At 47.7% G+C, this 119,431-nt stretch overlaps 6 protein-coding genes across 7 annotated transcripts; 2 read left to right on the top strand and 4 right to left on the bottom strand.

The window, feature by feature from the left end:
- Positions 1-7,049: 7,049 nt before the first annotated feature.
- COA6 (cytochrome c oxidase assembly factor 6) lies at positions 7,050-23,199 on the bottom strand. The gene is made up of 3 exons (XM_077451265.1): positions 23,073-23,199; positions 18,306-18,456; positions 7,050-7,307 (listed from the first exon to the last, which is right to left on the bottom strand). Exons 2-3 carry the CDS (start codon positions 18,447-18,449, stop codon positions 7,212-7,214), a joined length of 240 nt encoding a protein of 79 aa, XP_077307391.1. The 5' UTR covers positions 18,450-18,456; positions 23,073-23,199; the 3' UTR covers positions 7,050-7,211.
- Positions 23,200-38,145: 14,946 nt separating this feature from the next.
- Positions 38,146-63,536, bottom strand: LOC143927259 (oocyte zinc finger protein XlCOF7.1-like). 2 transcript variants are annotated; one of them, XM_077451260.1, is made up of 5 exons: positions 63,135-63,536; positions 60,862-61,014; positions 59,981-60,139; positions 54,449-54,515; positions 38,146-41,605 (listed from the first exon to the last, which is right to left on the bottom strand). In XM_077451260.1, the coding sequence occupies exons 2-5, from the start codon at positions 60,925-60,927 to the stop codon at positions 40,914-40,916; spliced, it is 984 nt and encodes a 327-aa protein (XP_077307386.1). In that variant the 5' UTR covers positions 60,928-61,014; positions 63,135-63,536; the 3' UTR covers positions 38,146-40,913. The 2 variants fall into 2 exon arrangements, with proteins under 2 accessions (XP_077307386.1, XP_077307387.1); XM_077451261.1 differs by having other exon boundaries at positions 60,862-60,991.
- Positions 63,537-74,951: 11,415 nt separating this feature from the next.
- On the bottom strand, positions 74,952-77,515 carry LOC143927258 (heat shock 70 kDa protein-like). Its single transcript, XM_077451259.1, has one exon. It carries the CDS (start codon positions 77,287-77,289, stop codon positions 75,358-75,360), a length of 1,932 nt encoding a protein of 643 aa, XP_077307385.1. The 5' UTR covers positions 77,290-77,515; the 3' UTR covers positions 74,952-75,357.
- Positions 77,516-87,474: 9,959 nt separating this feature from the next.
- Positions 87,475-89,958, top strand: LOC143927257 (heat shock 70 kDa protein-like). The gene has a single exon (XM_077451258.1). The coding sequence runs from the start codon at positions 87,699-87,701 to the stop codon at positions 89,628-89,630; it is 1,932 nt and encodes a 643-aa protein (XP_077307384.1). The 5' UTR covers positions 87,475-87,698; the 3' UTR covers positions 89,631-89,958.
- A 9,647-nt stretch (positions 89,959-99,605) lies between these two features.
- LOC143927256 (heat shock 70 kDa protein-like) lies at positions 99,606-102,169 on the bottom strand. The gene has a single exon (XM_077451257.1). The coding sequence runs from the start codon at positions 101,941-101,943 to the stop codon at positions 100,012-100,014; it is 1,932 nt and encodes a 643-aa protein (XP_077307383.1). The 5' UTR covers positions 101,944-102,169; the 3' UTR covers positions 99,606-100,011.
- Positions 102,170-111,470: 9,301 nt separating this feature from the next.
- Positions 111,471-113,835, top strand: LOC143927255 (heat shock 70 kDa protein-like). Its single transcript, XM_077451256.1, has one exon. The coding sequence runs from the start codon at positions 111,696-111,698 to the stop codon at positions 113,625-113,627; it is 1,932 nt and encodes a 643-aa protein (XP_077307382.1). The 5' UTR covers positions 111,471-111,695; the 3' UTR covers positions 113,628-113,835.
- Positions 113,836-119,431: the final 5,596 nt, after the last annotated feature.

Raw genomic sequence — 119,431 nt, 5'->3', positions numbered from 1 at the left:
ACTCAGTTCCCGTCATAACTGGAAAATGGAGTTCTCTCCTTACTGGTCACAAGAACAGATGTCCCCATCAGGAAATTTCCACTCTGTTTCTATTCCAGTGACAACAGGAAGTGAGCAGAAATCTCTTCTCAGCTGTCATTAGAAGAGGTGTTTCTATAGAAAAATGTCCCTTTTTCTTTTCCACTGACAATAGGAAATGAGTGGAAATCTCTCAGCTGAATATTCTTCACTCCATCCAGCATTTTTTTTTGGGGGGGGGGCTTTAGAAACATTTCCATAGTCCATGGACTGCCTGCTGCATTATTGAAGCTGTGCATTTTTTTTTTAATATATATTTTCTTAACCATTTAAGCCCCGGAGGAATTTACCCCCTTCCTGACCAGAGCACTTTTTGCGATTCGGCACTGCGTCGCTGACAATTGTGCGATGTGGCTCCCAAACAAAATTGACATCTGTTTTTTATTTTATTTTTCCACAAATAGAGATTTCTTTTGGTGGTATTTGATGACCTCTGCGTTTTTTTTTTTTTTTTGCACTATAAACAAAAAAAAGCGACCATTTTGAAAAAAACGCATTATTTTTTGCTATAATAAATATCCCCCAAAAATATATAAAAAAAAATAATTATTTTTTTCCTCAGTTTAGGCCGATACGTATTCTTCTTCTACATATTTTTGGTAAAAAAAAATTGCAATAAGTGTTTATTGGTCTGCGCTAAAGTTATTGCGTCTACAAAATAGGGGATAGTTTTATGGCATTTTTATTGATAATTTGTTTTTTGTTTTTACTAGTAATAGCGGCGATCAGCATTTTTTTTTTTTATTTCTATTTTTTAAAATTTTTGTGACTGCGACATATGGCAGACACATCGGACAATTTTGACACATTTTTGGGACCATTGGCATTAATACAGCAATCAATGCTAAAAATTGTATTGATTACTGTAAAAATGTCACTGGCAGTGAAGGGGTTAACCACTTGGTGGCGCTGCAGGGGTTAAGTGTGCCCTAGGGAGTAATTCTAACTGTGAGGGGCTGTGTGTGACACGTCACTGATCACCGTTCCCGATTACAGGGAGATCTAATCGGTGACACTGTCGTTAGACAGAACTGGGAGATGCTTGTTTACATTGGCATCTCCCCGTTCTTCCTCACGTGAGACGATCGCGGGACCCACGATCAGTCATTGTGCTCCCGGCGGGCACGCGCATGCCGCCTCTTAAAGGGCCACGTACAGCTACATTAATCTGCCTGTACGCACCCTTCTGCCGCAGTATATATATGCGTGAGGTGGTCAGGAAGAGGTTAATCAGGTGGTGTTTGCCTTTGCCTTGGCATAGTTCACATCTGCTGTACAGTGCTGCATTCTGGGAGCCCTCATAGAGGAGAATAGAGGGTCTGATCGGATCCGGATGAAAAATGGACAGCTGGACCCAATCGGACTGATCTCGTGAAAGGGGCCTAAATGGTATGGTACTGTCAGAAACCATGAAATCAGACCGAGACAGAAGTACAGTTAAATCACACTTGTTTAATAATAAAAGTAAAAAGAACAAACTTAGTCAAAACATGGCCAAAGTTCAGTAACCGGAACGGATAGTCAGCCAAGCCAGAAGTCAGTGATCAATGTAGTGGAACAGCAAGCAGGATCTGGAGCCAGAAGCAATGTTGGCAAAGAAAGTCTTGAACAGGATGGCAGCAGAGCGTCTCAGTTTCTGTGATGTTGACCAAAGAGGCAGAGCTCCTCTGGCCTGGACAGCTTAAACTGGAAGTAAACCCATCGATTTTAAACGGTTTCAAAAAACAGTTGCATTACCGTCATGCCAGAAATGCTAACTGCACATTGGCTGTGCTCTCAACCAAACTGTCAAACCATCCAATGGCTGGTGTCATAACGGATCACATGCACATCACCTTGGCAACTGAAGATTAAACAGAGGCAAAGATGGCAGCTTCCTTGGCTGAAAACGATAGGGGAGTTTACTTCCACTTTAAGTAGGCAGGACTGACGAGCAGGATATCATCAACAGCCGAGTCACGGTGGAGAGATAGGAGCTGGCAAATAGCCGACAGCTGAGTGGCCAGCTCGTATAAGAAAGGGCTGAGCCCAACCCTGACAGGTACCAACCGCCAACATGGAAGAGGAACTCTGGCCAAACCATTTTTTTAAAGAGTTAGAACCTGTGTGAGTTTTTCTTAGTGAAGCTAGAAAGAAGGATATCCACTTAAAAAAAAATGGTTAGATGGTGGGGGAGGATATATATATATTTTTTTTTTATTGACAATGAAATTATTCTATTAAATATGTTTTAATAAAGATCATTTGTTTTTGTTTTTTGGACCTCTGAATAGCCCTTTGTAAGTATTCTCTTACTGGACAAGAGTGAACTTGCAGTGTGTATATAGCCTATGAACAGATCTAACAGGTACTCTTTTATCTGTGTAACCAGCAAGCTGTGAGGTTCAGCTCATTTACTTCCACTGCTAGTGCCCTGGAATAGGACTCTTCACACATGCAGATTGTTAAAGTGTTTGTTACCCTAAAAAAAAAAAATTCCGTTCCCTTTAAGCATGTTATAGTGCACAGTGCTTGTGCTATGTAGTTTGGCCCCCTTGATTCGCCTAAAATACCTGGCTGATCCTGCCTGGTTCGGCCCTCCCCTCTGTAAACTGACCACGGTTTATCATGGCTTCTGAGCCCTGACACTGCGATCACTTTATGTGCTTCCATCATCCGCAGCTCTCCTCTCTCCCCCGGCCCCCCCCCCGCCTGTCGGCTCGTGACACTGCCCGTCCCTCCCCCTCCTGCTTTAACCACTTATGGACTGCCCGCCGTCATTATATGGCTCTTTGAAGAGGAATACCATTGTTATGGCACCAGCTAGCTGCCATAACCCTGGTACCCACATCTTCAGCGGGCGGTTCGCTTTAAGATAAAAGTGGTCTCAGTGGCGGATTCACCGCCAGATCATTTTTATCGGTGGCGGGAGAGGGCCACACACCCCCCCCCCCCAACTCACCGGAGCGGCCAGCAGCAGCGGAGGCGATCGGGTCCTGTCCACTGCTTGGCATGGAGCTGAGTGATGGGAAAATGGTCCCCACCCCGGCTCCATACCATTGCAGGGCAGAAGCAACGTCACCCATAGCTTTTAAAGGGACTTTCTTTTTTTTTGTGTGTGTGTTTTTTATTATTATTTATTGCATTTTAGTGTAAATATGAGATCTGAGGTCTTTTTGACCCCCCAGATCTCCTATTTAAGAGGTCCTGTCATGCTTTTTTTTTTTCCTAATAAAAGTAATATTTTACATTCCTTATAATGGGAATAAAAGGGACACACTTTTTTTTTATTTTTTTTTAAATAACAGTGTAAAAATAAATTTTAAATAAGATTTTTTTTTTTTTTTTTAAAGAGCCCCGTCCTGCCAAGCTTGTGCGCAGTAGCGTCCGCATATGAAAACGGTGTTAAAACCACACATGTGAGGTATCAACGCGGTCGGCAGAGCGAGAGCAATAATTCTAGCCCTAGACCTTCTCTGTAACTTAAAACATGCAGCCTGTAGAATTTTTTTTTTTTTTTTAAACATCTCCTATGGAGATTTTTAGGGTTAAAAGCTTGTTGCCATTCCACAAGCGGGCGCAAGGTTGAAGCGTGACATCTTGGGTATCAATTTACTTGGCGTAACATTCTTTCACAATATAAAAAAAAAAAAAAAAAGAAATTAGGCTAACTTTACTGTTGTCTTTTTTTTTTTTTTTTATTCAAAAAAGTGTATTTGTTTCCAAAATAAGTGCGCTTGTAAGACAGCTGCGCAAATACCGTGTGAAAAAAAATCCCCGTTCTGACAGATGACATGTCGGATCTTTTGTTCACATTGATTGTGAACAGCGATCTCTTTGTTTGCCCCAGGCAGCCCATCCCAGGGAACACACTTAAGCCCTTGATGGTGTCATTTATACATTGATCGGTGCATTTTTATAGCACTGATCCCTGTATTGGTGTCACTGGTCCCCAAATGGTGTAATTTGGGGGTCAGATTTGTCCACCGCAATGTCGCATTCCCGCTAAAAAAAAAAAAAAAACTGCGGAACGCCTGCCATTACCAATAAAAACAATAAAAAAAAGTCCCATATTTTGTGGATGCTATAACTTTTGCGCAAACCAATCAATATACACCTATTTTTTTTTTTCAACAATATGTAGAAGGATATATATTGGCCTAAACTTTTTTTTTTTTTTTATTGGATATGTATTATAGCAGAAAGTCAGAAAAATGTTTTGTTTTCTTTTCAAAATTGTCACAATTTTTTTGTTTATAGTCCATAAAATAAAAACCACAGGGGTGATCAAATATCGCCAAAAGAAAGCTCTATTTGTGGGAGGGAAAAATAAATTAAAAAAAGACATCAATTTTGTTTTGAGTATAGTTTTGCACAACTGTCAGTTAAAGCGACGCAGTGCCCTGTCGCAAAAAAAATAAATAAAAAATGGCCTGGTCAGGATGGGGGTAAATCCTTCCGGGGCTGAAGTGACATAAGGCAAGTTTAATCCAGAGTTTTGATTTCTTCAGCAGCCCTGAAGTATGGCTGTGCTCCCGAGGAAACAAAAGAGAGGACAGGAGCTAAACTGCATTGTTTGCCATCATCTGTTTGAATCCACCTAATAAATATAACAGCGATTACAGCTTTCTAGTTAGAAAAGACACACCGAAATGACGATGGATTGTTTGTATTGCGTGTATTAAATTTGATGGTTGTTCGGTGCTCCAATTTTTTTTGGGGGGGCACAAACTGGAAAAAAAAAACACATTAATTGCAGCCTCACTGCCCCATCAAATGCTGCCACTGTGCCCATAAAAAGTTGCCAATGTGACCCCCCCCCCTGCCAGCCCGGCACAGATAGGTAAAACTGATGAGAAAGCACTGGTGGGTGCACATTGGCAGCACTGTTGGGACTGTACTGATAATCAAGAGTACATATCCCTTTTAAGAGAAGCCGTTTATCGTCTCTCTTCTCCGATTCTCACGTTCTGTGGCGCTGGGTTCACACTTATTGCGGGATTCTTCGCATGACAGGAGCATGTGACCGGTTCTCAATGGAGCCGGTTCACACAGCTCCGGGGGGGGTAGGGGGCATGGGATTTAACCACTTCCAGACTGCCCTATATACACGCACTGTGGCAAGGCTGCACGAACCAACACCTGTACGTCAGTCCATGCATGAGATACAGCTGTGTTGTCCCAGTAAGCCCATCCCCCCACACAGTTAGGAAACACCCAGGCAACATACTTAACCCCTTGATCGTCCCCTAGTGTTAAAGGGGTTGTAAAGGTTTGTTTTTTATTTTCTAAATGGGTTCCTTTAAGCTAGTGCATTGTTGATTCACTTAACTTTTCCTTCGATTTCCCTTCTAAATGTTTGTTTTCTTTGTCTGAATTTCTCGCTTCCTCCTCAGTAAGCTGTTCTGGCTGACTAAACACCGCTCGGGTGATGGTGTGAAGTTTACTGAGGAGAAACAGGAAGTGAGACATTCAGACAAAGAAAAAAAACATTTAGAAGGGAAATCGAAGGAAAAAGGTAAGTGAACCAACAATGCACTAGCTTAAAGGAACCTATTTAGAAAATAAAAAACGAAGCTTTACAACCCCTTCCCTGCCAGTGTCATTTATACATTCATCAGTGCATTTTTTTGTTTGATCGGTGCTATAATGTATTAATATCACTGGTCCCCAAAAAGTGTCACTTGGGGTCAGATCTGTCCGCCACAATGTCGCAGTCCCGCTAAAAGTCGCAGATCACTGCCATTAGCAGTTAAAACAAACATTTGTTTAAAAGTCCATAAATCTATCCCATGGTTTGTAGACACTATAACTTTTACGCAAACCAGAAATATGTAAAAGAATACATATTGGCCTAAACTGGTGAATATTTTTTTTTTTATATATATATATATATATTTTTTTTTTGGATGTGTAATATAGCAGAAATTAAAAAAAAGATATATTTTTTTCAAAATTGACGTTTTTTTTTTTGTTTATAGCGCAAAAAATAAAACGAAGAGGTGATCAAATACCACCAAAAGAAAGCTCTATTTATGAGGGGAAAGAAAAGGATGTCAATTTTGTTTGGGTACAGCGTCGCACGACCGCGCAGTTGTCAATTAAAGTGACGCAGTGCCGAATAGCAAAAAATGGCCTGGTCATGAAAGGAGGGAAATCCTTCTGAGGCTGAAGTGGTTAAAAAGGGTCCTGTGCGATTTTGGTTTTGCTTCAGGTGCGAATTCAGGCAAATTCATTAACTTGTGTGTCACACACTCCCTCTCCCAGGCACTGCAGCTCACAGTGGGGTGGGGGGAGGGGAGGATCCTCAGTGCTGCCAATCCAGATGGCAGTGGGCAGGACTAGGCTTGGCCAGGTGCTGACAGACAAGCTACAGGCTTGTGAATCAGAAGGGGCAATGCTGATAGCCATGCGTCTTCTCATCCCTACGTAGGAGTGACAACAATGCTGCACTGCTCTTATGAACAGTGCAGCATCGTTGTCACCCCATCACAGGAAGCAGAATCAGGTGGACTTCAGTGGCAGGATCAACAGGTAATTGTGGGATTAAGAAAAAAAAACTAAGTGCGGATACACCTATAAGTGCTGCAGCACTTAGATTGTAAGCTCCACGAGCAGGGTCCTCCTATCCCTTCTGTATTGAACTGTTATGTATTATACTGTTCCCCTTTTTATTGTAAAACGCTGCGCAAACTGTTGGCGCTGTATAAGCGCACCGATATACAGCCTAAGTTTCAAGAGGAAAATCGTTGTTGTGGCAGCAGCTAGCTGGCATAACCCCGGTATCCTCTTCTTCAGCGGGCGGTCCGATTTCAGATAAAAGTGGTCTCTGCGGTGGATTTGCCGCAAGATCTATTTTATTGGTGGTGGGAGAGGCCCCCCCCTCCTGCTGCGCTCCAGTGCCCTCCGCCGCTTACCGGAACCGTCGGCGGGAGGCAATTGGATGTTACCCTTTGCTGGGTATGGAGACGAGTGAAGGAAAGATGGGAATATATAGTCCAAAGTCATTTAATAAATTCTGTATATACAAAGCAGAGTAGAACCCGCGTGGTCCTCATATTCAAATACACAATCCTTCGCTTTCCCGCTCCCAATAAAATGCAATGTAGAACGTTCAGTCTTTATATAAAGCCCATTCTCTGTAATGGAGGCCGCTATGAGATCTTGGCTTTTTCTGCCGGCTCAAACCCTTTACGTTCCAATTCAGCTTTATACTTCAGATAATCTCTTCTCTTATCAAAGTATTTAATCTGGAAAAAAAAAAAAATCTGTCAATATTTTATCTGGCTACAGAACCCAAAAAAAGAGCCGGTGTCCTATCATATAGTGTCCCCCATCGGACAGTGGCCGATGTGTACTGCGCATGCGCAATACACAGATTCCGAAAATACCCGAAGATGAACGGCGCCTGCGCTGTGAGTCCAGGTTCTATCCCCACCATCCAAGTGGACATAGAGCTAGAATATAAAAGAGCTGAGCGCAGCGAGGCCGAGCCCGAAACGTGGCGAGCGGCCCTCTAATTTTCCCAACCTTATGTCCGCTTGGATGGTGGGGCTACCACCTCCGCTCACGGCGCAGGCACCGTTCATCTTCGGAGATTTTCCGAAGCTTCTTCTGCCCCGTACTGTGCATGCGCAGTATGGGGCGGACACTATATGATGGCAGGACACTATCTGCCAGAACACCGAAGCTCCACAAATTCTGTACAATGTAGCAGCTGAGGACTTAAAGCTGAACTCCGAGTATTGCCTAAATACGTTCCTTATGTGTATTCTTCTCAAATCTCGGTGTGGTTTGTGTATTTCTTCTAAATCTGTTCAGGAACCCGCTGTGAGATTTCCTGTAATAAAGACGGCCCATTGCTGGTGATTTGAACAGGAATGCAGTGCGATTCCTGCCTGAATTAGATGCAGTTTCCCGCACCGCTCTCATGTGAATCCAGGTGGCAATCGCTATGACAAGCCAGGGTTCACACAGGAGCAGTGTGGGGAAACTGCATGCGATTCCGATAGGAAACCCCAGGGCTGCCTTTCAGGCAGGGCAAAAGGGGCAGCTACCCTGGGCCCCATCATTGGTGTGAGGCCCAAAGTAGCTGCTTTTTGAGTGGTAAGAATGTCTAGTAAACTCGAGCAACCAATCAGTGAACAGTATTGATGAACAGTAATCTGTAGCAATCAATCAACAAGCAGAAGTCATGTGCTGTAACCTCTAGCAAATAATCAGTGAGCCATAATGTGTGCTGTAACCACTAGCAACCAGTCAGTAAGCGGTAATGATACACTGTAACCTCTGACAACCAATCACAATCGCTGCCTGATCTGAATTCAATAAATTACATGGAAGGGGGGGGGGGGGGGGGGGGGCAAGAAAGTGTTTGCCCACCCAGCTTCCTTTGGCGGCCCTACCATGTGCTCCATTGGACCCAGGCAGCACTTTGAGAGGGGCAGCAAATTGAACCCCGGCTGCCTCTCCTTCTCTACTATACTGCCCTAGCCTGTTCATATACTACCCTAGCATGCCCATTTACTACCTTAGCCTGTCTATATACTACCCAAGTGTGCCAATATACTACCCTAGTCTGTTCAGCCTAGCTCTGAGGAAGGGGGTGCCATCCCCAAAACATATTAGCCCAACCCCGTGTTCTGTGCATGTCCATGCACTGTGTTTGTGGCCCTTTGGTAATGCACTAAGTGTGCGCACCTTCCATTTCTGTTTGTTTTTCTTGTTCATATACTACCCTCTATATACTATCCTCGTGTGCCCATTTACTACCCTAGCCTGTCCCATATACTACCCCAACGTGCCCATTTACTACCCTAGCCTGTCCATATACTACCCTAACGTGCCCATTTACTACCCTAGCCTGTCCATATACTACCCTGTATCCTCTATATACTACCCTAACGTGCCCATTTACTACTCTAGCTTGTCCATATACTACCCTAACGTGCCCATTTACAACCCTAGTCTGTCCATATACTACCCTGTATCCTCTATATACTACCCTAACGTGCCCATTTACTACCTTAGCATGCCCTTATACTACCCTAGCATGCCCCTTGAAATTGAACATAATGGTATGTCATCTATTTTTGCATATAGACCAGGTGCTGTTGCATGTAAATCTGACTTCCTGATAAATTTTGATTTTAGTTTTAATTATCACGATACAAAATTATGGATGTGGGGGCCGTTGGTGGGCATAATTTCTTCCTTGGACCCAGACAGCACAACGTCTTGGGCCGGCCCTGCCAGGGTCCAATCAATAGTAAAGACGGCCCTGGGAATTGCACCGCGCTCCTGTTCAGAATTCCTGTTTGTACGGGCTCAAAGCGCGCCGCAAAGTTATCAGTTTTTGGGTATTTGAGCATTTTCACCAGTACTCGTGAAAATACACAGTATCAGCACCAATATTGGTATCGGTGCCACACTAATAGGAATGCATGGACCTTCCAATCAGGTCCGCCTGAAACAACTGATCGGATCACCTGTGTGAAAGGGCTCTTAAACCTGAAAAGGGCCAAATGACCCCATTGGCACTGTGTGCACACATGTAGTAGCAGGAAGATGGTGACTTGCCCCATTCACTTGAATGGGGAATGTTTGGTGGGCAGTACTGCCTATCTAAAAGAGACCGGGGATTTCATTTTTGCCACGGCATATCTACAGCCCTTAGTGGCAGCATCTCCCTGTTTTAGGTAGGTAGTCAAGGGGTGGTAAAACCACAGCTCAATGGCTACCCGTGTGAACAAGCCTTTAATAAAGGATCAAACATGTATTACGGTTGTGTCTCGACCGTCTATTCAGCTTCCTTTACACAGGCGTCCAAAATAGTTGGTTGAGTCTCCACCGTCCACATTAACATGTGCGGTTTACATGCGTGGTTGGGATCCTTTCCTTTGTGGCGAGACGAGAATAAACTTTACTTGTAGAGTCTGGCAGGTGCTGTGCAATCACTTCCATTCCTATGTGCCTATGGTGTTTACCCATCCTGATCACTTTTCTGGGGGTGTCCTCTGGACTTATATGCAAGTTTATCTATTGAAAGCATTTCACAAACTAACCTTTTCTCCAAAGGCACACTTACCTTGATTCTGGGAATGGGGACATGCACTGGCCTCCCCTGCTCAGTAATACACTATAATACCAAAAGTATTGGGACACCTGTCTTTACACACACATGAACTTTAATCGCATCCCAGTCTTAGTCTGTAGGGTCCAATATTGAGTTGGCCCACCCTTTGCAGCTATAACAACTTCAACTCTTCTGGGAAGGCCGTCTGCAAGGTTTAGGAGTGTGGCTATGGGAATGTTTGACCATTCTTCCAGAAGAGCATTTGTGAGGTCAGGTACTGATGTTGGACGAGAAGCCCTTGCTCACAGTCTCCACTCTAATTCATCCCAAAGTTGTTCTATGGCAGTGATGGAGAACCTTGGCATCCCAGATGTTTTGAAACTACATTTCCCATGATGCTCAACTACACTGCAGAGTGCAAGAGCATCATGGGAAATGTCGTTTCAAAACATCTGGGGTGCCAAGGTTCGCCATCACTGTTCTATGGGGTAAAGGTCAGGATTCTGCAGGCCACTTAAGTTCCTCCACCCCAAACTCGCTCATCCATGTCTTTGAGTTGCATCTTGATATAGCTCGGTCCTTTACCCAGCAGAGTCCTAAGCAAAGCTAAAAAACACATACACATATACTAGGGCCAATTTCTGTAGACAGGATCTGATTAACCTACCAGCATGTCTTTGGAGTGTGGGAGGAAATTGGAGTACCTGGAGGAAACCCACGCAGGCACAGGGGAAACATGCAAACTCCAGACAGATGGTGTCGGGTCGGGATTTGAACCAGCGACCCTATTGCTGCTAGGTGAGAGTGCTAACCACTACACCACTGTGCTGTCCTTTATGGACCTTGCTTTGTCCAGTGGGGTCCAAATCATTTGGTGGAGGGGGGGGATTATGGTGAGGGGGTTGCTTTTCAGGGGTTGGGCTTGGCCCCTTAATTCCAGTGAACGGAACTCTTAAGGCGTCAGCATACCAAGACATTTTGGACAATTTTATGCTTCCAACTATGTGGGAACAATTTGGGGATGGCCCCTTCCTGTTCCAACATGACTGCACACGAGTGCACAAAGCAAGGTCCATAAAGACATGGATAAACGAGTTGGGGGTGGGTAGGGGAGTATAACTGGATGGGGTAGGAGGGTAGTAATAGATGGGGGGGGGTAGGGGAGAATAACTGGAGGATGGGATAGGAGGGTAATAATAGATAGGTGAGTACAAATTGATGGGGGTGAGGAAAGGCATCTAATAGGATGGGGTGGGGAGTATAACTGGATGGGGTAGGAGGGTAGTAATAGATGGGGGTGGGTAGGGGAATATAACTGGATGGGATAGGGAGTAGTAATAGATGGGGGTGGGTAGGGGAATATAACTGGATGGGATAGGGAGTAGTAATAGATGGGGGTGGGTAGGGGAATATAACTGGATGGGATAGGAGGGTAGTATAAGATGGGGGAGGGTAGGGGAGTATAAATGGATGGGGTAGGACGGTAGTAATAGATGGGAGTGGGTAGGGGAATATAACTGGATGGGATAGGGGGTAGTAATAGATGGGGGTGGGTAGGGGAGTATAACTGGATGGGGTAGGACGGTAGTAATAGATGGGGGTGGGTAGGGGAGTATAAATGGATGGGATAGGAGGGTAGTATAAGATGAGGGTGGGTAGGGGAGTATAAATGGATGGGGGTGGGTAGGGGAGTATAACTGGATGGGGTAGGAGGGTAGTAATAGATGGGGGTGGGTAGGGGACTATAACTGGATGGGATAGGGGGTAGTAATAGATTGGGGTGGGTAGGGGAGTATAAATGGATGGGATAGATGGGGGTTGGTAGGGGAGTATAAATGGATGGGGGTGGGGAGAGGCATCTAATAGGATGGGGTGGGGAAGGAAGTATAAATAGGGATGGGTAGGGGAGTATAAATGCGATGGCTTTCAGAGCTGCACTGGAGGATGTCACCAGAAGCCTGGGTCCCATAGATGGACAGGACAGACTGATCTAAGGTACAAAGCAAATTTCAATTTTCAAGTAGCCAAACAGCTCCAAAACGAAAAAAAAAAAATAGGATTTTTTGTTCTCACCGTAAAAAATTCCCTTTCTCTGTAGTTCACCGACTGACACAGCTCCTCTCTTAGACCATTGGGTTGTTACTCCACCTTCAGGAGAGGACTAGGCATAACATGTAACATAAAAACTAGAACTTTCTAGTTCCGCCCAAGGGGCAGCCCCTTAGGTAATTACCCCACAGCCTACCATGCAGCTCTCAGTACGTCCACAAGCAGTATGACATAGACAAAAATAGGAGGGGTGGGTGCTGTGTCAGTCGGTGAACTACAGAGAAAAGGAGTACAAAAAATCCTATTTTCTCTTATATTCACCGACTGACACAGCTCCTCTCTTAGACCATTGGGACGTCCCCAAGCAGTGCCAAAACAACATAAAAAACTTCACCCACCACGGCAAGTGGGAACTAGCATAGAACTTTACCCACAAAAACACAACAGTGTGTGGGAAATCAAAACTTTTTTACCCACAAAAAAACAGAGTGCTCCTCAACTGGGAGACACTACCTCCAAACCGCCTCAGAACTGCGGTAACAAATGCAACAGTGCATTAACTTAAAAGGTACTGTGTTTTTACCATAAACCAGGAAAAAAAATTAAGTGCAATTATACGGCCGCCTGCAAAACTTTGCGGCCAAAACAGGCATCAGCCGATGCACTGACATCTACCTTGTAGAATTTTATAAAAGGTGTGAACAGACGACCAAGTCACCGCATTACACACCTGAGCGACAGACGCTTGATGTCGGAAGGCCCAAGACGTTCCGATTGCCCTTGTGGAGTGGGCCGTGACCGGAAAGGGGGGCACCTGCCCCTTCAAGGCGTAGGCTTGTACTACAATCTGTCTGATCCACCTGGAAATGGTGGCCGACGAGACCGCCATGCCTTTCTTCGGACCAGCCACCGAAACAAACAAGAAGTCTGACTTCCGAAAGGGAGCCGTAGCAGACAAATACACCCTCAGAGCACGGGCCACGTCCAGGGAATGGAGGGCCACCTCCTTAGGATGTGTCGGTTTAGGACACAGAGATGGTAACACAATGTCCTCATTGATGTGAAACACCAAAACCACCTTCGGCAGAAAAGAAGGTTGCGGACGCAACACCACTTTATCCTTGTGGATAATCAGATAGGGCAACTTGTAGGACAAGGCCGCCAGTTCCGAAACCCTCCTGGCCGATGTGATGGCCACTAGAAAGACCACTTTCTGGGAAAGAGTCAACAGAGAGATCTCTCTGATATTTTCAAAATGGTGGTTTTTGAAGCGCCGATAACACCAGGTTCAGATCCCATGGGGGTAACAGTGGGCGCACCGCAGGAACTACATGTCGGATCCCTTGAACAAAAGTGCTCTCTAGAGAGTGAGACGCCAGGGGTCGCTGAAAAAAAAACAGCCAAAGCTGAGATTTGTCTCTTAATGGTGCTTAAATCCAAATTTTTTCTCTACTCCTTGCTGTAGGAACAGCAGGGTCCTGGATATAGAAAAGGAGCGCGGGTGCCATCCTTTCTCCTCACACATGGCGATGTAGGCCTTCCAGGTACCATGATATATCTTCCGAGAAGAAGATTTCCGTGCTCTCAGCATAGTTGGAATCATCGAGTCCGAAAGACCCCGGTTCCTCAACACCTGGCTCTCAATAGCCATGCCGTTAAAACCAGCGATGGTAAAGCAGGATGGAGAATCGAACCTTGAGACAGAAGGTCCTCTCATAACGGCAGTCGCCAGGGGGCATCTGCCACCAGGCGCACTAGGTCTGCGTACCAGGGACGCTGGGGCAATCGGTATTGCTGGGATCCCCCTCAGCCCCCACTCTGCGAAGCAGATGTGGCAAGTTTCAGTGACGGAAAGCATAGATCAGCTGGTACTGACCCCAAGGAGCCACCAGTGCGCCTGACGCGTCTGCCCAAGGATCTCTTGTCCTGGACACGAATCTCGGCACCTTCCGATTGAGACGGGAGGCCAGTAGATCCACGTCTGGAGTGCCCCATCGCAGGCACAGTAGCCTGAACACCTCCGGATGCAACGCCCATTCTCTTGGGTCCAGCATCTGGCGACTTAAGTAGTCCGCCTGCCAGTTCTCCACTCCCGGGATGTAAATGGCCGACAGGGCCGGTACATGTCGCTCTGCCCACCGAAGGATGTGAGCGACCTCCCGTGTTACTCCTTGGTGATTGACGTATGCCACCGCCGTGGCGTTGTCTGACTAGATCCTGATCGGACGCCCTCAAAGTCTTATCGACCATGTGGAGAGGCATAACCCGGTCGTTCTCTCAGCTCGAGTAGATCGATCGGCAACTTGGATTCCTCCACCGACCAGAGGCCCTGGATTGACTGAACTCCCATTACTCCACCCCAGCCGGTTAGGCTGGCGTCCGTTGTGATCACTGACCATTTCAGAGGTAGAAATGACTTCCCGGACAGAAGTGCTGGGGATCTCAGCCACCAGAGCAGGGAATCTCTGACTAACTGGCTCACCTGAATCTGCCGATCCAGGGACAAAGGAGATTTGTCCCACTTTGTCAAAATCTCCTTCTGCAGGACTCTGGTGTAAAACTGGGCATAAGGTACTGCCTCGAAGGAGGCCACCATGAGACCCAGGACTCGCATGCAGAAGTGTAACGATGACCACCTGCAGTTCATCAACAGTTTTACCATGGCTCTGAGAGTCTGCAGCTTGTCTGAAGGGAGAAACACTCTCACTTCCATGGAGTCCAGCAGTAAGCCTAGGTACTCCAAACGCTGAGTCGGTACGATCACCAACTTTTTTAGGTTCAACAGCCACCCAAATTCCTGCAGGGTCTGCATGGTGATCGCCACATCCTCCTCTAACTCTGAGGGGGAAGACACTCTCAGAAGGAGATTGTCTAGGTATCCCACGATCGGGATCCCGCGTTGCAGCAGAAATGCCAAAACAGGAGCCAATACCTTGATAAAGACTCGGGGGGGGCTGATGCCAAACCAAAAGAGAGGGCCACAAATTGGTAGTGAGCTTCCCCAACTGCAAATTGCAGAAACCTCTGATGTCAAAGGCATATAGGTATATGCAGGTACGCATCCTGGATGTCCAAAGACGCCAGGGAGTCCCCTTGATGGAGTGCAGCGACTACTGAGCGAACTGATTCCATTCTGGACCTCTGCACTTTTACAAAGTAATTGAGGGCTTTCAGGTCCAAGATTGGACGTACCCCTTCCTTTTTGGGGAATACAAACAGGTCTGAGTAGAACCCCTGGAAACATTCCGATTCTGAAACAGGTACTATCCCCCTGCGACTTAGCAGGTCCCTTACCGCCCCCAATAGGGCCTCCCGGCGAACCGGGAGTACGGGTATGTTGGAGGGGAAGAATCTGTTTTGCGGCCAAGAGAGGAACTCTATCTTGTAGCCTGAGGAAATCAGATCGCAGACCCATAGGTCGGACAGCCGAGAGGTCCACCGGGCTGCAAACTCCCGAAGGCGACTGCCCCACCCGTGTTGCGGGTGGGGGCAAACATTCATGCAGTAGCACTTTTGCTCGCAGGCTTGTTAGGCTTGCGGTTCAAGGCTTGCTTGGCCGATGCCCCGGGTGGACGAAAAAGCCGCTTGTGAGCGGAGAATGAGGGCCCTTGCCTACGGCGTGTCTCCTTAGCCTTTTTGGCCTGTGGGAGTAGTGTACTCTTACCACCTGTGGCATTTTTAATAATGTCACCCAAAGAGGCTCCAAAGAGCCAGTCGCCAAGGAAGGGACGATCCGTCAGGCCTTTCTTAGATGCCTGGTCAGCTGATCAGCATTTAAGCCAAATCAGGTACCTCAGCACCACTGACACTGAAGCCCTGGATAACAGAGGTAGAGTATCCAGGGCCGCGTCACAAAATGTACTTCAGGCCTTGCACTAGTTGGTCTGCTAGTTCCACACAGACAGGAGAAGCCTGTTGCTCTCCCAATTCACAGTGCAAAAGTTTTGCCCACTTGGTTAGTGTCTAAGACACAAGTGCGGATGCCAGTACAGGTCGCATAGTTGACCCCACAACCGTAAACAAGGAACGAGCCACCACCTCGGCCTTCCTGTCCATGGGGTCCTTAAAGGCAGAAGTCCCCTCTACCGAGATCGTGGTTACTTTGTTTAACCTGGAAACTGAGGGGTCCACGACCGGAGGAGCCGACCACTTTTTGAGAAGCCTTTCCTCAAAGGGGTAACACCGCCATGTATTTGGGGACCGAAAATGTCCATTGCGGTCGACCCCTTTCCTTGTAAATGAATTTAAAATAAGTCAGATACGGAAACACCTTAGGTGAACGGGCTGGCTCACGGGACCTAAAAGGGACCGGTACATCAGCAGAGGGATCTGCTGGCTCCTGAATCTTCAGGGTATCACGCACAGCTGTGATAAGTGTTCCAACAAGCGCTTTGTTGCGCACGGACCCAGACGGGGACTCATCCTCACTGTCAGATCAGTCCTGGTCAGCGTCATCTGAAACAACAGAGCAGGGGTCACCAGCCTCAGCAGGGTCCGAGTCTGTGTCAGAGCTCTCCCCAGAGGACAGGGGGGGGGGGGGGGGGCAGGGGCCGTTTTTTTACCACCTTTGCGCCCATGGGCCGTTTCGATCTTGGCAACTAATGAATTGAGGACCGCCGACAAAGCGTCTAGAGGCGCTGCACTGTCTACAGGTGAACCGGTTGCAATTGCCTGGATTTTGGAGGAAGAAATACTAGTTTTTGAAGCCATGCTGACCCTACCCTGTCTGCCACCTGTTGGGGACTTAGGACAGTGATGGTCCCACCCTCCTAACTGCTGCTGGCTGAGGGGCTCTTTCCCGCAGGACTCACCACCCTGACTGGTTCTGCGCTGTCCAGCTAGTAGTGTCTGTGTCAGCTCCCAGATGCATAGGAGACCATGCCGCGCTGTGCAGACCTGCTCTGAATTGCACTACAACGGACCAAAAACGTGTTCAGGCTTCAAGAAAATGGCCGCCGAACATCCAGTATAAAGGACATAATCACAGGCAAAAATGGCCGCCGAACTACAGGAAAATGGCCAGAGAGCATGCACCTCCTTGCCCCACCAAAGATGGCAGCCGAGCACTGTATACCATGAGGGACAGTGAGAAAAAACAGGCAGATAATGGCGGTGAAACAGCGCTACAGCGCAGAGCTGTACTTACCAGTCCTCGAGAGCTGGGAGACATTCCATCACAGACCCACTCTCCGATCAGTACAGGGTGGCTGCTGGCCCTGCACACTGTGACACAGACATCAGTAGCCCGGTCATATGTATGCCCCGGAGCATTAACACTCACCGACCACCTCTGGAGCTGAGGTATGTCGTGGCCGACCCAGCGTGGAGCTCTGGTCTGCACATGCTCGCTGGCCAGGCTGGGGAGACTACAAGGATAAGAGTATCCAGCATGTCACCCAGCTGGCTGTTGATAGCAGATCACAGGATCATTTATCTTGCTTCTGCAAAAAAAATCCATGGACCGATGGGCCCTCAGGGTTCCTAGGTCCTTCTCCTTCACTAGGCTGAAAAAAACTGAAGCTGCAATGCAGGCTGTTGGGTTGTTACCTAAGGGACCGCCCCTTGGGTGGAACTAGAAAGTTCTAGTTTTTATATTACATGTTAACATGTAACGCCTAGTCCTCTCCTGAAGGTGGCGTAACAACCCAATGGTCTAAGAGAGGAGCTGTGTCAGTTGGTGAACGTAAGAGAAAATTGTAATCTCTCCTTCCCACCATGGTGACAACACTCAGTGTAGGCAATATTTCCCAGAATCCTCCCCCCTGCTCCTGTACACAGCTGCCCTTCCAGTTGGGATACGATTTGAATGAAATTACTAATTGGGATATGGCATCCCTGGCAACGTCCTCAGGTTTACTGCACTGGGAGTTGCAATGTTTGGCTGATATCTGCCGGGGTCACAATAAATATTTACACAACATAAGCAGGTAACGATCTGCTGAGATCTTGCTGCTGATAAAGATGTGCACAGGCTGGCACGGATGGTTTTGCTCCTGTTTGTGAAGTAGAAGAAAGGGAAATCGTCTCTTTTCCATTGCCAGTGTCTGGGATCTGATTGGCTGCCATCTCCATTTTCTGAAATGTAATGGTGACACAGGCTGATGGCAATGATCATGTGACCTACCCATGTCAGTGGACAGTTCTGCTCGTAGCCCTTCCTGATCTGCTGGCACTTGTCCTTGTCTTCCTTAGTGTCATCCAGGCATTGCCAGTACCGGTCCCTGGAGTCCCAGCATGCTTTTCTCTCCTGTGCAGAGGGCGCCGACATCGTTTTCCTGCACATAACGAAGAAATAATTCAATGTGGTCATCTGTGTGTAAAGCTATGACAGTAAAGAGAACCTGTAATAAAACATCAGCTATCGGCTATTTTGGGACAGATACATAAAGAATAATAGCTCTACTATTCTTGGAACCCCAGCAACACAGTCATCTCAAGACCCCAACTCTGCTTCATCGTTCCAGGACCCAACACTACTCAGTCATTCCAGGACCCCAACTCTGCTCCATCGTTCCAGGGCCCAACACTACTCAGTCATTCCAGGAACCCAACTCTGCTCCATCGTTCCAGGGCCCAACACTACTCAGTCATTCCAGGACCCCACACTACTCAGTCATTCCAGGACCCCAACTCTGCTCCATCGTTCCAGGACCTAACACTACTCAGTCATTCCAGGACCCCAACTCTGCTCCATCGTCCCAGGACCTAACACTACTCAGCCATTCCAGGACCCCAACTCTGCTTCATCGTTCCAGGGCCCAACACTACTCAGTCATTTCAGGACCCCAACTCTGCTTCATCGTTCCAGGGCCCAACACTACTCAGTCATTTCAGGACCCCAACTCTGCTTCATCATTCCAGGGCCCAACACTACTCAGTCATTCCAGGGCCCCAACTCTGCTCCATCTGCCCAGGACCTAACACTACTCCGTCATTCCAGGACCCCAACTCTGCTTCATCGTTCCAGGGCCCAACACTACTCAGTCATTCCAGGACCCCAACTCTGCTTCATCGTTCCAAGACCTAACACTACTCTGTCATTCCAGGACCCCACACTACTCAGTCATTCCAGGAACCCAACTCTGCTCCATCATTCCAGGACCCCAATTCTGCTTCATCGTTCCAGGGCCCAACACTACTCAGTCATTCCAGGACCCCAACTCTGCTCCATCGTTCCAGGACCTAACACTACTCAGTCATTGCAGGACCCCAACTCTGCTCCATCATCCTGGGACCCCCGTACTGTTTAGCCATTCCAGGAGCCCAGAGCAGCTCAGTTCTCCAGGGACATCAGCAACACTCAGTGAGCCCAAGAACCCTTTCTTCTTCATCTTGGTACCTCAATTCTACTTTGTCATCCTGGGACAGGACCCCCAACTCTGCTATGTCATCTCACAATATCTGAACCACTCAGTTGGGGTCCTAGGAATGACCGAGTATGGCTTAGATCCTAGTATGAAAGAGCACAGCTGGGGTCCCCAGATGATGGAGCAGAGTTCGGGGGGGGGTCCTAGGATGATGAAGCAGGGTCAAGGTCCTGGGATGACTGAGCAGTGCTGATGTTCCAAGAGGATTGAGCAGTGTTGGGGGGGGGGGGGGGGGTCACTGGATTGACTGAGGTCCCAGGATAATGGAGAAGAGTTGGGGTCTTAGGAGAACAAAGTGGCGCTAATGTCCCAAGATGACAGAGCATATTTGGAGTCCCTGGATAGCCGAGCGATAGAGCTGAACAATTCTGGATAAAAGGAGAATCCCGATTTTTTTTTGCTTAGAATAAAGATCACTATTCTCAACGCAAGATCACCTTTCATACTATACAAAAAAACTGGGCTTACTTCACTTTTTAGCTATGAGTGAGCATTGTGATTGATGTGAAATGCGTTAGTAGTGTGTGTTGGTCTGTACTTATCCGTGGATGTAATTCAATTCTGTTTTTATTAAATAAAATGTGAACATTTGGAGTGTGGCTATCCAGCGTTTTTGTTTCCAGCTTAACTTTTTCGTTTTTGGATTAATTGAAGTGTATTTTTTGCCCACAAATTGCATTTGAAAGACTGCTGCCCAAATACAGTGTAACATAAAATATTGGAATGACCGCCATTTTATTCTCTAGGGTCTCTGCTAATAAATATATATGTTTGGGAGTTCTAAGTAATTTTCTAGCAAAAAGACTGATTTTAACTTGTAAGCAACCTAGTTCTGCTCTGTCATCCCAGGACCTCAACATCTTGGGAACCCAACATTGCTCCACCATCCTGGGACCTCAGCACCACTTAGTAATCCCAGGATCCTGACTTTTCTTCATCACCCAGGAACCTCAACTCTGCTCCATCATCTTAGCACCCTAGCACTGCTCTGTCATCTTGGGAACCCAACATTGCTCCACCATCCGGGGCCCTTAGAACTATGCTGTATTCTGGAGACCCCCCCCCCCAACTCCTCTCTGTCATCCTGGGCTGGGACCTCAACACTGCTTAATCATCCTAGGACCCTGACTTTTCTCCATCAGCCAGGAACCCCAACTTTGCTCAATTAACTTGGCACCCTAGCACTGCTCTGCCATGCTGGGCCCTTAGAACTATGCAGTATTCTGGAGACCCCCAACTCCTCTCTGTAATCCTGGGACCTCAGCACCGCTTAGTCATCCTAGGACCCTGACTTTTCTCCATCAGCCAGGCACCCTAACTCTGCTACATCATCTTCTCACCCTAGCACTGCTCTGTTATCTTTGCAATCCAACATTGCTCCACCATCCTGGGCCCTTAGAGCTATGCAGTATTCTGGAGACCCTCAACTCCTCTCTGTCATCCTGGGACCCTGGCTTTTCTCCATCATCTTCGCACCTTAACACTGCTCTGTCGTCTTGGGAACCCAACATTGCTCCACCATCCTGGGCCCCTAGAACTCTGCAGTATTTTTGAGACCCCCAACTCTTCTCTGTCACCCTGGGACCCCAGCACCGCTTAGTCATCCCAGGACCCTGACTTTTCTCCAGCCATGGACCCCAACTCTGCTCCAGCCATGGACCCCAACTCTGCTCCGTCATCTTGGCACCCTAGCACTGCTCTGTCACCTTGGGAACCCAATATTACTCCACCACCCTGGGCCCTTAGAACCATGCAGTATTCTGGAGACCCTCAACTCCTCTCTGTCATCCTGGGACCTCAACACCGCTTAATCATCCTAGGACCCTGATTTTTCTCCATCAGCCAGGAACCCCAACTTTGCACCCTAGCACTGTTCTGCCATGCTGGGCCCTTAGAACCATGCAGTATTCTGGAGACCCCCAACTCCTCTCTGTAATCTTGGGACCTCAGCACCGCTTAGTCATCCTAGGACCCTGACTTTTCTCTATCAGCCAGGAACCCCAACTCTTCTACATCATCTTCTCACCCTAGCACTGCTCTGTTATCTTTGCAATCCAACATTGCTCCACCATCCTGGGCCCTTAGAACTATGCAGTATTCTGGAGACCCTCAACTCCTCTCTGTCATCCTGGGACCCTGGCTTTTCTCCATCAGCCCGGAACCCCTACTCTGCTCCATCATCTTCGCACCTTAACACTGCTCTGTCATCTTGGGAACCCAACATTGCTCCACCAGCCTGCGCCCTTAGAACTATGCAGTATTTTTGAGACCCCCAAATCTTCTCTGTCATCCCAGGACCCTGACTTTTCTCCAGCCATGGACCCCAACTCTGCTCTGTCACCTTGGGAACCCAATATTACTCCACCACCCTGGGCCCTTAGAACCATGCAGTATTCTGGAGACCCTCAACTCCTCTCTGTCATCGTGGGACCTCAGCATCGCTTAGTCATCCTGGAACCCTGACAGTTCTCCATCAGCCAGGCACCCCAACTTTGCTCCATCATCTTGGCACCCTAGCACTCCTCTGTCATCTTGGGACCTCAGCACCACTTAGTCATCCCAGGACCCTGACTTTTCTCCAGCCGGGAACCCCAACTCTGCTCCGTCATCTTGGGAACCCAATATTACTCCACCATCCTAGGCCCTTGGAACTATGCAGTATTCTGGAGACCCTCAACTTCTCTCTGTCATCCTGGGACCTCAGCACCACTTAGTCATCCTGAGACCCTGAGTTTTCTCCATCAGCCAGGAACCCCAACTCTGCGCCGTCATCTTGGCACCCTAGCACTAATCTGTCATCTTGGGAACCCAACATTGCTCCACCATCCTGCCCCTTTACAACTATGCAGTATTTTTGAGAACCCCAACACTTCTCTGTCATACTGGGACCTCAGCACCGCTTGGTCATCCTGGGACCCTGACAGTTCTCCATCAGCCAGGAACCCCAACTCTGTTCCATCATCTTGGCACCCTAGCACTGCTCTGCCATGCTGGGCCCTTAGAACTATGCAGTATTCTGGAGACCCCCAACTCCTCTCAGTCATCCTGGGACCTCAGCACCGCTTGGTCATCCTGGGACCCTGACTTTTTTCCATCAGCCAGGAACTCCAACTCTGCTCCATCATCTTGGCACCCTAGCACTGCTCCATCATCTCGGGACCTTGTCATTACCCAACTATGCTCCATCATCCTGGCTCCCTAGATCTACTGTCATCTTGGACCCCAGTTCTGCTCTGTCACCCTGGGCCCCCTGTAGTGCCTTATCTACCAGGGAGGGACCCCAACTCTGCTTCATTACCCCCCCCCCCCCCCTCCAAACCTGGGCCCTTGGCCCCAACACTACCGAGCAACCCAAGAACCCTACTGCCCCCCCAACTCCTTACACAGCCCCAGCATGTCTGAGGTCATACACAGTAAGCTCCTTAAAATATCCCTACCCCCCACCCAGCCTGGAATCTGATTGGTTGGATTTGGGGAACAATGACAGTGTGATCAATCCATGCAAAACACTTATATGTCCTCACCTGCACAGGACCTTCACACCACTCAATGGACGCACGCTGATGACGTCAGAAAACGACAGACACTTGAGACAAATCTATATTTTCTAGCAGTTGTACTAAGCCGCTGTCACTGGTCTCCAAGAAAATGGCCGCCAGCTCTCTCTCTCTCTCTCTCATCGTGTGCTGCAGCAGCCACAACAGCGCCACCTGCTGCCACATCGAGGGATAATAGGAGACAGAGCGCACAGGCTGCCCTCTGCTGGTCAGAATTCAGAAGGCATCTGGACAAAATTCGTTCACTGCGCTCTTATCAAAGGAAATACATTTGATACGTTTTTAAAAATTAAAAAACAACCGTACCACACACATGACATTCTGAAGATGGAAGCATGAAACACTTTGCCACATTCAAATCTTTTTTTTTTTACATTTAACATGACTGACATTTCTATTGCATCTCAGAAAAAGCACCCTGCATACCTACAATCGGACTCCAAACCCCAATCTATTGATTGCATTGTGTGTAGGTACCTTCATTTTCAAATTGGAATTTTCGATTGAATTATGGAGCATCCCAGAAGCCCATAAACCAAAGTATACAGCACCTCCAGCATTACTCTAGCCTGCGATACTCAGCTTTCTTGATATAGGGAGCATCAAGCGTGGCGCCTGGCATCACCAAAGGGCCACATATATTATTCAGTGTATATACAGCTACATAAGATGGTCATACACTGTGCAGACATACTAGAGGAGACGATCAGAGACTGCAGACATAATACAGGAGAAGGTCAGAGACTGCAGACATAATAAAGGAGATGATCAGAGGCTGAAGACATACTACAGGGGATGGTCAGAGACTGCAGACATACTACAGGAGATGATCAGAGACTGCAGACACACTACAGGAGATGGTCAGAGACTGCAGACATACTACAGGAGATGATCAGAGACTGCAGACATACTACAGGAGACGGTCAGAGACTGCAGACATACTACAGGGGATGGTCAGAGACTGCAGACATACTACAGGAGATGGTCAGAGACTGCAGACATACTACAGGAGATGATCAGAGACTGCAGACATACTACAGGAGACGGTCAGAGACTGCAGACATACTACAGGGGATGGTCAGAGACTGCAGACATACTACAGGGGATGGTCAGAGACTGCAGACATACTACAGGGGATGGTCAGAGACTGCAGACATACTACAGGAGATGATCAGAGACTGCAGACATACTACAGGTGATGGTCAGAGACTGCAGATATACTACAGGAGATGATCAGAGACTTCAGACACACTACAGGAGATGGTCAGAGACTGCAGATATACTACAGGAGAAGGTCAGAGACTGCAGACATACTACAGGAGACGGTCAGAGACTGCAGACATACTACAGGAGATGGTCAGAGACTGCAGACATACTACAGGAGATGGTCAGAGACTGCAGACATACTACAGGTGATGGTCAGAGACTGCAGACATAATACAGCAGATGGTCAGAGACTGCAGACATACTACAGGAGATGGTCAGAGACTGCAGACATACTACAGGAGATGGTCAGAGACTGCAGACATACTACAGGTGATGGTCAGAGACTGCAGACATAATACAGCAGATGGTCAGAGACTGCAGACATACTACAGGTGATGGTCAGAGACTGCAGACATAATACAGGAGATGGTCAGAGACTGCAGACATACTACAGAATGTAATAAGAATCAAAGTGCTGCTGACATAAAATAGTGTAAATTAGTAATAATACAAATGGTGCAATCATGTATCAAGAATGACTCTATGGTTGGGTTCACACTACTGCATGGAGCGGCTCTCAGCAGGGGGTCCAATGCGTCCCCATTCCCCGTTTCAGGTCCATTTTCAGTCCGAACTTTTGGCTGAATTCGGACCTGAAATGGTTTAGAAGACACACAGGACTTCTGTGCAATTTGCTCCGGAGCCGCTCCAGAGATGTGTGAACCGACTCCATAGCGCGCCTTGACATGCAAATTTGATGCAGGGAAGCCCATATTTCCAACCTTTCCCTGTTCCTCATGAAGAAGCCCTATATACTGTATATATACTGTATATATAGACCAAATGTTGGAAGGATAATGGACTTTGTCAGGACTGGCTTAGCCCTTCCTCCTCTGGGCTGGCCGCTCAGCTGTCGGCTAATTGCCAGCTCTCTTCGCTCTCCACAGTTACCAGCTGTTCCTGATGATGCTCGTCTGACCTGCCTATTTAAAGCCTTCCAGCTCACTTTTCATTTGCCTTCGCGTTGGTCACATCACAAGGAACCATCTTCTGCTGTTTGTTTCAAGACTGGCTTGCTGACATCCCTCCTGGCTTCTTATCCTGCTTGCGGTTGCTCTCCTTGGATCCCTGACTTCTGGCCTGGCTGATTACCCGATCTGGTTAATGAACTTTGGACTGGCTGACTACCCGATCTGGCTACAGGACTCTGGCTATGCTTGACTACGCTTTTTTCTATTTACCTTTTTATTTTTATTAATAAACAAGTGTGATTTGATTGTACTTCTGTCTCAGTCTGTTTCATGGTTTCTGACAGTACCACAACAACAACATATTAAAAATTAAATCATTTTATTACAAATTATACAAGTAATATTAAAAACTTTTTCTATTCATAATACAGTAATGTTGCCTTTAAGGGAATGTAAAGGTTTGTTTAAAAAAAACAAAAAACAATCATGTCATACTTACCTCCTCCTGTGCAGTTGGTTTTGCACAGAGCGGCCCAGATTCTCCTCTTCTGGGGTCCCTCATCTGCGCTCCTGGCTCCTCCTCTTCTTGAGTGCCTCGTTGGAGAGCCGCCCTCCCTCAGGGGCACACGTGCAGCCGCGCTCCCGTGTCCTGCTGCTGCGTCTATCGACACGGACAGCAGAACTCGCCCCACCCCTTGGCTTCCGTGTCATTGGATTTTATTGACAGCAGCAAGAGCCAATGGTATCAATCTAACCAATCAGGACCCAAGACACCGACTGGAGCAGGTGTGCTCGCCACCCCCCCCCCTCACTGGAAAGACCAGGTTCAGGTAAGTAATAGGGGGGCAGCAGGTTAGGCATGCGCCCTAGCCCACACATGCGCCGTAGTCACCTAAAACATACCCCTTGTGCTTTTTAATAAGTATTCATCTCTTATGAGCAGATCAGTACAATTTCTAGCAATCACACATCTCTGTATTCTCCGCTGTATACTGGATATCTGCCCTTTTGTATGCTACCTTGATTGAAAAGATGTCTTTTTCTTTTCGTGTTGACAATAAAGTCAGTATATTACTATTAATTGCACACATATAGGTGGTTATACACCTGTTTATGAAGTGCAACCTCCCGTATGGGTTAACATTGGCTGTTTAGATATTTGTCCATCAAGGTACTAGTATACTAATGTTATACGTGTCCCCATAGCTGTGGTATGCTCTCTCCACACCTGGGCTGTGCTCTTTGGTTTGTTATACTTGGGGTGAGGGACAGCCAGCATGTAGTACTTGATTATACAGTTATATAAATATTTGTTTCTAGATATTAATGTCTGTGAAATTCATTGTTTGTTCTCTACCCATGTAGAATACATGCCTAAGATCCTGGTGTCAGGCGTGTGTGGCGGCAACCAGGTGAGGAGGACAAAGACAAGTGTGTGTTGCCTACAGTCAAGCATGGTGGTGGGAGTGTCATGGTCTGGGGCTGCATGAGTGCTGCCAGCACTGAGGATCTATGGCTCATTGAGGGAACCATGAATGCCGACATGTACTGTGACATACTGAAGCAGAGCATGATCCCCTCCCTTCAGAGACTGGGCCGCAGGGCAGTATTCCAACATGATAAGGACCCCAAACACACCTCCAAGATGACCACTGCCTTGCTAAGGAAGCTGAGGGTAAGCCCTTGTACACACGGTCGGACATTCCGACGGAAAATGTCCGATCGGACCGTGTTGTCGGATAATCCGACCGTGTGTGGGCTCCATCGGACTGTTTCCGTCGGAATATCCGACGGACAAAGTTTTAGAGCTGGGCTATAAATCTTTCCGACAACATGATCCGATCGGACTTTGTCCGATTGTGTGTAGAGAATTCCGATCGGACAAAATGCCACGCATGCTCAGATCAAATTACTAGACCAAAGCTATTAGCTACTAGCCTGAACGTAGTCCCGTCGTAACGAAATAACGTTGTCACATTACGTACAATCGGATTTTCCGACAACTTTGTCCGACCGTGTGTATGCAACACAAGTTTCGGACAAAATCAGTCGGACAAAATCTGACGGATTTTGTGGTCGGAATGTCCGACCGTGTGTACAAGGGCTAAAGGTGATGGACTGGCCAAGCATGTCTCCAGACCTAAACCCTATTGAGCATCTGTGGGGAATCCTCAAATGGAAGGTCTCCAACATCCACCAGCTCTGTGATGTCATCATGGAGGAGGGGAAGAGGACTCCATTGGCAACCTGTGAAGCTCTGGTGACCTCCATGCCCAAGAGGATTAAGGCAGTGCTGGAAAATAATGGTGGCGACACAAAATATTGACACTTTGGGCCCAATTTGGACATTTTCACTTAGGGGTGTACTCACTTTTGTTGCCAGCGGTTTAGACATTAATGGCTGTGTGTTGAGTTATTTTGAGGGGACAGCAAATTTACACTGTTATACAAGCTGTACACTCACCACTTTACATTGTCACACTGTCCCCGGCCTGCTTTGGCTGCTGTATGGGTACTTTTTTTTTTTCGATTCCGCAGGTAAGGAATGGGCTGTGATGGGCTGTCCCGTCCCGTCCCCCCCCCCCGACACCTCAGCTCGCAGCACCTGGGTGCACCCATTCAGGATCGGCCTTGCATCCGCCTGTCACTCAGCCACAGACAGAAGACAGAGCAGCCTGAGCGGCTGTACTTCATTCAGCCGCTCTGTCTTCTGTCTGTGTCGGAATGACAGGCCCAGCCAGGAGATCACCCGGCGCTCTCCAAGTTCAGGAGAATTCTGTGGCTTTCAGGAGACTTGGGATGTCTGCCTTTGACCTGTCTTTGGATTTCTATCCACCCGTTCGGATTTGGGCCTGTTTTTGACTCTGCATCCAGCTTTCTGATTCTGTACCCCATTGACTTGGCTGTTGTGTTGCTGACCTTGGCCTGTATCTTAAGACTGCCTCATGTCCTTGTACCTCGCTGTCTGGCTGTCTGGCTGTCTGGCTGATGCTGACCTCAGCCTGTGTCTTGATGCTGTCCCCTGCCTTCCGATTTAGTACTACACTGCCCGGCTGTTGACAACCTTTGGCTTGTGTCTTGGCTTTGTTCCTGTCTGCTATTAAGGTTCTACTGTGCTTATGCCTCTGGCCCTTTCCTGGTGGTCCACGGTCATCTGTCCCTTACACCCAATAGCTGGTGCAGCCCTCAGCATTGGCCCTCATTCCTTGTTTGTCCTTACATACCCTGTCACCACTACCAGGGGTGTTGGCCAAAAGATGCAAAAGAATCCCCCTCTTCAGCTCCTTCTTTACCAGGCATGTTACATTCAGTATTATAAAATAAGTTGCGCTAAAAATAAAATATCACACTTAGAGTGACACAAAATTCGAATAGCAACTATTGCAATGATGATAGTTCAAACAAATGTCCATATGCGCAAGGATCAAACGGTGATAAGTGCACAAAATGAATTAATAAATGAAGAAATTAATAAAGATGAAAAGCAAAGTCCTCTAAGGTTGTGTATTCCAATGTCAATCACCATTCACTGAGGATAAGGTTAAAATGGAGAGAGGAAGATGGGACTCAATCTGAAGAAAGGCACTCTATAAGTGGGAACTCTTACCAAAATAGGTGGATCCCCTTAAGAGCAGATTCAAACACACAGGCAGATTGAGCCCTCTGCGGGGACAGGAATATCTTCGGATACCTCCGAGCCCTCTGTGTCTTCAATAATGAACAACGATCATTTCAGCGAGATGCGGGAAAAGCCCAGCAGATGGACACTCCAATCTGTAAAGAGATGCTCTCGGGCCGGAGGCCACGAGTGCATAAAAACGAAGGGACTCCAAACGTGTAGTAACGTTAGAAAAGTAAGCCTTTAATGCTAAAAGAACAAACGGCGACATCTGAAAAATAACATATACAGAAATATAAAAAGCAGGCTAGTTAAAAAATGAACAAACACCCCTGTTCCGGGGTCACACGTGGCGTGGTGGCATCAGCACAAAGCACCGCTCAGGACCGTCTACACGATTGGAGTCTCTTTGTTTTTATGCACTCGTGGCCTCGGGGCTGAGAGCGTTTCTTTACAGATTGGAGTGTCCATCCAAAGATCGTTGTTCATTATTGAAGACACAGAGGGCTCGGAGGTATCCAAAGATATTCCTGTCCCCGCAGAGGGCTCAATCTACCTGTGTGTTTGACTCTGCTCTTAAGGTGGTCCACCTGTTCTGGTAAGGGTTCCCACATATAGACTGTCTTTCTTCAGATTGAGTCCCGTCTTCCTCTCTCCATTTTAACCTTATCCTCAGTGAACGGTGACGGACATTGGAATGCACAACCTTAAGCCGCGTACACACGTAGCCGTCTGTATGGCGGACTTCCCACCAGACTGTCCGTTGGACTTTCCGAACGGGCTACTTGCCCACACCCGGCACTTTTTCAGCAGACTAATACGGCGACTAAGTCCGCCGTACTATCCGCCCTACTTGAAATGAACGGACTCGCCCACACACGCGGAGGAAAGTCCGCTCATTTCGATTGCGTCTTCAGGTAGGCGGGGCCCACGAAGGATACGTCCCCCCAGGTCCACATCAGACCCTTGTCTGAGCACGCTAACCGGCCGGCCAGGAAAGGGGGGACGAGCGAGTGCCCCCCCTCCTGAGCCATGCCAGGCCGCGTGCCCTCAACATGGGGGGTGCCTTGGGGAAGGGGGGGCCGCACGGCCCCCCCACCCCAAAGCACCTTGTCCCCATGTTCATGAGGACAAGGGCCTCTTCCCGACAACCCTGGCCGTTGGTTGTCGGGGTCTGCGGGCGGGGGGCTTATCGGAATCCGGGAGCCCCCTTTAATAAGGGGGCCCCCGGATACCGGCCCCCCACCCTATGTGAATGAGTATGGGGTACAATGTACCCCTACCCATTCACCTGTAAAATAAAGTACAAAAAAAACACAACACACAAGATAAAATGGTTTATTGCACAGCTCCGGGGGTCTTCCGTCTTCGGGGGTCTTCTCGCCGGACTCCTCCGCTATCTTCTTGTAGCTCTTTTGCTAGCGGAGGAGCCCGGCTTTCTTCCTCGCCGCCGCCCTCTTCTTCCGACTTCAGGGGTCTTGTCCCCCTCTTCGGTTCCTCTGCCGGGCCACCGTGCCTTCTTCTAGCTCTTTTACAGGCGGTCGGTTGATGTCACATGGGTTGATGTCACATGGCGACAGTCCCAGCATCCTCTGGGACTGTGACATCGTAAGGGGGCGGGGTCACCATGTGACATCAACCCATGTGACATCAACCGAAGACCCCGCCCCTTGTCCCTATATAAGTCGCCGCGTGCCCGGTCCCCGTCATTGTGAGCAGAGGACTCGGCAAGGCAACATCTGCAGAAGAAGAAAACAGAAGAACAGAAGGCGGCGGCGGCGACAGAAGACCGGGCCACCGCCTGTAAAAGAGCTAGAAGAAGGCGCGGTGGCCCGGCAGAAGAACCGAAGAGGGGGACAACCCCCGAAGTTGGAAGAAGAGGGCGGCGGCGAGGAAGAAAGCTGGGCTCCTCCGCTAGCAAAAGAGCTACAAGAAGATAGCGGAGGAGTCCGGCCAGAAGACCCCCGAAGACGGAAGACCCCCGGAGCTGTGCAATAAACTATTTTATCTTGTGTGTTGTGTTTTTTTTGTACTTTATTTTACAGGTGAATGGGTAGGGGTACATTGTACCCCATACTCATTCACATAGGGTGGGGGCCGGTATCCGGGGGCCCCCTTATTAAAGGGGGCTCCCGGATTTTGATAAGCCCCCCGCCCGCAGACCCCGACAACCAACAGCTAGGGTTGTCAGGAAGAGGCCCTTGTCCTCATGAACATGGGGACAAGGTGCTTTGGCGTGGGGGGCCACGCGGCCCCCCCTTCCCCAAGGCACCCCCCATGTTGAGGGCAAGCGGCCTGGCGCGGCTCAGGAGGGGGGGGGGCGCTCGCTTGTCCCCCCTTTCCTGGCCGGCCGGGGAGCGTGCTCGGACAAGGGTCTGATGTGGACCTGGGGGGACCCCCACGCCGATTTTTTTTGGCGTTGGGGTTCTTCTTTAAGTCCATACCAGGCGGCGGGGCCAGCGACGTCTCCTTCGTGGGCCCCGCCTACCTGGAGACCCGCTCGAAATCAGCGGACTTTTCTCCGGGCGGGAAAAGTCCGCTCATTTCAAAAGTACGGCGGACTGGCACACACACGGCCGGATTGTCCGCCGAAATGCGAGTCCGGCGGGAAGATTGGAGTGTAAAACTACTTTCTAAGTCTGCTGTACTTTCGGGTCAAACAAGTATGCCGGAGGCTACACACGGGGGGATTGTTTGGCAGACTTCAGTTTGCCGGACTTTTCCACCCGCTTGTTTGATCGTGTGTACGCGGCATTAGAGGACTTTGCTGTTCTTCTATATTAATTTCTTAATTAATTTTGTGCACTTATCACCGTTTGATCCTTGCGCATATGGACATTTGTTTGAACTATCATCATTGAAATAGTTGCTATTCTAATTTTGTGTCACTCTAAAGCCTCATACACACGATAGGACTTTGTACAAACTTTCCCTTGGATTTTTGTACAAAGGGCGTTGGCCGTGAACTTGTATTGCATACACACAGCAGGACTTTTTCAGCCAACTTTCCCCAAATTACGTGGTTTTTCTGCTCTTTACCGCCACCTTTGGTCAACTTCTGTATTGTTGTCTGATCTTTTGCATTGGTTGTGAGCATGCGTGTTTGTACTTTGTACAAAAGTCCTATGGTTTTCTGTACACACGATCGGACTTTGCTCCATCAGACTTTTGTTGCCAGAAAGTTTGTCCATTCGCACAGCCAACAAAAGTCAGCTGAAAACCAAAAAAGTTTGTCCGATGGAGCGTACGCACGGTCGGATGTTGCTCCAAAACAGCTAATTTGCATGTTTGTTGTCAAAAAGTTTGATCGTGTGTATGGGCCTTTAGCGTGATAGTTTATTTGTAGCGCAACTTATTTTACAATACTTATTTGCACCAAAGGGATATTTGACAGTTTTTGTTGCAGCTTTTTTGTAATTTTTGTGCTTTCTAGCGTGGCATTTATTTATATTTACGTTACATACAGTAGTGTGGCCGCCCATATATCTTCTCCTTCCCCCACTGATACTCAACCCCGCTGCTCAGCAGGGGAGACATTCATAATTCGTTTTGATTGGCAGCTCATGTCTTTGACAGCAGGTGCACGTCAACGCAGCTTTCCTGTTTCCAATGGATCACATACATAGGACTAATCACAGCATAGCAAACAGTCGACCTCACAGGAGAGGGGTGGTAGCAACTAAGTACTGCTTGAGTTCCACCATAGGAATGCCCACAAATTGGGCTTTATACAGGGGTGGAGCTCACAGGTAATATAACACAGAAAAGTGTGATTTTCTAAAGAATTATTCAGTGTTTCTTTTCTCAAGTGAAGATAATTATTCAAACATGAATCAATAGACCACCAGGTAAGCGTTTAGTTCCCATGAGACTTCCCCTTTAAAACGTGGTGCAGCATTTATTAACCACTTGCTTACTGGGCACTTAAACCCCCCTCAGTCCCAGACCAATTTTCAGCTTTCAGCGCTGATGCACTTTGAATGACAATTGCGCGGGCATACAACACTGTACCCAAATGAAATTTTTATCATTTTTTTCCCCACAAATAGAGCTTTCTTTTGGTGGTATTTAATTACAGCTGGGAGTTTTATTTTTTGCTAAACAAACAAAAAAATATGCAAAAAAATAAAAAATAAAACCATGTTTAATAGTTTGTTATAAAATTTTGCAAACAGGTCATTTTTCTCCTTCATTGAAGTGTGCTGATGAGGCGGCACTGATAGGCTGCACTGGTGGGCACTGATAGGCTGCATTGGTGGGCACTGATAGTCTGCACTGGTGGGCACTGATAGGCATAGTTAAGGCGGCACTAATAGGCACAGATAAGGCGGCACTGATGGGCAAAGATAAGATGGCACGGATGGGTGGCACTAAGGGGCACTGATAGGTACCACTGATAGATGGGACTGATAGGTGGCACTGATAGGTGGCTCTGATAGGTGGCACTGCTGGGCACTGGTAGATGACACTGATGGGCATGGATATGTGGCACTGGGGTGCAGCACCTTTGTTGAGGCATATTGTGGGCACTGCTGGGTGGCACTGTGGGCACTGCTGGGTGGCACTATGGGCACTGCTGGGTGGCACTGACGGGGGGCGCTTATTTTTTAATCATCTTTATCGATGAGGGGGCAGGTGGGCACTGGCAGGGGGCAGGTGGGCACTGGCAGGGCTGGCCGTGACCGGGACTGATGTCCCGATCACGGCCACCAGTGATCGGCTCTTTTTGTTTTCTCCTCGCGCTGTCAGCGCGAGGAGGAATAGTAGCCGATTACCGGCCCTGTTATATCACATGATCAGCTGTCATTGGCTGACAGCTGATCAGGTGATAAGGGGTCGGGATCGACCCCTTGCTCTGATCGGTGATCAGGCGAGTCTTCATAGACTCGCCGATCACAGGGCGCGCAGGCCGCTCGTGCACGGGACTACGTCAATAGACGTAGTCCCGGAAAAGGAGATCCGCGCTGTAGCCGTCATTCGGCTATAGCACGGGTCTCAAGTGGTTAAAGGAGACCTTTCCCTAAATCAAACATACAGTGGATATAAAAAGTCTACACTTGTCAGGTTTCTGTGATGTAAAAAAAAATGAGACAAAGATCAATAATTTCAGAACTTTTTCCACCTTTAATGTGACCCATAAACTGTACAACTCAATTGAACAACTAACTGAAATCTTTTAGGTGGAGGGAAGTAAAAATAAAAAAAATAAAATAATATGGTTGCATAAGTATGCACACCCTTAAACTAATACTTTGTTGAAGCACCTTTTGCTTTTATTACAACACTCAGTCTTTTTGGGTATGAGTCGATCAGCATGGCACATCTTGACTTGGCAATATTTCCCCTCTCTTCTTTGCAAATCTGTCAGACTGCGAGGGCATCTCCTGTGCACAGCCCTCTCCAGACCACCCGCAGATTTTCAATGGGATTCAGGTCTGGGCTCTGACTGGGCCATTCCAAAACTTTAATCTTCTTCTGGTGAAGCCATTCCTGTGTCGATTTGGATGTATATTTTGGGTCGTCGTCGTCGTCGTTGCTGAAAGATGAAGTTCCTCTTCATGTTCAGCTTTCTAGCAGAAGCCTGAAGGTTTTGTGCCAGTATTGACTGGTATTTGGAACTTCATAATTCCCTCTACCTGGACTAAGGCCCCTGTTTCAGTCGAAGAAAAACAGCCCGAAAGCATGATGCTGCCACCACCATGCTTCACAGTCGGTATGGTGCTCTTTTGGTGATGTGCAGTGTTGGTTTTGCTCCGAACATATCTTTTGGAATTATGGCCAAAAAGTTCAACCTTGGTTTTATCAGACCATAACACATTTTCCTACACGCTTTTGGGAGACTTCAGATGTGTTTTTGTAAAATTTAGCTGGGCTTGGATGTTTTTCTTCGTAAGAAAAGGCTTCCGTCTTGCCACTCTACCCCATAGCCCAGACATACGAAGAATACGGGAGATTGTTGTCACATGTACCACACAGCCAGTACTTGCCAGATATTCTGCAGCTCCTTTAATGTTGCTGTAGGCCTCTTGGCAACCTCTCTGACCAGTTTCCTTCTCGTCTTTTCATCAATTTTGGAGGGACGTCCAGTTCTTGGTAATGTCACTGTTGTGCCATTATTTCTCCACTTGATGATGACTGTCTTCACTGCGTTCCATGGTATATCTAATACCTTGAAATATCTTTTTGCACCCTTCTCCTGATACCTTTTTATAATGAGATCCCTCTGATGCTTTGGAAGCTCTCTGCGGACCATGGCTTTTGCTGTAGGATGAGACTAAGAAAATGTCAGGAAAGACCTACTAGAACAGCTGAACTTTATGTGAGGTTAATCAGAGGCACTTTAAATGATGGCGGTGGAAAAAGTTCTGAAATTATTTATCTGTGTCTCATTTTTGTATATCACAGAAACCTGACATTTTAACATGGGGTGTGTAGACTTTTTTTTTTTTTTTTTTATATCCACTGCAAATGGTGCCATTGCTGCCATCTCATCCTACAAAAGAGGTTTCACACAGATCTGTATACTAGTCGCTCTTTCATATAATCAAGCCATCGTTTAGCTTCAATTGTCTTTTTTACTTTATTATATTAAACATGAATACTTAACAGTAACATAAATATTTAAAGCCAAAAAAAAAAATTAACAAACAATCTCTCCACATACTAAAGTGGTGTAGAATAATATAGAAAAATAACAATATAGAATAATCTAAATTCTGCATATCTACATATATTTTAAACCGTTCCCATGTTAAGATGCAGGTCACATTTTCCAGATTTACAGTAAGTTGCACAGGTAGAGACTTGTATTGGCGTTTCTGCAGATCTTTAACTCCAACCCTACCTTTGGTGGAGCATTATGTGTCACCACTAGGAAAATGGTTAGCAGTGTTCAAAAATGGTGTAAAAAAAGTGAAAAATGTTCTCCAATATGCTCTAATCTTAACCTAGCTCTTACCCCAACACTTCACCCTCCTCACATCTAAACCTTAATACCTAACCCCTAGATCAGAGGTCTCCAAACTGCGGCCCAGGGGCCGGAAGCAGCCCTTTGCTTGACCTTGTCCGGTCCTTGGGGCACTTTTCCTTCAACTGATACAAGACACTAATCTCCTTCCACTGACACCAACAAGGGGGCACTATTATTCCCACTGATACCAACGAAGGGGCATTATACATCCCACTGACAACAATGATGGGGCACTATTCCTCCCACTCACACCAATGATGGGGCACTATTCCTCCCACTGATTCTAAAGATAGGACACTATTCCTCAAACAGACGCCAATGATGGGACACTATTCCTCCCAATGACACCCAATGATGGGGCACTATTCCTTAAACTGACACCAATGATGAGGCACTATTTAACCCAGTGACACCAATGATGGGGCACTATTCCTCCCACTGACGACAATGATGGGGCACTATTCCTCCCACTGACGACAATGATGGGGCACTATTCCTCCCACTGATAATAAATGATGGGACACTATTCCTCCCACTGACACTAATGACGGGGCACTATTCCTTAAACTGACACCAATGATGAGGCACTATTTCTCCCATTGACTCCAATGATGGGACACTATTCCTCCCACTGACACCAATGATGGGGCACTATTTCTCCCACTGACAATAAATGATGGGGCACTATTCCTCCCACTGACACCAATGATGGGGCACTATTCCTCCCACTGACACCAATGATGGGGCACTATTCCTCCCACTGACGCCAATGATGGGGCACTATTCCTCCCACTGACACCATTGATGGGACACTATTCCTCCCACTGACGCCAATGATGGGGCACTATTCCTCCCACTGACGCCAATGATGGGGCACTATTCCTCCCACTGACACCAATGATGGGGCACTATTCCTCCCACTGACACCAATGATGGGGCACTATTCCTCCCACTGACACTAATGACGGGTCACTATTCCCTAAACTGACACCAATGATGGGGCACTATTTCACCCAGTGACACCAATGATGGGGCACTATTTCTCCCACTGACGCCAATGATGGGACACTATTCCTCCCACTGACACCAATGATGGGGCACTATTCCTCCCACTGATGCTAATGATGGGGAACTATTTCTCCTACTGACATAATGATGGGGCGCCATTTCTCCTACTGACACCAGCAATAGGGCACTATTCCTCCCCCCAATACCAAAGATGCATTGTTTAATCCCACTGACACCAGGATAATTTCTACCCCCACTGGCCACAGTCCATCTGGAGGACAGTAAACTGGCCCTTTCTTTAGAAAGTTTGGAGACCCCTGCCCTAGATTACTGCCTTAACCCTTGACCTCTTCCTAACAATTATCCATTAAGCAAACTCAATTTTTTGAACCCGCACCTTTACACTTACCCCAATTTCCTAATCATAACCCTTAAAATAAACGTGTCATGGGCAGCGCATGAATGATGCCATTGCTAAGCTGTCCTGTTGAAACTGTTGTTAGCATTCTGGGTATAGCAAAATAAGGAAAATCTTAAGGTTCATGTTCTGTTTAAAACATCTATATAGTCTGAGCAAAAAAGCCTGTCCCCTGCCAGCAGCTGCGGAGTGGGGCCCTTGCTCTCTGTGTTGCAGCAATGGTGTCTCTGCAGAGTTACGACATGCCACCTATTGAGCGAGACCTATAGCTCTGCTTCTAACCCAGTAGGAGGTGCGGCAGACCTCTGCAGAGAGACCACTGCTTCTACACGGAGAGCAAATCACATGGTACCTTATCCTTACAAGGATCTAGTATTTTTTCTTTGATTATGGTGGCTAAAAGAAGCAGCAGGAGGGTTGTTATAAACAGATGCTGGGGGCCGAAATAAAAGTTGTCATGTTGCTTTGTTATCATGGGCAAAGTACAATGTCCTCTAAGGCTGGGTTCACACCATTGTGAATTGGATGAGGGTTCCCCGCACCCAATGCGCAATGGCAGGAGGTCTTGACCGGCTCTCTATGGAGCCGGCTTACATATCTCCACAGTGGGTCTGGTGCATTTTTGGTCTGTTTCAGGTCCGAATTCAGTCCAAAATTCGGGCTGAAATCGGTCCTGAAACGGTGAACCAGCACACACCGGACCACTGCTGGGAGACGAATGCGGGGATGGTGTGAACCCAGCCTTAGAGAGATTTTTTATTTCACCTGTATTTCTAAACTAGAAAACATGACCCGTCGGTTCACATTCACAAAAGGGGAATAACAACATTAAAGAGACACAGCCCCCCCCCCCCCCCAAGTGCAATAGAAGTCTTCTATACTCTGCTTGCGTCCACAAACGTTACTGTGAGGCCGCCATCATTGGTGGGTACCAGGATGCAATTCTCCACATTTGTTTGCCTAGCAATGCCACGTTGCAGCGTCCAGATGAATGTCAATGGCAACATTTGCAGGAGAAAGGAACGGAAGTGGTGAGTCCGAAGGCGGCATAAACATGACAGCAGATAACTGCATATGTCTGACTTGGTTCATCGTGTCTGTAAATGAGACTTTAGCGGTACTCAAAGCTTCGGGAGAGAGTTGGACAGTGAACAAGACTGAATACAAATCCGGCTGTGTGTTTCCTAAAAGATTTTCAACAGTTTTTGCAGATATTTGTCTGAAAAATATTATATAATTTTCTGATCAAAACTTTTTTTTTAATCTTTTCCAACAGGGCATGAGACTTGACCTGTGGCATGCTTAAAGTTGTTGCGATACTATATCCGACCACTAGTTGGAGACAAACAAAAAACAGCTGTGATCCAATGAAGTGTGTGTACAGCCAAAACTTTTTTAAATTGTGTTTGGATGAAGCGATGGGGAAATTTACTCTCGCTATTTGTTCTGGGGTCCACTGTCTCCGATAAGGAAATTGATAGAAATCACAAACGTTAGGGCTGTCACCACAACAGGAGGCGAAGGGAAATCTGCCACTGGGGACACCTGTTTCTTACACTGTAAAAAAAAAGAAAAAAAGAAAAGAAAAGCTTTGGCTTTACGTACAATCTAATTTGTCTCAGCTAACAACATGGAGTTTTGATTCCCCCCCCCCCCCCAAATCCTGTTCCTGACAATCTCTCCAGCCTACTCAGATTGAACCATAAGTACCTGCTTCACTATATAAGCAGAGCTTGAAAGGAAAACAATCTTCCTCTCAAATGCCGCATATGTAGTAGTGATGTTGCTGGAGATTGATGGTTTGGATCAGTAGTGATGGAGGCAGAACTTGAGAGTCTGGATGAGCAGCAATAGAGGCAAAGCTTGGGGGGTCTGGATGAATAGTGATATATACAGAGTTTGAGGGTCTGGGTGAGTAGTGATGTAGACTGAGCTTGAGGATCTGGATGAGTAGTTATGGTGGCAGATCTTGGGGGTCTCAATGAGTAGTTATGGAGGCAGAGCTTGAGGGTCTCAATGAGTAGTTATGGAGGCAGAACTTGGGGGTCTCAATGAGTAGTTATGGAGGCAGAGCTTGAGGGTCTGGGTGAGTATTTATGGAGGCAGAGCTTGAGGGTCTCAATGAGTAGTTATGAAGGCAGAGCATGAGGGTCTCAATGAGTAGTTATGGAGGCAGAGCTTGAGGGTCTCAATGAGTAGTTATGGAGGCAGAGCTTGAGGGTCTGCATGAGTAGTTATGGAGGCAGAGCTTGAGGGTCTGCATGAGTAGTTATGGTGGCATATCTTGGGGGTCTGGATGAGTAGTTATGGAGACAGAACTTGAGGGTCTGGAAGAGTAGTTATGGAGGCAGAGCTTGAGGGTCTGCATGAGTAGCAATGTAGAGAGAGCTTGAGGATCTGCATGAGTAGCGATGTAGGCAGAGCTTGAATGTTTTGGTATGTAATGACAGAAGCATAGTCTAAGGGTCTGGATGTGTAGTGATGTAGACAAAGCTTGGGGGCCTGGTGAATAGTGATATAGACAAAGTTTGGGGTCTGGATGAATACTGTCATACGCAGAGTCTGAGCGTTTGGATGAGTAGTGATGGAGGCAGAACATGAGTCTGGAAGAGTAGCGATAGAGGCAAAGTTTGGGGGCCTGGATGAGCAGCGATGGTGGCAAAGCTTGGGGGTCTGGACAATTAGTGATATTGACAGAGTTTGAAGGTCTGGGTGAGTAGTGATGTTGCTGGAGATTGGGGGTCTGGGTGAACCGTGATGTTGTCTGAGCTTGAGGCTCTGGATAAGTAGTAATGGAGGCAGAGCTCGAAGGCCTGGATAAGTAGCAATGGAGGAAAAGCTTGGGGGGTCTAGATGAGTAGTTATGGAGGCAGAGCTTCAGAGTCTGGGTGAGTAGTGATGTAGACAAAGCTTGAGGGTCTAGACGAGTATTTGATGAAGGTAGAGTTTGAAGGTCCGAATGATTAGCGATATAGACAGAATATGAGGGTCTAGATGAATAGTGACATAGGCAGGATTTTGGGGTCTGGATGAGCTGCAATGAAGACAAAGCTTGAGGGATTGGATGAGTAGCGATGTAGGCAGAGTATGAGGGTCTGAATGGGTAGTAATGTAAAGAGAGCTTGAGGGTGTGGATGAGTAGTGAAGGATACAGAGCTTAAAAGTCTGGATGAGCAGCAATAGTGGCAAAGCTTGGGTCTGGATGAGTAGTAATGGAGGCAGAACTTGAGGGTCTTGGTAAGTAGTGATGTAGATGAAGCTTGGGGGACTGAATGAGTAGTTATGTAGGCAGAGCTTGAGGGTCTGGATGAATAGTGATGTAGACAGAGCTTGAGGGTCTTGGTATGTAGTGATGTAGATGAAGCTTGAGGGTATGTATGAATAGTGATGTAGACAGGGCTTGAGGATCTGGATGAGTAGTGACATAAGCAGACTTCTACTGTCTGGATGAGTAGAGATGGTGGAAGAGCTTAAAGGGTCTTGGGGCAGCAATCACAGTTATGAATAGTGGGACTTTTGCGGGACGTAATCCAACACTGTTCAGAAGTTGGTGGTAGAGCCAACCATAAGAGGCTCTCCTCAATCACACCTTTTTTTTTTATAACACAGCCTTAACTCAAGCAAGATTTTTGTGGTTCTTGCGGTGTTTCACCAAGTGCGTATTTTGGGAAAAGCTTTTCCCACACTCAGAACAGACGAAGGGTCTCTCTCCTGTATGAATTCGCTGATGCCTGGTGAATGCGGACCTATACATAAAACATTTCCCACAATCTAAGCAAACAAATGATTTCTGCTTGCCGCTAAAGTCCATGCTCACAAAAGACGTTGAATGGTAGAAGGGCGGGAACAAGGACTCGGACTTGTGCAGCCCCTGGTGTGTAATAAAATCCTCTGCGTTGTCTAAACACTCTTGGCACTGGGAACACTGGTAGGCAGTCTGAGCCACATCTTCCAGGTTCATGATGAGATCCAGATCTTTGGTAAGTTCTGTCTTCCAGGTGGTTGCAGGGAGAGGGCTTTTTGCCTCTTTCCTGAGTGGGACCGGATTGCCCTTCCGACGTTTGCTGGGAGGAATATAGGCGTACTGAGCCCTTAGTCGTTCCGTCACAGACTCTGCCACTGTTGGTTGTCTTTCAGAAGACCGCTGTTCATCCTGGACAGCCACAGATCTTGTACTCACAAGGGAGGAGTTTGGACTGGGTGGTCTGTCTTCAGAATAGCATTCAAATTTGGTGGAGGATGCGGTACAGTCAGAAGGAGACGCAGGAGATGGATTTGGGGCGTTTTCATCACAGCTCACAGACAAAACTAAAAAGAAAAAGGATTTTTGTATTTGCTCATTTATAGTTATCTATCAAAGCAGGACAATGACTAAAAGACCAACAAAAACTTATAACTAAAGGCTTCTCAAGGCAACGTTGCATTGAATTGAATAGTAGAGGTACTGCGTTGTCAGTCACTCTATAAAAAGGCAACCTTTTAGTTGTTAGTTTTGGGTAGAGTAGGGAAAGGTTAGAACCCCTGTCAGGTTTTTACAGCAAAATTAGAAGAAATGGCTATGACTCCTTAACCACTTTCAGACCGGACCATTTTGCTGGTAAATGACCAGAGGTCTTTTTACACTTTGGCACTGCGCTGCTTTAACTGGTAATTGCGCGGTCATGCAATGTTGTACCCAAACAAAATTTGCGTCCTTTTCTTCCCACAAATAGAGCTTTCTTTTGATGGTATTTGATTGCCTCTGCGATTTTTATTTTTTGCGATATAAACGTAAAAAGACCGCAAATTTTGAAAAAAAATGATATTTTCTACTTTTTGTTATTAGAAAAATCCAATAAACTCAATTTTAGTCATACATTTAGGCCAAAATGTATTCAGCCACATGTCTTTGGTAAAAAAAAAGTCAATAATTGTATATTTATTGGTTTGCGCAAAAGTTGTCACATCTACAAACTAAGGTACGTTTTCTGGAATTTACGCAGCTTTTAGTTTACGACTGCCTATCTCATTTCTTGAGGTGCTAAAATGGCAGGGCAGTACAAAACCCCCCCAAATGACCCCATTTTGGAAAGTAGACCCCCTAAGGAAATTGATAAGAGGCATGTTGAGCCCATTGAATATTTTATTTTTTTGCCTCAAGCGATTGAATAATGACAAAAAAAAATTTTTTTTTTTTTTTTTACACAAAGTTGTCACTAAATGATATATTGCTCACACATGCTATGGGCGTATGTGAAATGACACCCCAAAATAAATTCTGCTGCTTCTCCTGAGTACGGGGATACCACATATGTGGGACTTTTTGGGAGCCTAGCCGCGTACGGGGCCCCGAAAACCAAGCACCGCCTTCAGGCTTTCTAAGGGCGTAAATTTTTGAGTTCACTTCTCACTACCTATTACAGTTTTGAAGGCCATAAAATGCCAAGATGGCACAAAACCCCCACAAATGACCCCATTTTAGAAAGTAGACACCCCAAGCTATTTGCTGAGAGGCATGTTGAGTCCATGGAATATTTTATATTTTGCCACAAGTTGCGGGAAAATTACAAACTTTTTTTTTTTTTTTTTTTTTTTCACAAAGTTGTCACTAAATGATATATTGCTCACGCATGCCATGGGCATATGTGAAATGACACCCCAAAATAAATTCTGCTGCTTCTCCTGAGTACGGGGATACCACATATGTGGGACTTTTTGGGAGCCTAGCCGCGTACGGGGCCCCGAAAACCAAGCACCGCCTTCAGGCTTTCTAAGGGCGTTACAGTTTTGAAGGCCATAAAATGCCAAGATGGCACAAACCCCCCCCAAATGACCCCATTTTGGAAAGTAGACACCCCTAAATTTAGGGGTACACTAGTGAGACTAGGTAATAAATGGCGGGTGCCCTGAAACTATAAAAAAAATAACTAACCAACCAGCGTCACCTGTAACAGTTATATGGTGATCACTGGTGAAAGGGTTAACTAGGGGGCAATCAGGGGGCTTTATGCGGTAGTATATGGGGGTCCCTGGCGCTATAAAAAGCTGCGGCGAACCTAAATACCTACCTGCCTAACTAGCGTCACCTGTGACACTAATACAGCGATCAGAAAAACGATCGCTTATTAGGCTGGGTTCACACTGGAGCGATGCGGGAACGCCACGAATGCGCGGCGGGTTCCCGCATCGCATGCCTCCCGGCGGCAGTTCACACTGCCCTATGCGAACTGCTGGGAGTGTCAGTGAAATGTTACTGACACCCCCAGATCAGTTCGCATATCGCAGTGCGATCTGCAAACTCGGATCGCATGGTGTGAACACCCATGCGATCCGATTCTGCTGCGGGCCAAAAAAAGGGTCCCGTGCGAATTTGCGGCGGGTGCGGCGGGTGCGGCGAATGGCTGAACTCGAATCGCACAGAGATCGGATGTGATTTGCACTGCAGTGCGGTGCGAATCACATCCGTTCTCAAACCGCTGCAATGTGAACCCAGCCTTAGTGACACTGGCGACGGGGGGTGATCACGGGGTTAAACCTTTATTGGGGGGGTTAGGGGGGTACCTTAGAACTAAAGGGGGCTAACCCTAACTGCCCTAACAGTTATTAGTCACAAATGACACCCGCCGGGTGATCAGGGGGTTAAACCTTTATTAGGTAATAAATGGCGGGTGCCCTGAAACTATAAAAAAATACCTAACCAACCAGCGTCACCTGTAACAGTTATATGGTGATCACAGGTGAAAGGGTTAACTAGGGGGCAATCAGGGGGCTTTATGCGGTAGTATATGGGGGTCCCTGGCGCTATAAAAAGCTGCGGCGAACCTAAATACCTACCTGCCTAACTAGCGTCACCTGTGACACTAATACGGCGATCAGAAAAATGATCGCTTATTAGGCTGGGTTCACACTGGAGCGATGCGGGAACGCCACGAATGCGCGGCGGGTTCCCGCATCGCATGCCTCCCGGCGGCAGTTCACACTGCCCTATGCGAACTGCTGGGAGTGTCAGTGAAATGTTACTGACACCCCCAGATCAGTTCGCATATCGCAGTGCGATCTGCAAACTCGGATCGCATGGTGTGAACACCCATGCGATCCGATTCTGCTGCGGGCCAAAAAAAGGGTCCCGTGCGAATTTGCGGCGGGTGCGGCGAATGGCTGAACTCGAATCGCACAGAGATCGGATGTGATTTGCACTGCAGTGCGGTGCGAATCACATTCGTTCTCATAAACCGCTGCAATGTGAACCCAGCCTTAGTGACACTGGCGACGGGGGGTGATCACGGGGTTAAACCTTTATTGGGGGGGTTAGGGGGGTACATTAGAACTAAAGGGGGCTAACTCTAACTGCCCTAACAGTTATTACAGTCACAAATGACACCAATGCAAAAAAAAAAAAAAAAAAAAAATGACATCGGTGTCACTGTGACTGGGGGGCAGGGGTAATTGGGGGGGTGATCGGGGGGTAAAGGGGGGGTGTGAGTGTGCCTGGCATGTTCTACTGTGTGTGTAGAGTGTTGGTGCAACTCACCGATCCGCTCTCCTCCGTGTCGGAACGAAAAATACCGACACGGAGGAGAGAATACATCACTTCCTCTCCTGTGTTTACATTACAGGAGAGGAAGTGATGTCACCGGGGATTTCCATTCGTCGAGAGCGATCGCGAGGGGGTGGCCATGAATGAATGGCCGCCCCCTCATCCCGGATCGCTCTCGACGGAATGCCGACCGCCGCAGGCACCGGGGGGGGGGCCCGATCGGGCCCCCCACCCGCGGGCAGGCAGGGACTTATATATACGCCCATATGCCTGCCCGTGCCATTCTGCCGACGTATATCGTCGTGCGGCGGTCGGCAAGTGGTTAAAGTGGTTGTAAACCCTTACAAACCACTTTGACCTACAGGTAAGCCTAGATTAAGGCTTACCTGTAGGTCCAAGCAATATCTCCTAAACCTATATGGTTTAGGAGATATTTGCCCGAAAACGGGCACCTCTGTCTACGGCGCATGCTGGCATTCTCAGCGATGGAGCTGCCGCGCGTGTCGGCTCCCTTGCGCATGCGCGGGAGTGATGTCATCGTGGCTTCGCCGAATGACAGCGGCGGAGCTGCGAGACCCCACCAACAAGATGGATGCGGCGGACTACAGGGGACAGCGGCGACTTCGCTGGCTCCTGTGTCAGGTAAGTGACACAAGTGACACATAATGGGCTACTATGCGATGCATAGTAGTCCATTATGCTTTGCCTTTGCAGGGAATGAAAGAGGAAGTAAACTCATCAGGGTTTACTTCCTCTTTAAGAGTGTTGGTAGCATTAATATTTTGGGGCACTGGTGACAGTCACAGCCAAAGTCCTAAACATTCAACTTTCTGTCCACCATTGTCAGCAACAACAACCAGTATAGCAAAGTACATGGCCAATGGTAGCACTATATAAATCCAACTTAAAGAAATAGCCAGCACTGCTTAAAGTAAGTTCTAAATGATTTTTAAACAAACATGTTATACTTACCTGCTCTGCGAAATGGTTTTGCACAGAGCAGCCCCGATCCATCTATTTTAGGGTCAGCCCGCCAGAGATCCTAGCTACTCCCCCCGCCACTGCTGCGTGCCCCCATAGCAAGCCGCTTGCTATGGGGGGCACTCGTACTTGCTCATTCTCAAACTCAGCTCTGTGTGTCCATAAGACACACAGGGCATGCCTCCCCCTCGCCCCCTGCTCCCTCCCCACTGGCTGTGATTGACAGTAGCGGGAGTAATTTACTCTAAGCTAATGAGGAATAAGAAAGCAGAGAGAGCCTCTGCTCATTGCTGGATGAAGATCGTGCTTAGGTGAGTATTAGGGGGGCTGGGGGGGAGCATGAAAGTTAAAAAAACCTTCTTCCTTTGCAACCACTTGCTGCCCACCCACCATCAAATGACGGAGGAACGGTGCGGCTCTTGTCCTGAGTGGACATCATATGACGGCGCCGCAGAACGGTTGCTGTCACGTGCCCACGCTTCGCTGCGATCGTGGCTGTGCTGCCCACCAAGTCTTTCTCGATCGCCTTTCAGGACAACCCCGGAGAGGATAACGGAGAAAACTTACCCTAGGGTGGGACTACTGCCTGCAGTACCTTCCTGCCGAAGGCTTGATCTGCAGCAGGCAGTAAATCCAGACGGTAGTGCTGGAGAAACGTTGAATAACTGGATCAAGTGTCAGCCTTGCAAATCTGTTCAGGCGTCGCACCGGCCCTTTCAGCCCAGGAAACTGTCATAGATCTGGTAGAATGAGCAGCAATACCTGAGGGAGGTATTTCTCCTTTTGCTTTATAGGCTTCTGCCATAAGCTTAAGCCACCTACCCAGCGTACTTTTTGAAGCTTTCTCTCCCTTGCGTGGGCCTGAGAAGACCACAAAAAGGGCGTTTGACCTTCTAAACTCCTTGATCATCTTGAGAAATTGCAGCAAACATCTTCTCATATCTAATGTGTGGAAAGCCTCTTCCCCTGCATTAGCTGGAGTTGCAGAAAAGGTGGGCAACGCGATTTCCTGTGACCTATGAAAGGCTGAAGATACTTTGGGCAGAAACGCTGGGTCTCTCTGAAGTACCACTCTGTCCGCAAATACCCTTAAGAAAGGTTCTGTAACTGCCAAAGCTTGTAGCTCACCAATTGTCCTCGCTGAGGTGATGGCCACCAGAAAAATCGTTTTGAGAACCACATTCTGTAGTGAAGCTTCCAGTAAGGGTTCAAACGGAGCTCCCGAGAGACCCTGCAAAATGGTAGACAAATACCAACTGGGAAAGTCTCTAAGGGCTACTGGCCTACTTCGAGCGAGAGCCCTAAAAAAATCTAGAAATTGAAGTTTCTTTTGATAATGTCTTTTCAAAGAAAACTGAAAGCCGCCACTTGAGTCTTCAGGGTGCTGGCTGTCAGACCCGTCTCCATTCCCTCATGGAGAAACTCCAGAGCGGACACCACGCTCTTGACTTGGAGGTCTCTGGACGCACACCAGGAACTACATTTTTTCCAGACCTTCATATAAATTGCCTGTGTGACTTCTTTCCTTGTCCGAAAGTCCCTTTGCTTTCAATAGGTACTCCTCAGAAACCAGGCGGTTAACTGCAGAAACTCCACTTCCAGATGGTTCACTGCCCCCTGGGATAGCAGATCCTTCCTGGACGGTAACTTCCATGGGAGTTCCGTGGCTAGATTTAGAAGCACCACGAACCAAGGTCTTTTTGGCCAAAATGGAGCGATTAGAATCAGATCTGTCTTTTCCTCTCTGAATTTTCTTAAAACCAGCGGAATAAGAGAGAAGGGGGGGGGGGGGAGCGTAACACAGTTGGTAATGCCAAGGGTGGGCAAAAGCATCCAAGCCTAACGCTTTGTCCCCTCGGTGAAGGGAAAAGAATTGTCTTACTTTTGAATTTTGTTGACTGGCAAAATAGGTCTATTTGCGGAAGACCCCAAGACTTGGAAATCATCAGAAAGACTTCCTGATTCAGACTCCACTCTGCTTCTATCACCTTCCTCCTGCTTAGAAGATCTGCCAACAGATTCTGAGAACCTTTCAGGTGAACTGCAGATAACAAAGCCATGTTTTACTCTGCCCAGGCCAGCAAGAGGTTGGCCAACTCCATCAGACCTTTGCTCCTGGTTCCCCCCTGCTTCATTATATAGGTTACTGCAGTTGTGTTGTCTGACAACACCTGAACGTGATGACCCCTCAAACCTACTGAAAGGCCAACAGACCCAGAAAAATTGCCTTCAGCTCTCTCCAGTTGGAAGACCTTTGGGCCTCCCTCTTGGACCAGACCCCCTGAGAAGTCTGACCGTCCAGGTGAGCCCCTCAAACCCAGGCGCTAGCGTCCGTCGTTAGACGCTTGTCCAGGGGAAAAGCCCAAAAAAAGGCCCTTTGTTAGGTTTACTTGATCTCTCCACCACCAGAGAGCCCTTTTTGTCTTTACCGAGATCTTTATCTGCTTCTCTAGGGGATCTTGATAGGACCAATTGTGTAGAATGTTCATCTGAAGGGTTCTGGAGTGTAACCTGGCCCATTGGATGGCAGGGATTGCTGCTGTAAGCAGACCCAGCACTGCCATGGCTGACCTGACCGAAACTGGCTGGTTGCTCTGGATTTGTTTCACTGTTGACTGTATCTTTTCCCTCTTTTCCAGTGGCAGAAAAACTTTCTGGAGTACTGAGTTTATGGAATAACCCAAAAACCTCATCTCCTGTGAGGGTACCCGATTTGACTTCTCCAAGTTCAGAAGCCACCCCAGACTTTTGGAGGCGAGACTGGGACGCTTGGAGATTCACTAAGACTTGCTCCTTGGAGTCCACAAAAAATAAAAGGTCGTCCAGATAAGGGACGACTGAAATCCCCTTCAACTTCAGGGGTTCCAAGGCTTCCGCCATAATCTTTGTAAAGATTCTGGGGGAGGACGAGAGTGCGAACGGCAGAGCCTTGAATTGGAGGTGCCATACTGAACTCAATAGATCCACTGCCAGGCGTAAAAACTGCCGGGACGCCTGGTGTATGGGTACGTGGAGATAAGCGTCCCTTAAATCCAGGGATTCCATGAAACAGCCCACGGTTAGCAACTTTGTAAAAAATCGTATCCATCCTGAAATGTTTGTACCGTATTGACCTGTTCAGAATTTTTAGGTTCAAAATCAAAACGGTACTTCGCTGACTCACTAGAAATATATGGGAGTAGAAGCCCCTGCCCTCCTGACTTTCTGGAACCTGGATCATGACTTCTTGTTGTATCAGTTCCTGTAATAGGCCCATCATCGCAGAAGCTTTCTCCCGGTCCCTTGGTAGGGCTGTTACGTGCTCGGGGGCGGCTCTGAAAACTCCAGCCTGCAACTCTGAGCAATAACACTTTTCACGAACAGACTTAGGGATATCGAGTCCCACTGCACGTGAAAAGCTGACAATCTCCCCCACCCCCCACTGGGGAGAGATTGTCACTTACTTTTAGAGGCCTGTTCTGGGGGAGATCTAAAGAGAACTCCGCCCCTTCCTCTACCCCTCTGGGAGCCCCACTGGCCCTTAGGGTCCTGGTCTTTACTCTTATGGGACTGCTGAAGAGCACGAAAATTTTTCTTGATGGTTTGCTTTTTCTTAGCCGGAAACGCCCTTTTCTTGTCGGCTGTCCTGTCAAGAACCGACTCCAGGTCAGGCCCAAAGAGAAGATCTCCTGAAAAAGGCAAGCTACATAGCTTAACCCTAGACGCTGTGTCCCCTGACCAGGTTTTCAGCCAGATTTCCCTCCTAGCTGAATTTACCAGAGCCGATCATCTTGCAGCTAACTTAACTGACTCAGCTGAAGCATCAGCCATATACTTGACCGCATTCAAGATTAGGGGAAAAGATTCTAAAAGATCTTTGCGAGACGTACGCGCTTCAACATGGCTTTTTAAGTTTCTCCACTCAGCACTCCAGGTTCCTGGCCACCACTGTGGTGGCCAAAGCCGCCTTTAGACTAACTGATGTTGCATCCCAGGCTTTTTTGAGGATGGAGTTGGCTTTTTTGTCCATCGGATCCTTTAACCACTTGGGGACCGCCCACCGGGGATGTACGTGATTTTTTTTGAAGAGGGATATCTCGGTAACGGCAGCAGCTGCTGCCACAACCGAGGTGTCCATCTCTTCAGGCGGCGGTCCTCTGTACGATAACGGTGGTCTCCGCGGCGGATTCGCCGCGAGATCACCGCTATCGGCGGCGGGAGAGGTGCTCCCCCCCCTCCCGCCGCCCTCCCGCACCTTCCGCCGCTTACCGGAGCCGTCGGTAGCGGCGGAGGCGATCGGGTCCTTCCATCTGCTGGGCATAGAGACAAGTGAGGCTAAGATGGCCCCCACTCGTCTCTATACCATAGCAGGGCGGAAGCGACGTCAAAACGTCACTTCCGCCCATACCTCTTAAAGGTATATTTTTTTTTAAATGTCAGATTTTCTTTTTTTTTTTTTTTTTGCATTTTAGCCCAAATATGAGATCTGAGGACTTTTTGACCCCAGATCTCATATTTAAGAGGTCCTGTCATGCTTTTTTCTATTACAAGGGATGTTTACATTCCTTGTAATAGGAATAAAAGTGATCCATTTTATTTTTTTTTTAAAAACAGTGTAAAAATAAATAAAATCAATTAAAATAAATAAGAAGAAAAAAAAAATTTTTTTTAAAAAACACCCCGTCACGACGAGCTTGCGCACAGAAGCGAGCGCATACGTGAGTAGCGCCCGCATATGAAAACGGTGGTCAAACCACACATGTGAGGTATCGCCGCGATCGGTAGAGCGAGAGCAATAATTCTAGCCCTAGACCTCCTCTGTAACGCAAAAAATGCAACCTGTAGAATTTTTTAAATGTCGCTTATGGAGATTTTTGAGGCTAAAAGTTTGACGCCATTCCACGAGCGGGCGCAATTTTGAAGCGTGACATGTTGGGTATCAATTTACTTGGCATACCATTATCTTTCACAGTATAAAAAAAAAAATTGGGCTAATTTTACTGTTGTCTTATTTTTTTATTCAAAAAAGTGCATTTTTTCAAAAAAAAGTGCGCTTGTAAGACCGCTGCGCAAATACGGTGTAAAAAAAAGTATTTCAATGACCGCCATTTTATTCTCTAGGGTGTTAGAAAAAAAACAATATAAAATGTTTGGGAGTTCTAAGTAATTTTCTAGCAAAACATGAAAACACCAAATCTGAAAAAGAGGCCTGGTCCTTAACCACTTCAATACAGGGCACTTTCGCCCCCTTCCTTCCCAGCCCAATTTTCAGCTTTCATCGCTCTAGCGCTTTCAGTGACAATTGCGCGGTCATGCTACACTGTACCCAAATGAAATTTTTATCATTTTGTTCGCACAAATAGAGCTTTATTTTGGTGGTATTTATTCACGACTCCGTTTTTTATTTTTTGCGATATAAGCGCAAAAAAGCGGAAATTTGGAAAAAAAAAACAATATTTTCTTTTTTCTACTTCAATAAAAATCCAATAAAATCAAATTTTGTCATAAATTTAAGCCAAAATGTATTCTGCTACATGTTTTTGGTAAAAAAAAATCCGTTAAGTGTATAATAATTGGTTTGTGTGATCACGGACATATGTACGCAAATGATCATGTACATATGTGTGCAGGTGATCACGTACATATGTGTGCAGATAATCATTGGGACATGTGATTTTAGTGGGACATATGTGGGGGACATGTTTTTATTATTAGGGACATGTGTTTTTATTATTTGGGGACATGTATGTTTTGGGGACATGTGTGGGGACATTGTGTTTATACTGTGTGATGTGTTTACTGTGTGGTGTGTTTACTGTGTACACTAGACTGGTGATCAGTGAGTAAAAAGCTGTAAAAAGCAGCTCATACTCACTGATCAGCAGCCGGCTGCAGCGATCTGCTCTCCTCTCCACAGCGATGACTTCTGTGTGAGGAGAGGAGGAGCCGATTGCCTAGCAACCGGCTGTTTGTTTACATCACATGACGGCCGTGATTGGACACGGCCGTCATGTGATCAGGAGGGCCAATCACAGAGCCCTCCTGCCGATCTGAGATGCGCCGTGTCCGGGTGACACGGGCGCATCGGGATCGCGCCGCTGCGCGGGCGCGCGCGATCCCGCTACTCCTGAATGACGTTCCTGAACGTCCTATCAGGAGTAGGCGGCTCCCACCCGGCCGTATATGTGCATTGGCCGGGTGGGAAGTGGTTAAGATTCCCATGTCCTCAAAGTCCAAATCCATGCACCTAGAGACCTGAGAGAATACCCCATCAACTCGAGGCTTCTTGTTCCATACCTTCGAGTCCTTGTCCTCAAAGGGGAATCTCCTCCTGAGGGACTTGGAGAAAAAAGGGGCTCTTTCTGGATCCTCTTTTTTGACTGAATCCGAAAGGACCCTATGGACTAGAAAAACTCTGCATTTTGTTTCGTCCATACCCTGGTACATCTAGTCATGAATTGACAACTGTACCTTTTCCTCCTGAATTTCCAGAGTAGTGTAGATTGCTCTCAATATATCATCTACCTCCTCCAGTGATAGCTTTTACCGAGAGATCCTGCTATCCTCTTCCTCTTCCTCCTCTGAATCCCTGAGGGAGACAAAAGTAATCCCCCCTTCATCGCCTGAGTCCTCGGTCTCTACTGGTTTATATGAAGACGCCTTAGGACTAGGTGGTAGGTTCTGGGGTTCAACCTGCACTGATGGGCTTTGTATCAGGATGTACCTGACAGGACTTAACGAGTTTGTCAGTTCTTTAACTGAGGAAAACAGATCCTTGTACTGCTGGGACATCTCCTCCTCCTCCAGCTCCTTAATACAAACTCTGCACATCGCCTTCTGCCACGAATCTCTATGGGAGTTCTTGCAAGGAGGACATTTTCTCTGGCTTGGTTTAGTCTTTCCTAGTGATTTTTCCTGAAACAACATAAAGTTTACACTCGCCTAGTGTCTAACTGCTAACAAACCACCACCAAGCCAGTGCAGAGACCAACCACCACAGGCACATGCGAGACCCCTGAACCATGCTGCAGGGTCCGAGCGAAGTCACCTCTGACCCTGCAGCGACAGGCCCCCGACAGGGAGGTACCAACAAAAACAGAAGATAAAAAAACAACAAAAAATACAGAAGCCCATAAGGTAGAGTAGAAAGGCACCACTGCACCCCACCTACCTGGGCTGGACCGGTGCTAGGGGCGCCTGCTTCCGCTGTCTTGCCCTCGTCCATTCCGCCGAGTAGAACAGCTTTCTTTGAATGAATTCCACCATTCTTTTGCATTTCCCGGCCGCCGCATCATCAGGGCTGGCTGGAACCGGAAGTGCCAGTCACCTGACCCGCCCCCTGGTCCCTGCGTTCCAGGCGCTTGGAACCACAGCGCCCCACGCCCCCACAGAGCGCCCTGCGTCGCCGGAAACTACGCACTCGCCGGCCAGGACCTGGATCCGCGAACGGGGACATGCCGCTGACCTACAGCGGCCCCCGCCAGCCACAGAGCCCTTCCTGCGCTAAACCATGGAATCCAGGCACAAGACGCTGGCCCTCTGAAGGACCTCACTCCCCTGAGGCGGCGGGACCGGGAGCCCCAGATCACCCCCCACCCCTGGGGGGGCTGCTGGCTGGCCACAAAATAAACAACAATCACAGGTAAACCTGCTCCACCACCCCGGAGAGCGTGTAGCTTCCCTGGTTCCAGGCACATGCTTCCACCATGGAGGAAACACAATAACTGAAGCCATGGTGGAAGAGGAGTAGTTTTTATTAGCTGGCATGTGTTTCCCGAGAAGAAGGTGGAGCTACACTCTCTCTAGGCTTGTCCTGAAAGGCGATTCGAGAAAATTGGGCTAACTTTACTGTTTAGTTTTTTTTTTTTTAATTCATGAAAGTGTCCCTTTTCCCAAAAAGTTGCATTTAAAACACCGCTGCACAAATACCGTGTGACATAAAATATTGCAACAATCACCATTTTATTCTCTAGATTCTCTGCTAAAAAAAAAAAAAAAAAAAAAAAAAAAAAATAATATATTATATATATATATATATATATATATATATATATATATATATATATATATATTTTTTTTTATTTGGGGGTCCCAAGTAATTTTCTAGCAAAAAAATATGGATTTTAACTTGTAAACACCAAATGTCAAAAATAGGCTTAGTCATGAAAGGGTTATTATTAACGAAGGCAGCAAGGCTAGTCTTATCCAAAAAAAAAAGCCAGGATGTGGATGTAACCAACTGTGTTCCTTGGGCCCACTTTCAAACGCAGGAGATTTTGTGTTTGGCATCTACTTGGAAGATAGGGTGACATGCCAGACCCCCAGATCTGCCCTCCCCCAGCTGTTCTGCGTGCCGATCCTGCAGCCTCCTGAAAAAACACGATGCAAGTATCTCAGGAGGCGGGCAGGACCAGATATACGCCAATCTGGCCTAGGCCGAAATGGTGGCGGGACAGGGCTATAAATAAATTTAAAAAAATTCTGGGGAGGGAGAGGGGGGAGTGTTAAAATGAAACTAACTCCCTTTTGGGAGTTAAATTCTGTTTTAATATGTTAACATTAATAATGAATTATGAATCTAAGTACAGTACTGGATTTAAATACACTTTAAAATGTCACACTACTGGTTGTAGGTTATAGCAAAAAAAAAAAAAAAATGACCACTTCTCGATCACCTGCACTGATGAGATCTAATTCAGGTTGCTCCTCCCTGTGTTGCAGTGTCCCGTCTTCATCTTCCACCTATCAGAAAAGAACACGTTACGCTAATTACACAACTTACACACAGACCGTGGAATGACATGGGTACAGGTTGCATGGATCCGGCGGCGTGACGTGGCTTCTTTGGGGTCTGCGGGTGGAATGGGGCCCCATAAAGTGGAGCTGTTCAGGCAATTTACATATAGAAAACTTGTGTGCAAGATAACACATATCCAGTGCTATAGTCCTAAAGCCCCCACGGGATTTCTAATGATCATGGCTTGATAGACCAGCTGAGCAAAAGCAAATGCTTTGTTAAAGTGGCGTTCCGCCCTCCGCCCAAAAAAAAAAAGAAAATGTAAAAGTCAGCAGCTACCCGAGTTGCAGCTCCATGTATCCATTCTGTCCCGCCCCCTCTCTGTCCTGATTGGCTAACTGACTTTGACAGCAGCGGGAGCCGATGGCGCCGTTGCTGTGTCTCAGCCAATCAGGAGAGAGACTCCCAGACAGCCGAGGGACTCTTTTTTTTTTTTTATATAAAAATAACAAACATGTTATACTTACCTGCTCTGTGCAGTGATTTTGTACAGTGCAGCCCGGATCCGCCTCTTCTCGGGTCCCTCTTCAGGTGTCCATTCAGACATGGAGCTGTGGTTTGGCCCCACCCCCTCTCTCATCATTGGCTAACTGACTTTGATTGACAGCAACGGGAGCCAATGCCGCCGCTGCAGAGTCTCAGCCAATCAGCAGAGAGAGTCCCAGATGGCTGAGGCACTCATGCACATTGCTGGATAGAGATGAGCTCAGGTAAGTAATAGGGGGCCTTCTGCACACAGAAGGCTTTTTATCTTAATGCATAGAATGCATTAATGAATGCACTGCGCTCTGTACACAGAGAACACCCCCGAACCCTGCGCTCTGTACACAGAGAACACCCCCGAACCCTGCGCTCTGTACACAGAGAACACCCCCGAACCCTGCGCTCTGTACACAGAGAACACCCCCGAACCCTGCGCTCTGTACACAGAGAACACCCCCGAACCCTGCGCTCTGTACAGAGAAGACCCCCGAACCCTGCGCTCTGTACACAGAGAACACCCCCGAACCCTGCGCTCTGTACACAGAGAACACCCCCGAACCCTGCGCTCTGTACACAGAGAACACCCCCGAACCCTGCGCTCTGTACACAGAGAACACCCCCGAACCCTGCGCTCTGTACAGAGAAGACCCCCGAACCCTGCGCTCTGTACACAGAAGACCCCCGAACCCTGCGCTCTGTACACAGAGAAGACCCCCGAACCCTGCGCTCTGTACACAGAAGACCCCCGAACCCTGCGCTCTGTACACAGAGAAGACCCCCGAACCCTGCGCTCTGTACACAGAGAAGACCCCCGAACCCTGCGCTCTGTACACAGAGAAGACCCCCGAACCCTGCGCTCTGTACACAGAGAAGACCCCCGAACCCTGCGCTCTGTACACAGAGAAGACCCCCGAACCCCGCGCTCTGTACACAGAGAAGACCCCCGAACCCCGCGCTCTGTACACAGAGAAGACCCCCGAACCCCGCGCTCTGTACACAGAGAAGACCCCCGAACCCCGCGCTCTGTACACAGAGAAGACCCCCGAACCCCGCGCTCTGTACACAGAGAAGACCCCCGAACCCCGCGCTCTGTACACAGAGAAGACCCCCGAACCCCGCGCTCTGTACGCAGAGAAGACCCCCGAACCCCGCGCTCTGTACGCAGAGATCACCCCCGAACCCCGCGCTCTGTACGCAGAGAAGACCCCCGAACCCCGCGCTCTGTACGCAGAGAAGACCCCCGAACCCCGCGCTCTGTACGCAGAGAACACCCCCGAACCCCGCGCTCTGTACGCAGAGAACACCCCCGAACCCCGCGCTCTGTACGCAGAGAACACCCCCGAACCCCGCGCTCTGTACGCAGAGAACACCCCCGAACCCCGCGCTCTGTACGCAGAGAACACCCCCGAACCCCGCGCTCTGTACGCAGAGAACACCCCCGAACCCCGCGCTCTGTACGCAGAGAACACCCCCGAACCCCGCGCTCTGTACGCAGAGAACACCCCCGAACCCCGCGCTCTGTACGCAGAGAACACCCCCAAACCTGTTATACTTACCTGCTCTGTGCAGTGATTTTGTACAGTGCAGCCCGGATCCGCCTCTTCTCGGGTCCCTCTTCAGGTGTCCATTCAGACATGGAGCTGTGGTTTGGCCCCACCCCCTCTCTCATCATTGGCTAACTGACTTTGATTGACAGCAACGGGAGCCAATGCCGCCGCTGCAGAGTCTCAGCCAATCAGCAGAGAGAGTCCCAGATGGCTGAGGCACTCATGCACATTGCTGGATAGAGATGAGCTCAGGTAAGTAATAGGGGGCCTTCTGCACACAGAAGGCTTTTTATCTTAATGCATAGAATGCATTAATGAATGCACTGCGCTCTGTACACAGAGAACACCCCCGAACCCTGCGCTCTGTACACAGAGAACACCCCCGAACCCTGCGCTCTGTACACAGAGAACACCCCCGAACCCTGCGCTCTGTACACAGAGAACACCCCCGAACCCTGCGCTCTGTACACAGAGAACACCCCCGAACCCTGCGCTCTGTACAGAGAAGACCCCCGAACCCTGCGCTCTGTACACAGAAGACCCCCGAACCCTGCGCTCTGTACACAGAAGACCCCCGAACCCTGCGCTCTGTACACAGAAGACCCCCGAACCCCGCGCTCTGTACACAGAGAAGACCCCCGAACCCCGCGCTCTGTACACAGAGAAGACCCCCGAACCCCGCGCTCTGTACACAGAGAAGACCCCCGAACCCCGCGCTCTGTACACAGAGAAGACCCCCGAACCCCGCGCTCTGTACGCAGAGAAGACCCCCGAACCCCGCGCTCTGTACGCAGAGAAGACCCCCGAACCCCGCGCTCTGTACGCAGAGAAGACCCCCGAACCCCGCGCTCTGTACGCAGAGAAGACCCCCGAACCCCGCGCTCTGTACGCAGAGAAGACCCCCGAACCCCGCGCTCTGTACGCAGAGAAGACCCCCGAACCCCGCGCTCTGTACGCAGAGAAGACCCCCGAACCCCGCGCTCTGTACGCAGAGATGACCCCCGAACCCCGCGCTCTGTACGCAGAGAACACCCCCGAACCCCGCGCTCTGTACGCAGAGAACACCCCCGAACCCCGCGCTCTGTACGCAGAGAACACCCCCGAACCCCGCGCTCTGTACGCAGAGAACACCCCCGAACCCCGCGCTCTGTACGCAGAGAACACCCCCGAACCCCGCGCTCTGTACGCAGAGAACACCCCCGAACCCCGCGCTCTGTACGCAGAGAACACCCCCGAACCCCGCGCTCTGTACGCAGAGAACACCCCCGAACCCCGCGCTCTGTACGCAGAGAACACCCCCGAACCCCGCGCTCTGTACGCAGAGAACACCCCCGAACCCCGCGCTCTGTACGCAGAGAACACCCCCGAACCCCGCGCTCTGTACGCAGAGAACACCCCCGAACCCCGCGCTCTGTACGCAGAGAACACCCCCGAACCCCGCGCTCTGTACGCAGAGAACACCCCCGAACCCCGCGCTCTGTACGCAGAGAACACCCCCGAACCCCGCGCTCTGTACGCAGAGAACACCCCCGAACCCCGCGCTCTGTACGCAGAGAACACCCCCGAACCCCGCGCTCTGTACGCAGAGAACACCCCCGAACCCCGCGCTCTGTACGCAGAGAACACCCCCGAACCCCGCGCTCTGTACGCAGAGAACACCCCCGAACCCCGCGCTCTGTACGCAGAGAACACCCCCGAACCCCGCGCTCTGTACGCAGAGAACACCCCCGAACCCCGCGCTCTGTACGCAGAGAAGACCCCCGAACCCCGCGCTCTGTACGCAGAGAAGACCCCCGAACCCCGCGCTCTGTACGCAGAGAAGACCCCCGAACCCCGCGCTCTGTACGCAGAGAAGACCCCCGAACCCCGCGCTCTGTACGCAGAGAAGACCCCCGAACCCCGCGCTCTGTACGCAGAGAAGACCCCCGAACCCCGCGCTCTGTACGCAGAGAAGACCCCCGAACCCCGCGCTCTGTACGCAGAGAACACCCCCGAACCCCGCGCTCTGTACGCAGAGAAGACCCCCGAACCCCGCGCTCTGTACGCAGAGAACACCCCCGAACCCCGCGCTCTGTACGCAGAGAACACCCCCGAACCCCGCGCTCTGTACGCAGAGAACACCCCCGAACCCCGCGCTCTGTACGCAGAGAACACCCCCGAACCCCGCGCTCTGTACGCAGAGAACACCCCCGAACCCCGCGCTCTGTACGCAGAGAAGACCCCCGAACCCCGCGCTCTGTACGCAGAGAAGACCCCCGAACCCCGCGCTCTGTACGCAGAGAACACCCCCGAACCCCGCGCTCTGTACGCAGAGAACACCCCCGAACCCCGCGCTCTGTACGCAGAGAACACCCCCGAACCCCGCGCTCTGTACGCAGAGAACACCCCCGAACCCCGCGCTCTGTACGCAGAGAACACCCCCGAACCCCGCGCTCTGTACGCAGAGAACACCCCCGAACCCCGCGCTCTGTACACAGAGAACACCCCCGAACCCTGCGCTCTGTACACAGAGAACATCCCCGAACCCTGCGCTCTGTACACAGAGAAGACCCCCGAACCCTGCGCTCTGTACACAGAGAAGACCCCCGAACCCTGCGCTCTGTACACAGAGAACACCCCCGAACCCTGCGCTCTGTACACAGAGAACAACCCCGAACCCTGCGCTCTGTACACAGAGAACACCCCCGAACCCTGCGCTCTGTATGCAGAGAACAACCCCGAACCCTACGCTCTGTACACAGAGAACACCCGAACCCTGCGCTCTGTACACAGAGAACACCCGAACCCTGCGCTCTGTACACAGAGAACACCCAAACCCTGCGCTCTGTACACAGAGAACACCCAAACCCTGCGCTCTGTACACAGAGAACACCCAAACCCTGCGCTCTGTACACAGAACACTCCTGAACTCTGCACTCCTGATATTTATTGCCCCTTTAAGATCTTTCCACTGTGCAATTTGGCCACACCCACCAGTTGATGTGGGTCATTGGAGGAGGGGGGGTGTGGTTGAGTTCCTGCACCTATTCCCTGAGCAAAAAAGCCCCACATAAACAAGTCTTACAGATACAACCGGCCCTTTGATGATGACCATAATGCAGATGTAGCCCATAATGATATTGAGTTTGACACCCTCGGTTTAGGGGCTTCACGTTTTTTAAATTCTTTGGGTTATATTTGTGGGATGTTGAACAACTGTATGGCGTTTTGTGACTTATAATAACGTTGTTTCAGTTTCTACATCTTTTCTATTGGGGATATATGTTTTTTTTGGGGAGGGGGAGATGCTCCCGTCTCTGGTGTGTTTTACGATCATCATTCCAAACCCCTCAACCGACACGGTTACTGAATAGTGCCCCACAATCCCCGATTCCACTCACCTCTCCAGACAGCAGCTCGATGATCTTGTTGGTGATTTGTAAAATCTTCTTGTCATTTTTATTGTGCGACAGAGAGAAAGGCAGAGGATCGGGGGTTGGAGACTGCAGGGGTTCGCCTCTGGAGTCCTCATCATCGGTCTTCTTCACCACAACGTAATCCTACAGAGACAGCGGAGATAAGTGGTTCGGCTGAATCAAATTATGTACAAATAAAATGACTTTAAAGCTGGACTCTGGGCAAACTGCTAAACCATACATGTGAAATACATATATGGAGATTTTTTTTTCTTTATTTTGGAACATGGTGACACTAATGTCCACACAAACGTTTCAATGTACTCAGTAGTATGAAATGTCTTATACTTATCAATTCAAACAGCGAAGTATAGATAAGAGCCGCCGTGGTTCACAACCACCTGACTGTGGCCTTCCTCCTCTTGGGCCTCCAGCCAGCTGCAGATCCCTAAACCTACTACAGTGCCTCCCAGTTCCCATACAGCCTCCAACCTCCTAGAATTGCTCAACGTGCCTCTTAACCACTTAAAGCGGTTGTATACCCGCTGAAGTTTTTTTTTTTCTTCCTGACCTGCAAAGTAAAAGGCATAATGAGCTAGTATGCACCGCATACTATTAATATGTAGATGAATGTGGCCTCCGCAAGCGTTGCTCCAGCCATGCCCCCCACCCCGACATGTTTCGTCCCCACTCATCGGGGATTGGTGACAGAGGTGGCAGTTCCCCCAGGTGTTGGAGCGGGAGCAGAAAGCTGCAGCAGGACCTACCTCTGGGTAAAGCTTATGGACTGCTGTCCTTGCTGACAGGTTGGACGGGAGGACAGCTCATACAAGAGACAGCTTATGAGGATGTTGGCTTTTACTAACCTCTCCGGTCAGCAGGTAGAGGATTTCCAGGGTGAGATTTAGAATTTCATCCGTCGTCACCCCCATGTCCGGTCCCTCATGGATGGCGCTGGGTGAGGACACAAGTTGGTTCCACCTTCAGAGTCCCAGTCTGGAAAGAAAGTGAGAGCTCCGCTGTGTGTAAAACATAAACATAGACATGAAATCACCATTCCCTCTGGTTATGTGGAAACTCATTTCCTCCCACACCTTCCTTGATATGATCAAATCTTTAATTCCCAAATTTTAGAAAGTAGCCCAAATCCTGACTGTGACTGGAAAAGTCAGAAGCAGGGAGCATGAGCTTTACCCGTTGGAGAGCCTCAACTCAGACATGGCAGGTGGTGTTGGGGAACCTCTGAAGAGGGACCTCTGCTTCCATACAGAGCAAGAGTTCCTCTCAGCTGTGGCTCCTTTTTTTCCCCTTTAGGCCAGAAATAAAAGAAAAAAAAAAATGTTCTGGGACTCAAAAGGTTTATTAGAAGCAAAAGGCTCAGAGTTCATAAAGAGATTCTTTCAGGACAGAGAAATAAACGTTGCCATTGCTGACCTCTGAAAATACCCGTGTGTCATGTCGATCCTCTTTTCCTCATGGAGGCGATTTCTGACCTTCCTGAATTACATTCTAGTTCATTGACTCATTGCACATGTATGCCAGAGGGTGAGAAGAACAGCTGAGCTCCTAGCACTTTCAGATGGGGAAGCAATGGTAATCTGCTCAGAGACCTGACGTGGGTGACAGCGCTCAGACGCGTGACGTGGGTGACAGCGCTCGGAGCCCTGACGTGGGTGACAACGCTCAGGCGAGTGATGTGGGTGACAACGCTCAGGCGAGTGACGGCACTCAGGTGAGTGACGTGGGTGACGGCGCTCGGAGCCCTGACGTGGGTGACGGCGTTCTGACGCGCGCCGTGGGTGACGGCGTTTAGACGCATGACGTGGGTGACGGTGCTAGGAGCCCTGACGTGGGTGACAGCGCTCAGGCGTGCGCCGTGGGTGACAGCGCTCGGAGCCCTGACGTGGGCGACAGCGCTCAGACGCATGACGTGGGCGACAGCGCTCGGAGCCCTGACGTGGGCGACAGCGCTCGGAGCCCTGACGTGGGCGACAGCGCTCGGAGCCCTGACGTGGGCGACAGCGCTCGGAGCCCTGACGTGGGCGACAGCGCTCGGAGCCCTGACGTGGGCGACAGCGCTCGGAGCCCTGACGTGGGTGACAGCGTTCAGATGCGTGCCGTAGGTCACAACTCTGAGACGCGCCGTGGGCGACAGCGCTCAGAGACGCGCCGTGGGCGACAGCGCTCAGAGACGCGCCGTGGGCGACAGCGCTCAGAGACGCGCCGTGGGCGACAGCGCTCAGAGACGCGCCGTGGGCGACAGCGCTCAGAGACGCGCCGTGGTTTGACAACGCTCAGAGCCGTGCTGTGGGCGACAACACTGAGACGCGTAATGTGGGTGACAAGCCGCCAGCTGTACATAATGGCTCTGGATTGGTTTACCGAGTGATAACGGTCTGTGCAACGTATGTATTCCCCACTGAGGGAGCATTGACCACGTGACAACTTAGGAGCACAATTAGGAAAGATCTAAAGAGCGTTGTCACCTATAACAGGAAGTGCCTTTACAAGGATGATAAAAGCAAAAGACTGAAAACAACTTTTGAACATGTCGCAGCTTATATGAGATCTGGGCTCCTCTTTAGGCTTATAACTGAAGGGTAGAGGAGGGGCAGTTATTGTCATCTTTTGAGGAATAAAAGAGGACAGATGGTGTCCCTTAAATGCTGTAAAGTGACCACACATAATAGTCAGTATATAGAACTCCACAGAGGGAGACACAAAAAGCAGATACATGGTGTGAGGGATAATGAAAGGTTGAAGCCTCTGTCTGTGTCCCTTCCCATTTCTCATAGAGGTGTCAGAGGGGCAGGAAGTGAGGGGAAATCTCCCCTAGGGGGGTCACAACCGCTCAATGCATTCATTGCTCCACACAAAACTGAAAGATATTTTGGGGGCTGTGACATTTTCCTATGACTTCCCAGGTCAATAACAATCCTCATTTCAACAAATAATCCCCCCTGTGGGCCTGTCATGGAGACACAGAGCCCCTGTATAGAGAACACAGGCATTCCCCTATATTCTGTACAAAACATACAGAAAAGTGTCTTCTGCCTGTATTATGTGACCCCCCCAATCTTTACTACCTGTGCCCCCCCAGCGCCATAGATGCCTGCCTCTGTCCATCTCACACACTCACCTTCACAAACAGGCTGGCTCAGGCTGCAACACAGACTCATCTGCTAGAGGGCGATCTTCCTCAAACTCCGGTGTCTTCAGTAGACGCCGCCATCTTGTGTGAGCCCTGCCCATAGACTTCAATAGGGGAAGCCCAGCCTGAGGTGGTGGTGCACCCTTTCACTGCCACACTGCTGGTCTGCAAGGGTTTTCAGCTTCAGGACTCAGGAGTGAGACTGACAGCACATGCTAATAATTTGCATGTTTATGAGGGATCTAAAAATATAACCTGTCTATATGTACAATCCAACGTAAAATAAAACACTAAAAAAATCCATCTAAGCGGACATATATATTTTATTTGTATACCAATTTGTCGACCAATTTAAAAGTATTGGTTCACCTTTACCAAAAATACTGCCTATGCAGATAAGGTGAGTCTGGAGATAAAAACGATCGGGGGGGGAGGTTTACGCCGTCGCCTGTCACCAGATGCATCATGTCTCTTCCCACCGTCGCCTGTCACCAGATGCATCATGTCACTTGTCACTGTCGCCTGTCACCAGATGCATCATGTCACTTGCCACCGTCGCCTGTCACCAGATGCATCATGTCACTTGCCACCGTCGCCTGTCACCAGATGCATCATGTCACTTGTCACTGTCGCCTGTCACCAGATGCATCATGTCACTTGCCACCGTCGCCTGTCACCAGATGCATCATGTCACTTGTCACTGTCGCCTGTCACCAGATGCATCATGTCACTTGCCACCGTCGCCTGTCACCAGATGCATCATGTCTCTTCCCACCGTCGCCTGTCACCAGATGCATCATGTCACTTGCCACTGTCGCCTGTCACCAGATGCATCATGTCTCTTCCCACCGTCGCCTGTCACCAGATGCATCATGTCACTTGCCACTGTCGCCTGTCACCAGATGCATCATGTCACTTGCCACTGTCGCCTGTCACCAGATGCATCATGACACTTGTCACCGTCGCCTGTCACCAGATGCATCATGTCACTTGTCACTGTCGCCTGTCACCAGATGCATCACGTCACTTGTCACCGTCGCCTGTCACCAGATGCATCATGTCTCTTGCCACCGTCGCCTGTCACCAGATGCATCACGTCACTTGTCACTGTCGCCTGTCACCAGATGCATCATGTCACTTGCCACCGTCGCCTGTCACCAGATGCATCATGTCACTTGCCACCGTCGCCTGTCACCAGATGCATCATGTCTCTTCCCACCGTCGCCTGTCACCAGATGCATCATGTCACTTGCCACTGTCGTCTGTCACCAGATGCATCATGACACTTGTCACCATCGCCTGTCACCAGATGCATCATGTCACTTGTCACCGCCGCCTGTCACCAGATGCATCATGTCACTTGTCACCGTCGCCTGTCACCAGATGCATCATGTCACTTGTCACTGTCGCCTGTCACCAGATGCATCACGTCACTTGTCACCGTCGCCTGTCACCAGATGCATCATGTCTCTTGCCACCGTCGCCTGTCACCAGATGCATCATGACACTTGTCACCATCGCCTGTCACCAGATGCATCATGTCACTTGTCACCATCGCCTGTCACCAGATGCGTGTCACTTGTCACCGTCGCCTGTCACCAGATGCATGTCACTTGTCACCGTCGCCTGTCACCAGATGCATCATATCACTTGCCACCGTCGCCTGTCACCAGATGCATCACGTCACTTGTCACTGTCGCCTGTCACCAGATGCATCATGTCACTTGTCACCGTCGCCTGTCACCAGATGCATGTCACTTGCGCCGTCGCCTGTCACCAGATGCATCATGTCACTTGTCACCGTCGCCTGTCAACAGATGCATCATGTCACTTGTCACCGTCGCCTGTCACCAGATGCATCATATCACTTGCCACCATCGCCTGTCACCAGATGCATCATGTCTCTTGCCACCATCGTCTGTCACCAGATGCATCACGTCACTGTCACCTGTCACCAGATGCATCATGTCACTTGTCATCGTCGCCTGTCACCAGATGCATGTCACTTGCCACCGTCGCCTGTCACCAGATGCATCATGTCACTTGTCACCGTCGCCTGTCACCGGAGGCATCATGTCACTTGTCACCGTTGCCTGTCACCAGATGCATCGTGTCACTTGCCACCGTCGCCTGTCACCAGATGCATCATGTCACTTTTTACTGTCGCCTGTCACCAGATGCATCATGTCACTTGTCACTGTCGCCTGTCACCAGATGCATGTCACTTGCCACCTTCGCCTGTCACCAGATGCATCATGTCACTTGTCACCGTCGCCTGTCACCAGATGCATCATGTCACTTGTCGCTGTCGCCTGTCACCAGATGCATCATGTCACTTGCCACCGTCGCCTGTCACCAGATGCATCATGTCACTTGTCACTGTCGCCTGTCACCAGATGCATCACGTCACTTGTCACCGTCGCCTGTCACCAGATGCATCATGTCACTTGTCACTGTCGCCTGTCACCAGATGCATCATATCACTTGCCACCGCCGCCTGTCACCAGATGCATCATGTCACTTGCCACCGTCGCCTGTCACCAGATGCATCACGTCACTGTCGCCTGTCACCAGATTCAGCTTTTTGACTTGCCACTGTCACCTGCCACTAGATGTGGATTGTCACTTGCCACGTTGCCTGCCACCATTTGCAGATTGTCACCTGCCACCATTTGTAGATTGTCATTTGCCACGTCACTTGTCACATCACCTGCCACCATTTGCAGATTGTCACTTGCCACCATTTGCATATTGTCACTTGTCATGTCACCTGCCACCATTTGCAGATTGTCACTTGCCACCATTTGCAGATTGTCACTTGCCACGTCACCTGCCACCATTTGCAGATTGTCACTTGCCACCATTTGCAGATTGTCACTTGCCATGTCACCTGCCACCATTTGCAGACTGTAACTTTCCATGGCACCTGCCACTAGATGTGGCTTGTCATTTGCCATACCAGTCAGTGGCACTAAATGTGCATTGTCGCTATATTGGTGGCAGGCTGGCAGCACTGGTCCATTTAGTGAGGACAGGAGAGTGGAGATGCAGGGCAGGCAGTGAGAGAAGATGTCATCTCTCTGCTCCCTGCTGCACATCGCTCCCACATTGAAGTGCCCCGACTGTGAGGGTGGAAGAGTGGTGACGTGAGGGCAGAGAGAAGGAAAACTGTTTGATTCCGCGCAGTGGAAGATTTATTAAGTACCAGCAAAAAATAATATAATTTAAATGAATGTGTAAAATCAAATTACCATATTTATCAGCGAATAATACGCACTTTTTCCCCCTTAAAATCGCCGATCCCCACTGTCTGTGAGTCGAAAATACCGAGCGCCGCCGAAAAATACTGAACGCCGCCGAACAAGACAGAGCCGACTGCTCAGCTCCGCTCGCAGTCCCGCCTCCCTGCTGTTTCTGGAGCGAGCGCTGCCGAAAAAGACCGAGCCGACTGTACTGTGTACTCGGCTCGGCTCCGCTTGCAGTCCCGCCCATACTGGGCGCCAAGCCGAATACACAGTACAGTCGGCTCGGTCTTTTTCGGCGGCGCTCGCTTGGTCTGTCTCAAGCTGCAAATGACATTGGCAAGCTGCAAATGACACCCTGCAAGGCTGCAAACAGCGCTGGGCAAGCTGCAAATGACACTGATCATTCTTCAATGATGGACAAGGCTGCATTGGCGGGCATTTAAATGTATGTTTTTTTTCCTTAAACTTCCCTTCAAAAACTTTTTTCCTTAAAATGCCCTCCTAAACGTGGGGTGTGTGTTATACCCCGATAAATATGGTACATATATAAAGAACTGCTGCCCCTACTGATTACTCCCACCTAAGTGGGGTAGAAAGATGAAAAGAAGAAAATAGAGGCAGGTGTGGAGCTGTTTGTTTAAATAGCTTAAATAATTAGTGATATAATGATGTGCCTCATACAATTAAATATAGCTTGTGAAAAATAAAAATAAAATCTATTGTATATAATGATATAGATGTAGAAAAATGCAGAAAAAATGCACAAGATTATATTCTTATATTTTACTGTAAAATATTCAAAACAGGTGGTTACAGAAATAATGCTGTCATCCCAACATAGGATGACAGCACAATATATTTTAATAGGAACAATTTAAAACAATATATGTATATTTGTATTAATACCTGGGAGCTCCCCCCATTTTAAAAGCTATGAATGAGATCTCACTTAAAGTATTTAGTCCGTGATCTTCTTTCTTCGATAGCTAAAATCACTCCTTTGTAATATGTAATCCACTAGGTTGAGGTGCTCCCGGTGTGGCTCCAATAACTAATTTACACCGCTTGAGGCACCAGAGTAGATAAGCCTCAAGCCTGCTCAGAGTCAGTTGCTCCGCTCCTCCTCTGTGGAACTACAAATTCCTTGCCTTGCGGCTTCACTTCCCGGTTCCCTACTGCAAATGCGCGAGTCGTGCTGCGCAATAAGGATGGTCCCAGCTGTCTCTGGGATCCGTGTGTTTCCCAGCAGACAGCGGGGGCCACATCAATAGACAAGGATGTCAGCGCTACACTACCTTAAAAGAAGACAGTGTCAGTCAGTAGGGCAGTGGATGGTATCAGTAGAGCAGTGGACTGTGTCAGTAGAAAGGGCCGGACTGGCCTACTGGGATACCGGGAGATTACCCGGTAGGCTGCCTGCCCTGGGGCCGCTTTTAGTTGCGTCGGCATCCTCCACTCTCTCCTGCGGATCACAGCGCTGGCTGGCTCTGTGTTCGGCGGCCGCTCTGTAACATGGCAACCGCCCCCTCAGACCGGCTCGTGCGATAGTAGATAGAATCAACTTTCCGCCTATCACACGAGCAGGTCTGAGGGGGCAGGGGCCATGTTACAGAGCAGCCGCCAAACACAGAGCCACTGCCAGCCAGCTCTGTGATCCGCAGAAGGAGATGCTGCAGGTACAGCCCACCCTGTGTGCCACAGTGCCTGGATAGAATCGGCAGGGGGGCCCTCTGCAGCCCCCAACCCGCCGATCCTCCTATCCAACTTATTTTACTGTCCCCAGTTCACCTTGTGCTCGCTGCCCCCCCCCCAGTGCTCTCCTCCACCACCACACTCTCCTGCCCCCCGTGCTCTCCTCCACCACCACACTCTCCTGCCCCCCCCAGTGCTCTCCTCCACCACCACACTCTCCTGCCCCCCCAGTGTTCTCCTTTACCACCACACTCTCCTGCCCCCCCCCACAGTTCTCCCCTCCCCTGTTCTTGCTGCTCCCCCCCCGCTATCAGCAAAGAGGTACTCACCGAGGCCAAGATGCAAAGAGCGGTGGCTGTTGCGACTCAGCGCACACCACCCCTGAAGGTGATACAGGGAATGGGTTGCACCAAGAGGCACAAGCCTCCAGCGGGATACCTGACTTGAGTGAAGGTCTGGAGGAAGGCTTGTGCAGGATGGACCGGACCAGAAGGTAAGCAGCCAGCAGGTCTGTAAAACAAGTAAAGAAAGTGCAGAAACAGGCCGAGGGTCAAACACCAGTAATCAGTCCTGGAGCCAGCAAGGCTGAGTGCAGAGGATAATCCAGAGGCAGGCCGAGGGTCAAACACAGGTGATCAATCCTGGAGCCAGCAAGGCTAAGTGCAGCAGACAGAGAATAATTCAAAGGCAGGCCGAGGGTCAAACACAGGAGATCAGTCCAGTGCGCAGCAAGGTTAAGAGTAGGAAGTCCGTTTAAATAAGCCAGGGGTCAGGTCAGGAGAGAATCAGCATAGTCTTCAGGCAATCCGGGTCAAAACAGGAAGTGGCAAACAGGAACAGGAAGCAGGGAAACACAGGTGAGCTGAGACAAACCAGCAACTTGTCTGTGTGCTAAGGATCCTTTTATAGGCTGGTCAGGGAATTCACGTTATGCGTGTGCTTGAGCGCACTCGCGCACGCCTCTCAGTAGGGCTGCGAATGTGCATGCGCCGGAGCGCCGATCCATGGCAAATTTGTGTGCGTCTATGCGCAGGTAGATGGTGAGTTTGATTCAAATTACTTCCCAGATACCCGCTCTCCAGCTCTCCCCATCCTTCTATAGCCACCATCCCAGTTCTCTCCCCTCCCCCCAGTGCTCTCCCCCCTGCTCTCCCCCCCAGTGCTCTCCCCCCCAGTGCTCTCCCCTCCCCTAGTGATCTCTCCCCCTGTTCTCCCCCCCAGTGCTCTCCCCCCTGTTCTCCCTCCCAGTGCTCTCCCCCCTGTTCTCCCTCCCAGTGCTCTCCCCCCTGTTCTTCCCCCCCAGTGCTCTCCCCCCTGTCCCCCACAGTGCTCTCCCCCCCATTGCTCTCCACTCCTCTCAGTGCTCTCCCCCCAGTGCTCTCCCCCCTGTTCCCCCCATTGTACTCCACTCCTCCCTGTGCTCTCCCCCCAGTGCTCTCCCCCCTATTCCCCCCCAGTGCTCTCCCCCCTGTTCCCCCCCAGAGCTCTCCCCCCCTGTTCTACCCCCCAGTGCTCTCCCCCAGTGCCCTCCCCCCCTGTTCCCCCCAGTGCTCTGCACTCTCCCCCCTGTTCTTCCCCCCCAGTGCTCTCCCCCCCCCCCCAGTGCTCTCCCCCCTGTTCTTCCCCCCAAGTGCTTTCCCCCCTGTTCTTCCCCCTCAGTGCACTTCACTCACCCCAGTGCTCTCCCACCTGTTCTCCCCCCCCCCAGTGCTCTCCCCCCTGTTCTCCCCCTCAGTGCTCTCCTCTCCCCCCCCCAGTGCTCTCCACTCCCCCCAGTTCTCTCTCTTTGAGGATGGCTGAAGGTGCAGGTGGCCAGGGACCACTCCATCTCACAGCAAACAGATCCTATGGAAGGAGCACCGTCCCCATCCGAAACGAGAACAGACCCTGCCTGCTGCTGGCCGTAATGGATATCCTGCTGGGATGCAAGGTACCGTACCAAGTATCAACAACACACCTTCCCTCAGACAGGGACTGCAGACTGGGACATGGGGCACAGGAGGGGCTGCAATGATGGGCACAGTGAGACTGCATTCACGGCACAGTAAAGCTGCATTTGATGGACACAGTAACGCCGCATTGGTGGGCACAGTGAGGCCGCATTATTGGGCACAGTGAGGCTGCATTTCATGGGCACTGCTGAGGCTGCATTGAGCTATTGTATCATGTCTGCAGTCTCTGACCATTTCCTGTATCATGTCTGCAGTCTCTGAGGGTGTCTGGAATTTGAATATATATATATATATATATATATATATATATATATATATATATGCATATATATAAAACCCTATGTGATTTCATATCTATATATAATAATTATACAAGTGAAGCCGCGCTTATGGGATGGGTCTTGATCAGCAGGAGTATGTATAGGTGTTAATTTATACCTGTAACCTTGTATTTTATATGATTTTTTATTGGTTACAATTCCTCTGTCTAATTTTTATCCTATTAGTTTAAAAGGTTTAATAGAAGTTCTCTTCGTTTTATGAGGTTGCTGCCACCCTAATATGCAAAGGCTGCACTAAACAACCTGCATTAATGGAATGGTTCTTGATTGTAGGTTATTGGTGCTACCTCCAACCAATTAGTGTCATTAACACTCTTTGCTTCCTCAAACCTTTTATGTCTATCACCTTAACGTGTCCCCAGGGGCTGCGTGAATTAAACCCGTGTTCCCTATTTTGTCTCAGCAACACCCCATTTATCCAACACCTCAAACTCAAGCCAAAAAGTGATTACACACCACTTTGTATCACCTCTACTAAGTGAGCTAATACCACTTATTTTACATATAGTTTAATTAATATTTAAGAAATTCGGATCAAAAGATATAGATATAAATACGAAAATAAAAAATGATTAATAAAACCTCTACCGTAGAAAAAACCTAACCACAAGCAAAAACAAAAAAAGGCAAAAAAACTGAAAAAAACCCAGAAAAAAACTTAGTGTTACACAGTGCAAAAACCCTTTCTAATTGGGAAAAAAACTGCCTCCAATTTTCATACAAATTATTTGTGCTAATTATTAGATACACCAGATCTCCCTACATTGGTAAATGTGAAAGGAGGAAGCGAGAGATTTCCTCATACATTGGTATCCAAAATAAAAACAATAAACAAAATTCAAAGAGACAAAAAATGTGAAAAGTCCAATTGCATCCGGTGATATATACACCAATCCAAAGGCATGTGAAAATGTGAAAGGGTCAAATGAGACCAGTATATATAAGAAATAAACAGTATATATATCATAAAAATATTTCAGTCCACAGTGAGTCTTCTATAACAGTATCAATGTGCAATTGCGCCTCTTCAGAATACAGGAAAGGTGACTTTCGTGAGAGTGCCTGCGCTTTATTAGTGACTTTCGTGCTTGTTCCCCCTCAAGGATCCCCACTCACCAGATCCATTCACCCCCTAGGGGGTTACACGCCTATAATCTGTATCCTGTTTATCCGAAGATTCCACCATCCAGTTGTGTCTTCAACGGGTCCTTCTCAAGGTCTTTTAAAGAGATGCAGATAAGTCCTTATATCCACTAGTGATTCCTCAAATAAAAGAAAATTCCCTCATGGTGTAGTATTTTTGATTATAATTGGGGAAGAGGGGAGAACAGTCTGATATTCTTCTTTAAAGCAGGTATTTTTAGTTATGTAGAAATAGTAGGAGGCTAGTATCCACTTAAAAATACTTTATTACAAAAAAACTTTATACAACGCTCTATGCAAGAAAAGGTTTTTTTTATGCAAGATGCAGTCTAACAAACCATGCATCAGCATACACCGTGTATAAATTATGTTATACGGCTCACAAAAATGTAACAACCCTTTTCAGCAAAAACAGAAGAAACAATATATCTTTAAAATATAAAAAGTAAAAAGAAAAAAGAAAAAATGCAAGACATAAAATAAATATAAAGCACTGATTCCGGAGTGCAAAAAATATTTATGTACCAAAAATCCACAAGTTATAAAAATAAAAAATAAAGGTAAAAATCAGAATCACCTACAGCCCTTTCCATATGTCTGCAGAGTAACTGCACTTAGTCCCAAAAAAGCCCTATTCCCCCAGTATTACAGTCCCCTTGCTAAAGTGGGGTTAAATGGTGGTCTCCTCAGGGGGCCGTTTGCCAGGCTTAATTAGGTTAAGAATGGGGCTGCGTAGGTGAAAAAACCAACATAAAAAGAAAGGACCATTAATGTTTAAAAGAATTGAAAAGTTATTGGGCTAGTTTCCACTATCTTCAGCCCAAGTACTCAACTAGCCGGTCCGCCGCAGAACAATTCCCCTGAACGCGCGGCGTGCGTTCCAGGCTGCGTTCCAGCGGGTCTGGCGCACCGGAAGTGACGTGTGTGCGTAATGACGCTGTACGCGTTTCGTCAGAGACGTCCTCAGCAGCGATCTTTAAAAGACCTTGAGAAGGACCCGTTGAAGACACAACTGGATGGTGGAATCTTCGGATAAACAGGATACAGATTATAGGCGTGTAACCCCCTAGGGGGTGAATGGATCTGGTGAGTGGGGATCCTTGAGGGGGAACAAGCACGAAAGTCACTAATAAAGCGCAGGCACTCTCACGAAAGTCACCTTTCCTGTATTCTGAAGAGGCGCAATTGCACATTGATACTGTTATAGAAGACTCACTGTGGACTGAAATATTTTTATGATATATATACTGTTTATTTCTTATATATACTGGTCTCATTTGACCCTTTCACATTTTCACATGCCTTTGGATTGGTGTATATATCACCGGATGCAATTGGACTTTTCACATTTTTTGTCTCTTTGAATTTTGTTTATTGTTTTTATTTTGGATACCAATGTATGAGGAAATCTCTCGCTTCCTCCTTTCACATTTACCAATGTAGGGAGATCTGGTGTATCTAATAATTAGCACAAATAATTTGTATGAAAATTGGAGGCAGTTTTTTTCCCAATTAGAAAGGGTTTTTGCACTGTGTAACACTAAGTTTTTTTCTGGGTTTTTTTCAGTTTTTTTGCCTTTTTTTGTTTTTGCTTGTGGTTAGGTTTTTTCTACGGTAGAGGTTTTATTAATCATTTTTTATTTTCGTATTTATATCTATATCTTTTGATCCGAATTTCTTAAATATTAATGAAACTATATGTAAAATAAGTGGTATTAGCTCACTTAGTAGAGGTGATACAAAGTGGTGTGTAATCACTTTTTGGCTTGAGTTTGAGTTGTTGGATAAATGGGGTGTTGCTGAGACAAAATAGGGAACACGGGTTTAATTCACGCAGCCCCTGGGGACACGTTAAGGTGATAGACATAAAAGGTTTGAGGAAGCAAAGAGTGTTAATGACACTAATTGGTTGGAGGTAGCGCCAATAACCTACAATCAAGAACCATATCTATATATAATACTCTCTTCATCAAATGTGCTTTAAAATGTATGGTTTTCCCTTTCATGAACAAGAAAATAATGATGTTATGTTGTTGGGCTGGAGTAATAATGCTGTGGGGCTGGTATGAAATTTTTTCCAGGGCTGGTTTTTATTCCCAGTCCGCCCCTGTCAGTAGGGCAGCGGACGGTGTCAGTAGGACAGAGGATGCTGTCAGTAGAGCAATGGGCGGTATCAGTAAAGCAGTGAATGGTGTCAGTAAAGCAGAGGATGGTGTCAGTAGGGGAGTGGATGGTGTCAGTAGGGGAGTGGATGATGTCAGTAGAACAGTGGACGGTGTCAGTAGGACAGAGGATGCTGTCAGTAGGACAGAGGATGCTGTCAGTAGAGCAGGGGACGGTGTCAGTAGAGCAGGGGATGGTGTCAGTAGAGTAGTGGGCGGTATCAGTAGCGCAGTGGCTGGCGTCAGTAGGGCAGTGGACGTTGTCAGTGGAGCAGTGGACGGTGTCAGTAGAGTAGTGGATGTGTCAGTAGAGCAGAGGATGGTGTCAGTAGGGCAGAGGATGGTGTCAGTAGAGCAGGGGATGATGTCAGTAGAGCAGTGGACGGTGTCAGTAGGGCAGTGGACGGTGTCAGTAGAACAGTGGATTATGTCAGTAGAGTAGTGGACGGTGTCAGTAGAGCAGTAGATGGTGTCAGTAGGGCAGAAGATGGTGTCAGTAGGGCAGAAGATAGTGTCAGTAGAGCTGTGGATGATGTCAATAGGGCAGTGGATGGTGTCAGTAGAGCAGTGGACACGGTCATGCAACACTGTATACATATAAAGTTTTTATCATTTTTTTCACGCAAATAGAGCTTTATTTTAGTTGTATTTAATTACCGCTGGGTTTTTATTTTTTAGGTATTAGGTATAGGGTGCTACAAGCTATAGGTGTAGGGCAGTGGCCCATCCATTAGGGGTACACGGGCGCCGCCTACCCTATCCATGAGCCCAGCCCCTAATCTATATATAGGGCGCTGGATGCATGGATTCCAATGGGAGGGTGTTTTTTCTTTTGAAGTACGTGATTAGAGCCAGAGGCTCTAATAGGCTTAAACAAAAGGGGCGAGAGCCTCAAACCCACCCAGTTGTGTGACAATAGCGAATGAATATTCGCTATTGTAACACTGATTCTCATCCCAGCCAATCAGGAAACAGGTCGTGAAAACAAAGAGAGAGGATTCTGAGAGGACCCAGAATATTAATGAATACAGCTACAATAACTTTTCTATCAGCCCCTGGTTCAGCTTTAGATTCCTGTTATTATATCTTTAACACATATTCTGTAGTATTTAATATTATGAAAGCTCTGCGTAAATTGTCAGCACTATATAAGTTCCTATAATAAATAAATAAATAAAATGAATAAATATATACATAAATAAATCTAACACTTTAAGGGATCTTCATTGGGTTTCTCCATTGATTTAAATTGTAAATTTCAGAGACGCAATTATTTATAAAACATTATCTTTTTATTAAAATAAAAAAAGCACTTTAACAAAAGTATATAACACCCATCACAATCATGTATACATATAACGTGCCATCATTTCATTTTTCACATCACAAATTAGCACCTGAATAAATAAATGAAATAGCTAAAATAATATTTTCATCCCAATGAGTCCTGCTCATTTACCCGAATCCCTGACAAGTCCTTTGTGAGTAATTGTAGTGATTTATATGCATTTTTCAGTTTTTACTCCCAATCTTCAGTGCTGCTCAGTCAGTCTCAAAGTTCACATACATTTCCTTGAAGTGTAAATGTGATACAGATTTTTTTATCCAACCTGCCAAAATGTGTTCAGTCCCAAAGTTCACATACAAATTCCTTTGGAGTAAGCACCATACAGTCTTTAATCCACCTCTTCAATGGTAGGTCCGGGGTTGCAGCCCTGTCTGGCCTGAGTACTGCAGCTGGCTCCTGGCATCCCACCGCCTGCTGCCCCTTGGTACAATCTGGAGATGATAGGGTTACATACCCTCTCCAGCTCCTTCTGCTGGTGGAGGTACTCCTCTTTCTCAGCCAGCTGGTTCTTGTCCAGCCATGACAGGACCTCATTACACTTATCCACAATGGCCTTCTTATCTGATGCACTCATTTTGTCCTTGATATTGTCATCCTCCACTGTGCTCTTCAGATTGAAGACATAGGACTCCAGAGAGTTCTTAGCAGCAACCCTCTCCCTCTGAATATCATCGTCCGCCTTGTACCTTTCTGCCTCCTGCACCATCTTCTCTATTTCCTCTTTGCTCAGTCTGCCCTTGTCATTGGTGATGGTGATTTTGTTCTGCTTTCCTGAGCTTTTGTCCAAAGCAGACACATTGAGGATTCCGTTGGCATCAATGTCAAAGGTTACTTCAATTTGTGGCACTCCACGTGGAGCTGGAGGAATGCCAGTCAGTTCAAACTTCCCCAGGAGGTTGTTGTCTTTTGTCATTGCTCTCTCACCCTCAAAGACCTGGATGAGGACACCTGGCTGGTTGTCAGAGTAGGTGCTGAAGATCTGTGTCTGCTTGGTGGGGATGGTGGTGTTGCGTTTGATGAGTACAGTCATCACCCCTCCGGCTGTTTCTAGACCAAGAGAGAGAGGGGCCACATCCAGCAGGAGCAGATCCTGGACCTTCTCAGACTTGTCACCAGTCAGGATGGCAGCTTGTACAGCGGCTCCATAGGCGACAGCTTCATCAGGGTTGATGCTCTTGTTTAGCTCCTTCCCATTGAAGAAGTCTTGAAGGAGTTTCTGCACCTTGGGAATACGTGTAGAGCCTCCAACCAGAACAATGTCATTAATCTGAGACTTGCCCAGCTTGGCATCTCGAAGGGCCTTCTCAACTGGGTCAAGGGTTCCCCTGAAGAGATCTGAACAAAGTTCCTCAAAGCGAGCCCTGGTGATGGAAGTGTAGAAGTCAATGCCCTCATACAAAGAGTCAATCTCAATGCTGGCCTGGGTGCTGGAGGACAGGGTGCGCTTGGCTCTCTCGCAAGCTGTTCTGAGCCTCCTCAGAGCTCTCTTATTCTGGCTGATGTCTTTCTTGTGCTTGCGCTTAAATTCTTCCACAAAGTGGTTCACCATTCGGTTGTCAAAGTCTTCTCCACCCAGATGGGTGTCACCTGCTGTAGCCTTCACCTCAAAGACCCCTTCATCAATAGTGAGGATGGAGACGTCAAATGTGCCACCTCCCAGGTCAAAGATCAGGATGTTGCGTTCACCTCGGCTTCCTTTATCCAAGCCATAAGCAATGGCAGCAGCTGTGGGCTCATTAATGATTCTCAGTACATTTAAACCAGCGATGACCCCGGCATCTTTAGTGGCTTGGCGCTGGGAGTCATTGAAATAGGCTGGCACGGTGATCACAGCGTTTCTCACAGGATGACCCAGGTACGCCTCAGCTGTTTCCTTCATCTTCAACAAGACCATGGAGGAAATTTCCTCAGGAGTGAAGGTCTTCTCTTCTCCTTTGTACTCCACCTTCACTTTGGGCTTCCCACAGTCACTCACCACCTGGAATGGCCAGTGCTTCATGTCAGACTGCACCACGTGGTCATCAAACTTCCTGCCAATCAGTCTCTTAGCATCAAAGACTGTGTTCTGTGGGTTCATGGCCACCTGGTTCTTGGCTGCATCTCCGATCAGCCTCTCTGTGTCGGTGAAGGCCACATAGCTCGGGGTGGTGCGGTTGCCCTGGTCATTGGCGATGATCTCCACCTTGCCATGCTGGAAGACGCCAACGCAGGAATAGGTCGTGCCAAGATCAATGCCAATTGCAACGTCTTTGGGCGCCATCTTCTTGCTGGTGGATGTGTAGATCTCTATATTATATCTTCTTGGGGTCAGTAGATAAAGCTGGTTCTCCTCTGCTGTGTCAGAAGATACGTCTCCTCTGTGCTGTATGGAGAACGGAGTTGTGTTCTCCTCTATGAGCTGAGCTCTGTCTTCTCTCTGGGAGTTTTACTATCTGCCTCTCTCTGTGCAGCTCAGCTCTATTTATACTCGCTGGCTCAGCTGTGAGAAAGTTCCTGACCAATCACGCACAGTCCTTAGGAAGCAGCTGGGACCTTCCAGAGACTTCCTGGAAGCATCAGCCAATCAGCACTGACCTGAGACACCGTCATCAACTTTAGATGATTCCTGAATGTACAGGAACGTTGGGGGCAGATCTCTGCTGTCTGGACAGAGTTAACCCTTTCATGACTTGCAGCTCCTCGGTGGTCGGGATTAACCCTTTCCATTTATAACCGCTACCTAGCGGCTGAATACAATTAACCCTTTCTTGGCTAATTGCTGCCTGGTGACAAGATAACCAGCAGCTCAATAAAGCGTAATACAGTTAACCTTTTCATGACTGATGATTATCTGGTAGCTAGACAGGATCAATACTCTCACAATTAACGGCTCTCATATGATTAACCCTTTATGACCAGCATCTTCTTAGTGGCTGAACACGAGTCTACTGTTTTATGACAAATGTCTCCCAAGTGGCTGGATGACATTAACCCTTCCATGACTGTCAACTCTCTGGAGGCTGAATACCATTAACCCTTTCATGACTGATGTCTCCCAGGTGGTCTGAATATTATTAACCCTTCTATGACTAACCCCTCCCTAATGGCTGAATGCAATTAACTCTTTCATTTCCTATGGGTCTGTGTTGGCTGGATAGGATTTACCTATTTATGTGGAGAGGTTTCCTTATGGCTGGGAATTATTAACCCTATAATGACTAGGGGCTCCCAATGTCTGTATATGTTTGACCCTTCTGTGGCTGTTTGTTTTCTTCATGTCCTCCCTGGTGGCAGTATACAGGCACCCAGGCATGTGATGCCTTTCCTCACTATCGACTTCATTCCAATGTCTGTGTTTTTAATTGTTTTTTTTTAATGTAAGTGTCTTCCACCCTTCCCAACGATGGACCAGGTGCCAGGGCTCCCAATAGGGATGAGCTTCGAGTTCGAGTCGAACTCATGTTCGACTCGAACATTGCCTGTTCGCCTGTTCAGCGAACAGTGAACAATTTGGGCTGTTCGCAGCAAATTCCAAAAGCCGGAACACCCTATACAAGTCTATGGGAGAAATCTAAAGTGCTAATTTTAAAGGGTAATATGCAGGTTACTGTCCTAAAAAGTGTTTGGGGACCCGGGTCCTGCCCCAGGGGACATGGATCAATGCAAAAAAAAGTTTTAAAAACGGCCGTTTTTTCAGGAGCAGTGATTTTAATAATGATTAAAGTGAAACAATAAAAGTGTAATATTCCTGTAAATTTCGTAGCTGGGGGGTATCTATAGTATGCCTGTGAAGGGGCGCATGTTTCTGTTGCTTAGAACTGTCCCTGCACAAAGTGTCATTTGTGCAGGAAAAAAAGTCTTTTAAAATCACTTGCGGCTAAATTGTCGGCTCCCCGTAATACAGAGAACACTCAATGAGTGTTCTCTGTATTAGCCGGCAATTCATTCATTCATTGATAAAAAAATAAATAAAAGCGTGGGGGTTCCCCTAAATTCAATTACCAGGCCCTTCAGGTCTGACATTGATATTAAGGGGAACCCCGTGTCAAATTAAAAAAAAAAATTGACGTGGGGGTCCCCCTAAATATTCATACCAGACCCTTCAGGTCTGATATGGATATTAAGGGGAACCCCGCATCATATTAAAAAAAAATTTGACGTAGGGGTCCCCCTAAAAATCCATACCAGACCCTTTATCCGAGCACGCAACCTAGCAGGCCGCAGGAAAAGAGGGGGGGACGAGAGAGTAGCCCCTTCCCTCCTGAACCGTACCAGGCCACATACCCTCAACATTGGGAGGATGCTTTGGGGGTCTGTGACCCCTCAAAGCACCTTGTCCCCATGTTGATGAGGACAAGGGCCTCATCCTCACAACCCTGGCTGGTGGTTGTGAGGGGCCTGCAGGCGGGGGGCTTATCAGAATCTGGAAGCCCCCTTTAACAAGGGGACCCCCAGATCCCGGCCCCCCCCTGTTTGAAATGGTAAGGGGGTACAAAAGTACACCTACCATTTCACAAAGAAAGTGTAAAAATGGTTAAATAAGACAAACACACTTATATAAGAAACGTCAGCGCTGGGATCTCCGAAGTGTCTCCGCAGTGGAGACAGAAGACGGATGTATGGACAGCGCTGGACTGAGAGATCCCCCGTCGCTGGATACGATCATCCATCGCTGGACCCTGGAGATTCGTCGCTGGATAGCAAGAGTGGATTAGCAACGCTGGAATCTTTTTTTTATTTTTAATAAAGGAATTTTTCAAAAGTGTGTTGGTCTTATTTAACCATTTTTACACTTTCTTTGTCAAAATGGTAGGGGTACTTTTGTACCCCCTTACTATTTCAAACGGGGGGGGCCGGGATCTGGGGGTCCCCTTGTTAAAGGGGGCTTCCAGATTCTGATAAGCCCCCCGCCCGCAGGCCCCTCACAACCACCAGCCAGGGTTGTGAGGATGAGGCCCTTGTCCTCATCAACATGGGGACAAGGTGCTTTGAGGGATCACAGACCCCCAAAGCATCCTCCCAATGTTGAGGGTATGTGGCCTGGTACGGATCAGGAGGGAGGGGAGGCCGCTCTCTCGTCCCCCCTCTTTTCCTGCGGCCTGCCAGGTTGCGTGCTCGGATAAAGGGTCTGATATGGATTTTTAGGGGGACCCCCACATCAATTTTTTTTTTAATTTGATGCGGGGTTCCCCTTAATATCCATAGCAGACCTGAAGGGTCTGGTATGGATATTTAGGGGGACCCCCACGTCAATTTTTTTTCATTTGACACGGGGTTCCCCTTAATATCCATGTCAGACCTGAAGGGCCTGGTAATTGAATTTAGGGGAACCCCCACGCTTTTTTTTTTTTATCAATGAATGAATGAATTGTCGGCTAATACAGAGAACACTCATTGAGTGTTCTCTGTATTACGGGGAGCCGACAATTTAGCCGCAAGTGATTTTAAAAGACTTTTTTTCCTGCACAAATGACACTTTGTGCAGGGACAGTTCTAAGCACCAGAAACATGCGCCCCTTCACAGGCATACTATAGATACCCCCAGCTACGAAATTTAAAGGAATATTACACTTTTATTGTTTCACTTTAATCATTATTAAAATCACTGCTCCTGAAAAAACGGCCGTTTTTAAAACTTTTTTTTGCATTGATCCATGTCCCAAAACACTTTTTAGGACAGTAACTTGCATATTACCCATTAAAATGAGCACTTTAGATTGTGAACGTTCGAGTCCCATAGACTTTAATAGGGTTCTAAAGTTCACACGAAGTTTAGGTCTGTTCGCAGGTTCTGGTGCGAACCGAACAGGGAGGTGTTCGGCTCATCCCTAGCTCCCAATGGACACCAACATTCCGGCTGACGGCATCCACTGATGGAGTCCATCTCCCTCCCTGCCCATTACCAGCCCCTTTGGGTCTTGTACGGATATTAAGGGGAACTCCGTACCCATATTAAAAAAAGGAAATACGTGTGGCCCCATATACTCAGAACAGCAGTATACAGGCGGTGCAAACAAGACAGGGACTGTGTAGGTTTGTTGTGTTAAGTAGAATCTGTTTGTAATTTTCAACTGGTAAATTTTTAAAGTGTAGCTCCAGTCAAAATATCTATTTTTAAGCTTTTTAGAAAACACCAAAAAAAAAAAAAACCTGCCCTATATGCTCTGCAGAAATGGCGGAACAGGGTGTTGGTTTTGCCACAACATTGTAAGCCCTCAAAGTGACTCTTGGTGGGCGCTGGAGCGCCTTGCTGTGAACGATTATATCAAGAATTGTAATTACATGCCATTGTTGAACAGTGGTAAAAAAAATGACCTTTGGTGGTTGTGGTGCTGGTGCCACAACACTATAAGTCCTCACAGTTACTCTGGGTGGGCACAGGAACGGGCCCTCCTGTGAAATATTATATCAAGAATTGTAATTACATGCCCCTGTTAAACAGGGGCTGAAAAATTGGACTGCTGGCACTGGTGCTGGTGCCACAACACTGCAACCTCTCCCATATACTCTAGTTGTAGTGTAGGAATGAGCCCTGCTGCAAAGCATTGCATCAAAAATTGTAATTAAACGCCCCTGTTAAACAGGGGCAGAAAAATTGGGCCTTAGGCTCTGGTGCTGGTGCCACGACACTGCAACTTCTCCCATATACTCTAGTTGTAGTGTAGGAATGAGCCCTGCTGCAAAGCATTGCATCAAAAATTGAAATTAAACGCCCCTGTTGAACAGGGGCAGAAAAATTGGGTCTTAGGCACTGGTGCTGGTGCCACAACACTGCAACCTCTCCCATATACTCTAGTTGTAGTGTAGGAATGAGCCCTGCTGCAAAGCATTGCATCAAAAATTGTAATTAAACGCCCCTGTTGAACAGGGGCAGAAAAATTGGGTCTTAGGCACTGGTGCTGGTGCCACAACACTGCAACCTCTCCCATATACTCTAGTTGTAGTGCAGGAATGAGCCCTGCTGCAAAGCATTGCAAAAAAAATTGTAATTAAATGCCCCTGTTAAACAGGGGCAGAAAAATTGGGCTGATGGCATCACCCAGAACCAGAAATGTTCTTCCAACATATCAGCGGAGGAGGAAGAGGATAGACAGTCAACATAACAGGACAGTCACTCAGCATCAGCATAGGCAGTCTTGAAGGGATGTGATATTTCAAAAAAAATTATTCGGTTACATCAGCTTCAGGTGCTTGATAGCTGTGGGTGATCCAAGACTGATTCATCTCGATGAAGGTCAGTCGATCAACTGATTGAGTGGACAGGCGCACCCTGTGATCGGTAACAAAGCCACCAGCAGCACTGAAGGTGCATTCCGAAAAAACGCTGGATGCTGGACAGGCCAGTAGCTCAATTGCATACTGTGCAAGCTCTGGCCAGTGATCCATCCTCAAGACCCAGTAAGCCAGAGGATTTTCGGTGGGAAAGGTGTCCAAGTCTGACCTTGCCCCTAGGTATTCGTGCACCATGTAAATCAGATGCTGGCGATGGTTGCTGGAACTGATCATACCTTGGGGCTGCGGACTAAAAAATTGTCTGAAAGCATCGGTCAGACGGCCACCTTCTCCACCGTTTCTTCTGACCGATGCCTCAGCAACACATTGTCCAGGACCAGGAGTTTGTAACCTCCAAGTCTCTGGGAACACGTTGCACAGACCTTTCTGCAAGGCCTCCCGGAGATGTCTCATCCTCTGCTCCCTCTGCGATGGCAAGATAAGGTCGGCAACCTTACCCTTGTACTGTGGATCAAGAAGAGTGGCCAGCCAGTAATGGTCCCTCTCCTTGATCCGAAGAATATGAAGATCCTTCCGCAGGCTTTGCAGGATCAGGGAGGCCATGCAGCGTAGGTTATCTGAGGCATTCGGTCTGGAGTCCTCTGGGTCACTAAGGACAACATGATCCGTAGCTACCTCCTCCCAGCCACATACAAGTCCACGGGTTTCTTGGGACTGTAAATCATCCCTACAAGACTGCTGCTGCTGCTGCTGATGCTGAGTGCCAGCCTCCACCTCCATGCTGACACAATCATCATCCTCCTCCTCCTCTTCCTGTGTGATGGGTGGCACAGCAGGAACACTGTTTGGATAAAGGGGCCTTGAGAGGCAAGGAAGTCCTCCTCTTCCTGCCTCTGTTCTGCCTCAAGTGCCCTGTCCATTATTCCACGCAGCGTATGCTCCAAGAGGTGGACAAGAGGTACAGTGTCACTGATGCATGCACTGTCACTGCTCACCATCCTTGTGGCCTCCTCAAACGGTGAAAGGACAGTGCATGCATCCCTGATCATGCCCCACTGGCGTGGTGAGAAAAAACTGAGCTCCCCTGACCCTGTCCTGGTGCCGTAGTCGCACAGGTACTCATTGATGGCCCTCTGCTGCGTGTGCAGCCGCTGCAGCATGGCCAATGTTGAGTTCCATCTGGTGGGCATGTCACATATAAGGCGGTTCTTGGGCAGGTTCAACTCCTTTTGGAGCTCAGCCAGCCAAGCACAGGCATTAAATGATCGGCGGAAATGCACACAGACTTTCCTGGCCTGCTTCAGGACATCCTGAAAGCCGGGGTACCTGCCCAAGAACCGCTGCACCACCAGGTTAAGGACGTGAGCTACACAGGGCACATGGGTCAGTTGTCCCTGTCGGAGGGCGAAGAGGAGGTTGGTGCCATTGTCACAAACCACCATTCCTGGCTTGAGCTGGCGTGGCGTCAACCACCTCTCGGCCTGCCCCTGCAGAGCTGACAAAACACCCGCCCCAGTGTGGCTCCTGTCCCCCAAACAAACCAGCGCAAGCACGGCATGGCATCGTTTTGCCTGCGTACTTGCGTAGCCCCTGGAACGCCTACGGAGCACAGCTGGTTCTGAGGACAGAGCACTGGAAGAGGCCATGGAGGAAGAAGAAGAGGAGGGGGTGGAGGAGACAGGTGTGTCACAACCAATAGTAGCATTTTGGAGGCGTGGTGGCGGAACAACCTCCAACACTACTGCACCTTGTCCTGCATCCTTCCCAGCTGCCAGAAGAGTGACCCAATGGGCTGTGAAAGACAGGTAACGTCCCTGTCCATGCCTGCTGGACCATGAGTCAGCGGTAATATGCACCTTACCGCTGACCGCCCTGTCCATCGAGGCAAGGAAATTGCCTTTCACATACCGGTAGAAAGCCGGAATTGCCTTCCGTGAGAAAAAGTGTTTGGGGGCCTGCCACTGAGGAACCACACATTGTACAAACTCACGGAAGGGGGCCGAGTCTACCAACTGAAAAGGCAGCAGTTGAAGTGCTAGCAATTTAGCCAAGCTAGCATTCAAGCGCTGGGCATGTGGATGGCTGGGAGTGAACTTTTTGCTGGTCCAGCAGCTGGGGCAGGGACTTTTGCCTGCTATAATCGGACGTGGGTGTACTGCTAGCAGAGTGCCCGGAAACACTTGGCTGTGACACACCTAATTCTATACCTTCATTCCTCTCAGAGCAGGTTTCAGAGAGGACTGAAGGTCTAGTGGGGTTGGAGATCCCAGCTGACGAGGAGCAAGGAGAGGTCCGCTTTGTTCTTTGGTGTGGGTCTTTGAGGTACGCTTGCCAACGAGCTGCATGGCAGGTCAACATATGTCTGGTCAAGCATGTGGTGCCCAAGCGGCTGATGTTTTGGCCATGCGAGATACACTTGAGACATATGTTGCAAATAGCAGTGGTGCGATCTGATGCACTCGTCTCAAAAAAGGCCCACACCAGAGAACTTTTAGAATAACGCGCAGAGGCAGCACCCTGCACAGGTGGAGCTCTGCTGTGTGATTCAGTCGATGTGCTGCCCCTAAGCTGGCCCCCGGAGGGCATCCTGCCTTATTGGACATGTGCCTCCTCCTCCTCTCTCCTACCAGGCACCCACGTGGAGTCAGTGCCCTCATCATCCCCTCCCTCTTCATCGCTGGAGCAAACCTGGCAGTAATCTGCAGCTTGTGGAATATGACTGCCAGATTGCTGTCCTTCTTGAGCATCCCCTCTCTCTGCATTCACGCTACTGCCTTTCTCTAGCTGAGTATCATCATCAGAGCCTACAAAACACTGTGCATCCTCCTGGAGCATGTACCCAACATTGTGCTCAAACAGTTCAGGAGACTCCTCAGGAGGACGTGGTGGGTCTAGGGAAGGAGTCACTGATGATGACATTGAGAGGAGGGAAGACGATGCATTGGCAGCTGCTTTGCTAGTACCCTGAGCCTGGGTGAGAGAGGATGAGGAGGATGAAGAGGGCTTGGTCATCCACTCTACCAAGTCGTTGGCATGTTGCAGCTCAACATGTCCAGCTGCCGAAAAGAAAGACAAGCGTGTCCCATGGCCACGTGCTGATGATGACGATGCACCGCGTCCACGACCAGCACTGTTGTCTCTAGACACAGAGCCTGCTTGCCCTCTTTTATCGGCTCGCGCCTGTCTGCCTCTCCTTGCTGGCCTTCCAGACATGGTAATGGACTGAAGGGAGATGGGAAAACCAGCAATTGGGTAGTGTATATTGTGCTGGAGGCACACACAACATCCACTAACTCCTGCAGATGGCACATGGCTCAATTAGAGAAGAGCTATGTAGGTGGATATAACAGTGTATACTGGGTTCAGGGCACGCAGACAGCACGCACAACCTCCTACAACTGACTGCAGGCTCTATTTAAAAAGAGCAAGATAGTTAGCTATGTAGGTGGATATAGCAGTGTATACTGTGTTCAGGGCACGCAGACAGCACGCACAATCTCCTACAACTGACTGCAAGCTCTATTTGAAAAGACACAAGATAGTTAGCTATATAGGTGGATATAGCGGTGTATACTGGGTTCAGGGCATGCAGACAGCATGCACAATCTCCTACAACTGACTGCAAGCTCTATTAAAAAAGAGAAATATAGCTAGCTATATAGGTGGATATAGCGGTGTATACTGCGGTCAGGGCACGCAGACAACAACCACTACAGAAGAGCAAGAAAGTAAAATCGGCCGATAATGATCGGTGTATACTGTGTTGAAGGTACACAGAACACCACTAACTCCTACAGACGCCAACACACTACACAAGGCTGCCACGCTGGCGGCCTTATATAGTGTGGGGCGTGTACTACACAGCCTGAGCTATGATTGGCCACAGGCATCCTGCCTGTGGCCAATCATGGCTCTCCTCGCTGCCGGCGCTGTGATTGGCCAAGCATGCAGGGTCACAGTGTATGCTTGGCCAATCATGAGCCAGCAATGCACTGCGGTGGCGCAGTGCATTGTGGGCCGTGAGCGCCACACGAATTTGGCGCGAACGGCCCATAACGTTCGGAATTCGCCGAATGGGCGAACAGCCGATGTTCGAGTCGAATGTATGTTCGACTCGAACACGAAGCTCATCCCTAGTGAGATGACTTCATTGCGTTATTTCACGAGATGACATTATTCATGGACACCACTAAACATCGCTGATGGCAGTCGTATCGACAACTGTGCATGCGCTGGTGATTTTTAAAGTATGCAGACGGCGCGCCGGTCAGTGCAGACTTTGCCTCTCAGGACTAACAACATCCTAGCCATTTGTGTGTATATACCTATCCCAGGTAAGTGAAAACGATTTATTTTTGCCATTCTTTCTGTCTGCTATCTTCATATACTCAAACGATATCCTGGGAAGGTGAAAAAAGACATCACATGCCTGGGTGCCTGTATACTGCCACCAGGGAGGACATGGACAAAACAAACAGCCACAAAAGGGTCAAACATATACAGACATTGGGAGCCCCTGGTCATTATAGGGTTAATAATTTCCAGCCATAAGGAAACCTCTCCACATAAATAGGTAAATCCTATCCAGCCAACACAGACCCATAGGAAATGAAAGAGTTAATTGCATTCAGCCATTAGGGAGTGGTTAGTCATAGAAGGGTTAATAATATTCAGACCACCTGGGAGACATCAGTCATGAAAGGATTAATGGTATTCAGCCTTCAGGGAGTTGACAGTCATGGAAGGGTTAATGTCATCCAGCCACTGGGGAGACATTTGTCATGAAACAGTAGACCCGTGTTCAGCCACTAAGAAGATGCTGGTCATAAAGGGTTAATCATATGAGAGCCGTTAATTGTGATAGTATTAATCCTGTCTAGCTACCAGATAATCATCAGTCATGAAAAGGTTAACTATATTACGCTTTATTGAGCTGCTGGTTATCATGTCACCAGGCAGCAATTAGCCAAAAAAGGGTTAATTGTATTCAGCCGCTAGGTAGCGGTTATAAATGGAAAGGGTTAATCCCGACCACCGAGGAGCTGCAAGTCATGAAAGGGTTAACTCTGTCCAGACAGCAGAGATCTGCCCCCAACCTTCCTGTACATTCAGGAATCATCTAAAGTTGATGACGTTGTCTCAGGTCAGTGCTGATTGGCTGATGCTTCCAGGAAGTCTCTGGAAGGTTCCAGCTGCTTCCTAAGGACTGTGCGTGATTGGTCAGGAACTTTCTCACAGCTGAGCCAGCGAGTATAAATAGAGCTGAGCTGCACAGAGAGAGGCAGATAGTAAAACTCCCAGAGAGAAGACAGAGCTCAGCTCATAGAGGAGAACACAACTCCGTTCTCCATACAGCACAGAGGAGACGTATCTTCTGACACAGCAGAGGAGAACCAGCTTTATCTACTGACCCCAAGAAGATATAATATAGAGATCTACACATCCACCAGCAAGAAGATGGCGCCCAAAGACATTGCAATTGGCATTGATCTTGGCACGACCTATTCCTGCGTCGGCGTCTTCCAGCATGGCAAGGTGGAGATCATCGCCAATGACCAGGGCAACCGCACCACCCCGAGCTATGTGGCCTTCACCGACACAGAGAGGCTGATCGGAGATGCAGCCAAGAACCAGGTGGCCATGAACCCACAGAACACAGTCTTTGATGCTAAGAGACTGATTGGCAGGAAGTTTGATGACCACGTGGTGCAGTCTGACATGAAGCACTGGCCATTCCAGGTGGTGAGTGACTGTGGGAAGCCCAAAGTCAAGGTGGAGTACAAAGGAGAAGAGAAGACCTTCACTCCTGAGGAAATTTCCTCCATGGTCTTGTTGAAGATGAAGGAAACAGCTGAGGCGTACCTGGGTCATTCTGTGAGAAACGCTGTGATCACCGTGCCAGCCTATTTCAATGACTCCCAGCGCCAAGCCACTAAAGATGCCGGGGTCATCGCTGGTTTAAATGTACTGAGAATCATTAATGAGCCCACAGCTGCTGCCATTGCTTATGGCTTGGATAAAGGAAGCCGAGGTGAACGCAACATCCTGATCTTTGACCTGGGAGGTGGCACATTTGACGTCTCCATCCTCACTATTGATGAAGGGGTCTTTGAGGTGAAGGCTACAGCAGGTGACACCCATCTGGGTGGAGAAGACTTTGATAACCGAATGGTGAACCACTTTGTGGAAGAATTTAAGCGCAAGCACAAGAAAGACATCAGCCAGAATAAGAGAGCTCTGAGGAGGCTCAGAACAGCTTGCGAGAGAGCCAAGCGCACCCTGTCCTCCAGCACCCAGGCCAGCATTGAGATTGACTCTTTGTATGAGGGCATTGACTTCTACACTTCCATCACCAGGGCTCGCTTTGAGGAACTTTGTTCAGATCTCTTCAGGGGAACCCTTGACCCCGTTGAGAAGGCCCTGAGAGATGCCAAGCTGGACAAGTCTCAGATTAATGACATTGTTCTGGTTGGAGGCTCTACACGTATTCCCAAGGTGCAGAAACTCCTTCAAGACTTCTTCAATGGGAAGGAGCTAAACAAGAGCATCAACCCTGATGAAGCTGTCGCCTATGGAGCCGCTGTACAAGCTGCCATCCTGACTGGTGACAAGTCTGAGAAGGTACAGGATCTGCTCCTGCTGGATGTGGCCCCGCTCTCTCTTGGTCTAGAAACAGCCGGAGGGGTGATGACTGTACTCATCAAACGCAACACCACCATCCCCACCAAGCAGACACAGATCTTCAGCACCTACTCTGACAACCAGCCAGGTGTCCTCATCCAGGTGTTTGAGGGTGAGAGAGCAATGACAAAAGACAACAACCTCCTGGGGAAGTTTGAACTGACTGGCATTCCTCCAGCTCCACGTGGAGTGCCACAAATTGAAGTAACCTTTGACATTGATGCCAACGGAATCCTCAATGTGTCTGCTTTGGACAAAAGCTCAGGAAAGCAGAACAAAATCACCATCACCAATGACAAGGGCAGACTGAGCAAAGAGGAAATAGAGAAGATGGTGCAGGAGGCAGAAAGGTACAAGGCGGACGATGATATTCAGAGGGAGAGGGTTGCTGCTAAGAACTCTCTGGAGTCCTATGTCTTCAATCTGAAGAGCACAGTGGAGGATGACAATATCAAGGACAAAATGAGTGCATCAGATAAGAAGGCCATTGTGGATAAGTGTAATGAGGTCCTGTCATGGCTGGACAAGAACCAGCTGGCTGAGAAAGAGGAGTACCTCCACCAGCAGAAGGAGCTGGAGAGGGTATGTAACCCTATCATCTCCAGATTGTACCAAGGGGCAGCAGGCGGTGGGATGCCAGGAGCCAGCTGCAGTACTCAGGCCAGACAGGGCTGCAACCCCGGACCTACCATTGAAGAGGTGGATTAAAGACTGCATGGTGTTTATTACAGGACTTTTAGGTGACTTTTGGGAATGATCACCATTGCAGAGTTAGATTAAGGACAGTATAACATTTAAAATATAAGGACCTACGTGTGATTAATTGGACTGCACTGAAAAAAGGACTAAATGTAGTACTTAAAAAATAAGACACATAAGCAGTGGATAATCAGGGAGAGTGTACAGTGTTTTTTGCAGGTCATCAAACACATCAAGCAAAATATATATTTCAATTTTAGTAAAAAAAAAATTTCTATGTTTATGTCCCTTGTACATATGGTAATTGCTATTTTTCTTAATAAATATTTACATTTTATTTTAAAAAATGTTTTTTCATTTTTATGCTAAATCTACATATATTTGCAGCATTTTCAGTGTAATATTGGTTATTAACTTTATAGGAGATAAAATAACTCTTTAACATTAGACATGTAAATTGTATCAAAATACAAATAGTATGGGGCATTATAAGATCGGTAAACTGAGTTAAGAAAAGAACAAATTTTGTACTATTAGGCTATGGAAGGTGTGGGTCATTCTGCGCAGATAGTTTGTGGCATCTGTGCTCAACATCATCTACATCTTTACTGATACTGGCTGTTTTATGTCCTGATAAGACCAGATAGATGGGTACAGAGAAAGGTGCCCACACTAACATGAAAATCTTCTTCACAAAATAACAAGCTCTAGCCAACATGTCTCAAGGTGTCTGTGCAGAAATATGTATTTCACCCACTCAGAATATAGAATCTTCACAGCAAAGGTATTTGCAACCCCTGTAGGTACGCCCCTAGAATTATAAAAATTACAAAATTCCCCCATCCACACATTCATAGTGAATGGGGGAATCCCTCACCCTTTTTTATTGTGTTCTGATGGCAGAGAGACTTTACCGCCATCAGAATACAGTGATCAGTGTTGCCGGCTGTAGCCAGCAGCACTGATTATTTAGAAAAACAGGCTGGTTATGTACCCCATACCTATTCACAGGGGGAGGTAGGATCTGGGGGCCCCCCTTGTTAAGTTTTTGAAGGGTGACATGTTAGGTATCTATTTACATGGCGTAACATTATGCAAAAACATTGGGCTAACTTTACTGTTTTTTTTTTAAAGCACAAAACTGTTTATTTTTTTTTCAGGAGCAGTGATTTTAATAAATATCGTACCTGGGGGGTGTCTATAGTATGCCTGTGAAGGGGCGCATGTTTCCCGTGCTTAGAACTGTCCCTGCACAAAGTGACAATTCATTCATTGATAAAAATAAAAAAAAGCGTGGGGTTTCCCTAAATTCAATTCCCAGTCCCTTCAGGTCTGGTATGGATATTAAGGGGAACCCCGTGTCAAACTTAAAAAAAAATCATTTGGGGTGTATTTGTACTTTTCTGGCATGTTAGGGTCTCAAGTGTGATCAATTTTCAGATATTGGCACCATAGCTTGTGGACCCTATAACTTTCACAAAGACCAAATAATATACACAAATTTGTACTTATTTTTACCAAAGATATGTAGTAGTATACATTTTGGCCAAAATTTATGAAGAAAAAATTACCAATCTGCTAAATTTTATAACAGAAACAAAGAAAAATTCATTTTTTTACATAATTTTTTCTTTTTTAGCACAAAAAATAAAAAACCCAGCGGTGATTAAATACCACCAAAAGAAAGCTCTATTTGTGTGAAAATAAGGACAAAAATTTCATGCGGGTACAGTGTTGCATGACTGAGTAATTGTCATTCAAAATGTGAGAGCACTGAAAGCTGAAAATTGGTCTGGTTATTAAGGGTGTTTAAGTGCCCAGTGGTCAAGTGGTTAATGCCTCTGGGCTGGCTAGCCCAAGGCAAGGGAACTAAGGAAGGATTCCAAGGTGGGTGGGTGCTGTCTCCAGTTCGGTAGAGACCCATTGAACTTCGAGCATTCCAGGGGATGACTCTTTAGAAGAACACCACGTGCGGGTTGGTTTTCTTAACAAGAGCCTGGAAGGGCTGAAGTAACCAAAAGAATCCGGTCTTGTGGATATCGCCAAACAGGGTATAAGATCCAGGTATCCTACAAGTGTTCTACAGCTTAGTTTCCCTACGTGTTCTGCAACAACGTCAGTGATGGAGACTTTGTTCCTGAGTAAACACCTTGTTGGCTGCTAGGCCTTGTGAGAGGGACTGTCCAATCTGAGTGATCATTCAGCTGCGAATGGCTATTCTCTGGATGCAGTCAAAGAAAGCAAGTTCTTTAATGTTTTTGGACTTTGACATTGAGAGTCCCTGAACTTTCCTTTCCAACCCTCTGATCCCAAGTTGAAAGACTTTTCAATGGTTTGAGTTTTTGCAAATAAAATTCAAGTGGATCTATTGTCAGTCTCAAGTTACTGGGCCATCTACCAAGGGACATCCCCTAGACGTGCAACAAGGAGAACGAAAGGTAACGGTAAGCCCAAAAATAACCAGCAGCTCCTTCGGGGGTTAGTCCTACACACACACACATATATATATATATATATATATATATATATATATATATATATATATATATATATATATACACACACACAGGGGTCAAGTCCTGGGGAAAAGAAGTGTGGGAACTCCCACCCAAGATCCACTTGCCCAAAAAAAAATGATACGCTCATATGCACGCTTCAAAAGTGGTATTTTTAATCCAATTTTCGTATTGTGTGTATGAAGCGTAACTGTTTTTCCTTAAAAAAAAAAAAAAGCAATCCTCAATAAACATAAATACGGTAATTCTCTGAATAATCAGCATTCATTCCATTGTGCTTCCATGCAAATGTGAACATCATGTTCTGATCTTTATTGGGGAATGTTATTTTGTATATAGAGTGTTTATGTGGTGAGGTTACACTTTTCGTTGAACAGAGTTTGGATAACACAGGGTTAAACGGAAAGGTCATAAATGAACTGCACATTATCTGGACAGACTGCTTGGGGAGATAGTGATGTGTTCCTGCTTAGGAGATGTATGTTAGCTTGGAGAGCTGCAAACTCTGCAGGGCTCCAACACACACTCGCTGCTATTCCAACCCTTCACATATTTCCACATAAACTTCCCTCCTGGCATTAAACTTTGCCAGGTATTGTGCTCAGCTTACCACCCCAAACTGATGTTCCTCCCTCAGCTCACCTCTCTCCCTGCATGTCGTGTGAGCAGAATAGCTGTGCGGGGAGGAGCGCATTACACGAGAGGTCTGACTAAATACAATTTCTTAGCAGCAGGGACCTGATCTACCCATCAGCTAGCTGTGATTGACAGGTAGATTGAAACGGAAGCTGTCATGGGGCCCCCTACTGGCAATGCCTGAACGGTCAGGTGAGCGGCACTTACTATTGGGAGCTGTGTCGGCAGCTGCTGGTGTAGCACCTGCCACACAGCTCACATACTTCAAAGTCTTGCAGGACACGGCTGCTAATGGGAACTGAGTTACTGTTGTGGAAAAAGTAAAGGAACTCCGTTCCCATGTGTTCTCACAGGACTTGAGCCCTGTGTGTATATCTATCTATCTATCTATCTATCTGTCTATCTGTCTATCTGTCTATCTGTCTATCTGTCTATCTGTCTATCTGTCTATCTGTCCCTCACATTTTTGTAAATATTTGATTATCTTTTCATGTGACAACACTAAAGAAATGACACTTTGCTACAACGTAAAGTAGTGAGTGTACAGCTTGTATAACAGTGTAAAACCTGAACCTGAGAGTTCAAAAGCAGCTATTCAGTTACCGTTTAACCAGGGCCAGAAGGGAGAAGAGAAGATAGCGGCTTATTCCCCGCACGTTTGCAAATTGGTTGCAAGCATTTGCGATCCTTGCGAGCGTAATCGGGGAAAAGGCACAGAGCACTGTTCAGCTTTATTTTGCTATCTAGAGGCCATTAGCGAGGCGCACAGGGTGTATGGAGGTTTGGCGTGGCTCCGGTATGATGAACAATTTCACCAACGGAAGGCCGTTCATCTGGCTATTAGATGGGACCACAAAGTTGTTAGTCTTTGGATCAAGTTGATGACTTCTTCCAGGGCTACAGGTCAGTTTTTTCCAGGAGGGGTCAGCGGCGCCTCCTCAGCAGGATCGCCGGCCCCAAAAAAGAAAGGGCTCTGCTGGTAGTTCAACGAGGGAACGTGCAGGTTCGGGAACTCGTGTAGTTACAAGCACGAATGTTCCGGGTGCAGTGGCGCACACCCCTTCTCACATTGTTTCAGACAAGGAAAGAGTCGCTGGAAAAAGGGATGACGCCAGTGAACCTGGAAAGGATGCTGCCTTTCCTAAGTAGATATCTCGATCAGGCAGCGGCTGGTTTGTTAGAAGCGAGTTTTCGGGAGGGGTTTAAGATTCCGAGTACGTTGAGGGAGGTTCCTCCGGTATTGGATAATTTGAGGTCGGCATTACTTCATCGGAAGGTGGTGTCGGAGGTGGCTCTCGGCTGGATGGCCGGTCCATTTTCGGTCCCGTCGGTTTCAGACTTGGTGGATTCCCCATTGGAAGTGGTTCCCAAGAAAGAACCAGGGCAGTACAGGATGATTACCCACCTGTCCTACCCAAAGGGCGGCTCCGTAAATGACGGTATTGACCCGAAGGCTTGTGTGAGGGGCCCTTATGGCAAAAACAGATGTGGAAGCGGCGTTCAGGTTATTGTCAGTTCACCCACAGAGTATGCATTCGTTAGGTTGTTGCTGGCAGGGATCTTACTTTGTAGATCGCTGTCTGCCTATGGGATGTTCAATCTCTTGTTCCCTGTTTGAGGCATTTAGTTTGTTCTTTGAGTGGGCAGTGCGGGAAACGGCTAGGGTCACTCCGTCATCCATTACCTGGATGACTTCCTTTGCGTGGGGCCTCCGGGATCCGCAGCTGTGGGATCTTGCTGAGGACCATACAGCATCTGGCAGATAGGTTTGGGATTCCTTTGGCAGGGGAGAAGACGGAGGACTTCAGAATTAGTGTTTTTGGGAATCACTATTGATTCAATGTCAATGGAGTGTAGGTTGCTGGAGGACAAGGCAGTGGCACTACGACAGGAAGTCAGGGTAGCGCATAGCAAGCGGAAGCTGTGGTTAATAGAACTGCAATCGCTCCTGGGCAAACTGAACTTTGCCTGCAGGATTATTCCCATGGGTCGCATATTTTGCAGAAGATTGTCGGCGGCCACCTCAGGGGTGAGGGTGCCCAATCACTTCATTAGATTGTCCAGGGATTTATGTAATGATTTGAGAGTGTGGTACGCTTTCCTGGAGGAGTTTAATGGCCGATTGTTGTTGCAGGAGGAGCCAGTCAGCAACGCTAATTTGGTACTGTTCACTGATGCAGCAGGTTCGGCAGGATATGGCGCTCATTGCCAAGGGAACTGGAGTGCAGAGTCCTGGCCGGAGTCTTGGAGGGAGGTGAGGTTCCTGAAGAATTTGGCCTTACTGGAGCTCTTTCCCATAGTCCTGGCAGTGGAATTGTGGGGTAACAAGCTCAGGAACAGGAAGGTGAGATTCAATTGTGACAATATGGGGGTGATGGGGGGCCATCAATAACATTTCACCTTCATCTCCCCCGGTGGTTAGATTATTGCAATATTTGGTGCTCAGTTGCTTCAGGATAAATGCGTTTATTTATGCTGTCCTTATCCCTGGAGTGGATGGTGTCAGCAGGACAGTGGATAGTGTCAGTAGGGCAGTAGAGGGTGTCAGTAGAGCAGTGGATGGTGTCAGTAGGGCAGTAGAGGGTGTCAGTAGAGCAGTGGATGGTGTCAGTAGAGCAGTGGATGGTGTCAGTTGGTGCTCAGTTGCTTGAGGATAAATGCGTTTATTTATGCAGTCCTTATCCCTGGAGTGGATGGTGTCAGCAGGACAGTGGATAGTGTCAGTAGGGCAGTAGAGGGTGTCAGTAGAGCAGTGGATGGTGTCAGTAGGGCAGTGGATGGTGTCAGTAGGGCAGAGGACGGTGTCAGCAGAGCAGTGGATGGTGTCAGTAGAGCAGTGGATGTGTCAGTAGGGCAGTGGACAGTGTCAGTAGAGCAGTGGATGATGTTAGTAGGGCAGTGGACGGTGTCAGTAGAGCAGTGGACGGTGTCAGTAGAGCAGTGGATGGTGTCAGTAGGGCAGAGGGTGGTGTCAGTAGAGTGGATGATGTCAGTAGGGCAGTGGATGGTGTCAGTAGAGCAGTGGGCGGTGTCAGTAGGGCAGAGTAAGGTGTCAGTAGGGCAGAGGACGGTGTCAGTAGAGCAGTGGACAGTGTCATTAGAGTAGTGGATGTGTCAGTAGAGCAGTGGACGGTGTCAGTAGAGCAGTGGATGATGTCAGTAGAGCAGTGGATGGTGTCAGCAGAGCAGTGGATGGTGTCAGTAGAGCAGTGGATGTGTCAGTAGAGCAGAGGACGGTGTCAGTAGGGAAGAGGACGGTGTCAGTAGAGCAGTGGATGGTGTCAGTAGGGCAGTGGACAGTGTCAGTAGAGCAGTGGATGATGTCAGTAAAGCAGTGGATGGTGTCAGTAGGGCAGTGGATGGTGTCAGTAGGGCAGTGGACAGTGTCAGTAGAGTAGTGGACGGTGTTAGTAAAGCAGTGGACGCAGTCATGCAACACTGTATCCATATGAAGTTTTAATAATTTTTTTTCACACAAATAGAGCTTTATTTTAGTTGTATTTAATCACCGCTGGGTTTCTATTGTTTGCTAAAAATTTGGAGGAAAAAAAAAACATGTTTTCCATAGTTCATTTTATAAACAGGTAATTTTTCTCATTCACGGATGAGCACTGATTGCCACACTGGTGTGCACTTTTTCTCAGCACTGGTGGGCACTGATTGGCACACTGGTGGGCACTGTTGGGACTGCCCTGTTAATCTGGACACTAATAATGAGTGCCCTGATTATCAGTGGCAATGTCCCTTTCACACAAGCCAGTTATCAGCTCTCTTCTCCTCTCATTAAGAAAGGAATGCACATAACTGACTTGTGTTTACAAGCTGATCCCGTGGTAAAGGGCCATTGTGATTGGCCCTTTACCCCGATCTGTGATCAACTGTGTCAGGGGCATGTGTCCGAAGGGGCGCGATCATGGGAGGACGTCCGTGAATGATCCCTCCCTGGCTGTAGCCGTCTTTCTGCTATAACACTGGCAGGAAGTGGTTAAACGCATCAAAAGCACGCATTCGTGCCATAGGCGTGTTGGTTCATGTTAGTGTCAGTGTTAGAATTTTTTGCAAGTGTGAACTTAGCCTTATTCTGTCTGAAGTACGATCAGTTTTTCCAAAATACAAGGATATTTATTTAATCGATCAGAAGAAATTGAAAAAATTCCAACACAGCCAATCATCTTGGCAAAATTAAATCAAGAGCTTAGTAACCGTGGCCATACACACCATACATTCCAATAGGAATAATCAATATATAGTCAACACCCCATTCTATCAATATGCTATGCACTGGGATATGGGACTGTAGGTATTAGGTATAGGGTGCTACAAGCTATAGGTGTAGGGCAGTGGTGGCCCATCCATTAGGGGTACACGGGCGCCGCCTCCCCTATCCATGCGTCCAGCCCCTAATCTATATACAGGGCGCCGGATGTATGGATTCCAATGGGAGGGTGTTTGTTTTTTTTGAAGCACGTGATTAGAGCCAGAGGCATAGTTGCCAACTGTCCCGAATTTTGCGGTACATTCCCGCGATTAGGACATTTGTCCCGAATAAATTTTGTCCCGGGAAATGTCCCGCGAAATTCGGTTTGTCCTGGGAAATTGAATTTCCCGTTTTTTTGCCGCCGCCGGATGCTTTTTTTGCCGCCATTTTTAAGAAGACCAGAAGTTGGTCTACACCTGTGGCACCGCCCACCCCCGCTGCTAGTGTGTGTTTGTGTCAGTGAGTGTAAAGGGCGGTGAGCGGCGCCACAGTTAAATGTCTGCGCGCGGCAATGCCGGCGGCATGTCGGGGGCCAGTCTACAATGTGGATGTCGGGGCGGGGGCCATTCGGATGTCGGGGGCCAGTCGGATGTCGGGGGCCAGTGACAGTCATGGTATGTGGATGTCGGGGGCCAGTCTGTGAATGTGGGGGCCAGTGGTATGTCGGGGGCCAGTGACAGTCATGGTATGTGAATGTGGGGGCCAGTCTGTGAATGTGGGGGCCAGTCTGTGAATGTGCGGGGCCAGTCTGTGAATGTGGGGGCAAGTCTGTGGATGTGGGGGGCCAGTCTGTGGATGTGGGGGCCAGTCTGTGAATGTGGGGGCCAGTGGTATGTCGGGGGCCAGTCTGTGAATGTGGGGGCCAGTCTGTGGATGTGGGGGCCAGTCTGTGAATGTGGGGGCCAGTGGTATGTCGGGGCCAGTCTGTGAATGTGGGGGCCAGTCTGTGGATGTGGGGGCCAGTCTGTGGATGTGGGTGCCAGTCTGTGAATGTGGGGGCCAGTCTGTGAATGTGGGGGCCAGTCGTATGTCGGGGCCAGTCTGTGAATGTGGGGGGCCAGTCTGTGAATGTGGGGGCCAGTCTGTGGATGTGGGGGACAGTCTGTGAATGTGGGGGCCAGTCGTATGTCGGGGGCCAGTCTGTGAATGTGGGGACCAGTCTGTGAATGTGGGGGCCAGTCTGTGAATGTGGGGACCAGTCTGTGAATGTGGGGGCCAGTGGTATGTCGGGGGCCAGTCTGTGAATGTAGGGGGCCAGTCTGTGAATGTGAGGGGCCAGTCTGTGGATGTGGGGGGCCAGTCTGTGGATGTGGGGGCCAGTCTGTGAATGTGGGGGGCCAGTCTGTGGATGTCGGGGGCCAGTTGTATGTTGGGGGCCAGTCTGTGGATGTTGGGGGCCAGTGGTATGTCGGGGGCCAGTCTGGAGATGTGGGGGCCGGTCTATGGAGTATGTGGGGGCCGGTCTGTGGAGTATGTGGGGGCAGGTCTGTGCAGGATGTGGGGGGGTGGTCTGTGGACGTGGGGGGGGGGTGGTCTGTGGATGTCAGAGGGGCACCAGATGTAAGGAGGGGCTCCGCTGATGGACACAGATGTGAGGAAGGTAACTCTGATGGGGCACCTGATGTAAGGACAGACTCCGCTTGGGACACCTGATGGCATCTAGTGGCAGGCAATGTGGCTAGTGACGCGCTCATGGCTCCCACTGATTCAGCATTATGGTGAGTTGAATGATTTAATTTTATATTACAATGTAATAATAGAAATAATGCGCTTCAATCATCCTGACACCATAACAATCATGGCGCCGGGATGATTGAAGCGCCAACACCAGGCATTTGGAGTATCTTTATCTGCTGATTGTCAAACTCTGGAAAACACATATTGCTATTGTGGTGTAGGATCGGGGGGGCTGCTGTCCCTCCTTTCCCTCTCCATCCCGCATTCATCTCAGGCTCTAACCACACCCATTTGAGCCACGCCCCATGTAAGCCACACCCACTATCTTACGTAAACCCCGCCCATTCTTCGCCACGGCGCGCTGCGCGCACCACATTTTTCCTTTTCCTATGCCACACCCATAAACACATGCCCCCGCCCCCTAATTATACCACAACTCCCCCCACTGCCAAAAAAGTGTCCCGATTTTTTTTTTTACAATGTTGGCAACTATGTCAGAGGCTCTAATAGGCTTAAACAAAATGGCGAGAGCCTCAAGCCCACCCAGTTGTGTGACAATAGCGAATGAATATTCGCTATTGTAACACTGATTCTCATCCCAGCCAATCAGGAAACAGGTCGTGAGAGAGGATTCTGGGAGGAATATTAATGAATACAGCTACAATAACTTTTCTATCAGCCCCTGGTTCAGCTTTAGATTCCTGTTATTATATCTTTAACACACATTCTGTAGTATTTAATATTATGAAAGCTCTGCGTAAATTGTCAGCACTATATAAGTTCCTATAATAAAAAAATAAATAAAATGAATAAATATATACATAAATAAATCTAACACTTTAAGGGATCTTCATTGGGTTTCTCCATTGATTTAAATTGTAAATTTCAGAGACGCAATTATTTATAAAACATTATCTTTTTATTAAAATAAAAAAAGCACTTTAACAAAAGTATATAACACCCATCACAATCATGTATACATATAACGTGCCATCATTTCATTTTTCACATCACAAATTAGCACCTGAATAAATAAATGAAATAGCTAAAATAATATTTTCATCCCAATGAGTCCTGCTCATTTACCCGAATCCCTGACAAGTCCTTTGTGAGTAATTGTAGTGATTTATATGTATTTTTCAGTTTTTACTCCCAATCTTCAGTGCTGCTCAGTCAGTCTCAAAGTTCACATACATTTCCTTGAAGTGTAAATGTGATACAGATTTTTTTATCCAACCTGTCAAAATGTGTTCAGACCCAAAGTTCACATACAAATTCCTTTGGAGTAAGCACCATGCAGTCTTTAATCCACCTCTTCAATGGTAGGTCCGGGGTTGCAGCCCTGTCTGGCCTGAGTACTGCAGCTGGCTCCTGGCATCCCACCGCCTGCTGCCCCTTGGTACAATCTGGAGATGATAGGGTTACATACCCTCTCCAGCTCCTTCTGCTGGTGGAGGTACTCCTCTTTCTCAGCCAGCTGGTTCTTGTCCAGCCATGACAGGACCTCATTACACTTATCCACAATGGCCTTCTTATCTGATGCACTCATTTTGTCCTTGATATTGTCATCCTCCACTGTGCTCTTCAGATTGAAGACATAGGACTCCAGAGAGTTCTTAGCAGCAACCCTCTCCCTCTGAATATCATCGTCCGCCTTGTACCTTTCTGCCTCCTGCACCATCTTCTCTATTTCCTCTTTGCTCAGTCTGCCCTTGTCATTGGTGATGGTGATTTTGTTCTGCTTTCCTGAGCTTTTGTCCAAAGCAGACACATTGAGGATTCCGTTGGCATCAATGTCAAAGGTTACTTCAATTTGTGGCTCTCCACGTGGAGCTGGAGGAATGCCAGTCAGTTCAAACTTCCCCAGGAGGTTGTTGTCTTTTGTCATTGCTCTCTCACCCTCAAAGACCTGGATGAGGACACCTGGCTGGCTGTCAGAGTAGGTGCTGAAGATCTGTGTCTGCTTGGTGGGGATGGTGGTGTTGCGTTTGATGAGTACAGTCATCACCCCTCCGGCTGTTTCTAGACCAAGAGAGAGCGGGGCCACATCCAGCAGGAGCAGATCCTGGACCTTCTCAGACTTGTCACCAGTCAGGATGGCAGCTTGTACAGCGGCTCCATAGGCGACAGCTTCATCAGGGTTGATGCTCTTGTTTAGCTCCTTCCCATTGAAGAAGTCTTGAAGGAGTTTCTGCACCTTGGGAATACGTGTAGAGCCTCCAACCAGAACAATGTCATTAATCTGAGACTTGTCCAGCTTGGCATCTCTCAGGGCCTTCTCAACGGGGTCAAGGGTTCCCCTGAAGAGATCTGAACAAAGTTCCTCAAAGCGAGCCCTGGTGATGGAAGTGTAGAAGTCAATGCCCTCATACAGAGAGTCAATCTCAATGCTGGCCTGGGTGCTGGAGGACAGGGTGCGCTTGGCTCTCTCGCAAGCTGTTCTGAGCCTCCTCAGAGCTCTCTTATTCTGGCTGATGTCTTTCTTGTGCTTGCGCTTAAATTCTTCCACAAAGTGGTTCACCATTCGGTTGTCAAAGTCTTCTCCACCCAGATGGGTGTCACCTGCTGTAGCCTTCACCTCAAAGACCCCTTCATCAATAGTGAGGATGGAGACGTCAAATGTGCCACCTCCCAGGTCAAAGATCAGGATGTTGCGTTCACCTCGGCTTCCTTTATCCAAGCCATAAGCAATGGCAGCAGCTGTGGGCTCATTAATGATTCTCAGTACATTTAAACCAGCGATGACCCCGGCATCTTTAGTGGCTTGGCGCTGGGAGTCATTGAAATAGGCTGGCACGGTGATCACAGCGTTTCTCACAGGATGACCCAGGTACGCCTCAGCTGTTTCCTTCATCTTCAACAAGACCATGGAGGAAATTTCCTCAGGAGTGAAGGTCTTCTCTTCTCCTTTGTACTCCACCTTCACTTTGGGCTTCCCACAGTCACTCACCACCTGGAATGGCCAGTGCTTCATGTCAGACTGCACCACGTGGTCATCAAACTTCCTGCCAATCAGTCTCTTAGCATCAAAGACTGTGTTCTGTGGGTTCATGGCCACCTGGTTCTTGGCTGCATCTCCGATCAGCCTCTCTGTGTCGGTGAAGGCCACATAGCTCGGGGTGGTGCGGTTGCCCTGGTCATTGGCGATGATCTCCACCTTGCCATGCTGGAAGACGCCAACGCAGGAATAGGTCGTGCCAAGATCAATGCCAATTGCAACGTCTTTGGGCGCCATCTTCTTGCTGGTGGATGTGTAGATCTCTATATTATATCTTCTTGGGGTCAGTAGATAAAGCTGGTTCTCCTCTGCTGTGTCAGAAGATACGTCTCCTCTGTGCTGTATGGAGAACGGAGTTGTGTTCTCCTCTATGAGCTGAGCTCTGTCTTCTCTCTGGGAGTTTTACTATCTGCCTCTCTCTGTGCAGCTCAGCTCTATTTATACTCGCTGGCTCAGCTGTGAGAAAGTTCCTGACCAATCACGCACAGTCCTTAGGAAGCAGCTGGAACCTTCCAGAGACTTCCTGGAAGCATCAGCCAATCAGCACTGACCTGAGACAACTCATCAACTTTAGATGATTCCTGAATGTACAGGAATATTGGTGGCAGATCTCTGCTGTCTGGACAGACTTAACCCTTTCATGACTTGCAGCTCCTCAGTGGTCGGGATTAACCCTTTCCATTTATAACCGCTACCTAGCGGCTGAATACAATTAACCCTTTCTTGGCTAATTGATGTCTGGTGACAAGATAACCAGCAGCTCAATAAAGCGTAATACAGTTAACCTTTTCATGACTGATGATTATCTGGTAGCTAGACAGGATTAATACTCTCACAATTAACGGCTCTCATATGATTAACCCTTTATGACCAGCATCTTCTTAGTGGCTGAACACGGGTCTACTGTTTTATGACAAATGTCTCCCCAGTGGCTGGATGACATTAACCTTTCCATGACTGTCAACTCCCTGGAGGCTGAATACCATTAACCCTTTCATGACTGATGTCTTCCAGGTGGTCTGAATATTATTAACCCTTCTATGACTAACCGCTCCTTAATGGCTGAATGCAATTAACTCTTTCATTTCCTATGGGTCTGTGTTGGCTTAATAGGATTTACCTATTTATGTGGAGAGGTTTCGTTATGGCTGGGAATTATTAACCTTATAATGACTAGGGGCTCCCTATGTCTGTATATGTTTGACCCTTTTGTGGCTGTTTTTTTTGTCCATGTCCTCCCTGGTGGCAGTATACAGGCACCCAGGCATGTGATGTCTTTCCTCACTATCGACTTCATTCCAATGTCTGTGTTTTTAATTGTTTTTTTTAATGTAAGTGTCTTCCACCCTTCCCAACTATGGACCAGCTGCCTGGGCTCCCAATGGACACCAACATTCCGGTTGACGGCATCCACTAATGGAGTCATTTCCCATAGAGGTGACCTAATTTTGAGGCCATATTTAATACTACAAATGTTCCTTCAACCTTTCCAAACTATGTGCCACCAGGAAAACACTTCAGAATACCATACAATTCTACCTTCAATTCAGCGGTCAAGTCCTGGGGAAAAAGTGTGGGAACTCCCACCCAAGATCCACTCGCCCACCAAAAAAAAAAAAATTATACGCTCATATGCACGCTTCAAAAGTGGTATTTTTCATTAAATTTTTGTATTGTGTGTATGAAGCTTAACTGTTTTTCCTTAAAAAAAAACAGTCCTCAATAAACATAAATATGTTAATTCTCTGAATAATCAGCATTCATTCAATTGTGCTTCCATGCAAATGTGAACATCATGTTCTGATCTTTATTGGGGAATGTTATTTTGTATATAGAGTGTTTATGTGGTGAGTTTACACTTTTCATTGAACAGAGTTTGGATAACACAGGATTAAACGGAAAGGTCATAAATGAACTGCACATTATCTGGACAGAATGCTTGGGGAGATAGTGATGTGTTCCTGCTTAGGAGATATATGTTAGCTTGGGGGGCTGCAAACTCTGCAGGGCTCCAACACACACTCACTGCTATTCCAACCCTTCACTTATATCCACATAAACTTCCCTCCTGGCATTAAACTTTGCCAGGTATTGTGCTCGCCTGTTACATGTGGTGTGCCTGGATGCCCCCTGGTGACCCTTGGGATACTCAGGCTTATGTCACTGTTTTGCACCGGTGGACTCGATCTGTATGGCGTGCTCCCACGTTTTTTGTTTTTTGGCAATGGGTTGGCGCAGTGCAGCTCTTGTCCTGAGGGTCCCCTTTACATGATTCCCTTTGTTCTTCTTCACACACCCATTTTTTATGATCTTTTTTGCATTTTTTGTAGGGCTGTTACTGATTAAAAATTTTTTGTTCGATTAATTGATTTTTTAAAAATCAATTAATTGACTAATTTCGATTAATTATAACACACATACAGATCCAACTACTTTTAGTTGATCTCATTGCATTGCAACTCTGCATTAGTGTCACAGATCAGCTGCGGAGCTGATCTGTGTCTCACCTTTACTGCAGTGGGTCGGCTGGCATCTGTTGTTCCACTGTCAGGTGTTCAGCTCTGTGCACTCTGCAGCTATGGGTGTCGCCGTCCTTCACCTGTTGCCTAATATATGTTTCCTTCCTGCTACTTTCTGTCCAGCCCCTCATGTGCTTCTCTATTTAAATCCCTTCCTAACCAGCCACCATTGCTTGAGCAATGTTTGTTTCTGAAGCTCCCCTGTGTAACCTGTTTTACCTGACTTCTCGTGAACTGATCTTTTGTGTACCGACCCGGCTTGTTCTGATTACGTTCTCTGCAGCCCACCCTGTACTTCCCTAGCGAGCAGGGTGAACCTGGGGGTCGTGACCTGGGGTCAGCACGCAACTAAGTCCAAACCTTCGTGAGAGGGTCCCTGATAGAACACCGGCTGACTCTTAGATTCCACGCCCTGGGGGATCCCGTGTCACCTGCTCGTCTGTGGGTTCACTGTAAGTAGTACCGTGACAGTTTGCTCAAGCCACGAGCGTCTCTGAGAATTGGCCATTGACCGAGGATCAAATGCAACATCTAGTTCAGAGACTTAACTCCCAGCAAGCTAATCAAGAGCAAATAATGCTGGTTCTCCAGGATCTTGCCTCTCGTCTGGATCGTCTGCAACTCGCTGCAACTTCAGTTGCTCCGGTCTTACCTGCTGCACCTGGCAATCCCTGCCTGCATCTGCCGTCGCCACCTCGGTTCTCTGGTGATCCTAAGGCTTGTCAGGGCTTCATTAATCAGTGTTCCATCCACTTCGAACTTTCCAGCCACCATTTTACAACTGATCGCACCAAAGTCGCATATATCATCTCTTTCCTCTCCGATGATGCTTTAGCTTGGGCCTCTCCACTCTGGGAATCACATGCTCCTATTACCTCTGACCTCCAGCTCTTTTTGGATGCATTTCGGAAAACATTTGATGAGCCCAGCAGAGTGTCTTCATCTGCTGGGGCCTTCCTTCGTCTTTGTCAGCAAGAAATGACAGTCAGTCAATACGCAGTTCGATTCCGTACACTGGCCGCTGAACTCAAATGGAATAATGAGGCCCTTACTTCTACCTTCTGGCAAGGCCTATCTGACCGTGTGAAGGATGAACTCGCTGGATGCACCATTCCCACCACATTGGATGACTTAATCGCATTGAGCATTCAAATTGACATTCGCTTCCAGGAGCGATTTCTGGAGAAATCCAGATCCAGTCATCCCCCTGCTGGCCGTCCAGCACAGGTAGTCCAAAGACCGGTGCAATCCTCTCCGCCTTCTATCTCTCACGTGTTGGAAGAACCTATGCAGCTTGGGCGAACCCGCCTCACTCCTGAGGAAAGTGGCCGACGCATGGGACTGGGTTTTGTGCCTTTACTGTGGCGATATAGGACATCTTTTGAACTCCTGTCCAGTCCGTCCGGGAAACTCCAGGGCCTAGGTCACTCGGAGGGAGGTGATCTAGATCCGTTAATTTTCCTCGCTTCCCTCGTTTCACCCTTTCTGTGGCTATCCACTGGGCTCAGAATGCCCCTCTGCATACGTGGATTCTGGTGCAGCTGGGAATTTCATTGAACAATCTTTAGATTCCGAGTTGGGCATCTCCTTTGTTGCCTTAGCTATACCCCTCTCCGTGACCGCAGTAGACGGCTCCTTCTTGCCTATGAGTCCAATCCGGTTTAAAACCTCTCCTATAGAGTTACGCATTGGGGCTTTGCATAGTGAGGAGATTTCTTTCCTAATATTGCCTAAATCCTCCAGTCCCATCATCCTGGGCCTTCCATGGTTGCAGAAACACTCCCCGCATCTTGACTGGAATTCTGGACAAGTATTGGCTTGGAGTCCTCCATGCCAGCAACAATGTATTTCCAAAGTGCTACCTCCTCCTTCCATTCCTCTTGCAGAGACCTCCACAACTCCCATGTTGCCTGCCCAATATCAGTCCATCCGAGATGTTTTCTGCAAAAAGTCCGCCGATCGCCTTCCTCCTCATAGAGACTTTGACTGCTCCATTGAGCTTTTACCTGGGACCTCTCCTCCCCGTTGCGAGTCTACCCTCTATCTATCCCCGAGACACAAGCCATGTCTGAATACATTCGGGAAAACCTGCAAAAGGGTTTCATCAAGAAATCTAAGTCACCTGCTGGAGCCAGGTTTTTCTTTTGTAGCGAAAAAAGATGGTTCACTCCGTCCATGCATCGACTACAGGGGTCTTAACGCCATCACCGTGAAGAACCGATACCCTCTTCCTTTAATTTCCGAACTCTTTGACAGACTGCAAGGTTCTCATGTCTTTACTAAATTGGATCTTAGAGGGGCCTACAATTTAATAAGAATCTGGGAAGAAGACGAATGGATGACCGCCTTTAACACCAGGGATGGACATTATGAGTATCTTGTGATGCCCTTCGGCTTATACAATGCCCCAGCGGTGTTCCAAAATTTTGTTAACAAATCTTTCGCGACCTTCTGTATGTCTGTGTTATTTTATATCTGGATGATCTTCTTATTTTCTCACCAGACTTACCTACCCATCGTCTTCATGTAAAAACTGTGCTACAGCGTCTACGGGATAATTGTCTATATGCAAAATTGGAGAAGTGTCTATTTGAACAAACACAAGTTCCATTTCTGGGCTATATAATCTCGTCACAAGGCCTCCTCATGGACCCAGCCAAACTTCGGGCCATCTCCGAGTGGCCCCAGCCCTCTGATCTTAAAGCCACCCAACGCTTTTTGGGCTTCACCAATTACTACGGCCAATTCATTCGTAACTACTCCACCTTGGTGGCTCCTATTACATCTCTCACCCGCAAAGGTGTAAATGCTTGGCTCTGGTCCCCTGAAGCCATTGAAGCTTTCCGCAAACTCAAGGCAGCCTTCCTCTCCGCCCCTATTCTTATACGCCCGGACATTACTAAACCCTTTTCTTTGGAGGTAGATGCCTTTTCTGTAGGAGTCGGTGCCGTCCTACTCCAAGCTCAGCAGGGCAAGTCTCAACCTTGCGGATTCTTTTCAAAGAAGTTTTCTGATGCTGAGAAAAACGATACCATTGGGAACCGTGAGCTACTCGCTATTAAACTAACTCTTCAAGAATGGCAACATCTTCTAGAGGGTTCTCCCCATTGTATTACCATCTATACTCATCATAAAAATCTTCAGTATTTACAATCTGCAAAACGCTTGAACCCACGTCAAGCTCGCTGGGCCCTCTTTTTCGCCCGCTTCAACTTTAACATTACTTTCCATCCAGGTGCCAAGAACCTTCAAGCCGATGCCTTGTCCAGGTCATTTGATGTCAATGATTCTGAGAATCACCTAGATCCTGGTCCCATCATTCCTCCGCATCGTAATCTAGCCACCACTCAGCTCCAGTCTACGCAGCCTCCTCCTGGTAAAACTTTTGTAGCTCCTGCACTTCGTCCCAAACTCCTTGCTTGGGCACATGACTCCAAGTTCTCTGGACTTCCTGGCATACCTCGTACTTGTGATCTTCTTCAGTGTCATTATTGGTGGCCTTCTCTTCGTAAGGATTTCAAGGAATACATTCAAGCTTGTACGATTTGTGTACTTTCCAAATCTTCCACGTCCGCCCCTGCTGGGTTGCTTTTGCCCTTACCAGTGCCCGATGTACCTTGGCATTGTATTGCCATGGATTTTATCTCAGATCTGCCTCCCTCAACAGGTTCCACAGTCATCTGGGTAGTGGTGGATTGGTTCTCAAAAATGTGTCACTTGATTCCTCTCCCAGGCCTACCTTCTGCTCCCAGTCTTGCCAAAACTTTCATTAAGGAGATCTTTCGTCTTCATGGGATGCCTTCCCATATCATCTCTGACAGAGGAGTTCAATTTACTGCTCGGTTTTGGAGAGCCTTGGCCAGCTCCTTTGGGATTAAATTGGATTTTTCATCTGCCTTTCATCCCCAGTCCAATGGGAAAACGGAACGTGTCAATCAAAATGTAGAACATTTTCTCCGTGCCTTCATTTCAGCCCACTAAGATGACTGGGTGGACCTTTTGCACTGGGCAGAGTTTGCCTTAAACCATCACGCCAATGCCAGTTCTGGAAAATCTCCTTTCTTCACAGTTTATGGGCAGCATCCATCTGTTCCCTTTCCTGTTCCCATTTCTCCTGTGGTACCAGCAGCAGCTGAGACCCAAAGGTCCTTCAACTCAATCTGGAAAGAAGTCTCTGGGAATCTTCATCTAGCTGCTTCCAGGCATAAAACGGCGGCAGATCGTCATCGCCGTCCGGCTCCTAAGTTCCTGCCTGGTGATAGAGTTTGGCTCTCTACCAAGCACATCTGACTCCGAGTACCCTCCCTGAAATTTGCCCCTCGCTTCATTGGTCCATTTCCTATTCTCCGCCAGATCAATCCAGTGGCTTTCAAGCTCCGTCTATCCTCTCATCTCAGGATACCCAACACCTTCCATGTCTCCCTGCTCAGGCCACTGGTCCTCAATCGCTTCTATCGCCCTTCTTCTCACCCCGCTCCTGTGGCTGATATCTCGGATCAGTATGAGATTAAATTAATATTGGACTCCAAGTACTCCCGGGGGAGGCTATTCTATCTCATTGATTGGAAGGGCTATGGTCCGGAGGAGAGGTCTTGGGTCCCTGCCACCGATGTCTCTGCCCCATGTCTGGTGACCAGATTCCATCAGAAATTTCCCTCCAAGCCAGCCCCCATACGTGTAGGGAGGCCTCGTAAGAGGGGGGGGGTACTGTCACAGATCAGCTGTGGAGCTGATCTGTGTCTCACCTTTAATGCAGTGGGTCGGCTGGCATCTGTTGTTCCACTGTCAGGTGTTCAGCTCTGTGCACTCTACAGCTATGGGTGTCGCCGCCCTTCACCTGTTGCCTAATATATGTTTCCTTCCTGCTACTTCCTGTCCAGCCCCTCATGTGCTTCTCTATTTAAATCCCTTCCTAACCAGCCACCATTGTTTGAGCAACGTTTATTTCTGAAGCTCCCCTGTGTAACCTGTTTTACCTGACTTCTCGTGAACTGATCTTTTGTGTACCGACCCGGCTTGTTCTGATTACATTGTCTACAGCCCACCCTGACCTTGGCTTACTATCTGGCCCTCCTTGCTTCATCCATCCATCCTTGTCTACAGTGTCTTCTGGTACTTCCCTAGCGAGCAGGATGAACCCGGGGGTTGTGACCTGGGGTCAACACGCAGCTAAGTCCAAACCTTCGTGAGAGGGTCCCTGGTGGAACACCGACTGACTCTTAGATTCCACGCCCTGGGGGATCCCGTGTCACCTGCTCACCTGTGGGTTCACTGTAAGAAGTAACGTGACAATTAGTCAGTGGTAAATGTGGTATACACTATATACAATCACCCGACACTAGTTAGTTTCCACAATCCATGACTTAACTTCACAGTTCACACAAATACGTTTTAAATTCAAACTGTAGCACTGACGTAAGTCATTTTTTTTCCACAGTAGCGGGACAATCCCTCCACCTCCGGTCTAACTAATCACTCTCACCTTAAGGCACGGAGTCCTGTGCAAACAGGTGGTCATGCAAGAGGGTATCAAAAGGGTTAACACGGACCATAAACTTCTCTCACGTCTCCTTAGATCTCACCAAGTATGCCAGGTCATGGGTAGAAAGAAAAGATCTAAGTGCTCACCGCTTAAGTATAAGATTTAATTTTTGTGTTCAAACACAAACTACTCACATAAAGATGATAAAAACACATCATGTAAAGCCAACAATCATGTTAGTTCCATAGGGCACCGTCATGCGTAGCTCCTTCCCCGTACGCGTTACGTTCAATCAGAACTTCAACCTCACCAGACTCCTCCCCCCTTCCCTTCGTTAGCAGACGGAGGCACTTGGGGAACGGGAGTCCAGTGGTGTCGATGTCTGTGAGGTCACCGGATCTCCGACGGAACTCCCTGAAGACCCGGAATGTCAGCGGAGAGGTGAGTACCGATCAAAAGAATTGTGATCGATCAAAAAAAATTATCGATTAATCCAGGAAGTAATCTTTAATTTCCTCAGCCCTAATTTTTTGGTATCTAATTAGTTTCATAATACTCGGTGGTTGCCATGGTGATCATTGAGGATACCTTTTCATTATGTCCATTTCACTGAGACGCTATACTCACACTACTTCCGGGCGTCACAAGTCATCCACTCGCCTTGCCCTTAGTCGTGGTGAGATGACATCATTGCGTTATTTCACGAGATGAAATTATTCACGGACACCACTAAACATCACTTATGGCAGTCGTATCGACAAATGTGCATGTGCTGGCGCTTTTTAAAGTGTGCAGACGGTGCCGGTCAGTACAGACTTGCCTCTCAGGACTAACAACATCCTAGCCATTTGTGCGTATATACCTATCCCAGGTAAGTGAAAACTATTTATTTTTGCCATTCTTTCTGTCTGCTTTCTTCATGTACTCAAACGATATCCTGGGAAGGTGAAAAAAGGCATCACATGCCTGGGTGCCTGTATACTGCCACCAGGGAGGGCATGGACAAAACAAACAGCCACAAAAGGGTCAAACATATACAGACATTGGGAGCCCCTAGTCATTATAGGGTTAATAATTCCCAGCCATAAGGAAACCTCTCCACATAAATAGGTAAATCCTATCCAGCCAACACAGACCCATAGGAAATGAAAGAGTTAATTGCATTCAGCCATTAAGGAGGGGTTAGTCATAGAAGGGTTAATAATATTCAGGCCACCTGGGAGACATCAGTCATGAAAGAGTTAATGGTATTCAGCCTCCAGGGAGTTGACAGTCATGGAAGGGTTAATGTCATCCAGCCACTGGGGAGACATTTGTCATAAAACAGTAGACCCGTGTTCAGCCACTAAGAAGATGCTGGTCATAAAGGGTTAATCATATGAGAGCCATTAATTGTGAGAGTATTGATCCTGTCTAGCTACCAGATAATCATCAGTCATGAAAAGGTTAACTGTATTACGCTTTTTTGAGCTGCTGGTTATCTTGTCACCAGGCAGCAATTAGCCAAGAAAGGGTTAATTGTATTCAGCCGCTAGGTAGCGGTTATAAATGGAAAGGGTTAATCCCGACCACCGAGGAGCTGCAAGTCATGAAAGGGTTAACTCTGTCCAGACAGCAGAGATCTGCCCCCAACGTTCCTGTACATTCAGGAATCATCTAAAGACGTTGTCTCAGGTCAGTGCTGATTGGCTGATGCTTCCAGGAAGTCTCTGGAAGGTTCCAGCTGCTTCCTAAGGACTGTGCGTGATTGGTCAGGAACTTTCTCACAGCTGAGCCAGCGAGTATAAATAGAGCTGAGCTGCACAGAGAGAGGCAGATAGTAAAACTCCCAGAGAGAAGACAGAGCTCAGCTCATAGAGGAGAACACAACTCCGTTCTCCATACAGCACAGAGGAGACGTATCTTCTGACACAGCAGAGGAGAACCAGCTTTATCTACTGACCCCAAGAAGATATAATATAGAGATCTACACATCCACCAGCAAGAAGATGGCGCCCAAAGACGTTGCAATTGGCATTGATCTTGGCACGACCTATTCCTGCGTTGGCGTCTTCCAGCATGGCAAGGTGGAGATCATCGCCAATGACCAGGGCAACCGCACCACCCCGAGCTATGTGGCCTTCACCGACACAGAGAGGCTGATCGGAGATGCAGCCAAGAACCAGGTGGCCATGAACCCACAGAACACAGTCTTTGATGCTAAGAGACTGATTGGCAGGAAGTTTGATGACCACGTGGTGCAGTCTGACATGAAGCACTGGCCATTCCAGGTGGTGAGTGACTGTGGGAAGCCCAAAGTGAAGGTGGAGTACAAAGGAGAAGAGAAGACCTTCACTCCTGAGGAAATTTCCTCCATGGTCTTGTTGAAGATGAAGGAAACAGCTGAGGCGTACCTGGGTCATCCTGTGAGAAACGCTGTGATCACCGTGCCAGCCTATTTCAATGACTCCCAGCGCCAAGCCACTAAAGATGCCGGGGTCATCGCTGGTTTAAATGTACTGAGAATCATTAATGAGCCCACAGCTGCTGCCATTGCTTATGGATTGGATAAAGGAAGCCGAGGTGAACGCAACATCCTGATCTTTGACCTGGGAGGTGGCACATTTGACGTCTCCATCCTCACTATTGATGAAGGGGTCTTTGAGGTGAAGGCTACAGCAGGTGACACCCATCTGGGTGGAGAAGACTTTGACAACCGAATGGTGAACCACTTTGTGGAAGAATTTAAGCGCAAGCACAAGAAAGACATCAGCCAGAATAAGAGAGCTCTGAGGAGGCTCAGAACAGCTTGCGAGAGAGCCAAGCGCACCCTGTCCTCCAGCACCCAGGCCAGCATTGAGATTGACTCTTTGTATGAGGGCATTGACTTCTACACTTCCATCACCAGGGCTCGCTTTGAGGAACTTTGTTCAGATCTCTTCAGGGGAACCCTTGACCCAGTTGAAAAGGCCCTGAGAGATGCCAAGCTGGACAAGTCTCAGATTAATGACATTGTTCTGGTTGGAGGCTCTACACGTATTCCCAAGGTACAGAAACTCCTTCAAGACTTCTTCAATGGGAAGGAGCTAAACAAGAGCATCAACCCTGATGAAGCTGTCGCCTATGGAGCCGCTGTACAAGCTGCCATCCTGACTGGTGACAAGTCTGAGAAGGTCCAGGATCTGCTCCTGCTGGATGTGGCCCCGCTCTCTCTTGGTCTAGAAACAGCCGGAGGGGTGATGACTGTACTCATCAAACGCAACACCACCATCCCCACCAAGCAGACACAGATCTTCAGCACCTACTCTGACAACCAGCCAGGTGTCCTCATCCAGGTCTTTGAGGGTGAGAGAGCAATGACAAAAGACAACAACCTCCTGGGGAAGTTTGAACTGACTGGCATTCCTCCAGCTCCACGTGGAGTGCCACAAATTGAAGTAACCTTTGACATTGATGCCAACGGAATCCTCAATGTGTCTGCTTTGGACAAAAGCTCAGGAAAGCAGAACAAAATCACCATCACCAATGACAAGGGCAGACTGAGCAAAGAGGAAATAGAGAAGATGGTGCAGGAGGCAGAAAGGTACAAGGCGGACGATGATATTCAGAGGGAGAGGGTTGCTGCTAAGAACTCTCTGGAGTCCTATGTCTTCAATCTGAAGAGCACAGTGGAGGATGACAATATCAAGGACAAAATGAGTGCATCAGATAAGAAGGCCATTGTGGATAAGTGTAATGAGGTCCTGTCATGGCTGGACAAGAACCAGCTGGCTGAGAAAGAGGAGTACCTCCACCAGCAGAAGGAGCTGGAGAGGGTATGTAACCCTATCATCTCCAGATTGTACCAAGGGGCAGCAGGCGGTGGGATGCCAGGAGCCAGCTGCAGTACTCAGGCCAGACAGGGCTGCAACCCCGGACCTACCATTGAAGAGGTGGATTAAAGACTGCATGGTGTTTATTACAGGACTTTTATGTGACTTTTGGGAATGATCACCATTGCAGAGTTAGATTAAGGACAGTATAACATTAAAAATATAAGGACCTACGTGTAATTAATTGGACTGCACTGAAAAAAGGACTAAATGTAGCACTTAAAAAATAAAAGACATAAGCAGTGGATAATCAGGGAGAGTGTTTTTTGCAGGTCATCAAACACATCAAGCAAAATATATTTTACAATTTTAGTAAAAAAAAAAAAAAATTCTATGTTTATGTCCGTTGTATATATGGTAATTGCTATTTTTCTTAATAAATATTTAAATTTTTTTTAAAAAAATGTTTTTTTTTATTTTTATGCTAAATCTACATATATTTGCAGCATTTTCAGTGTAATATTGGTTATTAACTTTATAGGAGATAAAATAACTCTTTAACATTAGACATGTAAATTGTATCAAAATACAAATAGTATGGGGCATTATAAGATCGGTAAACTGAGTTAAGAAAAGAACATAATTTGTACTATTAGGCTATGCAAGGAGTAGGTCATTCTGCACAGATAGTTTGTGGCGTCTGTGCTCAACATCATCTTCATCTTTACTGATACTGGCTGTTTTATGTCAGAAAAAAAGAAAGAAAAGAGACTTTTCCCCTGCTGTTGTGTCCCGCTTTTAACTTGCGTACCAACACCAGGAAAAAAGAAAAGTAGCTACCTTAGGTTTCAGTGAACACATAGGACAGTGATGGCGAACCTTGGCACCCCAGATGTTTTGGAACTACATTTCCCATGATGCTCATGCACCCTGCAGTGTAGTTGAGCATCATGGGAAATGTAGTTCCAAAACATCTGGGGTGCCAAGGTTCGCCATCACTGACATAGGACATTTGATTAATATCAAAAATATTTTTATTTCTTTCTATACATAAAACAATAAACCTTAATTGAATTGCATCAATCGATCCTAGATGTTTACACAACATTAACCAAAGATGACCCAAAGATCATCCTTATCTGCACAGTTCATTCACCCTGACTTTCAACAAACAGAACCAGACATACTCATACATACAACAATAAAACAGATAGAGGCGCCTCCTATGGCCATACATGTGGTGATATACCGAGTATGATCAAATTGTACCAATAATACGCTTCTATTTGGAAGCATGAGATAAAAATCTCTCGGAAATCTGCACATGTATGGTCATCAAAGTAGCAGTAATTGGAAATGGGGATAATTATGACCAGACAACGGTCCTAATCTCTCATTAGTACCTCCATTTAACCTACATAGCAATTCTCTTTGGTTAAAATAGGAATATCTCAGGCTCGTGATTATAAAAGTCTCATGAAGATCTCTCAGTTAGTTCAGTCAATTGTTATAACTCTGAGTCTCCTTCTACTTAATCACTTGTCGCAGAGTGTAGCAAACCTGAAGCCTTCACTTTCAGCCTTTTGCAAGCAGCGGCATAAATGACAGACAATACTGAAAATGTAACAATCAATGGCAGTGAATTGAATATATTCAAATCCAGTTGTATTTAACCACTTGCAGACCGGACCATTTTGCTGGTCAAAGACCAGACCACTTTTTGCGATTCGGCACTGCGTCGCTTTAACTGACAATTGCGCGGCCGTGCGACGTGGCTCCCAAGCAAAATTTACGTCCTTTTTTCCCCACAAATAGAGCTTTCTTTTGGTGGTATTTGATCACCCCTGCGGTTTTTATTTTTTGCGCTATAAACAAAAATAGAGCGACAATTTTGAAAAAAACGCATTATTTTTTACTTTTTTTTATAATAAATATCCCCCAAAAATATATAAAAAACATTTTTTCCCTCAGTTTAGGCCAATACGTATTCTTCTACATATTTTTGGTAAAAAAAATCGCAATAAGCCATTATTGATTGGTTTGCGCAAAAGTTATAGCGTTTACAAAATAGGGATAGTTTTATAGCATTTTTATTAATAATTTTTTATTATTATTTTTTTTACTAGTAATGGCGGCGATCAGCGATTTTTATTGTGACTGCGACATTGTGGGGGACCCATCGGACATTTCTGACACATTTTTGGGACCATTGTCATTTATACAGTAATCACTGCTATATAAATGCAGTGATTCCTGTGTAAATGACACTGGCAGTGAAAGGGTTAACCAGTGGGTGGCAGTGTAGGGGTTAAGTGTTCCTAGGGGCGTGTTACTAACTGTGGGGGGGTTGGGCTTTCATTTAGTGAACACTGATCTCTGCTCCAATCACATGGAGCAGAGATCAGCGTCACTAGTTGCTAGGCAGAATGGAGAAATGTTGTTTACACAGCATTTCCTCCATTCGGCCGCTCCGTGAGACAATCGCGGGGGTCCCAACCAGCGCGGGAGCACGCCGCCGGCGGCGCGCTCCCGATAGCAGGGCGGCATTGAATATTGGACGTACCTGTACGCCAATATGCCTGCCCGTGCCATTCTGTCGACGTACATCGTCGTGCGCTGGTCGGGAAGTGGTTAAAGTGCACTATTTGTCACACCTGTCAGGCTTTCCTATGATACTGTGACTGAAAGTTCCATATATTCAGCGGTTCCAATATTGCGCTTCTATTAGGAAGCATGAGATAAAAATCTCTCGGAAATCTGCACATGTATGGTCATCATGATAGCAGTAATTGGAGCTGGGGATAATTATGACCAGTCACCAGTCCTAATCTCTCATTAGTACCTCCATTAAACCAACATTGCAATTCTCTTTAGTTGAAATAGGAATATCACAGGCTTGTGTTTATAAAAGTCTCATGAAGATCTCTCAGTTGGTTCAGTCAATTATTATAGCTCTGAGTCTCCTTCTACTTAATCACTTGCAGCCGAGTGTAGCAAACCTGAACCCGACAGATCTTCATGAGACTGTTATAATCACGAGCCTAAGATATTCCTATTTCAACCAAAGAGAATTGCTATGTAGGTTAAATGGAGGTACTAATGAGAGATTAGGACCGTTGTCTGGTCATAATTATCCCCATTTCCAATTACTGCTACTTTGATGACCATACATGTGCAGATTTCCGAGAGATTTTTATCTCATGCTTCCAAATAGAAGCGTATTATTGGTACAATTTGATCATACTCGGTATATCACCACATGTATGGCCATAGGAGGCGCCTCTATCTGTTTTATTGTTGTATGTATGAGTATGTCTGGTTCGGTTTGTTGAAAGTCAGGGTGTATGAACTGTGCCGATAAGGATGATCTTTGGGTCATCTTTGGTTAATGTTGTGTAAACATCTAGGATCGATTGATGCAATTCAATTAAGGTTTATTGTTTTATGTATAGAAAGAAATAAAAATATTTTTGATATTAATCAAATGTCCTATGTGTTCACTGAAACCTAAGGTAGCTACTTTTCTTTTCTCCTGGTGTTGGTACGCAAGTTAAAAGCGGGACACAACAGCAGGGGAAAAGTCTCTTTTCTTTCTTTTTTTCTGACTATACAGGTCCTTCTCAAAAAATTAGCATATTGTGATAAAGTTCATTATTTTCTGTAATGTACTGATAAACATTAGACTTTCATATATTTTAGATTCATTACACACAACTGAAGTAGTTCAAGCCTTTTCTTGTTTTAATATTGATGATTTTGGCATACAGCTCATGAAAACCCAAAATTCCTATCTCAAAAAATTAGCATGTTTCATCCGACCAATAAAAGAAAAGTGTTTTTAATACAAAAAAAGTCAACCTTCAAATAATTATGTTCAGTTATGCACTCAATACTTGGTCGGGAATCCTTTTGCAGAAATGACTGCTTCAATGCGGCGTGGCATGGAGGCAACCAGCCTGTGGCACTGCTGAGGTGTTATGGAGGCCCAGGATGCTTCGATAGCGGCCTTAAGCTCATCCAGAGTGTTGGGTCTTGCGTCTCTCAACTTTCTCTTCCCAATATCCCACAGATTCTCTATGGGGTTCAGGTCAGGAGAGTTGGCAGGCCAATTGAGCACAGTAATACCATGGTCAGTAAACCATTTACCAGTGGTTTTGGCACTGTGAGCAGGTGCCAGGTCGTGCTGAAAAATGAAATCTTCATCTCCATAAAGCTTTTCAGCAGATGGAAGCATGAAGTGCTCCAAAATCTCCTGATAGCTAGCTGCATTGACCCTGCCCTTGATAAAACACAGAGGACCAACACCAGCAGCTGACATGGCACCCCAGACCATCACTGACTGCGGGTACTTGACACTGGACCTCAGGCATTTTGGCATTTCCCTCTCCCCAGTCTTCCTCCAGACTCTGGCACCTTGATTTCCGAATGACATGCAAAATTTGCTTTCATCCGAAAAAAGTACTTTGGACCACTGAGCAACAGTCCAGTGCTGCTTCTCTGTAGCCCAGGTCAGGCGCTTCTGCCGCTGTTTCTGGTTCAAAAGTGGCTTGACCTGGGGAATGCGGCACCTGTAGCCCATTTCCTGCACACGCCTGTTCACGGTGGCTCTTGATGTTTCTACTCCAGACTTAGTCCACTGCTTCCGCAGGTCCTCCAAGGTCTGGAATCGGTCCTTCTCCACAATCTTCTTCAGGGTTCGGTCACCTCTTCTCGTTGTGCAGCGTTTTCTGCCACACTTTTTCCTTCCCACAGACTTCCCACTGAGGTGCCTTGATACAGCACTCTGGGAACAGCCTATTCGTTCAGAAATTTCTGTGTCTTACCCTCTTGCTTGAGGGTGTCAATGATGGCCTTCTGGACAGCAGTCAGGTCGGCAGTCTTACCCATGATTGCGGTTTTGAGCAATGAACCAGGCTGGGAGTTTTTAAAAGCCTCAGGAATCTTTTGCAGGTGTTTACAGTTAATTAGTTGATTCAGATGATTAGGTTAATAGCTTGTTTAGAGAACCTTTTCATGATATGCTAATTTTTTGAGATAGGAATTTTGGGTTTTCATGAGCTGTATGCCAAAATCATCAATATTAAAACAAGAAAAGGCTTGAGAACTACTTCAGTTGTGTGTAATGAATCTAAAATATATGAAAGTCTAATGTTTATCAGTACATTACAGAAAATAATGAACTTTATCACAATATGCTAATTTTTTGAGAAGGACCTGTATGTTAGCTACGGCTTCGGCCTTGTAGACTCTGAGGAGTGACATAAGGACTTATTTCTTTCAGAGGGGCCCACTGCCACTATTTGGATTTATTCAGTAGTGACTAGGGATGAGCCGAACACCCCCCGGTTTGGTTCGCACCAGAACCTTCGAACGGACCCCAAATTCGTTCGAACTTTAGAACCCCATTGAAGTCTATGGGACTCGAACGTTCGAAATTAAAAGTGCTAATTTTAACGGCTAATATGCAAGATACTGTCCTAAAAAGGGTTTGGGGACCTGGCTCCTGCCCCAGGGGACATGGGTCAATGCCTAAAATGTTTTTAAAAATGGCCGTTTTGGCGGGAGCACTGATTTTAATGACGATTAAAGTGAAAAAAAAAGTGAAATATTCCTTTAAATATGGTGCCTGGGGGATGTCTGTAGTATGCCTGTGAAGTGCCACGTGTTTCCCGTGTTTAGAACAGTCCCTGCACAAAATGACATTAAACGGAAATAACATAATTTAAAACTGCTTGCGGTTTTAATGTTATATCTGGTTCCTGCAATATGGTTGAAAATCATTGAGAAAAATGGCATGGGTAGCCCTCCCTGCCCATTACCAGCCTATTTGGGTCTTGTACGCATATTAAGGGGAACCCTGTACCCATATTAAAAAAAGGAAATGCGTGTGGCCCCCAGGCCCTATATACTCAGAACAGCAGTATACAGGCGGT

This window comes from Lithobates pipiens, unplaced genomic scaffold (assembly GCF_037356315.1).
Source record: "Lithobates pipiens isolate NorthernLeopardFrog02 unplaced genomic scaffold, aLitPip1_a1.2 Scaffold_23, whole genome shotgun sequence".
NCBI lineage: Eukaryota > Metazoa > Chordata > Amphibia > Anura > Ranidae > Lithobates > Lithobates pipiens.
This window is presented reverse-complemented; position numbering and strand designations above follow the sequence as displayed.

Bases quoted from the DNA above. Each gene is read 5' to 3' on its own strand.
- COA6 (XM_077451265.1), bottom strand. From the start codon at position 18,449: ATGTCGGCGCCCTCTGCACAGGAGAGAAAAGCATGCTGGGACTCCAGG. The intron at 7,308-18,305 runs GTAGGTCACATG...TTTTTTTTCCAG, and splicing joins AGAACTGTCCACTGACATGG to ATTAAATACTTTGATAAGAG.
- LOC143927259 (XM_077451260.1), bottom strand. From the start codon at position 60,927: ATGGGGGTGACGACGGATGAAATTCTAAATCTCACCCTGGAAATCCTC. The intron at 60,140-60,861 runs GTTAGTAAAAGC...CTGTCTCTGTAG, and splicing joins TCTACCTGCTGACCGGAGAG to GATTACGTTGTGGTGAAGAA. The intron at 41,606-54,448 runs GTGATCGAGAAG...TTTTCTTTTTAG, and splicing joins ATTAGATCTCATCAGTGCAG to TTTTGTCTGTGAGCTGTGAT.
- LOC143927258 (XM_077451259.1), bottom strand. From the start codon at position 77,289: ATGGCGCCCAAAGACGTTGCAATTGGCATTGATCTTGGCACGACCTAT.
- LOC143927257 (XM_077451258.1), top strand. From the start codon at position 87,699: ATGGCGCCCAAAGACATTGCAATTGGCATTGATCTTGGCACGACCTAT.
- LOC143927256 (XM_077451257.1), bottom strand. From the start codon at position 101,943: ATGGCGCCCAAAGACGTTGCAATTGGCATTGATCTTGGCACGACCTAT.
- LOC143927255 (XM_077451256.1), top strand. From the start codon at position 111,696: ATGGCGCCCAAAGACGTTGCAATTGGCATTGATCTTGGCACGACCTAT.